Below are 144,179 nucleotides of genomic sequence, written 5' to 3'. Positions count from 1 at the left end.
TCCAATTAGAATTTGTTTTTATTAATTTATTATACAAGTTTAAATCCAACAGCAATAACCAATACCATAAAAAAGAAACCTTAACATATCACTACAGTGTGATAAAATGATCAAAGTAGCTGTGTTTTTTTTTTTACTGCGGTATGTAATATGTGTATACTGATTATTTATTAATCTACTTTTTACTAGTGATGGTCTGATAAAGCTTCATGAAACAGTGTCATTATTTTCTGATTTCACTAGATGGCGTCTCTGCACTATTTAACTTTGTTTTGAACAATTGTTCTAATGAAACATCATTTTTAAACTGATGGCGCCACCTACTGACCTCTGAACAACATGACACTGTTTCATGAAGTATCACTAGTTTTTAAAACTGTCTTGTACATTTTACTAACTATGCACTGACTGTCTTATTTATTTTTTATTTGTTGTACATTTAGCAACGACAATAAAATGACTTTAAACGTATTTGTCTGTTATTTATAACTTATTACTGTTTATTCAACGTTGGTTAGCTGGGCAGATGGTCAGACTGTCCCCCAATTTTCTTCGCTACCAAGCCTAGGGTGGAAATACATAGTGTCTTAGGTCTGCCCTGGGGACTCCTCCCAGTTGTCCAGGAGGCATCGCTATATTGGCTTTTCTAAATGTGGACGATAATTAGTTCTATTTTGCGTTTCTAGTCACCATTTTCAATATTAGAGTTTTGGAATTCAGTTACAAATTTAGAGGTCAGTAGGTGGCACCATCAGTTAAAAAATTATGTGAACAAACAAAAACAAAGGAAAGTAGTGCAGAGACGCCATCTAGTGGGCTCTGAATATAAAGACACTGTTTCATGAAGCTTCATCAACACATCACTACAGAAAACCAACAGAAATCCAGAGAATGCCTTTTTTTTTGTCGTCATTTTGGTTGAACGACGCACAACAATTATGTCGGCATCAGTACACAGAGGAATTTGAATTCCTCACCTCTGAGCTTAGAGTACTCTCAATAATGGTTAATAATAAATCACAGACAAATAGGTTTATAGTCATTTTGTTGTTATTGCTACATGTACAACAAAATAAAAACATATATCCGACAGTAGGTGCATAATTAGTAAAATGTACACTAGAGTGGTTATAACTAGTGATGTTTTGATGAAGCTTCATAAAACAGTGTCATTATCTTCAGAGTCCACTAGATGGCGTCTCTGCTCTATTTTTCCTTTGTTTTGAACTGTTCACATCATTTTTTTAACTAATGGCACCACCTACTGACCTCTGAACAACATGACACTGTTTCATGAAGCTTCATCAGAACATCACTACAGAAACCAACAAAAATCCAGAGAATATATACTTTTATTTCTTGTCATTTTGGTTGAATCGACGCACAACAGTTATGTCGACATCAGTACACACAGGAAATTGAATTCCTCACCTCTGCTCCGAGACTACGGATTGGTGGTGCGAAAGTTTTGGGCTTCCATGTCGACGAATCATCCCGCGAACCTCGATGATCGATGCAAGCCCCGCTCAGAAGACGGAAATCAATAATGACAGGCAGCAATCAACTTGAACCTGGCTAGCTGGAGGGGTAATAGCATTTCATGTCCAATTAGGCTACTTGACGCCGGCGTCTCTCCCCGACATGGCATCTCCTGCGTGATGGGCAGGCGGCGGCGCAGATTGAGGTTGGCTACCTCTGACTGCGTTGACAGACTGGGTCAAAATCACTTCTCTTGAGGGTTAAGTAATTGTGACATGGTCTCTGCAGACTTGAGCAACAACACGGCGAGCACAAAATGATGAGCGGAAGAAAAAAAGAAGGAGGTAATTTTGGTTTAAAATGAGATTTTCTTTCTCAAGTTTGGAGGTGCAGACAAATATGCAATAACTTCTCTTTCTCCAGCCGTTTAATCCAGATCCTACTGTGGGGTTCTACACCAAGATACAGTTTTATACTTCTAAAGAAGAGTGGAGCGAAAGTATCATGATGTTCTATTCTATGTTAGTCTTTGTATCCTTTGTCTTTGATCTATGTTCTTTATCTTTAGACTTAGATTATATCATCTTGTTCTTTCTCTTTGTTTCTCTTTGTTCTTGTTCTTATTTTTATTTTTATTATTATGAATAATTGCTGTATTGCTCTGTCTAATTGGAAAAAATCCATTTCCCAAAGGAGACCTCCTGAGGGATCAATAAAGTTCTACCTAACCTGACCTAAAAAAGGAACGATTTGCACAAAAAGCGAGAGTCCCTAAATTTCATTTAAAAATCCAAATTATTGGGTAGCGGCTAGTGTGACATCCTTCCACTTCGAAAGGACGAACTCGATGGTTTTGTGAATATGTTTAATTAGCCGGTAAAAAGTAACAAACACATTATTCTAACAATAACAAATAAAATAAAATAAAATAAACACTTCAACCTCATTGACCAAATCGAGGGAATCAAATCGACTTTCGGAACTCCGCCATGAAGACATACAGGAAAGTAATAACTTAATAAAACGACTCTAGAAACTTTGCATCACCAGCAATATTGACGAGAAAAAACAGCTTGTAAAACGTGGGCTTCTGCGATCTCAGTCTGTCTGTGTGCTCATCAAAAACGCCCCCCCCCCCCCCAGAAACCGGGAACAATAGTTCCACCAAGGTAGTAACTTTAAAACTGAAGAATATACTCAATTAAAAGTTAATATTTATTGATATTAGATGTATTATTACTATTTATAGATATTTAAATATACAATCTTTGCGAAACTACTCATACTGCTGACAGTCACAGATAGTGAAAGCAAAGGTTTTGGGACAAATACAAAATTTGAACAGGAGTTTTCAGTCTGCTTGAAACTTTTCCGAAATCCCAATTGTGCTGATTTAGAAAATGTTCTGCACAAAGTGTTCTTGTTTACTGCTACCTCTTTCCCGCCACGACGAACATTTTGGTTTGGTTTGTGAATAAAATTCTCCTTGAATTCCTTCTTCCCCACATTCCCCGAAGCAAACGCCTCGTTTCGAAGATGCCACATGAACAACTTTAAAGTAGAACCCTGAATATTTATTAGAATTATCGTCACTGTTTTGTTAGTTCCCATATTGTGATTGTAATAGTAAAATAATAAACGACAATAATGTTTAAAACTGAATATTTTGAGATTTGAAATGTAACTTTCCCTGTATTAAGCTTTATATGGAATTTTGAACTTTTCATTTGAGACATTTTCAACCCAACTAAGACCTTATTGAAGATTCATGAATTAAATTCCTGAAAATGAAAATACTCATTTAGTCACGTGTCATATGTGGGCGAGTGATATCCACACCCAACACTAAAACCCAAAAGAAACCCTAAAATAGAGGCTAAGAAACACTGGAGAAAAAAAAATGTATCCAATGCTGTGTCTCAAATCGTATACTAGCGTACTAAAAGTTAGTATTTTTAGTGCGTTAGTGCGTCTCAATTCTTAGTATGCGAAATTTAGTGCGCCATGCACACTAAATTGGCGTACTAACACGCCCACAAAACTGAGCATGGTTCGATGGACACTAAACACACTAAACAGCCGCCATCTTAGTGACGTTTTAAACGGAAGTTACGTCATATATAAACACGTCTTCACTGCTGATACCAGCTTAAATATCTCGCTAATATTGCGATTCTCATATTTTTTCTTTATTTCTTTTTCCAAAGTTGCAAAACGTGCTGCCAGCAGGTGGCGATAGCGTTCAAACAGCTGGTTGAAACATCGTTAAATAGTAGTAGAAGAAGAAGCTGTCATGTGATTTCCTATTAGTGTGTAGCAGCAGTGTTTGATTTGAGACATACTATCTGTGGTAGTTAGTACGTACACTAAACTGATGCATACTAACTTCTAGTATACTAAGAGTAGTATGTGATTTGAGACACAGCACAAGACTTACCCTTAGTCAACTAACGTGCACCTGGATGTATGTTCAGTAGTGATGTGTTGATGAAGCTTCATGAAACAGTGTCTAGTGTTTTGAACAACTGTTCTAATGAAACATTATTTTTAAAGTGATGGCGCCACCTACTGACCTCTGAACAATGTGACACTGTTTCATGAAGCTTCATCACAAGCAGAATCTATTAAAACCTGCATCAAGAAAAAGCTTAATCAATCTTAAGGTGGAAAAAGAGGCGACTATAGTTAGACTAAAAGTGATAGAAACATGGAGGAAACTATGATATAATCTGTGCCTGAACAACTAAAGACATCTGGCGTGTTGTTGAAAAGCAAAAACAAAGAGAAAGTGAGAGAATGAAGGGCCGCCTTGCTGACTAAGAACTTTGTGTTTTTAACCTCAGGACCCTAGAATACTGTTGTATTGAGGTGTGAAAAAAAGAAATGCTTGGTACTTTATTCATTCATTCATTCATTTATATGTATATACATACTTGAATTCATTTTTTGGACTTAAATCTATTTTATTTTTAACATTTTGGTTTATTTATATTCAATAAAGTGTGTGTAAAAAGACAACAACAACATTTATATATTAAATTTTCATATTTTATTTTCAATTAACTGTGTTACAATTCATCTTCTGGCCGCTAGATGGCCTCCACAGCTGAAGAAACAATGTCATCCCACGAGATCCTGGCAATGACCGAGGACGAGAGGATACACCCAACAATCCAGCTACTTTTAAAGCTTATTTTTTGGACTTATTTTGTCTTTCAGTTTTATTAATATAACCAAAATACAGCGAAACAATCACAAAATGTCAATTAATTTCAGTGTTACCTAAAATAATTCCAAAAATGATGCAAGTATGTTGAAATGTAAAGTATCTTAGATATCTAAATGTATAAATATATCATGCCGAACCGTATGTTGACATTAGTTTAGATTGACACATATAAAAAATGACGCAAAGTTTACTCGGTGAAGAAATAATTGAAGATGAGGTTAACGATGAATCAAAGATCTATTGATGACCAATAAGTCTGTCATATTCTTAGTTTGTACTTCCTTCTAGGACATGTTAAACGCATCCAAGACGACAGGAAGTGCATCTGGTTCCTGAGACTTCGTGGACGGCTTTGATTCCCGGCAGTGGAGAAAAACAAGGGAGTGAGGGGTTTGATCACAAGTGAGAGGTTAATGGGGCGAGAGGTTGATCTGAGCACCAGCACCGGCTGCAGGACTTCGCGTTCGCTGTCATGAAGGAGGAGAGGAGCCGAGAGGCAAAAGCTTTTGATGTTGTGGTCAATTTGTGTTTCTTCGTTCGGAACTGAAGTACGTCTCGAAAAAACACTGACAGGTTCAAACTCAAGGGTTTTTGCATCTGGTGGCCAGTTTTAACAAGTGAAGCCACTGCCTTATGGGTAGAAAAGAACAAAACACATGTTTTTTTTTCTTTAGCTGAATCATCAATGAAGGTTTGCTAGTCTTGTGGGGTGAAAAAAAGGCACATTATTAAATTAATATTCAGTGTTGCTTCCATTAGCAGGCAGTAAAGCTCTTAGCTCTTATTACTGCTTTTAAGTCTTCTAAATTATTTGGTTTGCACTTAGAACAGACCTCTTGCAAACAGATTTTTAACATGGCCAACGTCTGGGGCTTCAACCTTCATACTATTGTCCTGCAGACAAATACTAGTTGTCGGATAATTGTTGCACAATCCCATTAAAACTTCTGGTTCTTACCTCTGCCAAAGATGTGTTTGCAGGTGTTAATCCCTTTGTTTTTAAAAAGCCTAACATGTGAACAGATTTTCTTTTTTGTTTTGAAATGCTATTACTGAAAACTAATAATAATAATATTTTTATTTACAATTAAACGTCCTGCCGCTAGATGGCAGCAGTCATTATGTCCTCAAGAGCTGAAGAAACAATGTCATCCCATCAGATCTTGGCAATGACTGAGGACGAGAGGATACATCAAACTCCAGTTGCTTTTAGAGCTTATATTTGGACAAGTTTTGTCTTTCCTTTTTTTTTAATACAACCAAAAAAAGAGTGTCTTCATCTTTGTCCAAAAAGACACTTAAAAAACATCGAAATACCTCCATACTGCTCGTCGTAGAGAAACTTACATTGAATAACATTGCAAAAGGGATTTACGCTGATGGCTTGGGATCTTCCACTTTACAAAATAATTCTCTTAACTCATGTTGATGCTTCAATAGAAAATGGATGTTACAGACGAGCAGTATGGAGGTATTTGGATCTTTTTAACTGTCTTTTTGGACGAAGATGAAGACGAAGGCGACTAAGCTCCAATCGCTACATTAAAATGAACAAACATTTTTGTCTATAAAAAATAACAATTACTCTGAAAATAATCCCAACCCTTAGACGACATGAGAGTGACTAGAAAATGAGTGACGTTTGAATTTTGAGTGAACTAACCATGCAAAAACAAAAACATGCAGTTACTTTATGGAATTTCTGGACTTTTTTAATGGGTTTGGGACCATCACTAGTGTTGTGCAGAAGTCAGGTTAAAACACAGACGACAGCCTTATTGGAAAACTGAATCCATGTGATGACCAGAACCAATCAGCTATATCAAAAAAAACAAGTGGCCATTATGACTTTAAGGAACCAAGGTCAGTCAGTCCAGAAAATTGCAAAAACATAAATGAGAACCTTCTTGAAAACCGTGAGTAAGGAAGCAAAATCTTTTTTTTTCAAGATTGTATAAATCAATATAACAATTAAAAATGTACATTATCTGTAAAAACAGAGACAATTATACAAAGCACATGATCCACATTCATACTAGTCAAAAAAGTTGAAAATGCATGACAGGGCCCTTTGAGATTTCAGTTCAGTTTAATTGAAAGGACAGTGTGAAGTTACCTTAAAAAGATGCTGCACCAGATTTAGCACAATACTAATTTCCTTCTGTAGTCCTCATAAAGATGCAGACCTTTTACAAAATTATTTTTTTTCCAACATTTTTTTTTACAAGATTGTGTAACTATATTCATCCTTGTAAATTATTTAAAAACAAATTTAGCAGTAACGCATTTCAATGAAAGACATGTTAAAGTGATAAAAGCAAACAAAAATATTCAAGCCAAAACATGGACATCCATCAACCAGATATTACTGAACTAAAAACACTTGATTACCTCATCAATTTAGGTTAAAGTGCAACAAAAAATCCACCTTAGGTAAGAGAATAACAACATTTGTTTAAACCTTTTCTGCTTTGAAAGCATCACTTTCTTCCACATTTAAGTGACGGGCTAAGAACATGTGACTCTCAAGGAAATCCAAGAAGAATTAAAAGCCAATAAAAGGGGGAATATCTGGTGGCTCTGTGGGACAGTTTTACCCATAATTCCCTTCACCAAGTCACAGAAGTACATTAGCTATGCTTATTTAAACAGCTGGGCAGAATATTGCCCTTTTAAATGGAATGAAACAGTCCCATTAGTGAGCTGTGCGCTGCACTCTGACCACTTATTGTTTTTATCGTTCTCTGCCTCTGACACGGACCCAACATCACAGGAAAGTTGAGCAACATTATGCAAAGCTCTACGGCTGTGAAAGGTAGCAGTGTGTGGTCGCGTTATTTAAATTAGGAAGGACCACGGTTTCACTTAAAAGGTGTTTACAAACAAGTCATTTATGCTGAAGGAGCAGCGGAGCGAGTCGACGGAGGTGTGTTTGTATATGTTGTCAGTGAAAAGGGGAAATAACTGTTAACTAGAAAAGGATGATGCTGTATCACGATACAGTTTAAAGACCACTAGATGTCACCCTCAGTGGAAATGATGTGTCATTGAATTAGTAGATCAGAGTCAAAGATGATAAAGCAGAGAGTGACATCTAGTGGTCTTTTAAAATGAAGACACTGTATCATTAAACAACCGATGCAGTATCATGAAGCCTCGTCGACACATCACTTGTGTTATTTGTTACCATAATGGCACTTTTTCTGATACAATCCATAGTATGGGGTTGTTTGTGAAAGGTTTTACAAATATCTTTGTGTACCATAATCCACAAATGTGTTACTCAAATTAAAAATGTGTAATCCTGAAAACAGACTAATATTTTTTGCAATGACAAAGTCCTGCCTGCAGGTGGCGGAATCACCTCCGCTAAGCTAACAAACCATAATAATAACCACATACTGTAGTCCCAGATCGAAACGCAACGCAGATTTTGTTACCTTTCCAGTTTTTCTTGATAAAAGTTTTATCTAAAACCACTTTTTTTCAAAGAATATAATCATTACGGTAGTGATGTGTTGATGAGGCTTCATGAAGCAGCTGATGCTGTATCGCCATACAGTTTAAAGACCACAAGATGTCACCCTCAGTGAAAATGATGTTTCATTGAATTAGTAGATCAGAGTCAAAGATTATTAGAAAATAACTATTAGACAAAGGTTAAGATACAATGTACACAAGGAAAAAGTAGTAAGTAACTTTATTAAAATGCATGTCAGCTCAATAACGTGAACTGTCTCAATAATAATAATATATTTTTCCACTACTTTCGTACCAACTTCTGGTTTCATTGAATTAGTAGATCAGAGTCAAAGATTATAAAGCAGAGAGTGACATCTAGTGGTCTTTTAAAATGAAGACACTGTATCATTAAACAACCGATGCAGTATCATGAAGCCTCGTCGACACATCACTTGTGTTATTTGTTACCATAATGGCACTTTTTTTGATACAATCCATAATATAGGGTTGTTTGTGAAAGGTTTTACAAATATCTTTGTGTACCATAATCCACAAATCTGATACTCAAATTAAAAATGTGGAATCTCGAAAACAGACAAATAATTTTTGCAATGACAATGTCCTGCCTTCAGGTGGCGGAATCATCTGCGCTTGGCTAACAAACCATAATAACCAAATACTGTAGTCCCAGATCGGAAAACAACGCAGATTTTGTTGCCTTTCCATTTTTTCTTGATACAAGTTTTATCTAAAACAACTTTTTTCTAAGAATATAGTCATTATGTTAGTAATGTGTTGATGAAGCAGCTGATGCTGTATCACGATACAGTTTAAAGACCACTAGATGTCACCCTCAGTGAAAATGATGTTTCATTGAATTAGTAGATCAGAGTCAAAGATTGTTAGAAAATAACTATTAGACAAAGGTTTAGATAAAATGTACACAAGGAAAAAGTAGTGAGTAACTTTATTAAAATGCATATGTCAGCTCAATAACGTGATCCGTCTCAATAATAATAATATATTTTTCCACTACTTTCGTACCAACTTCTGGTTAAAGATGAATTAATACCAATAAGAATGAACAATGTTTCAAGTATTCACTTGAGATTCTGCCAATTTGTCAGCTCTGAGAAAACATGTTGTGCTGGAGACGATAAACGATTTCCAGATGATGCAGAATCCACACCAAAAAGTAAATTAGACAGTGGTTCACTTAAATAAAAAGATGCCCTTGTTAAAAATATCGCTTTAGGGGGAAAGCTCAGTTTTTGGGGCATATTAGCTATTTCCATGACTGACAGTCAAGTCAGTGAAAAATGAGTTCATCCTCCTCCAACATATAAAAGTGGCCTCTTACCTCAATAGAGATTCATAGATTGTGCTCATTCGTCATTGCCACTGAGCCTAAATAACACATCCTCTGTTTGCAGACACTTTTATACGGAAAATAGCACAGCATTTTTCTGACCTTATTTTCACGTGCTATTATCGAGAAGGAATGATGGAGGAGAAAAGGATCAACCGTGAGGTTCTGACCAATGGATGAATCCATCAAAAATCATATAGATAGAAAGTCCTGATGGTCTATTTACAACTAGATTGTTAAAACAAGGTTAATGAGTCTTGTTATTATATAATTGTTATCTTACCTAAGTTATATATTTCACTCAAATCTTACATTTTTCAATTTGTTTTATTTCATTCACTGGACTTAGAAATCAAAAGATATTTAAATATCTAAATATATTTATAATTCATTAATTTATATGTGATAATTGTTGGAATAAATTTGAAGCATTATTTCAGATATGGAAGTCAATACTCTATGAAGTGTTTACTTGTCATTCAATTAAGTATTTAGAACATGGAAGAATATCAGTGGGTGAATAGGTGGAATGTTTTGTTGTTTTAGGTATTTAATTTTTTTTTTAAATAATTGAATTTATTATATAACAGGGAAATATTATTTATTTGATTAATTTAATTCAATGATTTTTATATTTAATTGTTAACCTACTTTAAATAATACAATTTTAAAAAATCAATGATAATCAAACATAATTAAATATTTTAATTCATATAATTCAAAAATAAATCCTTTAAAATAAATATATTTTTGAATTTGTGACATTTTAATTTCAATATATAATAAATCTCGTAACTTTGATGCCAACATTTTTGATACTATAAAGGCTATGAAAATATTGAATTTAGAAAATGTATCTTTTAAATATTGCAATTAGAATATTAACTGTATGTGTAAAAATATATTTAAAAATATGAATACGTATTTGAAACAAAAAAAGAAGTTATTAAATTAAATGAGTCAATAAAAAACGAATTAAATCTTTCAATATAGAATATTTTGATTTAAATTGTTGAAAAAATATATTTAATGCTTAAAATTAAACAATATTTTAACAAATGGTTTCTACATTTGAAATTCAACCATTCAATATTGTGATGTCACTGATATACTTTCATGCAGACATAAAAAAAAAAAAGTTTTTCTAAAAAAGGGGGGTATTTATCAAGCGACTATAATAAAAAAACCCTTGTAAAACTTCGCGGCCACAAGAGGAAACGCACCAGGACTCAACTGTCACTTCTCGTCTGGGGGTTCGGCCGACGGGAGAGAAGAGATGTCTCCACATGGACAGGGTTGATATAGTCAGTTCCTTTAGACCCCTGGTCCTCTAATCGGCTTTGAGTCGGGCAGAGCTTTGTGTGTTGGTGTGTCGTCGCTCCGGGTCTTCGCTCCTGTGTGCAGAGGCCAAGAATCTTTGGCCTGGAATCCAGCAATCCCGTCATCACAGACTCACTACTGTCATGTCTTGATGCATCAGTGTCTCTCTGATATCCCCCGATGAGCCATCTGTTGGATTTTTTTTTTTCTCCACCACCAAGGTTAGCACTCAGAATTAATGCGGCATTTTTCCTTTAATAAAACCTTTGTCTGACTGAATTTTCTCCACTGGCCACATGGTTCAAATTAAATGTCTCATAAAACGTCCACTTAAATCGTCCTCTAAAGTGCTTGCAAAGGGATTGTAGATTCTGCCATTAAAGTCTGTGTCTGTCGTTCCCTTTGGTCGTTTTAAATTTACCTCGGCTTTTACACGAACCCCCTTCGCTCGGAGAGTAAAAATCACAAAGTCAAAGTTCCGTTTCACCTCAAGACACGAGTCTGGATTCATTTTTAATTTCTTACTTTATTGCATTTTGGCTTTTCCGCGGCGTCTGTTCGCTTGTCCCGCACTGATCTTTTTAAAGCAGCAAATTGCTTGTCGTGTTAGATTCTCTCCATCCTTGAATATAAAGGATTAGTTTCTTAAGGGGGCCGGAGCTTTTGAACATCCCTCTGGAGAGTTTTTAAAGGCTTCAGAGTACAAAACCATTTCACTGAAAGCACAGATCAGCGGCTCCTTGATTGACCAGGTTAAATAACAAAATTAATTTTTTCATTCAAGGTTCTATCAAAACAAATTTGACTTCAGATTTTCTCGGAAAATATCAAATCTTTGATGACTATTTTTTCAAGAGAAGGCAAATGAAAATGTAGACATTTTTTAGTCCAATTTTAGTGTTTTAACACAAAAATAAAAATATTTTTTGTTTTAAATTTAGGGAATTTTGTTTAAAATTAATTGTCAAACGAGGTTAATTCTTGTCAAAACTGGGGGCCAGAGGGTTTTTCGGATGTTTTTTTTTCTCCGATCCAGAGTTGATTTATAGTTCGTTATTTAATATTTTGTGGATTTTTGTGGGTATTTTTTCAAGTATTTACACTATTTTTCACCTTAACTTTATTATCAATGCATTTTTTAATGATAGCATGTGTTGTGAAAATCCTAACTCCTTAACCACCTGACATTTAACAAAGACTCATAAGCAAGTCAAGACATCGGTTGGAGGGCCAAACAAAAGTTTGACAATTCTTACTTTAACTTAACTGAAACAATCTTTAGATAGAAAAAACAAACCTTTGTATCATGTACTTGTACCACCTGATCTTCTTCTCATAATGTTTTATCTTGCATCAGATCAACTTCCCTTGGAATGAAGAACCAGCTTTTAAAGTCCAACTAATGTGTGGATTTTAGTGTTTGTTAAAGTGTGTGATTTTATTGTATCATCAGTGTGTGTTTGTTTTTATAAAACTCTCTATTAATTTAAATGATCTTAGGCTCTGCCCACTTAAAACACTTTCTGGAGATGAAATCTTGTTGACCATAACCACATTAATTGGTCAGGCATCATGGTTTGTCATTGCGCGTCATCAATGGTCTCCATCTGCAAGGGACTTGTTGTATAAACAAAGCAGGGCAGAATTACAGCTGGCTGGAGGAGGAGTGAAGCCATTATTATGTCATAATGGACTCTCGTAACCTCTCTTTCGCCCAGATTTCAACAATTTAACACAAGTTTAAAACATGGTCATGATGAGGAGCTTACTGCATCTTGGGGCGGAAGACTTCAACATTTCAAACATGTGGGTCAGGAACATTTAAGTAAGGCTGCGGCACCTTGTGGTAAAGATTTAACATTTCATGATCCATCCGTCTTTTTACACTAAATGAATGAAGGAAAGTCCATGTTGAAATAAAAAAGTTCTAAAAATAAACACATTGAGCAGGATTACCTACGAAGATTTTTCTCGCACTAACCTGTGCATCGACCTCGATCGGTGAAACCTACAAATACATCTGTTGACGTTCCGGTCCGTGCGTGGGATTGCGTCTGCTCCACATGGTGACTCAACTTCGAAGCCTGTAGCGGAGAAGCGAGGATCTCCTTGACTGTCACTTCTTATCATGTGCCAGTCTGTGAGGGGGCAGTGTTTGAGCAGCGAGATGGAGGGAGTCCCAGTGTTGACTGACGACGTAAAGACCCTCGTGGTATTCATGGAAGCCGAGGCTGCGGGCGGTATGGAGAACGACTCATCCCGCACATGAACAATAGAATCCGCACACCCACGCATGAGCACATAGTAGATGAAAAGTATCGGCATACATGAATGTGATTGTCTTTGCATTACACACCTGTGATCAACCACCAGGAAATGAATTTATTCAGCGACACACACACCATCAAACAATCCCACTGTTTTCTCACTGCTATTGATATTCCTCACCGCTGTGGTCTTTGTGCACTTCTAAGTCATCACTGGCTTCCAGAGGCAACTATGTATAATGGAACACTCTTTCACTTCCTTCTGTTCTCTCGGAGCAACGGAGGAATCTGAACATAGAGATCCAAACTCGCAACCAAGCTTGGGTTAGGGTTAGTGACATATTTAAGGATCAACTAAATGTGAAAACCAGACCTTCCTGACCCACTCACATGTTGTAAATGTTGAATTTTCCTCTCCAAGATGCATTAAGTCCCTCATTATGACCATGTTTTCAACTTATTTTTATAAAGTTCGTCTGAAATCTGGACGAACGAGAGGTTACGAGAGTCCATTATGATGTAATGATGGCTTCACTCCTCCTCCAGCCAGCTGTTATGAAGCCCCCACTTTCATACAATGAGTCCCTTGAAGATGAAGACTTCCGGGATTGATGACGCATGGTGGCAAACCTTGATTATAAACAAGATTTAATCTCCAGAAAAAAAGTGGGCGGGGCTTAAGATAATTTTCTAATGTCAATGAGAAGAGAGTAACCATCAGATACATCCAAAAAAGATTTTTATGTTAAGTAAATGGCAGTTTTTGTGCAATAAACGTTTAAATGGATTTATAACTTTAAAATATAAAACACATTATTCATCAATTATTATCTTTTTTCTTCTGACACTTTCTTGTTCTACTTTTATTTTCGTTTTATTTTCCTTTAACTTCCTGTTTTCCTGTTTCCCATTTCCAGAAGTTTTAAATGGATCACGGCTGGACCTCATCAGCAATCAAGAACCTCACCGACTTCAACAGACCTGAGTTCCAGATCAATGGATTTCCTTCTGGTTTGCAGTTTGTTCCCTCCATGGGTTTTTCTTGTTGGACTTTAAGTATTTCAGCCTTTTTTTTGTTGCTCTTGTTTATTCACCTCATTGTTTTCCTTTCTGTTTTTTTTAGGTTCATGTTATCTTCTCTATAGTTTCCTGCTTCAGTGGACGCTTTGGTTTTTAGACTTTTTCGAAATATTGGCCTCTGGATTCATTTGATTGGAAATTCTGTGATTGTATCGATTGGACTTCTTGTTGTTTATTTAATGATTATTTATCCCCTTGTACAGTTGTCTGCCGTCTGCTCTCACACTTCTTCAATAAAACAAATATCAACTCTTGGAAAGTTGTTCTGCTAATTAACAATTGTATGTGTTTTTTTTAACCTCTTGTCGGACTTGAACTTCTAAACTCAACCTTAAATCAAAATAAGGTTTTGTTACTTATTGGAAATAAAGTTTTTAGAATAGATTTTTTTTTGTATTACTAAAGGGATATTGGTCTTCACTAATTGGTGAACTTATTCATCAAAATACACATTGCAAACTCAACAATAACAGAAGTACATTATATATTTAACATTAGTTACAGAGTCAACTAAAATGGACAGTTTAAGCATAATTAATGTTGGATTTTAGTGTAAAATTACATAAACACAGGATTCAAGACCCTTAGTACATTTAGTTGTTTTTTTTAATTAAGAACACAAAATAAATCAAAATATATTTACAAAACTATTGACAAGGATTTTTTGGCATATCGAAATGTATTGACTTTTCCTACAGATTATATTTGTTTTTACTATTATTTTTTTAAAAGGTCATTTTTCTAAAACGTTGGTGTACAAGCCTTCAAAAGATAAAAGAAAACCACTCCAACCAAATTATGAAAACCTCTCTAACTTGAGCTCCAACGTTTCCAGCTCCTCCCCCTCTATGTCCCACTCCCCCTCAGTAAACTCATCACTGAAGCTGCTTCACAATGTTTTCCTTCATCACACTTGAAAATGTAATTTCTTGCTTTTACAAGATCAATTTAATTTTTTAATTATAACCATCACTCAGAAGTGATTTACAGACGGATCGAACTAGTAATAGTAGGTCTAGTCATTTTAAACGACCTAGTTGACCGTAACTAACCCCTTAAATATGAATTGCAGTTATTAAAAGTTAATATTTTTATCTATTAATAAAGTTTCATTTTCATTAAACGTGGAAGCTAATTCAGTCAATATAAGGTAGCAACACTTCTCTGCCATGTATGAGAACAAAACAAATACAAAAGTACATTAAACACAATGTTGTGAACAAATTATTGAAAGAGCTGAATCTTCGACGTGTTTTATATTCACTGTATGATGGTATATCTTTGGCCGAGAAGATGAACAAAAACAGTTGTCGGCGCTCATTTCCCATACATAGAACAATATCACACTCGACTGGGAATGCCTACGATGCACATACGGATATTATCTTTTTTTTCTGTGCGGCAGAATTCTGTCTCACATGAGGAGCTTGTTGCAGATCATTTGTGAAGTGCAGGCCAACATGAGAGACGGAGAGATGCTATCCATTATACGCCACGTGTTTAAAATGGGTTTGTTTTGTTTGTATTTTACGTTCAAATTTTGCATACTTCAACTAAGAATAATCTCTACATTTAGGAAAATGTTGACACAGCATGATCTGGAGATTATAATCCATGCGTTTGTGTCTTCTTGCCTGGACTATTGTAACAGTTTGTTTTTTAATCTCTAAACAAGAAGGATCTGTCTCTCCTGCAGTTGATACAAAACTCTGCAGAGATAATTCTTACCTGCTCTAGTAGAAGAACTCACATTTCTCCGATCCTTAAAACTCTTCACTGGCTGCCAGTTTCTTTCAGGATCAATTTTTAAATTCTGGTTCTTACTTTCAGATCTATTCATGGTCAGACCTTCCATCAGTGATCTGATCCAGCCTTACACCCCAGCTCGGGCTCTGAGGTCTGTGGATCAGAACCTACTTCTTACTTCTGATCCCATTGTGATTAAGAGGATACTAAAACAGCACTTTGTAACATTGTTTAATTGTTATTCTTTTTTTTCTTTTTGAGTTTTCAGTGAAGTAAACTTAAAAACTGTCAAAATAATATCCTTTATGTTGTTTAGTAAAGACATGGAAACTTGCAACGTCAAATTCAAGGTGCATCGGATTTGATTTGTGGTAAAATTCACGATGCACTGGCGCAAGCCTTTACGAACAGAACGGCACCAGAGCGTCCCGTTCAGAGACAACAAACTCAAACAAAGATGGATTGACAAGACACAAGATAATTTGATGAAAAGAAATTTGTCAAATTTTTGGAATTATTTTGATTTCGTTTCAGCGTGCAGGCAAACTTGAGATGACTCACGCCGTGTGGATCAATCAAATATTTTGGCAGCCTGCCTCAGCCCCTCCTCTTCGGATTTAATCAGTTAATATTTCTCAAGAAAAAGTCGACACTAAGTCACATTAAATAGATCATGTCGCGAAGTAGGTGTTCTGGAAATGAGTTTTGTTTAATCGCCAGTATTTAAAGTTAGTTTGTTTCTATTGTTAGAGGTTTTAAAATGTTTATAAATGTTGAAATGTACATGTTTGATTAACAATATTCGTATTTATCTAATACAATTCTATTGTAACTGCTGTGAATGAATATGAGTGCTCGGCCTGAACATACTTAATTGTGTAATTATTTTATTATTACTTGTTTTGCTATTTTTGAAAACAACCAATAACACAGTTGATACATCCCTTTACAAATTAGATGTTTTTAAGGTAAGAACATTGACTAGACTATTCCATTCTCAAACCATCAACTAACCGTATCCATTGATCACATATCAAATACTTAAAATTAAGTCATATTGTGAGTAAATAGTTTCTGAACCGATTGTATCGTGACGAGGAGTGTTTTATCTCTTATCATATCGTCAGGGGATTTCAGTGTATTGTATTGTATCGTATCGCTGGCAGTGTATCGCGATGGATATCGAATCGGCCTTAGTTGTTGAGATATACATCCCTAATGTACATGCAGGAAACTAGCAACAACGGACAAAAGAAGGTAAAACATTGAATATGTGTTAAACCAGTAAATGTTACCTTAACAACATAAATTATAGTTAAAAACTGACTTTACAAAAATTCAGAAACACAATCCTCTCCCGCTTGAAATGACAACAGTCAATGAGTCTTGTTCTGCTCGAGGTTTCTGCCTTCTAAAAGGAAGTTTTTCCTCCTCCACGCTGTTTTTCACTCATTGTTGCATTACTGGATCTGTTTTTCTTTTCTCCACTATAGTCTTACTTTGAGATAAACTTTGTTATGATAAGACACTTTAAATAAAATTCTATTGGATCGAATTGACAGCAATAATTCATACTGTTGTGTTTCTAAATTGGCCGCCAAGACTACCAGAAAATTCTGGGCATTGTTCGAAGGAATATTGAGGAAGTTTAAAAGTTTATAATTCAGCACAAAAGCCACATGGTGTGGAGCGGAAGATAACATTTTGAAATGGTCTGATCTTTACAAAATACGTTTTTGATGACAGGGATGAGATTTAATTGGATTAAAAACATGTTTTGTTATTTTGGTTTTTTTTTGTATATTAGTGCTGTGTCTCAAATACATCTCTCTCTTCACATACTCCTCTTAGTGTACTGGTTAGTATGCATCAGGATAGTGTACGTACTAACTAGTAACTAATTCTCCACAGATAGTATGTGTCAAATCAAACTCTGCTGCTACACACTAACAGGAAATGACGCGACAGCTTCTTCTTCTACTACTATTTAACGATGATTTTAACCAGCTGTAGGAACATTATCGACACCTGTGAAGACGTCTCATCCTCCTACTGCTGCTGTCTGTAGGTATATGAATATATATATATATATATATATATATATATAAATAGACAGCTCTGGTCTTAGTCAATGTGTGTTTGTTGCACATTCCAGACTTTGCTTCTCCAGACCTTAAGTGTTGAGTACAGGGTTATACGAGTACACAAACTGATTCGCCTCCAGCGCTTCCCTGTTTGTGTCTATAAAACATGACTTGCATCAAATGGAAGATTGTGTGTACAATTAGGTGGATAATGAAGTCTGGGATTTATCTGAAAAAGGTTGCTGTGGAAAGAGAACCCCCCCCCCCTCACTCCATCACACCCTAAAAAGAGCATTTTCATTAATATTTAAAGCTACATTAACACATTCTGACTCTTCACTTACAAAAGAAGAATTGGCAGATGAAAAAAACAGAACAACAAAGTTCAATAAGCTTCTGTCTCTTCTGTGAGCTGCAGAGACCGACCATTTTTTTTTCCGCCCTTACATAACGTTCATCAAAAATACATATCAAAGAAGGCAGATTCTTCATCAAACTGTGGAACATTGTAGAGGTTTTGATTGAAATTCTCTTTGTGGCAGGAGGTTGCAAAAATCTGATGAAAAATGGGTCCCTCACTCTGAAAGTGTATAGTCGTAAAGTCGTACTTATAGATGTATGCAGTTAATTTAAACTTAAACTAAAGATTAATTTATAAAGATCTACATCAGCATGAATAATTCCTGTTCTTTTGCACTCACTTCAGCTTTAGTATGTTGTAATGACCCTTGTTATTCTCAACTCTGACTTGATTGTTCACAATTTGTTTAAGTAAAATCAACAAATTCCAGCCCACAATATAGTAGATACTGTACAATCACTAAAACATGCATATATGTTTGTATTAATCTCTCGTTTATTGCGGGGTGTACGTTCTAAAAAACCTCCGCAATAATCAAAATCCGCCAATTTGTGTGATTTGAATTTTTCACACTTTAAATACGTCATAATCTCTCCTTGAACTGTTTGAAATCTTTATCAAAGTGTCATTCAAATATTTCGGATTCTCACACAGTTTATCAAAAACCTACCTTAAACCTTAATTGATGACTTACCTCCTAAAATAAATGACAGCTCCTCTGATCACGCTGCCTCCCCATCCTTGTGTCTGATGTTGGTTCTCCTCCTATTCTATAAACCGGACCAATGATTGTTTATGTAATGGTTCAGGGTTTTAGATAGTTTGAGTCGGAGGAAGTGTGTATTAGTTTCCAGGGTAAAATGGGAAGGAGAGAGAGTTGTTGTTGTTTGTTGAACAGCGTGTTGCTGTTTGATGTGGTAGAACATCAGTCACAATAAAGTTATGAAAACTACAGTCCATATTGTAGCCTTGTCAGTCTGAGACGCTATAATATATCTAAATAGTACTGTAAATATAAAAAAATCCGTGAAACAGCAAGACTGCAGAACTTGAGTGGCAGCATGGCAGGGACCACAGTACAGTATACGGGTATTTATAAAGCATGTGTGTCGTCTGTTTTTCTTCAATTAGCAGAATTAAATGTAACCTTGTTTTAATCTCATTAGCATTTTTCAGACATCAAAACCTACCTTATTAGGAAAACAAGGTACTTGCATTTATTGAATGGCTAAAACATTTTTCATGAAGCAATATCGTTGTTATTTTTTTTGGAGCCCAATAGATTAAACTGTTTCTTAAACAGCTATTTTATTGAAACTTCATGTTATACTAAAGGGACCATCTTAATTTAACTTATAAGTTAACCTTAATATGTAACTCCAACTCTCCTGACTCACATGTTTCAAATGTTGAAGTCTTTCTCTCCAAGATGTAGTAAGTTCCTCTGTTGCTCTGTATTCTAGGCGAACGAGAGGTTACGAGAGCGGAGTGCTTTATGATGTAATAATGGCTTCACTCCTCCTCTAGCCAGCTGTAATCACGCCCGCTTTGTTTATACAATGAGTTTCTTTGAGGGGGAGACTTCCTGGATTCATGGCACGCGGTGACAAACCGTCAATGCTCGAATTAACACAGAAGAGTAGGTGTGGTTATGGTAAACCAGATTTTATCTCCAGAAAAACAAAGTGTTTTCAGTGGGCGGAGCTTAAGATCATTTTCTAATGTCACTATTTCAATGAAAAGGGAGTTTTGTACAAACACACACTGATGATACAATAGAGGTGCAAGATCCCTTTAACACACACTTAAATCCACACATAAGTTGCCCTTTTTAAGTAGAACTCCTCTTTATGAAGCTTCATTATCCCGTCCATACTAGCACTGGGAGGAAATGTGTGTGTGTTGTTTGTGTTTCGCTGGAGCTTAAAACGACGTCCACCAGAAGCAGGAGGGACTGCAGGTGAGTGTGTGATTAGGTTACTGATAGTGCAGTTGTGTTGGGAGAAGTAGTTCTTATGTAACACGCCCACACCAGAGCAGCATTTTCTGATCTGGACTCTATGATGCGCAGAAAATCTTCCTTTTCTCCCTTCTTAAACGAGAACCTGTGATAAACATCTGCACTCACTCCTTATCCAGAGGTAACTCCACACCCTTCCATGACTGTTTGACAGCACAATACCGGTCAAATGATAACGCAAATAGAATCAGATAGAAAATAATTTGATGGGATTCAGTTTTCAAGTGGCGGTCGTGGAATGTTTGAAGGTAATAACACACAGATAGATCTATTGTAGAGAGAGTTTGTCATAGCTTTTAAAAAGAAAATGTATTTTTTTTAAGCTTGAAAAATGAATCTCCTTTGCTCCTTTTCTATTCCTTTATCATTGATGACAATCTCAGCCATAGGCAGAGATTAATAAAATCCATAAATAAATAAAAAAAATACAGACTTACCTCAGCAGAGGTCACAGCAAAAGATCAAGCCCTGAGAAAATTACTCAGATGAGGTAAACTGCCTTCCAGTGCTGAGCCATAATTCATCGCCAGACACTTGATAAAAGCCAAAGGTGTGACGCATTAGCGAGCAATAACACGGTCAGGTTGGCACCACAACGGCACGAATGGTAGGAAGAACATGTCGATAACACAGGCATTTACATACATATTAGCTATTATTACCACAACACATATTTGCCAGGAAACAGAAAAGATAACCTTCGGTTTATCCAGAAATATCACGGTTTGATAGCTTTTACATGTCCTTTGCCTGAATTCCAATCAAACTGATGCTCCTGTTTAAAAATGTCAGGAGCGACATCTCCGTGAAGTGATTATATTTCAAAAAAGGCAAGCTAAAAATGTAGATTATAAAACCACAATTTCCACAAAGTAACCCCTCCAGGGCAAATGGTTTTGGCTTAAAGACGTGCAATCATCTAATGAATCCAATCTTTGAAGCTACATTTTTATGTCTGGTGATGACAGCAAAAAAAATAGCATTAAAAACATCAGCATAATAAAAATGGAATAGTAAACAACCCATTGAGAGAGTCTCTTCCCAGAGGTAGTAATAAAATGAAGCAATTTGCAATGATGTGTTGTTGAGGCTTCGTGATACTGCATCTGCTGTTTATTAATACAGTGTCCATTTTTTTTAAAAACCCACTTGATGTCACTCTCTGCTTTACAATAGATAGAGTTCGATAATCCTGGTCAAAAGTCTGAGCGACACTGGTCCAATTTCCTCTATGCTTGCGTTCATAATTCTGCAGGATTGTAAATAAAATAACAAAATCTTTTGGCTAACAATGTTGCCGTCCGGAATAAATGTGTATTCAAATGTGTCTCTCATGATACTGCATTGCTTGTTTAATTATACACTGTCTATTCAATGTCAATCTCTGCTTATAATCATTATCTCTGATCTACTAATTCAATGAAAACCACCAATCCCATTTTGAGTACCTAAAATGCTCCCTTTCCACCGGCTGGTCTAAGCCCTACTCGACTAAGCTTGGTTTGTGTTCCATCAGAACAGTAAGTTGAAGCCAATACTATTTTTAGTACTTGCCCTGGTCTGGTTCAAAGCACGCCAAACCAGAACTAAAAGGTGACGCTGAATGATTGCCGGCCTCTGATTGGTCAGGTAACTGAAGAAGCAGCAGCAGACTCCCAACGGGAGAAAGACGACCCTGGATTTTAAAAAGAAACAGGGAGTACGGTCAGTCCAAAAAGTTGTTCCGTGGTCAGTGGATGTTCGTAAACCATTGGCTCTGAGATCTCCATTTTTGTTCGCCTTTCGTTTCGCATAAAAAAATGTTGTTTCTATGCCTGATGTTATTACATTTAACAACATGATTTACAAGATGATCTGGAGCTTGTAATACAGGTGTTTTAACATCTTAAGACATTTTTATTTGTGATCTTTTCCTTGATTTTCTGGAAATCCTGTGTTGTTCTCAGTGTTATCTTGACATTTTAAGAATGTATTTTATTCAGTATTGTTTTGATTGTTGAAGTGCTTTGTGACCCTGGTCTGGAAAAGCGCTCTATAAATATAAATGTCTTACTTACTTACTTATTTACCATGAGCACGAAACGTGGCAAGTTAAAACTCAATCAAGTCTAGTTTAGTCGAGTACGGCTGCAACTGTATTGTGGAAAAAAAGACTGTCAGAAAACATTAGTGGGGAAAAGGTAAACCACACCTCTGTCACTCCACAGAAAACATGTCACTCTGTAGTATTTAAAAAAAAAACAAGAAGTCAAGTCAACGTGTTTGGTTGGAACACGAGGTTTCAAGAACAGCTTATACAGTCGATGTTTCACTTGCGCCTTTTCAGCCAAAGCAGTTTTGAATTGTGAGACACATAAAATATTAAAATCCATCAGAGTCAAAATGAAAGTAATAACTGTAACTATTATATTAATAGAAAAGTAACCGCGGAACATGATGTCCATAATGCTTAGTAAGGATCTGGCTTGATCTCTGTGTGTGCACCTGTCTATGTCCGCTTTTCATTTTTTTGTTTGCCTCTCTTTATTACGACCGGACATCATGTCGGCGTGAGGCTGAGGAAGACAAAGCTCCGCTCTCGATCTAGTTTCCTGCAGCTCCCGTCCACGTGGCGACGGCCATGTTTCCCAGCAGCGGCAACGCCGAAAGCCGGCTGGCCTACTAAACTACCTCCCTCCCTCCGAAACCCCCACTCCCCAAATGGAGTTCTCATTTTCAAGGGGAACGGCCGCATGGCATAACACACTTTGTCTTGGGAATTACTTTTTTTCCCCCCTCTGCCTGTGAGGTTTTCGAAGATGGACGCGCTTGACTGGCTCTAAGGGGAGACAGATGGAGACCGCTGGCCGGCCTGACACATGTTGAGAGGCTGTGATGAGCCTGGGACGAGGGATGGGTGGAATGGCAGGACACGGCACTCTGTCTACGTGTCTTTGTCGATGAGGGCCAGGAGAATTGTGAGCTGGAGGATGTGCTCGGGACAATTTTTGCTGTAAACAGAACCTGAAGGTCCTGCAAATAACCTACCAATCGTAACGTGTCGATGAGGCTTCCTGATACATTATTCGTTGTTTAATGATACAGTGTCTTCATTTTAAAGGGCCACTAGATGTCACTCTCTGCTTTATAATCTTTGACTCTGATCTACTAATTCAATGAAACCTGGCATCATTTTCACTGAGGGTGAAATCTAGTGGTCTTTAAACTGTATCTTGATACAGGATCAGCTGCTTCATGAAGCTTCATCAACACATCACTACTGTTAACATAGAATCACATTTGTTTGAATGGTTGCAAAAAATCATGAATCAGAATTCAGTGGGAGAGAACTCAAACTAAAGATGTTTTTTTCATTTCATAAACAACTTAATCAGGACTTCTACAACACCAGGTCAGCTATTATGTTCCACAAGGCTCTGTTCTTGGCCCGATCCCATTTGAAATCGGTATGCTTTAACTGGGCATTGTGATTAGAAAAGCATGACCAGCTTCATGCTGATGACCCTCTATTGAATTTATCAATAGTTCGTTTTGGATAGGAGCCCTAAAGAGTCTGGGACAAAGTCCTCAACATATATATTGAGTAATATATATAGTTTTATTATAACATAACTAATGTGTTTTCTTAGAAACAGGTACCTTGGTTTATGAAGAAAATGCTTCCGGAACCAATGCTCGTTACCCAGAAAGGTAACCCAAAGAAATCCAACCGTAAATAACTGGCCTCAATTACCTCAGACCAAAAACTATACAGTCGACTTCTACTTCAAGAACCCGGACGGAGCTTTATATAAAGGGGACTAGACCATACCATAAGGGTGCAAGATGCAGAGAAGGCGTAAGGGAGTGAGTCGAGCTCAGACACAAACCTAGCAAAAGGGCATAAAGCAAATGGAGAGAATAGTGAGTGAGTGAACACGAGCCACGTTGGCTAAAGGATGGAAAAAAGGACTAAAAAGGAATACATTGGGACTCAGGGATTATTTATGGCGGGAGGCAACTTAAAAAGGTCTCTGAAGTTGAGAGCAGCTGGCGGTGAGTGTTGGAGTTAGGAACAGCGTAAAAACTGTCTCTAAGCTAAAGTGGCAAGGACCCTTGTGAAGACTTTTGAACATGTTTTGAAACATGTTTAAACACAAATAGAAACCCCACAAATCTAAACTGTCATTTTAAATTTTATAAAACGTTTTACCAGATTGCTTAATTCTAAACAAATATTTGGTTTAAAAAAAATTATATATATATTTATATTACTATTCTTTTTTTCTTTGTTTTGTATTCACTTTCACACATCTATTTGAAAAAAAGGATAAAAAAATAGAAAAGGGCAATGATGGGAACAAGGTTGTAAAAATATAGATTACAGATTTTCACCAGTAGGACTCGAGGTGTCTTTAGAAAGCACTGACAAACAAAAGAAGGAGCCAAGAGGCAAATATCTGTTATCTGATGTTGCCCTCACTCGACATTTTCCATTGATTCTGAAGTGAAACTGAAAGAACGTGTTACTCGTCTCTTAGAAAACCAATGTTTCCCAATGTATCTGCTTCGTCTTTTTTGCAAGAGGGGAGCTCTTTTCACAAAAAGCTTTTGGCAATTGAACTTGGATATTTCCAGGTCATTCCAAATCATACCAAAGTATTTAAGTCACCTAAATGCCCTTTTGTGGCCTCCTAAATTACTCATTGGATGGCACTCATGCTCTGACTTCACCTGCTAGACTCCTGACTCTGAAGTGGAGACGGGAGTCAAGTTGCCGAGGGCAGTAGAACGAGAATGGCAGTCGGGCGTCAGGGTTGAGTTGAATAATTCAGCCACATTTTCATATTCTCATTTATTCCAGCAATCTCCAACAACCTCTTTTTCCAAATGTGTCTTACTCGAATATCAGAGTCAACACATGATTTCTACTGAGGATTAAGAAAGACAAGAACCTTCTGCTTAGGTTGGCGTTCTTCAGGAAATTTGTCAATGCTGATAAAGAAATGAGTCTCTTGGGCTGTTCCATCAAAATCTTAATGAGCCACCAGGCATACGTTCAATGTACAGTGTTTACCTTGTGACGGTTGGAATTGGAGCCAAATGTATGTTGTCTTTCAAACTACTCCGATTAAGTGTTTCCCTGGTGTGATGCATAAATCAGCTTTGACCGCATGTTTTGGTTTCTCACCCTCGAGCTGAATTTTACACCTGATTGCGTCGACTTTCAGAGATGAGAATCTGGAATCTTCCTCCGCATCACGGTCAATATCTACAGTCGCAATGTTTTGTATTGATTGCTTTCAGGAATTATAGTAAGTGTTGGTTTTTCGTACGTTGATACAGCTACAGGTAAGTGGCCGCATCACACTCAAATGCCAAAACATCAGCCTCAAAAACACTCAAAACCAGTTATAAAAAGTTATGGAAGTGCAAGAATCTGCACTGGTTAGAGCGGTCGCCCAACAAAAAGAAGGTTGAAGTTTTGCTTCTAGGTTGAGAGAAGCAACTTGTGACCTTTCTATGTGGAGTTTGATGTTTTCTCTGTGTTGCATGGGTTTACTCCGGACACTCCGGTTTCCTCCCACAGTCCAAAAACATACAGAGGTTGATTGGGAACTTGGGGAAATTGTCCGTAGGTTTGAGAGTGTGTCCTGGTATAGACTGACTTGCTGTTCAGTGTGTCCCCTGCCTCTCGCCCTAAGAAGCTGGGAGAAAATAAAATAATAAGCGGCAGAAAATGAAGAAATGAATGCACACATTTGTATTGCTCAATCACAATTTAACCTAACCCAACTCTGCCTCTACTGTATAAGTCTGGATAAAACGGATGACAACACTTTCAAGTTTGCTTGGACTGTGAATCGGCTCCAAAAACATTGTATCAGACAGTAATGTCAGAGATACTATTTCCATATTCCATCAGTCTACGGTCAGACGTCATCAGACGATGCGTTTCCATTGAGGTTTCTATTTTTATGGCGGCTAGTCATACCATTATCAACTCAGGATTTGATGATTGGAATTGTGCACAGGTGGTGTGATCTCTGCCTTAATGTTAAGGGTTACATCATACGTAGCTTATGGGACTTTTTAGAACGATTACCAAGAATCCACTTGTATTCGTTCCTAATTGCTGTACTGACTTACAGTTATTTTGAAAGTTAAATGTTAAGGATCCTTGTAACTGTAGGAAAAATTAAAAAACAATGCCACAGTGCAAATTGTTGGTAATGTTTGAGATATTAATTCCATGTGAAGGATTGCCAACCATTTAAAAAAAAAAATACTTTTGCAGATTTTCTTCTTCATATGAACATTGGCTCTGAAATACAAATTCCTTCCTGTTTACAACTTTAACATATTTTGGTTTCCAGAGACTTAAAAACCTTTCATTCAAGACGCATGAAAAGAAGCAGGGCTACAGTTGGAGGGGAGTCAAAATGGCCGATAGATAGGAGAGGCAGAACTGTTGCTAACTGAAGAAAGAATGTTATAACGCCATCTCTATATCCATCTGATCCTCTGAGTCAGGTCGTGGAATTGTCCCTCTTTTTAGATTTTCCCCTTCAGTACCTAACTTGATACGTCTAAAGGTTGATGCTAAAAAAAACACATTCAAGCCACAACCCTGCCAACCCAAGTTGCCTTACCCGCTGCTACCATACTGCAGCAACTGTCAAGCCATCAAGCCTGCACTCATTTCGAAGAAAAGTCTGATTAAAGTCAAGTGTCAGGCAGATTTAAAGATTTTGAAAATAATTCCATATTTTTATTAAATGTGAAAGAACAGAATAGGTTTGTTTGATTGATTTGTGGAGATAACATCTTAGTAAATTAACGACAGATCGTAATCTTGTCACCAGGTGGTCCAAATTATTTTGATTGTACCATCCGGATTTTATTATTTGGATTAAATCTGGCTCACAAAATAAATAAATAATTTAGAAAAAACCTCAAGGTCCTCTACAGCATTGAAACACATCAATGCACTTTGGTTAATTATTTTCATCTCCACACCTTTGATGACCATTTGTGCTAATTCAGAAACAAATTAATTGATATTGTGAGCAGATTTACTCTAATTAGAGATTCCATTCTCTCAGCTGTGCACTTGTTCCTGCATCTGCCTCAATCGCTCCATGAATCAGACACATCTTCCATTAAGGTCTGTAATCACCTGCTAATGGCCTCGGATCACAGTGTTCTTCTAGACCCCTCTGTCGACCACCATTCTTTTACAGATAATAGGAAATCAAACAGTTGTAATTAAATTTGCTTTAAACTTGTTGAAGTCAGACAGCGAGTTGTACATGTCAACCGCCGACACAATCGACACACACCAAGGTCAGCTGTGGGGTTTCACTCAAGGTTCTGTTCTTGGCCCGATCCTATTTACAATCTCTCACTATGCAATGTGACCAGAAAATACTCTTTTAATGTCCATCGTTATGCTGATGACACCCAATTGTATTCATCAATAAAGTACTCAGTTCACACAATTACAGTCTTGTATTAAATGTTTCAGGTTTTTGATGACTTAATACTTCCTTGATTGAACTGACGTTTCTACTAGTTGGTCCAGAAAATCTTTGACCTGTGAGGTTTAGACTAGAGATGGATACAAGTGCAGATGCAAACAACCAAACAACAGACAACAACAGGATGATTAAAAACAAAAGTTTAATCACAATAGTTCCAAAAAACAAAGTTCAAGTGTCCATATGACAGTCCAAGTTAACTTAAAGCACACCACAAGTCAGGTGGAGCACAAACATTGTGACAGTTGTAATCTGGCGCCTGTTGCTGCAGGAGAGGTGGCTTTAAGCTCTGCTGCTGAGTTGGTGATTGTGTGACGACCTGCAGCTGCTGTCAGAGCAACAGGCGCCGTGGAACTCAGAAAGGACAAACTAAAGTTTCAAAATAAAATTAGACTTGACAAAACCATTCCTAACTAATGTAATAGCCTCATAAGGGAATGTCTCCCGCTGCTAGCACAACTACATGTCATCTTGTGGTTTGCTTTGCTCAGGAATTTATATTTAACACACAAATAAAACTCTTCGACTGCCTACTTCCACATTCAAAACTTTTTAAAAATCACACATTTCCACTCTTCTCTATCTATCTTCTGTCAGGATGATCAAAAAAGTATCTCAGAAACCTTCAGCTCATTCAGAAATCAGCAGTTTTCCCAGTGTTTGCCTCACTTTGGTTTGTACAAAACTCTCTTTACATTGAAATATTGACATTAGAAAATTATCTTAAGATCTGCCCACTGAACAATTTTTTGTTCTTCTAAATATGAAATCTTGTTTACTATAACCACACCCACTCTGCTGTGATTGGTCAAGCATGGAGGTTTGTCACACAGCGTTATCAATCCTAGAAGTCGCCACCTCCATGGGACTCGGTGTATAAACAAAGCGGGGCGTGATGACAGCTGACTGGAGGAGCAGTGAAGCCATTATTACGTCATAATGAACTCTCGTAACCTCTCGTTCGTACAGATTTCAGAGCAACTTTATAAAGTAATAAGTTGAAAACATGGTCATGATGAGGGACTTACTGCATCTTAATAACGTTTCTAAGAGAGAGAGATCAACCTTCTCTGCTGTAGAACCAATGACTCAGCCTCGCATGGTGGCTGTTGTTACGACTCAGACAAAATGTATACATTACTGAATAAACAGGTTTATCCTAAAGTAATGTACATAAATGTTAAATTATAGAAGGTCGTAGAACAATTTGAGAGAGCTACATTTTTAATTCGAATCCACAACTCAAAAAATGTACAACATTACAGCTCCTGGCACTTCTATGGAGTTTAAAGATTGGAGGGCGGGATGAACAGAATTTAATTTGAAGCATAATTATGCAATTTCAAACTGGCTGCTTTTTGACTGTGGTTAATTAAAAAAGAAAAAAAATGCATGTACTTCTGGCAAAGTTGTATGAGTGTATTGGCGACAATCCTTCACGTAACAAAGTGCAGACTCTCATGGGCCACGATATGTAGTGTGGGAATATACTTGGATGCGTTTCATATACTGTGTACCCCGAGAGTACCTGAACATTCAGTGCTATTTTAATCTCATATTCCATTACTTATCCCGTGTGTTTACTTTCCCTACAATGCCCTCTCCGTCTCCTTGTGAAATGCTAAGTACATTTCCCACCCCCTCACTCGTGGACCGGCTCTTCTTCCACAGTATCTTTGCTCAGCTGTTTGCACCCCGCAATAAACAAGTATAATAGAATCGGGGAGAAGGTTAAGCAGAGATCACAAACTGGGCTTCATCTAACACCAGCGACTCTCTGGCCAACGAGTCGTTCGATATAAAAAGCAGGATGAGTCTCACTGATGTGGGTCAGTATTGATGCCCTTCTCTTCCTCTTCACCTCGCCTTCAGTGATCATTCTATATAGCATAGCATTCCGAAGGATGTTTCTTTGATGGTTTTGTTTTTCTTTTTTCGATGAAAATACTCTTGGAAAAACAGAACCGGTGGAACGTCATGATGTCATAGGCCATATTTGGTGCATCGGAGCAGAACGGCTCGGACCGAGGAGCACAGCAATTATTGACTCGAGATTACTCTTGACCGGTTCCGTCCTGGGATGTTTACTTGACCCCCTTAAAGGTAGGGAGGATGTAAGCTAAGGGACGCTCATCTATCATGTTCCACCCTCTTTATGAGACCATAACATTACAAAATGGTTGCAGCGGTGAAAGGCTAATACACTGTTCGTGTAGAGAAATGACGTCTCAACTCGAGATGTTGGACTTGAAATGTCAAAGTGAAGAAACAGACTCTAATACAAGCATTTTTTTATATATTTTTCTTCTAAAACCAAACTTTTGAGAAAGAACTTCTCTGGGTGCGATGATCCTTGTAAGTTCTTGCATCCCTCTAAGAGTACTCGTACATCTCGCCCTGACTAGCTATGACAAATGCCTATAAAATAAATAATTGTAATGTTTGTAAATGAAAGAGATTGTTTCTGTCTTCCTGTAGCACTGTATCTTTATTTTTGAACGCATCAGTGGAAATCTTTTTCTGAACAAGTACATGATGCATAGTTTTGCTGAACAGAAGGTGGTACGTTGCAACAGCTCAGAGTACAGTAGCTAGGAAGTACAAAACAAAATGACAAACTATTAAAACAAATTTTACAAACTTTTGAAAGAAAATGTGCCAACTATTGAAACAAATAAACTTAAAAAAATAATAATACAAACTCAAAAGAATGTATTTAACATTGCTCAACATTTAACATCAACATTTTGTTGTTTTTGTTTTATTGTTAGTAAACTTGTGTTACATTTCCAAAGGTCTGATAGACTGTGTTTTTTGTTGACCATGTCACTCAATTTGACAGCATTTTTATTTTAATGAAGCTGTCAAAATGATTTTCAGAGTAATCTGTTCTTTTTAGAGTTATCGACAAAATGTTTATTCATTTTAATGTAGTGACTGGAGCTCATTTGTCTTCGTCTTCATCTTCGTCCAAAAAGATACTTCAAAACATCCAAATACCTCCATACTGCTCGTCTGAGGTATTGTTCTGAAAATAACTTAAACCAAGTCCATATTTTAAGCTTGTTTGTAGCAGGAGTTATCAGCCTCTCAGTTCCTGACTGACATCTTCCCTCATTGAAACACATTACAAGTGTCAGGGTGCAAGATTTAGGCTGATGGCTTTTTTTAACTGCTCAAAAACAGGCTTAAAATATAGATTTGTTTTTAATAATTCAATACAAGATGGACATTACAGACAAGCATCATGGAGGTATTGAGATGCTGTTAAGTGACTTATTTTGAAGGAAGATAAACCTGAGCCCCAGTCGCTACATTAAAATAAACAAACATTTTTGTCTATAACTCTAAAAGAATAGATTACTCTGAAAATAATCCCAACCCTTAGTCAACATGAGGTAGAGTAGAAAATGAATGAAGTTTACATTTTGGCTGAACCAATCACAGGCCTGTGGAAGCACTTGTTAGAATTTAAATATTGGCCGATATCTAGCGTCAAGAGTGATCGGAACGTTAAGACAAAAAGATCATCACATTATAAACATCTTCACATTCTCAGTACTTTCTAACAGTACAGTATTCGGTGAACTGCTGACTCTTCTGTTACCGTGTTCCTTTGAAAATGCTTTATCATCATCATCATCATCATCAACATTATCATCATCATCATCATCATCATCATCATCATTATCATCATTTACATCATCATCATCATCATCAACATTATCAACATCATCTTCATCATCATCATCCTCATCATCATCATTTACATCATCATCTTCATCATTAACATCATCATTAACATCATCATCATCAACATCATCATCAACATTATCATCATCATCATCATCATCATCAACATTATCATCATCATCATCATCAACATTATCCTCATCATCATCAACATTATCATCATCATCATCATCATCAACATTATCAACATCATCTTCATCATCATCATCCTCATCATCATCATTTACATCATCATCTTCATCATTAACATCATCATTAACATCATCATCATCAACATCATCATCATCATCATCAACATTATCATCATCATCATCATCATCATCATCATTATCTTCATCATCATCATCAACATTATCAACATCATCTTCATCAACATTATCAACATCATCATCATCATCATCATCTTCATCATCATCATCATCATCATTATCATCTTCATCATGATCTTCATTTTCATCTTCATCATCATCATCTTCATCATGATCTTCATTTTCATCTTCATCATCATCATCTTCATCATGATCTTCATCTTCATCATCATCATCATCATTTTCATCACGAGTAATTATGCCAAATGTTTTCTTTAAAAACATAGCATCAGTTGTTTATAAACAGTATCATAAACCCCAACATCAACATTTTGGGCATATGGAGACATAAGTTAGTTTCTTCTGTCTGCAACATTGGTTTTGTGTAGTAGCATTTGGTTAATTAACATCATGTTTGCACTTAGTTTAGAGTAGTATTGCTGAGTCTAAATGAGAGTATGGTATTTTGAAATTTGTTTCATATGTAAAAAAAAATTAAAAAAAATGCTTTGTTTTTTCAAAAAACATGTAACATTTTTACATTAAGTGTATTATTTTGTAAAATGTGTGTATTGTTTTGAAAATTGCATGTTTGGTTGTGCTAATTGTGTTTAAAAGAAAAAAAACATACCCCATTTGAGAAATATGTCCTTAAGCGATCCATAACTCCACTTTTACAGTCTGTTAGGAGTGACATTGAATGTCCATAAATAAATAAATAAAAAGCAAAAAAAAGCCTGATAGGTCTCTTTAAAACCCTCTCCCTCTGATTGAAGTTTAATCCTCAGCTCTGTGTTGCTGTTAGCTTGTAGCACGAAGCACTGCTCTGAAGTACCACGAACATCTCCTTCAAGAAACATCTGAAGACACTTTTATTCCTGCAGGCTTTTCCTTGATTCTCTGAGACTCCTGTGTTCGTCTCGGTGTTATCTTGACCTTTTAAGTTTATATTTTTTCGGGTATTGTTTTGATTGTTTAAGCGCTTTGTGACCCTGGTCTGGAAAAGCACACTACAAATATTACTTATTTATTTCACATTATTGTCACATATTTGTGAAGCTTCATGAGCTCTTGATGTTAGCGACAAACACAACATGTAGCCATTAGAATATTGTTGCTCCAGTGTAGTTGAGGAGAGCACGAGTGACTTCCTGTCCTGAGGTCACTGGCAGCATATAGATTGAAAGCTCCGGCATGTCTTGGCAAGCTGAGCTTATTTCTATTTCCCTGCATCCCCACAGCTTGAGATAAACACGCTGACCTACAGTAAGCTGGACCAAAGCGTGACGGTACCCCCCCACACCACCACCACCACCACCCCATCTCCAATTTGCCCTCTGTTGAAGTCACAGAGCAGTGGTGGAACGTGTGTGTTAAGCTGGTGTTAACAGGAAATGTGCTATATTTATTTCAGTTGCTCAAACTCGGCAGGAGAATGTTGAACTTTATTTGACATTTAATGATGACAATTACACCTGTTTCACCTGTGCTGAGTCACCACGGCAAAGACCGGAGGATGAAAATATAAATGGTGTATTTAAAAAACTTTTTTTTTTTACTTTAACCAGTTGAACTTAATCAGTATCAAGAAAGTGTATTTTATTTTGTTTTACGTCTTTTTTATTCTGTTTTCTAATTAAGATTAAAGTTATAAAAAGTGACATTTATTGGTATTTATTCCCAAACAAAATCTATTTTTTTCTGATTTTGCTCAGTTATGATGTTAATATGATGTTATTTAGGTGAGAAAAAAGTAGCTAAACTGTCAATTTCCACTACATGTTGCATTTATTCAAGTGGTGGTTAAAGTTTGTGACGAGATTCAAGTTCAGTTTGATAACCAACGCTGTGAGTCCACAGTAGTGATGTGTTGATGAGACTTCATGAAGCAGCTGATGCTGTATCACGATACAGCTTAAAGACCACTAGATGTCACCCTCAGTGAAAATGATGTTTCATTGAATTAGTAGATCAGAGTCAAAGATTATAAAGCAGAGAGTGACATCTAGTGGTCTTTTAAAAATGAAGACACTTTATCAAGAAACTACCGATATCAGTATCATGAAGCCTCATCAACACATCACTTGTGTACAGTGTTCCCTCACTTTACTACTGACAGCACCAACATAATATTCTTCCTCATATTCCTGAATCCCCCAAAAAGTTATTTTGAAAATAAACCAAAATTGAAAAATCTATACTTTTGTACCATCAGTTTAAAAGAAGATAATCTCTTTTGAGGGCAATTACGAAAGAGTTTTGTATCGTAAGTGCTGATTAATCAGGGACTTTGATCAAGCACTGAGAGAGGGCATAACTCCACCAAGGGTATCCTTTGATGATTTGATTAAATACAACAGTAGAAAAGATCAAGCTTCTCATTTACAACCATAATAAGATCTGTTTTACCTGTTATGGCTCTAAAACCTTTTTAATTATTATTCATTTATTTTCTTTACGGCTTAATCCCTTATGGGCGAAAGGTGGGGAACACCCTGGACAGGAGGCTAGTCTGTCACAGGGCACACAAAGACACACAAGTAGAAGAACTCACATCTCTCCGGTCCTTAAAACTCTTCACTGGCTTCCAGTTTCTTTCAGGATCAACTTTAAAATTCTGGTTCTTACTTTCAGATCTATTCATGGTCAGGCTCCTCCTTACATCACTGATCTGATCCAGCCTTACACCCCAGCTCGGTCTCTGAGGTCTGTGGATCAGAATCTACTGATGGTTCCACGCACACGGCTCAGGACCAGAGGAGAGAAATCTTTTCAGGCTGTTGCTCCTAAGCTTTGGAACGATCTTCTCTCTCTTTGCGTTTGATGGAGTCTACTGACTCCTTTAAGAAACCTCTTAAGACGTTTCTATTTGTTCAGGCTTTTCCTTGAATTTCTCGAACTCCTGTGTTGTTCTCAGTATTATCTTGATCTTTAAACTTTGTACTTTTTTGAGTATTGTTTTGATTGTTTAAGCGCTTTGTGACCCTGGTCTCGAAAAGCTCTATATAAATAAATATTACTTACTTACTTACAATCATTCACACACAAACTCACACCTACGAACAATTTCCCCAAGTTCCAAATCATCCTCTATTTGTTTTTGGACTGTGGGAGGAAACCGGAGTGCAAGGAGTAAACCCACGCAACACAGGGAGATTTAATGTCTTTTTAGCATTTTTAAATAGTAGCTTCCAGCTAAGAGCTCAATGAGAAACGTGTCTGCACAACACACAGGAGGAGTACAGAAGGAACAAATCTGCTGCTTCTCTCTCTGCACCACAGAGAGTGATAATCCTTCGTAATATTCCTGAATCCCTTAGGCACTTTGAAACGAAACCAAAATAGAAAACTCTGTACTTTTACTCACCAGAAGTTTCTTTAAAGAAGTGAAACCATTCATTTTAAGATACTTTGCAGACATGATCGCGTAACCTTCTCAGTAAAACCTCCATATTTTAGATTTCCTATACCTCATGAGCATGCGAGCACAATGAAAAGGTTAAGATATATGTCGGAAAAATGGAGAAATGTTCCGCTTGCATGGTAAGTTTTTGAATTTTTAACTGTAGTTTCATATACGCTGTAGATCAGGCAGTGTCGAGACTTGCCAAGCTGCTATATTGCAAACCAAAAAACAGGGATGTAGGAAACTTAAAGGTCACTGAGCACACCGGAAGCCAATGGTGTCATTGTGCACTCGGCCAGGCATTCAGTAACATTGGTGTGTGTGAAATTGACTTCATGGACAAAACAATGCTGCGTTTCTATTTTTACCACAATTCAAATACCTGAGCATTTTTCAGGGTTGTTCCGAGGACGGTTCCTGGATTACTGGTGGTGTTTAGTCTGAGGAAATTAGCTGTAATTATCATTGTAATTCCGGATTAATCCGATTCTTTTCATAGAAAAGTAAGAGTTTTTTTCAAGAATCTCTCATTATATGAACAGTGAGTGATGTCGACGCCACACTGCCACACGATGGTCTTCAAAGGAACAGCAAATTAAGAAGCTAATTGGACGTCTGACCAGATTAAAAATAACACAGCTTTGACACAATAAGTAAGATAAACACTTTAATTTCCAAATGCAACATACTACAACAGATTTTTTTAAATAGAAAGTTGAAAACAAAATAAGTTTCAAGAATAAAATAAATCAGCACTAAAGCTATAAATGTACACAAGTCATTAATCAACATAGAATGTAAACAGTTATATCTATATCTGTCTATCAATATACAAAGATAGATAAGTTAAGTGTCAACTAGTGATGTGTTGATGAGGCCTCATGAGGCAGCTGATGCTGTATCACGATACAGCTTGAAGGGCCACAATTGACATCAACTGGTCTTTTAAAATGAAGACACTGTATCATTAAACAACCAATGCAGTATCATGAAGCCTCATCGAGACATCACTAGTGTAAACCATTATACTCGGACCAGTTTAAACTAGTGACATGTGGATGAAGCTTCATGAAACAGTGTCATGTTGTTCAGAGGTCATTAGGTGGCGCCATCAGTTTAAAAATGATGTGATGTGTCATTAGAATAGTTGTTCAAAGGAAAATGATGCAGTGACACCATCAAGTGGACTCTGAACATAATGACACTGCTTCATGAAGCGTCATCAGACCATCACTAGTTTAAACAGGATATTGGACTTCTGGAATGTTTTACCCTGGGGTTCAGTCAGTAACGAGAGGAACACGATTGGAGATTTAACTGTTCTTGATTTGTCAACAAAAGGTACATTTCATATATTTCTCACCCTTCGCACTCATTCTTGGTCAAAAGCATCTTGTCGTTCCAAACCTTTCCACATGAGCTCAACTTGTCCTATCAAATCACTCCCAAGGTCAACCTCAATGTTTCCATCTCTATAACACATACATGATGGCATCATGTGACTTTAATTTGACATGTCCTACTGCCATAGTCCCTTCCTTTACTTCAGCTCCTTTTATCTTTGCCTATTACTATCGATGGTTTTTGTCTCACCCCCGTGTTGACTAAGGGTTGGGATTCTTTTCAGATGAATCAGTTCGTTTTTGGAGTTTTAATCAAAAAAATCTATGTCCATAAGGACACTGTGTAAATATCGCAACTGATCTAGCCAACGTTCTTTTTGTCATGGTGCCCCAACAAGAGGAACATTCCAACTATCGAGGATGTATTTGGATGTTTTTAACACTAGAATTCCCATAGAAGAGCCATTTGGCTCTTCGCCCTATAATGCTCAGCCAAGAGCCAATTGGCTTAAAAACCCCTGTGGACTCTTACTTTGTTATGTAACCGAAGGGATAATTGTCACACCACAGGAGGGAACATGGTGAGAGGGAGTGGGGGAGGACAGTGGGGGAGCTCTCTTCTTTGGTCGAGGAGCAGTCTCCTCATCTGCAGTGTGAAGAAATTAAAATTGTGAGCAATGGAAAAGTTTCTTTTTGGATTAAGTTGAAGACAAAGACAACTGAGCTCCTGTCACTACATTAAAATGAACAAAATGTTTGTTCTGTTACAGATTACTCTGAAAATAATCCCAGCAGGAGGGTAAGTAGAAAATGAGTTAAGTTTTATTTTTAGCAAGTTTTCTTTCAGGCAATACCATAATCAACCCTCTTTAACTCCATAATAGGTAACACTTAATAAATAAGGACCAAATTATAGTACTCACCAATATTTGTTTTCACTTTCTGGTTCTGTGTTCCTGCTCCCTCACTTCCACATCAACAACTATTGTGACTTCAAGCTTGTTCACCTAATTCCATTGTAAATACTCAACAAACGCCACCATTAGAGATTGAACAGAAAGTAGAAGCTAAAAGACACTGGATAAAATTTCAAGACATAATAGCAACATTCACTTCATTGAACTTATTTGGATGAATAAGTAGTGTTAATGAATTATATTCAATACACCCTGAAAAATGATGTTGCAGATGTGTTTGCAGTGTACAATTGCACTTTCCAAGACAGCTTCTTTAGCTGCACCAGAGTATTGAAAAGTAAATGAGAGCTAATTGGCATGACAAAATAATGATGTATTGCTGGAGGTGCTCGCTAGCCCAAAAAAAAAAAAAAAAACCTCTCCAAGACAGATTTTCTCTCTTAATGATGTTACGTATACATATCCCTCCCGGTGCGAACGATTGTTCATACATAACGCAATCATACCTTTAGTTACCATAAAGCTAATATTTGTTTGCGATTTCTCATCCCATTAAATTCCCTGAAAACCTCCCCTTGCTTATGAACAAGATCTCATTAAAATGGAATTCAATACAACTGTTGGTTAGAAGCTCTTCAACGACTCGCTTTAGACATTTATCCGCAGAGATGAATTAGAACGCTAGTTCAGCAAAAATTCTCAGAAGCTCTCTCGTAAAATCATTTTAAAAAATCAACAAAGAAAATGTATTTGAATGGATTTTAGTTAGTCTGAGTTTTGCGCAGTCAGGACTTTCCCTTCAAGTCAAATTGAGGCACATAAATAAGTAAATATCATCTCGGTCTATTCCTGTTTTCAATTTCACATGGAGCCGAGGTAGTTGTGGAGGTGGAGGAATCCATGCAGGTAACTAACTATCAATAACTTAATATATTTTTTTGTTGGTAGTGTATCCCCTTTGGATTTCCTTTGACCATTTGTTTGTGCGGTTATTGTTTTAAACAATCAGTCACGTCCTTGTTTGGGGAAGAGAACCAGAGGGACTGAACCTCGAAGTTAAAATAGGGGTGTTTTTGGTTGTGGTGAGTGGAATGTTCCATTTGTAGGGGGGTTGTTTTATGAGTGATATTTAATTTAAAAAAACTTGATACCTCTGCAACTCTCTCTCTGGACTGCCAGAGGTTGGCCTAATACAACCTGACCCAGACTGTATTAGGCCAAACCTTGGACAAATCCATTTCATAAAAATAAATTAACCAAAGATTATCTTTTTTTAAAAACCCAAATGACAAATGTAAATGAACAAATTAACAAAAGGCCATACCACGCCATAGCAAATACAAACAAAACACCTCCTGTGGAGAACAAACGGAAACTGGAAACACATTAGGAAACACAATGGTTGGTGTTTAGTAGCAATTTGTTGATAGGGCCTCATGATACAGCATCATTTGTATGGATGGATGGATGGATGGATGGATGGATGGATGGATGGATGGATGGATGGATGGACGGATGGATGGATGGATAAATGGATGGATGGATGGATCAACTTTATTGATCCCTCTGGAGGTCTCCTTTTGGAAATTGTTTTCCAGCACAGATGATATATTCATAAAACAAGAATAAAGCACAATAAAATAAAATAAAAGTAAAATGACTGCTCATGCGCCCAAACTCAGATGTATACATTCTAATAGCATGAGGAATTAATGAGTCCCAGAGTCTATTAGTGTTGCATTATAGGAGGAGCATTCATGCTCCATCTTTATTTTATTTTTAATGAGAATTTTTTTAATATAACTTTGAGCAATTCCCTATTTAAAACATTATTCATTTGTTCTATTTATATATTATATAGCTCTATTTATAACTTATTAACATTTATACAATCACCCTATGCTGTGTTTTTTAAACGGTTGCCAAGCAATGCATTTCATTGCCAGTTTTTTCACTGCTGTGTTCTTCTGTGCAATGACAATAAAGAAAGTCTAAAGTCTAAAGTCTATTGTCGCCATCCCGCCCAGATCAAAGACATCTGGTATCATTTCAGGGATCCTCTTACACAAGGTCCTGTTTGAGTATTTTTGTGTCCCTGCTACATCAATCCCCATCCTTTTCTTCATCAGCCCAAAACAATCCTTACAAAAACCTGTTCAGGGGTTTTCACTCTGACACAAAGCTTTTCTTTGGGTTCTCCACAAACCTTTGAGTTAATGGGTTGACCAAAGAATGAGGGTTCATTTAATCTGGCTCAGAACGAACAAAGATTAATGCTAAGGTTGATATCCGGACGTATGAAGATGCCAGTGACTGAGATAAGATAAGGAACGGAGATGATTAAAATTAAGAATTATACCGAAACATCCAATAACAGTTAAACTGAGGTTGATGGGAATTTGATTCTGCCTGTAAAGACGAAGGGATAAAATGAGTTCGGCCCGTGACCAAAAGTGCTAAAAGATTTTGGCCCCTTGTCTGATTGATTGAGTTTGAGTCCTGTTGCCGTCCTGTAGAACCTTAAGAAAAATTAATTGGTAGAGATTAAAAGTGAGCTTCGTAGGCGGCAGAGAGATTTATCTTCTGCTCTGGTTAAAAGACCCGGCGCCCATGTGAGGAATACTACTCTCTACGGCAGGTGTCCCCGAACTTGTTTGCACCTTGGATGGCTTTAAAGACAGCATTGATTTCTCGGACCAAACCTTGAAGATTCGAGCATTAATATAGTCCTTGAAGAGTAGAAAGTACCAAACAGAATAGAAAGTTACGTTGTTAATTGAATGATGGCAACTAAAGTGTTGATTTAAGTGTGTTTTAAATAGATATAGGACTCTATTGTATCATCAGTTTGTGTGTGTTTGTATAAAACTATCTTTTCATTGAAATATTGACATTAGAAAATGATCCTAAGCTTTGCCGCTGAAAACCCTTATTTTTTTAGTTAAAATCTTGTTGACCATAACCACACCCACTCTGCTGTGATTGGTCAAGCGTTGAGGTCATCACCGCATGTCATCAATCCCAGAAGTCTCCACCTCCAAGGGACTCATTGTGTAAACAAAGCGGGGCATAAAAACAGCTGGCTAGAGGAGGACTGACGCCATTATTATGTATGATGGACTCTCGTAACATCTCGTTCGCCCAGATTTTAGACGGTGAAGAACTTTATGAAGTAATAACTTTAAAACACGGTCAAGTAAACAGTATTTAAAAAAAACTATATATAATCTAAACTCTATAGTAAAATGGTGCTGCGTCAAAAAGTTAATCTGGAAACCAAAAGCGTAAATAACTTAATAAAAGGCCTTTAATCTTTAATTTATGTGTGACTTTCATTTAAATCATCCCCGTTAAAAGGTGGAGAACTAAACATAGCCTTGGATCAAATGTCCAGCGCCGTTATTAGACAGATTCATTATGTAAAAGCTCTTTCCAAAAACAATAAACTTTGGTTGTTTTTCCTGGAGGCTAAACCAACCACCCAGTATTATAGGGGAGCGAATCCAATAAATCCACTGAGCTTTATTCTAATGGCATCAATTTTACGTTATTACTTCCTGCTAGAATTGCTTATATATGCATGTGTGAGGAGTTTTATGCGTGGTTGTGTGTTAGCGTTTATGCGCCATCACGCAGGTTTCCGCCAACAACGGGGAGGGAAAAAAAAAAGACGTCCTATAAAACGTCTCCATAAAGTGCCCGGCACAATAATTCCAAAGCTGAAACATCAAGAAGGACCCCTGTTTGACTGCACACACTCCAAATTCCTAGTAAAATCCACAAGTCAAAATGACCAGAGCATTAAAATATATTTTACAGAGGGGGAAATAATCCAATTCCCTTTCTATGAAGGCATCACTGACATGGAGCTATCTGCTCTGTGCACCTGGGTCTCTCCACTGAGAGCTCATTTAGGTGTATACAGCCTCTCTTTTAGGGACAGCTCTATTAAATACGCCATGAATATCCAAGCAAAGCATTTTTGGTTTGTCGTGAAAGGGAGAAAAATGGTCACAGAACTAGGAGCTGCTTTTTTGTTTGAAACCACAAAGAGATAAAAACTGCAAAACCTGTTTTATTATTTTGTTTTATTTTGTTCTCCTGGAGCAGCTTGTATGAAAAGTAGAGGCTGGTTAGTTAGTTAGTGCAGAAGTGAAAGATGTATAGCTATGATAAGGCATAGGTGTAGTTTAGGTTTAATCTAGTACCTTTTATCAAAAAATGAATTCAAGAAAATTAAGTAAAAAGTTGAAATATAAGTGATGGTTCAAAAATGTTGAAGAATTTAAAGGAACATGTTATGTTCTGTCAGAATAGATTCGGAAAATCTTTTTCATTCATTCATTGTCTAACACTTTATCCCGGGGTCGCGGGGATACTGGAGCCTATCCCAGTATCATAGAGGCAGGGGACACCCTGGACAGGATGCCAGTCTGTCGCAGGGCACACAAAGACAGACAACCATTCACACACACTGTTATACCTATGGACAATTTCCCAAAGTTCTTAATTACATAGGGCTTTTCGTTGCGTTCTATCAATATCATTTTGGATCAAAATTGTGTCAAATGTAAGGAAAAACGAGATCTGTTTTCTGGCCCAAAATTTAAAAAGCAAAATCCACTTGTCTTTCAAGTCTGGTTCTTATCTATATCTGTTCTTAATTTACTATACTTAATACCAGACCTGGTTTAAGTGTGGCCCAGGAGTCACATTCAGCCCTTTGACTATATTAACGCAGCATCCATGAGGTCAGTATGATCATGTAGACTTTATTTTGATAGCTATTTAAAAATGTTATTTTAAATTTGTTTTCATTATTATTAAGTAAATTGAAGACATTTTTTTTTAAATACATATATTTTATAAAACCTTCTAAATTATGTTACAAATTCCGGCATCGTCCACAACCATGAAAAATGTCACTTATGTATAAGAATATGTACTAGCGAATAAAACTGCTATTGAATCTTGAATCTTGTTATAAAACGTCATCATCAAACTGACATGTTTTTACTTTTAGGTTTTACCTCTTCTTTCTACGGGCTTGACGGCCCCTTCAACAGTCAAAGTATACAATGTGGCCCCTGAACAATACAATAACACACCCCTCTTTCATACTATACTTAACTGTCAGAACCAGCTTAAAGTATTGGTACCAATCCCCGAAAAGTAATCCTCCTAAGACGCTAGAAATTTACATAATCAATGTTTTTATCGTCTGCTTGTAGGTCTGTTGCAAAATTAGCTCAAAAATCGAAATCTCGTTGAATATGTGTGAATGCAGTGGGGCTGATGTCCACCAGAGGGCCTTGTTCTCTGTGGAGTCTGGGTTTACTCCAGGCACTCAGGTTTCCTCCCACAGTCCACAAACATACAGAGGTTAATTGGGAACTTGACATTTTCTGTAGGTATGAGTGTGTGTGTGAATTGTTGTACGTCTTTGTGTGTTTTGTACGACAGACAGGCATCCTGTCCAGGGTGTCCCCCGCCTTGTACAAAGAAACTGGGATAGACTCCAGCCCCCCTGCGACCCTGATATGAAATAAAGCTGTAAAGAAAATGAATGAATGTAATGATTCAATTTAAATTTGAGGTTAAAATCCAAATATTCTATTTGTATTAATCACAGGACAGCATGTTGGTGATCTCTGGTCCAAAACACACTGGTATCTCACGTCACATGTGTAAAAAAAAAAAGTTATTTTATGTGGCCTGTCGGATGGTTTGTTTATAATCAAAGTGGACTAATGTTCATGTTAATTGAGTGACCAATAAAGATGACAGTGGTAAAGATAAAACACGGAACACAAACTACGAATGTCAATAATACTACAGAGACTTCAGTAAAACTAGAATGAAATTAATTTGAAGGGAAATCGATACTCCCTGTTAAATATAATTTACTTAAAGCAGCTCTATACGTTTTTAGTCGAGCGACACCAGTGGACTTACGTGGTAGTGTTTACTTTAACTTTGTTTTTGTACCGTAATTCATGTTCATTAAGCATGTTCACACCATCCCCAATAACTTTTACAGTGAACATAAAAATCACACAAAACACCTCAAGTCACGGTTTATGAGTCATTCAACTAGTTTTAAGTTGATGTGTCATCACAAGTTATTTTAGTACAAAAATATTAAGGTACCAAAAACTACCAAGAGCTGCTTTACTGTCAAACTTGACCAAGAGTGCTAAAATATTTTGACACCTCTTACTCGAGTGAAACTTTTCAGCCCAAAGAGTTGACCGGGTTTAACACCATTATCATGGATCACATGTTTACATGTAAAAAAAAACGGAACAAATGAGTCTGCTCGGCCGTGAATGTCCTGCATTTTTTTTACAATTAAAGCTCATGAATATACGGCACTCGTGGTCATCCTCCACCAGAGTTATCTGCTCCGGCCCTCTGGGAGCTGCTGTGCATTAGCAAGACTTATTATTATGCAAGTCATTACTTTGGCTTTACATTATCTCCTGCTGAAAATACATTCATGATTAGGGCAATTGCCTCTAGTGTGGCTAAGTAGTGAAGAAAAACAACTTCTACTTGCAGAAAAAAAAACTCAAAACGTACCCCTTCTTCTCCCTCCCTCCCTCCGTCAGATGAGGAGCTTCAAAACTACTGATGTAAAATGGTTTTGATTTTGTACGCCTGCGATAGAAGATCGAGGGGGGAGATAGTGAGGGATGGAGGGAGAGAGAAGTGTGGAGAAGCTACACTGTCCCTTTAAAGCAGCAGGCTCCTCCTTTCGCAGAGTGAAACGGAACAGCAGAGTGATGCTGGCAGGAGCCTGAGCCTCATGATAAACTCTGGCATCAGCTTCCCTTCATCCGGCAGTGAGTGAGGACACCGTGAGGGCGCAGGGGGCAGAGAGTCGGGGACTAAAAAGGGGGGAAAAAAGAGAGAGCAAGCGTGACACTAGAGGAGGGAGAGGGGAGGAAGCAAGGGAAGATAGACAAGGGAGGAGAGGCTGTCATCACACAGCTCTTTTCACAGTTTTGCACACAGCTACAGCTCAGCCAATCTGTCTGCCGCCTCCTGATTCCGGCAATCACTGACGGGGAATGACTGGTGGCTGGTTGTCAACAGCCCGGATCTGAGTGATGAGAGCTTGCTTGGGGTTCTGGGAGAGCTATCAGGGCCATCCAGCATCCTCCTTCTTCTCTTCGGCTTCCTCCACTTCTCTGATGATCCTCAAAGTGAAATATTCCTGCTGATAGAAGCTTCTCTCTGTCAAGACAGTAAGTAGGGGAGGGAGAGAGAAAGAGGGTGTGTGTGTGTGAGAGAGAGAGAGAGAGAGAGAGAGAGAGTGAGGGGGGAAAAAAGAAGTGAGAGATGTTAGTGTGTGCGACAGAGAGGCTGCTGAGGAACCAGAAGATTGTGTAGCTCAGATGTTCGTGCTATGCGTGGACAGTAGGCTGTGGGCATAGTAACCTCACAGTGATGCACAGGGAAGGTGAGTGGAGAGTTGTTGTGGGAGGCGAGTCGGCAAACACCAGTTAAGAAATCGTCACTGTTGCATTTCTCCAGCCGGAGGAAGAGAGAATAAACGGTTTTCTTTTTTTCCTTCCCTCCCTTCAGGTCCAGGTGCCATGTGTGATCGGCCGGCGTTCTCCGTGGCAGCGGCATTGCCCTGGATTTGGCGACGAGCGCGTCCCACTGCTTGTTCTACCGGGCACCTCTGGGAATGTTTCCTGGGATTTATCTCGTCCTGTCGGATGCCATGGAGCCCCCTGCCTCTCTGAAACGAGTCCACGGAGAAAACACAACACACTACATGGATAACAAGTAAAATAATTATCCAATCACAGCACAAGAAGGCAGACCGGGTTCCCTTAGCAACAACTGAGGTAGAGAAGAGAATCTTTTTTTCCCTTTTCTGCTCCTTTTTGGCTTTATTGGGCACACCCCTGTGGACTGCTGCTACCGGGTCAGCGTTCTGTACGCTGTTGCATAAGTTGCCACTCGCATTCCAGTGGAAGGTAATTTCTTTACAACTTTCTCTCAATCCCCATCCCACACACATTTGGCTTTTCATCCTGATTCATTCTGACATCAACCTGGAATAAGCCATGCTTTTGAGAAGAGATTGAAAGGACCCTTCCACCCACCTTTCATTCACAGGCGAGAAATGAAGGACGTTACGATTAAGTCATCATCTGCAGGAAAATGGATGTGTAGCAAAGTTGCTTTGAATGAATTCCAATCCTCTTCTGACAGCAGAATACATGTGTGCTGTTAGGGACACTTCCAAATCTATTTTTCTACCTTTGCTGTTTTAGTACATTAAAGGATTCATATAACTGTTACGATTTTTGTACAGTAAGCAGGAAAAATATGCAGAATTCAACGTCAAGGTTGGATTTTTAAAAAGCCTCTATTTTGACTGTACAATGACAATTGAATAACAGCTTTAGCTACTCTTCCTTTTCCATGGATTTACTGTGTTTTCCCTCTTTTTCCTGGTTTTTGGACGCGTTTTTGCCAAGACATGGATGTCACGCTGTGACCCAGTGTAGACAGTGCGGGCGAGGCAAGGTGTTTTGGCTGCCCAGGTGCTTTTAAGATGTTGAGGTCTCCCTGCGTGGCCGGGGCCCCTGTTTGGATCAGTAGCACTGAGGCTCCTCGTGGCCAAAGACATGGACCCCGACTCGGCTCCGCCACGCCCTCAACCTGTTGGCCACCGGCCCCACTTCGCCCTGTGAAGGATGTCCCTCAGCAAAGCTCCGGCACGGGACACCTCTGAGACCCCCAGCCCGAGAGAACGCATCCGCAGCCACATGAAGATGGTGATAGATCAGTTGGAAGGCATTTTGAGAGAGCTCAAGGATGTGGCTAAGGAACTCCGGGAGGTAAGGTTTTTAAAAGTAATACGTGAATCACGACTACTTTTTTAAAGACACAATCCAGGCTGTTTTTTAATGCTTCGATGTGTTCCTGTGAATGTTGGTTGGTTTAAAGGTGGATTGGTAATAAGCCCTGGCTCATTGTCTGTGTTGACAGACTACAAAATGGCCTTCTCTTTGGGATATTTTCCCTGCAGAGTCCTCAAGGCTGTAAGCTTGTCTTGCTCAGCTCCTTTAAAGACAGAGATAAAGGGCGATAGAGACGGAGGGGAACTTGGTAGAACAGTTGCTCCTGACTCATCCCATCTCCTGCGTGCACGTCAAGTGATTAGCCTCCCACATGCTCTCGATCGGTCATGCGGGGGGGAGTGAGGTGAGGTGGGGTGTGTTTTCAAATGTGTTGACCAAGTGAAATGGAGGATGGAGGAGGGTTTTCAAACACCTGCCATATCGAGCCTCCATCAACAACATGAGCCATGCACCCCCCCTCCCCTCCATCCCTGCTCCCTCGGGCTGACTCCCAGCTTTTGTCCGTCCACGCTCTAGTTTATGTACTTGCACAGTTTGAGGTGCAAGGGCACAGCTCACTGTGTACCTCGTCTCCGGCGAGAGGGAAAACGCCGGCTCTGTGCGGGAATGATTGACGATTATGGGACAACCGCGAGTGGGATAATGCAAGCTGCAGCTATTTATAAACAAGGAGGGGGGGGTAGAGAAAAAAAAACAAAAATTCATCGTCTCCTGTGCCTCTGCCAGCTTCCTCGTACATTCTTATCCCAGACCCCATTAGAGAAGGCTTCCACGGAGTAGCTCAAATGTCATATTTTATTGGGCAAGCACAAGCCCACATATTAAAATGGCCCGGAATCATATTAGCTGCAGTGGCAGACGTAATGCTATTATCAATATCCTGCAATTAACTGACCTGTGAGATTGCAGACTGCATCTGAAGCTCGGGAGGAATGTGAATCAATGTAGCGCCCATCACCGGGACCTAATGTTCCATAAAATCTCTCGTTCTTGGCCACACAGGAAGAACAACATTGTAGATAACAACTGTCACATAAATAAATGATGAAATGCCGTCTGAATCGAGTGAGATGAATTACAAGGCGGTGGAGTAATAATGACTGATTATGGGTCCCCGTGTGGTTTGGTTGGGGGGGGGGGGGGGAATCGGAGATGTCGTCAAATTATTCCGGTCTCAGGAGTTCGGAATGTGTTGGATCATCGTTGGTTGGTTTTTCTATTGTTGCTGACTTAAGTAAAGGTCTATTTTCACTTACACAGCAGCAACAAGAGTATTTTTTAAGGAACAAATGATGTTTTTTTTTGTTCTCCATTTAGTTAATTGGAAAGTCATTGTTTATTTTGACATATTTTCTTTTTTTAGATGTAGGATTTGCCAAAGTGATTGAAATGGTAATAACCAAACTACATAATGAATGTTTTGATAGATACTATTTGAATTTGATTGATTATTTTAATTGCATTTTAAATGATATTTGATGGACTTAACTTTCACTTTGCTCCTCCTCGTCTATCAAACTTTCACTCAGAACAGTTTGCAGTATGTTATTGGGATGACGATGCTTTATTTGTCGGTAAGTTAAAATAAAATGGTGCCTGGGTTCACATGCGCCTTGGTGTGCTATCGCTTATGCTTTTACTTCATGTATATTTTTTTGGATTCATGCCTTTTTTTAATGATTTATCTTCAGCACTTACTTGTATACTTACAAGTAACACCATTAAATACACATAATCTGTCTGACCCTGCCTTTGAAGTTGAGCTCAGCTGGAGGAGTTAAACCTGGATAGAACCGTACACTCAGCTCTAGGTCACATACTCTGGTCAAGTCTAAGGGTAGTGATACTTTAGAGCAGTGATGTCAAAATAATTAAAACAAGAGGCAACTATCTTTCAGCCGTCAAGGTTGCGAACAGAACAAGATGAATTTCCCCTCGCGGGACTAATAAGGGATTCTAAAGATGTAGCTTTTGTTAGTCCTCCTTTATCAAATGTTTTTTCCTTCAAAATATTCTGTGGATAGTCCATTATGGGTTCTTTATCTTATCTTAAAACATTGTCATCTACTGTGAATTTTAGCCAAACAACTGGCAGGCCACAAAAGATGACCTGGTGGTCCATTAGTGCTCTAGAGATAGAATACACTACTTAACACGTCAACAGTAAAACACCCACACGATCACTCATTAGTAACCATAACCACAACAAACTAGTGTTTTTGATGCCTCTATTGGAGACGTACTCTTCTACATTTATTTATTGCATGTGTTGACTATTGATGTGTTGATGAAGCTTCATGATACAGCATCGTTTTTTTTAATGATACAGTGTCTTCATTTTAAAAGACCACTAGATGTCACTCTCTGCTTTATAATCTTTGACTCTGATCAACTAATTCAATGAAACATCATTTCACTGAGGATGACATCTAGTGGTCTTTCAGACTGTATCGTGATACAGCATCAGCTGCTTCATGAGGCTTCATCGACACATCACTATTATTAACCATTAGCTCAGCAGCAGAGAAGTCTGTAGACCACTTTAGTGGCCCAGGCAAGATACAGCATCAAAAACCACCCTAACTGAAATAAATGACGATTAAGGAATTTTACCTATTTATGCTTATCAATAACAACCGGTGAATTGTAGGGATGTGAATTATTGCAAAAAGAAAATAAATTAAATGTAAGCATACTTTAAGAAATGTTTCTTTCACTAAACCAAGTTACTGAATTAATTAAAATTCAAAATCAAATTAAGCATTATTGTCAGTGGATATATCATGTTTGTTTGTTTTTCTAGCTAGTTCCAATTTAAATAGGTAAAACATTAGATTATTCCGGGCAAAAGGCACAGGATTGTTTTTCCCATGGTGATGATAATATTGTGATCATTTTTTTTAGATTACCTTTTCAAGTTTTGAGTTCATTGATTAACTCTTCTTTTCTCTTAATTTCTTGGCAAGACCTAGCTCATTTCAAAATGCCTTGCCTGGTCAAATAACCTTCGTGCATGGTCAGATAGTTTCACTAATAATAAGCACTTTTCTGCAAGATTTAGTTTAGCTTTTTTTCTTTTTTTTTTACAGTGCATTAGGGAAAATTCTCAGACGTTAGCAACGTGTCATCGAAGAAACTAAGTGGCTTTCAAGCTGCGTCTCTGATTTGAAACAATATCAGCTGTCAAACCCAGCAACGGCTAGTAAGTGGAACCGAGTGGGGGACGTTTGGTCGGCTGGATTCAGCTGCGGGATCCGGGCAATTGCCTCGACTGCCTGCGCTGTTGGGGTGTCTCTGGTCACCACGATCACCCAGCAGATATCGAGGGCAATTCTCTGTTGACAGCGTGGGTCCTAATAACAGTGAATTGAATTCAACGTTTTTCAATAACATAGCTGTCATAAAATGGATCATAGACCAGAGAGTGCCATCGAGTGTTTAAGGACAGTGTCATGATGTTCAGAGGTCAGTAGGTGGCACCATCAGTTTAAAAATGATGTTTCATTAGAACAGTTGTTTCAAACATGGTAGCAGTGCAGAGACGCCATCTAGTGGACTCTGAACATAATGACACTGCTTCATGAAGCTTCTTCTGACCAACACTACTAGTGACTATTGGTTTCTGTTGAATCTACATTTATTTTTTTAATTGGAGCTCTCTTGAGATCCTTTCAAAGGTTTAGCTAATAATGGGCTGATGAATCATGAAGCTTCATGAAACATTGTCATGTATTTTTGGATGTCACTAGATCACTAGTCACTTTTATATATTTTTTCTTTCACCATTTTTAAACCAAAAACATCAAAGCCTTATATTAATATGGAAGATATAGCTCATGACATCAAGTGCTTGACTAATATGTTTTGGGTTGAATCCCAGGTAATCATGCTTTTTATTTTTTCCTCTAGGTGGCAGCCTCTTCTGTATAATCAATTTTACCAACAGTTATTCCATTGGAACCTCAAGGTCTCAGCAGTGTCGTTGTGACCCTGAGCAAGACACTTAAAGAGATAATTCACCCATAATTCAACTTTCACTCATTTTCTTCTCACCCACATGTCGACTAAGGGTTGGGACTATTTTCAGAGTATTCTGTTCTTTTTAGAGTTATAGACAAAAATGTTTGTTTATTTTAATGTAGTGACTTGAGCTCAGTTGTCTTGGTCTTTATCTTCGTCCAAAAAGACACTTAAAAACATCCAAATACCTCCATGCTGCTCGTCTGTAACGTCCTTCTTGGATTGAAGCTTCAACATGAGAAGAATTGTTGAGGAAAAACTTAAATAAATCTGTCATTTAACCTGGTTTATAGCGGAAGTTTCCAGTCTCTCAGCTTCAAGATAGAGTAGAGGTATTTGGATGTTGTGTATTTTTAGACAAAGATCAAGCCGAAGACAACTGAGCTCCAGTCACTACATTAAAATGAACAAATATGTTGTGTCTATGAAACAGATTACTCTGAAAATAATCCTAACCCTAAATGAAAATAAAGGCGAGTAGAAGTGAGCTGATGGTGAGCTGTCGCACTGCGTCGCGGCCTACTCCCATCGGTGTGAACGGGTACACATTGTAAATTTCTTTGGATTACAGTATTTTCTAAATGCATAAATGTAAATCAACATCCATGTATTTTGCGATCCACCATTTCTCCCTCTTTCCTTAGTCAGAGCTACAGATGGAAACACTCACTTTGATATGTTAACTAGTGTTTAACTCTGTTTGTTGCTCGAGGGGAAACTATCATATCTAAACCCATAAAGATCCAAAAGCGTGATAATAACTGCTGTGCGCGGTTTCAAAATCAAGATACGATTAACTGCATTTGAAATTTTTCTGTTTCTGTTCCGTCACATTCTGTTAAATATCAATTTACATCCTTCACAAACAGCTTTTAATTTGGGAGAACAAACAGTCACCGGGGAAATCATGACGTTGCCCTCAGGGAACCTCACGTCCTCACAGCGTTTCCATACAGCTGCTATTGCTAGAACACACACCTGAAGAGCCGCGCGGCTATTTATAGAGTTGGTGTTTAAACCCATACTCGCTGGTTAGGATTGTTTAGAAGTTTTCCTTTCTCAACTCAGACCTGGAATAAATCATGGTTTTGGTTTCCTGTGCGCCAGAGTTCTTCACTTCTCTGGAGGAGTGCACGGATTCCAAACTCCAACCACACAAAGTTTCGCTCAAGGACAAACTTGTGTGTGCGAGACACGTCGGCTTGATATTGTCTGCCATTAAAGTTTAATCACAGGTGTGCCCCAGTTAGCTGCTGGTTAGGATGTACGCCACACAACCGCCTCTCAAACTTGTGTTTCAGACCTTCTTGACTTCTCACAAAATAGATCGCAGCATGATGAAAACCTTCCCTATTATCCTTGATAAGGATTTAAGACGCAATATAAGATACGAATCAAGGACAGGGGAAGAAAAGACTTCAAAAATATGGTTCTAAAGAATCACTTGTAAATCATTTTTAAAGCTTCCCATCATCTGTTTTTGATAAAGTAGCTGTTGAAGGTCAAAATCATAGACGAAGCTCAGACAAGATAATGATTATTTGCCTTAATTTGAAGGAATTCTTTGCACACTGAGGAATAGAATGCTATTCAAATACATCCAAAACTCGCTGTAATGTTCGTCAAGGTGCATAAACTTAGGTCTTATCTTGAGGCTTTTACGATGCACGACGAGTTTGAAGGAAGATGGAGAAAAAAAACAATGAAATCAGATGAAAACTAAATATTTGGTAAGCCATGGCCTTAGTTTTGCTACTTGTCTATTGAATTAAAAATATATCTTTGGGTTGTAATTGAATTGTCATGAAGTATTGATTCATTGCAGACGAGGATTTGTTTCCAGCTCTTTAGAAGTTCAGATCACAGCACTTTGTTACTTGAATAGTCCAAGCAATTGATCTTGTGACATCAACTCAGTTGATAAGAATGAAAAAGTGACCTGTTGTTTTTTAACGTTTTTGGTTTGCTTATCTACTAATGTTATTATAGTAATTTGTGTTTTCAGCTGCATTCTGAGAAACTATTGGCATTAATTTATAATAATTTAGGATTGGTTTGAAATTAATTTATTATTAAGTGATTAGAGTTGATAATAAAATGTGATGAAGCTTCATGAAGCCTTGTCTTTTTTCTTTATAAACCCACTAGATGTCACTCTCTGCTATATTATATTTATTTATGTTTAATATAAACTTTATAACAATATCTGTAAAACCAAGTTCCCCAACAACTGAGCTTCAGACACTGTTTCATAAAACTTCACCAGCCTTTGTTTAATTTAAATTAAGAAGCCTATAGTATTGTAAGGCTTTTGATGATAAGTTGTTGGGCTGACGAAGCTTCATGAAGCATTTTCCTCATTTTTACACTCTGCTTTATTATCTCTAAACCATTTTAATGTAAACTTGGATCATTTCCGAAAAAAGGTATCCACCTCCTGAGCTGTGGACTCATCGGATGTTGCTGCGAAAACAAAAAAGCTTAAAAAAACTTAGCATACAATTAGAATCACTAAAAATAATATATTGGAAAAAGAAAAAGCTATAATTGTTCTTTGAAAATGTTTCTGAGAGACTAAGCAAATGTGTGTTTGTCTAAAATACTGATTTATTAAGTAACAAATGCAAGAAGTTTCACAAAATTGCAGTTACACTGATGTGGCACTGGGAGGAGCCAGACACAAACACTTCAATCTTACATACTGGTGCTTTAATCTGAACTAAAGATGGGATGGATGTTTGACATTTCAGTTGTTCAGTGGCAGAGTTAGTCAAAATAAATGATCTGAACCTCATCAGAGGGAAAAAAATGATGCATTGTTACATTCCCGAGTGGACAGAAAAGTATCCAAACAGCTGGCCCGGGATCAGTCAGCCTGTTAGCAAGGCAGCAGCGTCCTGTGATCCAGACTGTACCCATTACTGACACATCCATGTCGCCGGGGAACGGTTTCTGAGGCTACTGAGCTCAGCACTGAACCCAATCTGTTCCAAACTCAGGCTGCCCAAGGGAGACAGGAAATAAAGGGTGTACTTTTTTTTATACATCCTGCAAGGGGAGTATCCCCCCCGAACCCCCCTCCCTCTGTAATGCTGCTCTGCTGCTGCACGATAGATGCCAAAAACTTATGTCAACCTCATCCAAGCGGATTTCACTTTCACTCTTCTGTTCAGTGAATATGAGTCAGCTCTCTGGAAGTGTTGCAGTTTAAAGTTATTTTAGGTCACATCCTGCTTTTAAAGATGATTCTAGTCGACTCATAATCTAGTCAAGCACAGCCAATAATCCGGAATTTCCCACAGGGAGGTTATTCAAGGAAAACTGAGCCGATCCATGTGGCAATATTTGATGATGGTCAGGCGGGCAGAGGCTGAATTCTACTTGTGCCCCTAAGATTTAAGAATATTTTCTGTGTATTTAGAGGAGAAGTTTCTTTATTTCTGGGGAGAGAAAAAGCCTTACAGAGCCAGTTCATGTTTCAAAATAATAATAAAAAGTAGCAACACGGAGTGGAAATTAAGGATGAGTTAGTATGACCACCTAGTAAGATTTTAAACTCAAAGAAAGTTAATCAGTTCTTTCATTTTATGCACTTCACTTTTGAAACTATCTTTGTTTTTTAGTACAGTGCAACATTCTGGTTGAGATGTGGGAACTTGATTTCTCCACCACAGCAACAAAATGTATAGTTATTTATTTGCATTTGTTGTTTTCTCTGTTGTTGTTGTTTTTTTTAACAGTTTTTACACCCTGACTCCCTTTTATTACCTAGCTAGACTAGAAGTATGTTTAGAGTCAGGTTTTTGTTTTGTACGTATGACATACATTTCTACAATTCTTCACTTTGTCGAGTTTATCAGAGAGAAATGCTCATGAACATCGGACGTTTTCATTTTTTGTTTAAAGCCTCTTTCTCGTTCTGTCATTTACCTTAAAAAAAACAAGCAATAATGTCACCGACAAGACAAAAAAAAGATGTAAACAAAGATGATGCAAAGTATAAATATTCAGGAAAACAAGCTTTTCTCTACTTCTACAGCTGCAATCTGTTTTCGTGTTATTCATCACACTCCAACTGTTGAGTTCAAATGTTACAAATTAAAATGTCAATTTTGCCGCGAAGTAAAACAAGCGCCCCGCTGCCTTAAATATTCTTCATCAATAAAAAGGACAAAAACTGAATTCATTAAGTCACAGTTATTAACGACAACATCTTAAATCACACGTTTCTAGAAATGTTTTGTTTTATTTGCCACCACAACTTTTGATTAAGTGTTAAGTAATTATGTTGTTTTTCTTTTTTTGGAGACACGCTCACTTCCCCATTACTGGCCACATCGGAGAACCCGGAACGTGGATCCCACTAATGTTCCCGGCCCGGTGCCGAGATATAATCGCTCAAACTTTCCTCAACGGGACGTGACCATAAATCCTGCTGCAGAAAGTGATCCGGGCTCATCATTACAAGATGTCGGCAGCGCGTCGACCGGCTTCTTCCTACACTCACTCCTTTATTGAGCTTACAGATTATATACAGTCTCTGCAGACACTGTGCCGACTTCCCTCCATTACTCTTTCAGTGTATCTTTTCAGCTTCCGTTACTTCCTTCCCCTCGCCACAGCTGAACTTTGAGTCGGTCGATGCGAGGTGATCAGTCACCCTTCCCAAATGAGCACATGCCAAAAATAACTGGCCTGGGTTTGATTTGCAGTAAATATTGTGTTTATGTTTTGTTGAATGCAGTTGAGTTGCCATTATAAGGCTAAGATAAAGGTTACATCACTCACCAAAGGTTAAAGATCTTAAAAACTAAAAAAAATATGTACAATATGCAATAGTGATAGCCAATCAATAGAATCATATCTATTGTGTATATCCTATCTCTCTACAGTATATTATATATCTTTTATATCTATCTAACCTATCATATCCATAATATCTATTTATATATATATATATATATATATATATAAATTACAATAGATAGAAACATATAAATAAAATATATATTATGGATATTATAGGTTAGATAGATATACGATATCTAATATACTGTAGATAGATAAGATATGTATATAGGATATATAGATGGGGAATATATATATATATATATATATATATATATATATATATATATAGAGGGAGAGAGAGAGAGATGGATAAGAAACATACTATAGATAGATACAATAGATATAATTTTTACGATAGATATATGGATACTATAGATAGATACGATGGATACAATTGACAAGATAGATAGATATATAACATATATAATATATATATAGATAGATAAGGAATATACCATAGCCAGATACAATAGATAAGATCCAAGAGAAAGATACAGTAGATAGAAACAATAGATATAATAGATATGATAGATGTATAAGATTGATACGACAGATACCATAGAAACCATAGCTAGATACAATAGATATAATAAATACGATATATACAATAGATAAGATATACAGATAGATACAAAAGATAAGTTAGATATTATAGCTATGTAAGGTAAGATACATAGACATATAAGATAAATAATATACTGTATATACTGTTGATAGATAAGGTATATAGGTGGATGAGAAAATATACCATATATTAATACAATAGATAAGATTGAAGTTAAAGATAAATAGAAACAATAGATATAATAGATATATACGATTGATAAGAAAGATACCATAGATACTATAGAAGGATTCGAAAGATACAAAAGAAAAGATCGAAGTGAAGGATAGATGGATACAATAGATGTAATAGATATGATAGTTAAGATATCATAGATATCATACATAAAAACCCAGATAAAGACTTTAACGAAGTGATGTAAATATGTAAATAACATCACTAGAAAAAACATGAGTACTAGACCTAGTATTCTTTTTATTGCTGAGGCAGAAATAGGTCAAAGTTGACCAGGAGCTGGAACTAGCTTAGGTTAGTTTAAAGAGCACTTGAGTAGAACCATCTTTCTGCCCAAATCTTTATAATCCTTCCTTCAACTTGTCCAGAAGTCTTACTCTCTTTACTTTAGTAGGAATCTTTTTACGCTGCTTCAGTGTTTTTAAGAACATTAGAAGACGCTTAAGGTTCACCTGTCACAGCGATTACAGGTGGATAAACTCAGGAGCATGCTGGGTACTGAGATATGTGGCTCATATATATATATATATATACAGGGTGTCTTAAAAAAAATGACACCCCCTGAGGTGCTATGTTCGAATGATTTGTTACGTTTGTCAAATTTAAACCGAAAAAGTGTATTTTACTTTTTACCAGTCGCAAAATGCACAGCACATCTTCTATGTAGTAGTAAAGTGATGGACAGCACGTCTAAAAGATTAAAACAAATCAGAATTACACTGTTTTAAAGCCAGAATATGAAATACATTTCTCGAATAATAGTTAATTAATTTGTCATTACATTATATATCAAGAATTTGTCTTGAACAGAAGTAAGTAAGTAAGTAAGTAAGTAAGTAAGGCAAATATGTAGACGTTTTCCAGACCAGGGTCACAAAGGGCTTAAACAATCAAAACAATACTCAATAAAATATATACTTTAAAGGTCAAGATAACACTGAGAACAACACAGAGAAGAAAATCAGGGAAAAGCCTGCACGAATAAAAATGTCTTGAGATGTTTCTTAAAGAACTGGAATATTTATATTTTTCTCCATTATTAAGTTTCAGAACTGAGCACAAAAAAAAGTATACAAGTTAAATGAATAAAACTGTAAAAACTATCTACATCAGCCTTTTTTTAAAAAGGGTCTGGATTGTGTTACAACTAGGGGTGTCAACTTCTACACATATCAAATGATACAAAATGCATTTTTTTATCACCGCTTCTACGCCTACTTCAATTAATTGATGCTGTATGTTTATTTTACCGATCTAATGTTTTATTTTCACTAATAATACTACAGTGATTCGCGGTGCGGCTTCATAGTTTATCAGCACTTTGATTTTTGAGCGCCGTGTATCACTTAAAGGGGTTCAAATGCAACAAGAATTCATCTATAATGCGCATCATCATTTTTTTTTAGAAGATTAAAGGATTTTATAGCATTTATATTCTGAAAAATAAGGTAAATTAAGTTGTGTGATGTATCTGTTATGTTGTCTACTGGTTAGTACCTTTTATTAGTAGGTCTATAAGACTTTAAATTGAGATAGAACCCTCTAATGGTTATATAGTGCAACTGCGTTAGAAAGATGGCATGATTTGTGTAACTGGATACACAACGGTTAGAAGCTCTGGTTACACGTGTAGAAAAATATAAACGTTGACACCCATTGTTAAACAAAAACGGACATTATAAAAACATGTTTCCCTTCTTTTCTTCGACATAACCAGGACCATCGCTGTGAAAATCTTTCACAATCACCGACTACTACTTTGTATTTTATCGCTTTAATTCCAAAAAAACTAAATCTTCTCCGGCCAACAGCGAACTGAATTAACTGTGACTAAACTCTTTCCACACTTCGCTTATCTCCAATTTTCTCTCTTGCAACCGGACCGAGCGGCCGGTTCTTTGTCCCGGCTTCACTTGGCCAAACCAACAGAACGAAGCGGGCAGACGAGGCTCCTGCTCATTAAAAGCCGCTCGGAAGTACCTTCATGCTGCGTCTGTGTATTCTCGCCTCGCCCGCCTTGACCTCTTTATTTACGTGTTTGGGGAACGAACATCCTAAATTAAAGTCGGTGGCACGCCTCCAGCCAAGTTTTTCTTTAGCTGGAGAGCCGACCCGAGCGGCTGGAAAGGTTATTATCTAATACTTGCTGAATAATGCACCTGCGCTGTCGCCTTCGGCCGCAAACAAATCAGTTCCTAAATTAGACTCGGAATGTACTTGTCAAGCTATTACCTCCCCGGGTTGAATGGTAATGGAGTTCTACGTTCCCACACGTTTTCCATTTTAAATATAGATTATTGAGACAGCATTAGTGTCTTTTAAGTTTATATTTTCAATTGATAGTTCTACTGCTTACATGGGCAACAAATGTCTTTTTTGATAGTAGAGTTGTCTTCTAACCATCGTAACTAGTTTGCTTACAATGATGACAATTAAAAGGACTTTCTTCTTTAAAAATATAAAATAAGAAGTTATCTCTCTCTGGCTACATTATTTATTTAGCTTTTACCGTATTTTCTGGACTATATGGCGCATCATATTTCAAGGCCCATCGAGTAGTACAGACTAATAGCGTAGAGTTTGAAATCATTTTTGTAAGCATCTCTCTTTTGTGGTCTTCAAAAAGAGTATGTGATATTATGTCAAAGAGCAGAAACTATTATGATTTTACTCCGTATGAATCTGCGTGTACTCCTGACATTCACTAATGAATACTACAGAGATTTATAGAGTAATACTACGGAAAAACGCAGAGTTCAACTAGGGATCCTTGTTGAGAAGTACTTGCAGAATAATACTGTGGTACCTCATTTTCCGGAGCAATAGTATTGTTGACTCACGGAGTAATAGTACAGATCCTCGCAGAGTAATACTACCAAGACTCATTGAATCATACTCTGAAGCCTCTATTACTATAGACCATTGAGTCATCTTAATACAGTGACGCATGGAGTAATACTACGGACCCTTGCAGAGTAATACTGTGGTACCTCATTGAGGAATACTATATTGCTTTCCAGAGCAATACTATGGTGACTCACGGAGTAATACAACAGATCCTCGCAGACTTACTGTATATTACCAAGACTCATGGGATCATACTCTGGAGCCTCTTTGAAGCATCATAATACAGTGCTCGTGAAGTAATACTACGGACCCTTGCAGAGTAACACTGTGGTGCCTTCCGGAAAGAAATACTACTGTGCCTTCTGGGAAGAAATACTACTTCGCCTCCTGGAGTAATACGACAGTGCCTCGTAGAGTAATATTACGGTGTCTCATGGAGTAATACTACTGTGCCTCCCTGAGAAACACTACTGTGCCTCAGGGAGTAATACTAGGTTGCCTCATGGAGTATTACTACGGTGCCTCCCTGAGAAATACTAGAGTGCCTCGTGGAGTAAGACTACTGTGCCTCAGGTAATACTAGGTTGCAACATGTGGTAATACGACGATGCCTCACAAAGTAAAAGTGCCTCTTGGAGTAATTCATGTATGGCGGAGTGTGACTAAGTAGTTTACCAAACAGATTTTTGAGTGTCGTGTACCACATACCATATATTCAAGGTCAGTCAAGTACGAGCAGAACTAATACATAAATACCAGATTATAAGAACTGTTTATTTATGAGAAAATCATAGATTTTAAATGTGCCTTATAATCAGAAAAATATGATACAATAATCATTGTATTTTAGTTATTTTTGGTTACTGGATAGACATTTATGTGGAACGTACGTATGAAATATGTGTATCTATTGTTGAATCGCTTCAAGATATTAATAGAAACAGAGCAGATCATTAGTGAAAGGACAAAGTAGAACGGCCATCGTTCAGTGAGCTCGTATGGTAGAAATATAGAGCTTTCATTTCTGTCCCTCTTCATTTTAAACCCACAGATTATCAACCAGTAATCTACCACAAATGTACCACGAAGACTTGTCAACGATTCCGTCAATCCACTGCAGCTGGTTGATTAGATTGATTCAGATTATCTCTTCTTTTTTTTTGACCAAATCCAACAGATAAGCCGACACAAATATGACCAGATTTAAAAAAAATAAAATATTAAAAAGATGTTAGACTCAGATTATTCGTCATGAATTGAGATCCGCAGGAATAAAGGGTTAAGACGATGGCGGTTCCTAACCTTGAAAAGCTGTGAAGAGAATAAAAAGTGCAGCATGCAAAGCGTTCCCTCGGGCCTCCTTTAGCTGCTTCTGCTGTGGAGCTCCAGCAGCTTCAGGATGCAGCTCCAGCTTATTGACCAGCCCATCATGCCTGCAAAACCCACTGGATTAACCGGCCCTTTGAGCTGTTCGTCCATCTAAGAAAACTGTAATGAGGGCTTTTTGGTTAGAACCTTTGCTGGGGAAAACACTCAGACATGTTTGGACCATTGATTCTGACACAACGAAAAGCTCCTCGGTGTGAAAAGGGACTCACTGGATTTTTTTTTTTCAATAATAATCGAAGATCTTCATCTGTGGTACGACTGGTTTAGCTGAAAATGTTTTTTTTTCATTTAAAATCACTTAAAAAAAAATAAAAAAATCAAATAAATACTAGGTAAAATTGCATAAAAAAACGAAAAAATATTTAATATTAAAAAAAAAATACAACTTTTAGAAGTACCCCAGGAAAATTAACAGAATTATAAAGATCTTTTAAATAGAAATACAAATTATAATCTGTTCACAGATTTATGAATAACATATACCTTCTTAAGATGCAATATTCAATTAAAAAAAAAGTAAATGAGAAAAAAAAACAACAACATTGAATAGAAGAAAAAATAGTTCATGAAATACAAATTAAATGTGCATTTAAATCTAAATATTATAAATTAGACAATGAATTAATACATTGTAACCTGTGTTACAAAAGAAGAAATTTGCAAAAATCACTTATACAAACATGGTATACTTGACTGTATGTAGTACTTACAAAAATAGTATTTTGTAATATGAGAAAAACATTGTATGGTTTCACAGTAAAGATTTGTTAAAACGACAAGATGGAGATTAAATATCGGAAAAAATAAAAAACAATACGATGAAAGATGTTTAGTTGGCGCCATCGGTTTAAAAATTGTTGATGTTTCATTAGAACAGTTGTTTAAAACAAAGGAAAATAGTGCAGAGATGCCATCTAGTGGACTCTGAAGGTAATGACACTGCTTCATGAAGCTTAGTCACTAATGAACGGACAAAAAAAAAAGTTTTATTACACAATAGTCTATAAAATAAAACATTGAATAATTTGAATATCAAGAGACATGTAAACAATAATGTTTTATGTATTATTTCATTTTGTATTCAAGGTCTCCATTCCTTTAACACATCTGGATTGGTAAAACTCAGCTTTGGTCCCTCACCTGAACAGATTGTTAAAGCCATAGAAGGACGGAGGACACTTTAAAAAAAGGAGTGAGGCAGAGCCCCGAAGAAAATGATTCCTACGTCTATGCAGAATGGCCACAGTCTCGGATCAATTAGATCAATGGTGTTCATCGGTGGGCGTGTTGGGGATTGTTTCAGCTCGTCGCTGCTGCGCGAATAAAACCAGTAGGCAGAAGTTAATGGTGTGAAAAATGGCGTCTATCGAAGCAAGCGGCTGAGAGTAGCGACATCATTTCACCGTGTCAAGCGTACACAACGTGGAGGGACATCTCTCTCTCCATTAGTCTGTCCATTCTGCCTTTTTTTTTTAAACACCATTCTAGATAATACTTGTTTTCTCCAAGCCTTGGCTGCAGTACTGGTGTTACTCACTCCATTTTTTATTATCTGTTTGCAACAAAAGATAGAGTGGATCTCCTCAAGCCCAATTACTGAATGTCAAAGAGCTGATGTGATAAATATATGTATTTTTTGGGAAAAAAACATTAAAAAAAAAGAAGAAAAACTTCATTTATATATACATACATTTGCAGTAGATCAAGGGATGCATATTTAACAGTTTGTTTTCATGTCTAAACAAGAAGGATGTGTCTCGCCTGCAGTTGATACAAAACTCTGCAGCCAGATTTCTGAGCCGCTCTAGTAGAAGAACTTACATTTCTCCGATCCTTCAAACTCTTCACTGGCTGCCAGTTTCTTTCAGGATCAACTTTAAAATTCTGGTTCTTACTTTCATATCTATTTATGACCTTTTAAAGTATATATTTTATTGTGTATTGTTTTGATTGTTTAAGTGCTTTCTGACCCTGGTCTAGAAAAGCGCTCTACAAATAAATGACTTACTTACTTATTTACTCACTAACAAAAAAGGAGAAAGTAGGAAAAAAGAAAAAATACATTGAAATAATTGTGATATTGTAATAATTGTAATAAGTGTTGATGGACTCTTACAAAAAAAGGGAGTAAGATAAGAAGTCAATTTGGAGAATCCAACATTTCCCAACATCAAACAACATTTTTTTAATAATAAAATAAAGAGAGAAACTGAATATAACGCAAAATAAAAGGTGTAGCAGAAGAAGAAGGAGGAATCTTTCAAACACCAGGACAAGGAATTAAATATGTTTCAGATACCAGGAGTGAATCCAACATTGAATCCAACGTTCCCAAAATGATGAATCACAAAATTTAATATGTTTAAATGTGTGAGAGGATGGAGAAAATGCTTTTGTTGAAAATATTTAATTAAAAGAGATATGATCAAACAATTAAAAAAGTCAAGAGGCAATAATAATATCATTAAAATATAATATAATTACAGATAATAAGGAGAGAAAAACTTTTCGCCACCCAAGACTAAATATTAAAGTAGGGAAAGTGTCGACGACTGAGTGGCTTCATGAAATTAAAATAACCCAATAATAAATATATGAATAACAACAAACAAGTATATTTACAGTTTATTTCTAATAAATATTGTGTTTACAGTTAGTAATGACACAAAAAGAAAATGTTATCTATTTAAATGACAACATATTGATAAGTGAATAATGAGAGAATCTGACACAATTTTTCTTCACTCTTTTTTTAATTTTTTAATTTTTGCTCTTTTAAAAATGCTGCTAGAGAGAGAGCTGTCGTCCACACTGGCCGGCGGGTCGTCACGTGCTCCTCAAAAAGGTCACTTTTTTCTACTCGAGTTGGCATCAGTCTGGATTCCCTCGAGCGGGAAGGTTTTTTCTTTATCAGTCAACAAACACTGAAACAGATAAACAAGCTGAACGTGAGGCTCAACAACAGTATCTTGATATCAACACCTGACTTTGGACCAGAAGTTTTTTGTAGCTCGTCTTTTTAGGAATAAACACTGAACGTAAAGTTTTGTAACCCTTGTGTTATCTCAGGGTCAAGGTGACCCGAAGGTCTGATAGCAAATGTGTTTGTGGTATCCCTTGTGTTATCTCTGGGTTTAGGTGACCCGAAGGTCTGAAAGAAAATGTGTTTGTGGTATCCCTTGTGTTATATTAGGGTGAAGGTGGCTGGTCAAGGCTCTTGTTGTCATAATAAAAACATGTTTTCAAAGACATGCCATATCTAAAGAAAACAAGGTCTGACAAGCTTGAGTTGAAGATATTAGCAAAGCTGCTGTAAGATTCCTTCCTTGCTAAATTAAACTGTGTAGTTATGTGTTGACGAGGCTTCATGATACAGCATCGGTTGTTTCATGATACAGTGTCTTCATTTTAAAAGGCCACTAGATGCCACTCTCTGCTTTATAATCTTTGACTCTGATCTACTAATTCAATGAAACCTGGCATCATTTTCACTGAGGGTGACATCTAGTGGTCTTTAAACTCAATCGTTTTCAACATTGGTATAACTTATATGGTTGTATGGTGGACTGTATCCTCTCGTCCTCAGTCATTGCTGGGATCCCACAGGATTTAATTGCGGGGGACATAATTACTGCCGCCATCTAGTGGCCGGAAGTTTAATTGCGACACAATAATGATCAAACCTTAATATGTTTATGTTATTTGTAAAAAAGGAAAATGTATATATACTGTTCGATATGACTGTATCTTCTTGTCCTCAGTCATCACCATGGACGTAATGACTGGTGCCATCAAGCGGTTGGAAGTTTAATTGCATCTCAAAAATAATCAAACAGTGTGGATTTTTTAAATATGTAGATATATATATATGATTTTACAGTTTTCCAAAATTAGTATTAGTTGTAGCGTTGAAATCCATCATCTCTGTTTCTTATCTTATCTTAAACATAAAAATCTTAATACACATCAATTGACTTCGCAGCCTTGATATTTAAACCCACAGTCTTTTGTGTTGAGTGACGTCTGACATGAACCAGAACTGACTTAAACGCACTGATGTGAAATCCCTGCTGATATGTGAAGATATTTTCCCCTCGTATGAAGATATTACTTTTTTTTCCCTCCGCCCCTCCATAACTGTTTCTAAGAGTGTGTGGGTAGTTTAATCTTTTTTTATGTGCTTAAAACTTGCCAAACAGTAAAACAGATTTGCGGTGCACAGCACTCTGCCACGGAGGAGGATTATAAAGTTATGTTGCAGTCCACATCATGAAAGCTTGACCTCCTTAAAATATCTGCTCACCCATCCAGGACCCCCAGGATCCCCCTCGGTCCGAGCAAGAGGTGCGAGAAAAGTAAAAAAAAAAAAAAAAGAAGGGGGGAACGATCGGGGGGGTTGCCTGACGAAAGCGTTGCCTCGGCGATGTGGCGTGAGATAAGCGGTGAGAAATGTGATGAAATTAGAAGTGGGATCAGATTATGGAAACCAGATTTACTTGGCTCGCAGCAAGTGAGCGTTCTTACGGCGGCGTGGGCCGAGTCAATCACTCTCGGAGCGCCGTAATCCAGCGACAATCTTTGAATTGCTTTTATTAAAGGGATCATCTGGAGGCTTTTTTTTTTTAAAGGCAGAAGTATGTTGCATCATTTTTCAACCTACTTTTAGACGCCTTGTTTGAATCAGGCTGGAAATATACGAGGCTCCGAGTCTCTCCTTCGTGTACTCTGTTGTTCACTGTTGTAATCCTGGAACATTATATCAAACGTCTACATGGTTCTACTTGACCGGATTAAAACATTAACGACGCAGATTTACATTTTCTGTACGCTTTACAATTTGATCTTGCATGGGAGTCAAACAAACAAACAGAGTCAAACAAAAATATCGACAATACATCTAAGACTTTATTTGGCATAGTGGCAAGACCAGGGATGCTGTTCAAAACAAGGTAAAAATAGTTCAGACACGCCATCTGGTGGACTCTGAAGATAATGACACTGTTTCATGAATCTTCATCAGACCATCTCTAATTTAAAAGAGGGTTACATCTAGTGGCTATTCACACTGTATCGTGATACAATGTCTTCTTTAACCCCTTCACTAGGTAACAGAACAAAGAGTGCCATCTAGTGGGCCCTAAAATAAGGAGGTTGCTTCGTGAAGCTTCACAAATCCTTCAGTGATAATTTGAGCTCAGTAAAAAATATATTTTTTTTAGACATACTGTTTCTCGACTGCTCAAATCGACTCGCTGTCTCGAAAAAAAATGTTTTTCCTTCGAGGAGAGTTTTTCAGAATCTCTCACAAGTTCTGATGTGTTGATGAAGCTTCATGAAACAGTGTCATGATGTTCAGAGGTCAGTAGGTGGCGCCATCAGTTTAAAAATGATGTTTCATTAGAACAGGTGTTCAAAACAAAGGAAAATATTTAACAACTTTTTTGCAACTAATTTACTAACCTGTTGTGGTCCGACATTTATCATATGACAAAATTCCCTGTTATATTTTTTTTTTTACAAATTCATTTTAATCACAGCCATCCATAAAAACGTATTTTCTCCAGTCTCCCTTATTCTTAATCAGAAGATTGTATAGATGTTTTTATTTTAAGTTGAATGTTATATTGTTTATTAACTCTGTTGAGTAGTGATGTGTTGATGAAGCTTCATGAAACAGTGTCATGTTGTTCAGAGGTCAGTAGGTGGCGCCATCAGTTTAAAAAATGATGTTTCATTAGAACAGTTGTTTAAAACAAAGAAAAATGGTGCAGAGACGGCATCTAGTGGACTCTGAAGATAATGACACTGTTTCATGAAGCTTCATCAACTCATCCCTACCATCTAGTGGACTCTGAAGATAATGACACTGTTTCATGAAGCTTCATCAACTCATCCCTACCATCTAGTGGACTCTGAAGATAATTACACTGTTTCATGAAGCTTCATCAACACATCACTACCATCTAGTAGACTCTGAAGATAATGACACTGTTTCATGAAGCTTCATCAACACATCACTACCATCTAGTGGACTCTGAAGATAATGACACTGTTTCATGAAGCTTCATCAACTCATCCCTACCATCTAGTGGACTCTGAAAATAATGACACTGTTTCATGAAGCTTCATGAACTCATCACTAGCATCTAGTGGACTCTGAAGATAATGACACTGTTTCATGAAGCTTCATCAACTCATCCCTACCATCTAGTGGACTCTGAAGATAATGACACTGTTTCATGAAGCTTCATCAACTCATCCCTACAATCTAGTGGACTCTGAAGATAATGACACTGTTTCATGAAGCTTCATGAACACATCACTACTATATCATTTATTTACTCTGCTAACACCTCGGTTGACGATAACCTCGGCAAACCTTCCTGGTGAAACTGTGAATCAATAGATGTGTTTGTATGGAGGACACGTTGCCTGAAAGACATTGTTTCTTTTCTATGTGTGTGTTTGTTCTACGTGTTGTCGTTTGTGTCGGTTTTACATTTCAAGGATGATTCTCCAAACCTTTTTTCGTCTTTTAAAGAAACCAGTTTCACTATTTGAAACAAGAAAATGTTGTTTTTTTCGTAACAAAAAGTTGTTTGACTTTTGCGGTTTTCTCTGCAACTGTAAAACCAAACAAATAAAAACAGGAGTGAACACAAGGGAAGGGGTAAAAAAAAGGTGTTTTTTCTGTCTTAGCACGTGAGAAGGCGATGGTTGCGAGTCCAATAACAAGCAACACGGGGGGGCGGGGAGGGGGTCTGTCAATGAAGACAAACAAACGCAGAGTGGAGGCGATAATCCATAAACAATGTCAAGACATGTGCAGTGAGAATGCTGAAACAACAAGGAGAGCCGGTCATTAGGGAACAAACTCGGAGGGAAAATCCCCTTTGAAAGACAACAGAGTAATGAGTGCAGATGTCCAGCGGGGGAAACGAACGTCATTTGACACGTCCAGAAATGCAACATCGGTTAAATTCCGAGTATATAAATAATCGTCGTACACAAAACAGCTTCTCTGAACTGTTGTTTGAATGTTCAAGTGATTTTTGGTTTAATTTTGAACAGTCATAGTTAGAAGAAGTCTCACTTTTATATTGGCTTTTTAATTATTATTGTTATTATTATTTATTTTATTATAAGTACTAACATTTGGTGCAGCAGGAGTCTGTGAGCAGCAAAATGTTTTATCCAGAAGTGTCTCAAAAACAAGGTTTTCAATTAAGTAAGTTCGTAATTTTTTGTAAAGATCTTTTCAGACCAGGGTCACAAAGCGCTTTAACAATCAAAAACAATACACGGTTTAAATATATACTTTAAAAGATCAAAACACATAAGACAAACACAGGAGTTGTAGGAACTCAGGCAAAAGCACAAATAAAAGTATCTTCAGATGTTTCTTGAAGGAGTCAGTAGATCATCAAACACAGATGTTTCTTGAAGGAGTCAGTAGATCATCAAACACTGATGTTTCTTGAAGGAGTCAGTAGATCATCAAACACTGATGTTTCTTGAAGGAGTCAGTAGATCATCAAACACTGATGTTTCTTGAAGGAGTCAGTAGATCATCAAACACAGATGTTTCTTGAAGGAGTCAGTAGATCATCAAACACTGAGATGGTTCCAAAGCTTAGGAGCAACAGTCTGGAAGGATTTCTCTCCTCTGGTCCGGAAGTTCAGGAACCATAAGTAGATTCTGATCCACAGACCTCAGAGCCCGAGCTGGGGTGTAAGTCTGGATCAGATCACTGATGGAAGGTCTGACCATGAATAGATCTGAAAGTAAGAACCAGAATTTTAAAATGATCCTGCAAGAAACTGGCAGCCAGTGAAGAGTTTTAAGGATCTGAGAAATGTGAGTTCTTCTACTAGAGCGGCTCAGAATTCTTTGTATGAACTGCAGGCGAGACGGTAACATGAGTCTTACAGAGTTTACAATGGACGGAAATGAATGAATGAATAAATAAACGACACAATGAAAGCCTTTATATTGTTCTCAAAACAAAGAAAATCAGAAAACTTTACGACTATTCATACCAACATCAGAGGGAAATACTAATTTCAATCTGATGAATAAAAGCTTGAATATAAATACATAGATATTGCAGTATCCACTCTATATACTCTAGTTGTTAAGTAAAAAAGAAAGATTTTCCTTTGAAATGTGTTGCACTTGTCTTGAGTGACACAAAAGCCAGTGATTTTTTTAAGCTTGTGACTCAGAATAAACTAATCTTTGTGTGGCAGCACTTTTGAAGATGCTAGACTGTGAGCAGCTGATGTCGGCTAGTTCTCACTGGATTGTGTCGAAACATCCTTTTGACTCTGAGAGTTCTTAGACAAAAGCTTCTTATGGTCAAAAGTTGTTGAATGAACTAGAATGAATGAATCAAATTGCTCAACTCATCACAGCATTACCCATAATTTTAAATCATACTTTAAAAATGTATCATAGTATACATTTAAATAAAGTGTGTATAAAATAAAACATGTATTCATACTTTTTTTTCCTTTTCTTTTTAACAAATAACATGCAAATATTAAGGTTTGATCATTTTTGTGTTGCAATTAAACGTCCGGCCAATAGGTGGCGGCCGTCATTACGTCCTCCCCAATGAAATCCTTTGGGATCCCGGCAATGACTGAGGATGAGAGGATACAGTCCACCATACAACCATACAAGTTATACAAATGTTGAAAAAGTTTGAAATGTTATATATCTATATTTTATTTACAATAAACATGCAAATATTCTCTTTGTTTGATCATTTTTGGGAATAACTGAGGATGAGAGGAGACTCCAGCAGCTTTTAAGATTGTATTTGGACATATTATGGTTTAAAAAAACAAATGAAAGCAGTTACGACTTCATCAAGAGTCATGTGGTCTGTAAATTCTGCAACACCAGAGTCAAGTACTCAACAATACTACACATATATACTTGTAACTACACTATCACAACACCAGAGTTAAGTACTCGACAATACTACAAATATATCCTTGTTACTACACTATCACAACACCAGAGTTAAGTACTTGACAATACTACAAATAAATCCTTGTTACTACGCTATATAGTCTCGTTGTAACTGTATCGTGATACGTATCATATCGACAGATTCTCGACACAACAGCGCTAATATATAGTGTATAAGTCAACAAAAGTTTGTGTATCTGTGAACGTTCTCAAGTTCATTCTCCTGATCAACGCTGACTCATGCTCGATTAAAGCAGAGTTGTGGCAAATCCGGTTTAATCTGCAGTCAAACTGGAGTCAAATTGACTTTTACAGGTTGGTAATGATGATGCAGATCACAGGATAACAAGACTTACGGCTCATAAATTAATCTCACACTCTGCCCCGACTCTAAAAATGCCAAAACATGATATTCGCCAGCGAGGATTTGTGTTTAATCCACCTAATTACTGTCAACCAGACTAATTATCCACGGAAATGTCATGAAATGCTGCTCTCTCACGAATGTTTGCGTCGAGGGAGTCGGCAGTTGTCGGCGATCGGCTTCACTTCGCGGACGTGTTTATGAATTCATCGGCTTTCGGGGTCACCGAGAGTCGGGGTTTTCAACCGGGGACTCTTTTTACTCCGTGCGTTTAAAGTTTTACAGCTAAAATAACACACCCTAGGATCATAGTTTTTCTAATTCCATCATTAAATCATATTATCTGTGAAGTTTCTTGGCTTATTTTTAATTCCTTTTGCTTTTACTCCACTCCTCTTGCTTCTATCAACTTTGATGCTGCGCCTTTAAATAGTTAATGTCTCAGTTGACTGATGAAAATAGTTTTAGATCTGGAGAAACAAAGTACACTGTATATTCATCGTGTCCATTTGATCTTCCACCTCATTATTAACCCCTAACCCTAACCCTATTACTAGTACAGATTTGAATCCTACTACTGAACCGGTATCTGAATATTGGAATTTCCAATCTGTCCTAGGAGGATTCCAGATTCTACTAGTGAATTCCAAACTCTACTAGTAGAGATTGGAATATTGGATTACTACTACTGTCATAGAACAAATGGGAATTCTACCAGGACAATCTCCAATTCTTAAAATGTGTATTACATGAAATTGTCTGGAAAATAGACTGAATTATGGAATTCCAATCAGTACTATATACCATATAATGTATATACGGATCTGGAATACTATATTTCTTCAGTTCCTTTTAGCGCGGAAGACATGATGACTGCTGCCATCTAGTGTCCGGAAGTATAATTGCAACACAAATATTATCAAACACTGTGAATATTTGCATGTTAATTGCAACAATACATATATATATATATATATATATATATAGCTATCATAAGCCATATGATTGAGTTAAAAAAAAAAGAAAGAAAACAAAACCAACAATAATAATAATAATGATTGATGATGATGACAAATACGACAACGACAATAGTAATAACAACAACAAAAACAACAACATCAACAATAATAATAATAATTCATGTCCAGGTTGTAGTTTGACGAAATATAAGTAAAAGTGTATTTTTTGACAGCAAAAGGAATGTGTATGTGTGTGTGTCTGTGTGTGTGTGTGTGTGTGTGTGTGTGTGTGTGTGTGTGTGTGTGTGTGTGTGTGTGTGTAGTGTGGCGCGAAGAAATAAACGTGGCAATTTGCTTTTTGACCAAGGACTTAAGGTTAATCATCCCAGCAATGACCCGTTGAGAGTAAATTCTCTGGCACAGTCACATAAATCACGGCGGCCAATCTGCAGCTTGAGCTTTATTACCACTTGTGTGTGCATCTGCGAGTTGCCAAAAGGCAAACTACGTGACTAATTACCTAATGTTTGGAGCGCGTCCTTGTTTGGCTGTAAAGTCACTGACATGGATTAGAAGAAGAAGAAGAAGAAGAAAAGGAGTGAGAGTGGAGGGCTGGGACCGTGTCCTCATAATAACAAAAGGCAATCAGGTCATCAACTCGGTTCGGAGCTCATAGAATCAGTTTGTTTTCAAAGAACGAGGGCGTCTCGTTCTGTTCGCTCGCACACAGGAGGCGAAGAGTCGATTGTTGAGTTCGTCACTAGAGAGGCTCATATGATGGGGTCGGAATTCAGAATTTGTATTTTTGTATTTATTATGAATTTACTTTGTATTAGCCTGATGTTGTCATTGGCTCCAGCACAGTTTGGTGTTTAAAAATAAATTAAAAAAACTCTATTTGCTTTATTTACTTCAAATATTTGTTACGCAATCAAGTAGTACACACTAGTGATGGGTTGAAGAGGCCTCACACATGTACTCACGCAATGTATTCATTAACTCTAAGATTTAGGACGGTTGTGTTGAACCAAAGAACCCAAAAGAAACCAAACCTACAGTTGCGGGGGAAAAAAAATCTACAATGTATTTTTACATTTTATTGTAAGTCAGAATAAAGTCGCATTTGTTTGGACAAATAAAATGAAAAAGTTGAAGAAAAACAGCTCATAAAACTTTAATTTAAGAACTGATATTTTGACATTTTTTCAAGTTTTATTGATAATTTAGTTCGTACATCAATAGCTATTACATTTAACTCACAATAAAACTGTTATTACGCATTCCATTCCCTTTTCTGTTCGTCAACTGACTCTCAGATGTGTGTGTACAAGTGATGTGTTGATGAAGCTTCATGAAGCAGCTGATGATGAATCACGATACAGTTTAAAGACCACTAGATGTCACCCTCAGTGAAAATGATGTTTCATTGAATCAGTAGATCAGAGTCAAAGATTATAAAGCAGAGAGTGACATCTAGTGGTCTTTAGTGGTTTTTTTCAGGATCCACTTTAAAATTCTGGTTCTTACTTTCAGATCTATTCATGGTCAGGCTCCTCCTTACATCACTGATCTGATCCAGCCTTACACCCCAGCTCGGGCTCTGAGGTCTGTGGATCAGAATCTACTTATGGTTCCTCGCACACGGCTCAGGACCAGAGGAGAGAAATCTTTTCAGACTGTTGCTCCTAAGCTTTGGATCAATCTTCCTCTCTCTTTGCGCTTGATGGATCTACTGACTCCTTTAAGAAACATCTTAAGACGTTTCTATTTGTTCAGGCTTTTCCTTGATTTTCTCGAACTCCTGTGTTGTTTTCAGTATTATCTTGATCTTTAAAGTATATACTTTTTTGAGTATTGTTTTGATTGTTTAAGCGCTTTGTGACCCTGGTCTAGAAAAGCGCTATATAAATTAATATTACTTACTTACTTACTTACTTTAAAATGAAGACACTGTATTCTCTACAGAGATAAATAAAGTATCTATCCTTCCATTAAACAACCAATGCAGTATCATGAAGCCTCGTCAACACATCACTAATGTTTACTATTGTTTGTTGTTGTTTCTATATTTAACATTATACATATCATTATCATACATAAAGACAATTCTCCAAAGTTCCCAATCAACCTCTGATTTTTTTTTTTTGGACTTTGGGAGGAAACCGGAGTGCCCGGAGTAAACCCACACAACATACTAACTCCACAAAGAAACAAGTCACAAGTTGACTCCCTCCTGACCTGGAAGCGAACCTGGAACCTTCTTCTGCGATCGCATTCACCACTGCACCACCATGATCCCATAGTTCTTATAATATATATTCTTATATTGTCTTAAATATATGTTTTGTTGTTTTATTATATCATTATCATTAGTAGTATTTGAATTATTTATTTACTTTTTTGTCTTTGTTATTATGTATAATATGTGTACTGTATGTCTTGTATAATGTCTTTAATTATCTTAATTCTAGTGACCAACAGATCTATTGCAGCATCACACCATTGTATAAAGGAGGGCGCCACCTACTGACCGCTAAACTTAAATGACACTGTTTCGCGAAGCTTCATCCTCTGTAATCACATTTACCCGACGTAACTTCAGCCTGAGCAGGAATCATGAAACGACCTGGAAATAAAGGAAGAGAAAGAGGGGAAGACAGGAAGAGGCTTATCTTCTGGCAACAGTCCTTTTTTTTTTATTTCTTCCTGGGGTGCAACCGAGGGCTCGGAGCCAGGTGGGGAAGTGTGAGCATCGACGGGTCAGCAGTTCATCCGAAATAATTAAACGGCGGCGAGTCAATCACAAACGAAGTGACTCACGCTATTTAACACCTGTCAGTCCGGCGCCTGGTCCGAGTGTCAGTCAGACCGGGGGCTTCTTTTCCGTCAATCCATTTTCTCTCTCTCTCTCTCTCTCTCTCTCTCTCTCTCTCTCTCTCTCTCTCTCTCTCTCTCTCTCTTGCGTCAAAGAGTCATTTGTAACCACCCAAAAATAGCTCTGGTCTACATTCAGTCAATGACATCTGCTCTGACCCAAATGGAGACGATATTAAAAGGGGGGATGTGACGAGCCAAATTTTCTGCGAGCATAAACTCTTTATGGAAGACGTTTAATGTCAAGAAAGCTGAAGCAGAAAAACTTCTTGATATATACCACCCGTCGAGCTGCGGCTTTGTGGCTTCGTTTAAGTGTCAGCGCCGCCGTCTGATGTGACGTGACGAAGTTGAAGCTCTTTTTTTTCTTGGCTTGTGAACATCTTTTTTTTTGTTTTTCTGTGTCACGACCTATAAGCTCGAGAACGACACAAAGTCTTGGTTATTGATACGTTTATTTCCATGGTGTCTCCACATGACGCTTGTTTAATTATGGATGTTTGAAGAAAATGATAAAATAGTGTCATTTATTAACCATGGAGTGATGAAGATATTTTTAAGGGGTAATAACTTAATAAAAAACTTTGCTTTGGTTACACACTGTCTTAAAAACAGCACAGAAAAGTACGCTAAAGATAATTTTCAATAGATAGATTAGTCCGATTTTAAACGTATTTTTTATGTTTTTGATTAGGTTTAGTATCAAAATAAGTGTTTAATTAAAGGGATCATTCACTAGTGATGGTCTGATGAAGCTTCATGAAACAGTGTCGTTATCTTCAGAGTCCACTAGATGGTAGTGATGGTCTGATGAAGCTTCATGAAACATTGTCATTATCTTCAGAGTCCACTAGATGGTAGTGATGGTCTGATGAAGCTTCATGAAACAGTGTCATTATCTTCAGAGTCCACTAGATGGTAGTGATGTGTTGATGAAGCTTCATGAAACAGTGTCATTATCCTCAGAGTCCAGTAGATGGTAGTGATGTGTTGATGAAGCTTCATGAAACAGTGTCATTATCTTCAGAGTCCACTAGATGGTAGTGATGTGTTGATGAAGCTTCATGAAACAGTGTCATTATCCTCAGAGTCCAGTAGATGGTAGTGATGTGTTGATGAAGCTTCGTGAAACAGTGTCATTATCTTCAGAGTCCACTAGATGGCGTCTCTGAACTATTTTCCCTTTGTTTTAAACAACTGTTCTAATGAAACCTCATTTTTAAACTGATGGCGCCAGACCTCTGAACAACATGACACTGTTTCATGAAGCTTCATCAGAACATCACTATGGTTCATCCCAAAGTTCAGTAGTTTTCTACCCACCCTCATGTCGTCTAAGGGTCGGAACATTTTTTTTAAATAATGCATGTTATTTTGGAGTTACAGGCAGGAATGTTTTTGATATTTCCTCATCCTTCTTCCCAAAAAGACACTTAAAAACATTCAAATACATCCTCTTAGTGATGTGTCGACGAGGCTTCATGATACTGCATCGGTTGTCACTCTCTACTTTATAATCTTTGACTCTGATCTACTAATGCAATGAAACCTGGGATCATTTTCACTGAGGGTGACATCTAGTGGTCTTTAAACTGTATCGTGATACGGCATCAACTGCTTCATGAAGCTTCATCAACACATCACTAGATCCTTACGTTCATGCACACCAACACCCCCCTCCAAAAAAAAAAAAAGAAAAAATGGTGGTAAACTCTCCATACATACCAGGTGCTGATTGAAAACTATTTCTGGTTGATGAAAGCACAAGTGTTGGCTCATCAGATTGAAGTTATTCCATATGTTGCCCACTTTGTAATCACTTGTGTTTGGATAAAAATACAGAGTATTTAATTTTGTTGCTGATTTGCTTCAAATCCTCCACCCAGTAGCTGGTTTACTTACAGTTTGCTCATCCAACAACACACACAGGAATGTTTGCTGAAGATAAAAGTTTTTGTCTTTCAAGTGTGTGTGCCCCACTTTCGGTGCATTGTGTTGGGAATTGGGAAAATGGGAATTAATTATATACCATGTTTGAGTTGACACACATTTGCACAGTAAAATGTGTGTAATATTATTTATCATTCAGCGCTATATAAAAGTATGTACACAATTCATATGTAGTAGTTTCTCGGGAAGCAGCAGCAAGAAGTCATGAATCCTCTTCTTTTTTGGGGGGGATTTGATGTTTTTATTCATTTTATTGTCATCAAGAGACTTTTCAAAAGGCTCAAGAACTGTGAAACTAATATTTTATTACACACTGTTTATTTTGACTCACAAATAGTAAAAATACATTTTAAAAAGTGCAAACATACTGGTTGATTTTCCATTCATTCTTTCAAACAAAATCAGGAAAAATTAAAATTTCGTAAGAAGCATGAAACTGCATCAACATTCTTATTATTACTAACATGACTGTTTAAAATGTTTATTATTATTATAATCATTATCATTATTATTCAAATGTTATTCACTTATTATTATAGTTTAAAATCTAATAATAAATCAATTCATATATAGTTTTCCGTTCTGTCACTTCCACCAACTGTAAGAAAAGTAACTGGAAACTATAATTATTGTTAAAAAAAGGAAAGAAGAAGAAGATTAATCCATTATCAAATAAGCATTTGCTAATATCTGACAATGAGATTTAGTAATAAAAGTGGAACAGCGTTGCCTGAAATGTGAATAACATGGAATCAATTAAAGAAGGAGCGGGAAAGCCCGAGAGCTCCGACATTCCATTCAAATGAAAACTTTACTTCTCTTATCACACCACTTAGCTCGGATCAATTTGCCTTCTATTTCTCAGCAGCAAATCCCAGGCCGCCTTTGTATCCGCCGCCGCGATACCATTATAATGTTCCACTGTGAGTCTTCCCGAAGAGAAAGAAAGGATCACATACCTGGGAAGCTCTCGTTCTGAGTCCGTGCTGCTGCTAATAATTGTTTTAGAGTCTCTCGCAGCAGTGAGTCGAGAGCCGACGACAGAGATAGGAACCTTTTTTTTTTAACCTCCGATTTCATTCTGAAACAAGTGAATCATGTTTTTTTTTGTGAATCGATAAAATTCAGAACAATCCACAGTTTGAATTGGATTTGTCTCTGTTGGATTTCATCCTGTAATCCACTCGAACCCAGACACAGAGTCAGTGCCTCGTCCTGGTCCATAAAATAGAATATTATTCAACTACTGTCTTATAATTATTAGTCTGGAAAAAAAAAGATTCTCTTTAAAGGAACATCAGATTTTCACTCTTAACAAGTCTCTTAACTAGCCTTTAAACTAGCGATAATGAGTAACGTATTTATCAGACTATACGTCACACTTAAAGTCCTAAAGCAGTGCGTCTTAGAATCCGATGCCTTATCTATTCAGACTTACTGACCTTGAATTTTATTTGGTATACATCAGTAGTAATGACGCTGCACCGCTAGTAGTATTATTATGTAGTTTTATTCTGCAAGGTTGTGTCACACTCCGAGACACCTTAGTATTACTTCGCAAGTCTCTGTAGTATTACTTTACAAGGTTCCGTCACACTATGACACATCGCTGTAATACTCTTCAAGTTTCTGTAGTATTACTTTGCGAAGTTCCAGGAACACTGTGAGGCATCTTAGTAATACTCCGCAAGTCTTCCTAGTATTACTCTTCCAGGTTCTGTCACAATGCGAGGCATTGTAGTTTTACTACGCATTTCTTTGCAGTTTTACTTTGTGAGGTTCCTTCACACTGCGAGGTATCATAGTATAACTCCACAAATCTCTGTAGTATTACTCTTAGAGGTTCCGTCACATTGTTTTAATACTCTGCAAGTCTCTGTAGTATTACTTTGCGAAGTTCGAGATAACTGTGAGGCATTTTAATATTACTCCGCAAGTCTTCATAGTATTACTCTGCCAGGTTATGTCAAATTGCGAGACAACATAGTATTACTCTGCACATCTCTGTAGTATTACTCTGCATGTCTCCATACTATTACTTTGCAAGGTTCTGTCACAGTGAAAGGCATCGTAGTATTACTCTGCGAGGTTACGTCACACTGTGAGGCATTGAAGTATTCCTCTGCATTTCTCTGTAGTTTTAATTTGTGAAGTTCCTAACACTGAGAGGCATCCTAGTATCACTCCGCAATACTTTGTAGTATTACTCTGTGAGGTCCTGTGACAAAGTGAGGCATCGTAGTATTACTCTGCGAGCGTTTTCAGTATAACTCTGCCAGGTTCCGTCAAATTGCGAGGCATTGTAGTATTACTTTGCACATCTCTGCAGTATTACTCTGCATGTCTGTGTAGTATTACTCCGCAAGGTTCCGTCACACTGTGAGGCATCAGAGTATTTATCCACTAGTACTAAGTACTGTGTTTTAACATTTCCTTGTCCAAATATCATCATCACTGTTGCACAAATGAAAGTGTTCATTAACTGATGGTTTTGATGTTGATCCTCGTTGATCTTTCCAAGTGACTCCACTTTGGTGAAACGTTTCTTTTTCTTGGCCGACCATCGACTGCAACACGACAGCCATGACTGACAGACTGATTCACAGTTTGAGCAATGAAGTCAGATAACTGGTCTGACTCCGGCCAGGAGTGTGTTTTTGTTCACACACACCCATCTGTGTATCATTCATGCAGCAAGTTTGGAAACTGTGGCAGGTTTTATTTGATCATTTTTCTATTTTAATTAAAGATATGATTTTCCAAACAGTTAATTAAAGAAAAAGAAAAAAAAAAAGAAGAAAAACGACCTTGAATTTACTGGAAAATCTTCAAACTATACAAAAGTTTACTTTTGCATTACAAAAATTAGTATTCATAAAATGTTTATCTAAAAAAAAAGTTTTTATAATTTTTTAAATCAAATAAGAAAATTAAAAAAAAATCTTAATTCCAGTGGGGTTTTTTGTGGTGAAAATAAATAAAGTAAAACGATTTAAAAAAATTAACAATCAATAGATTGCAATAATTAAAATGAAATAGGAGACGTAACCTTAAAAGATATATAAGAATTAATCAAAATAAAATACTTAAAATACCTTTTATATTATATATTCATTCAAATTCTTCTTTGGCCAAATTATGTATATGGTTTATGTAAATTACACGATTATCATGTTAATCATTATAATTGCATTATTATTTTTTAAGTTTTTATTTGAGGGAATTGCAAGTATTTAGAAATAAAAAAAGAGAAATGAATAAAATAATCTGCATTAATCTATTATTTTGGTCTTTTTAAAAAACGTATTCTACTTTTATAAGATAAATATGTCCAGAATTTCTTAATTAACGATCAAGAGTACTTTGTTTTTTCCAATAATATGAATGCAAACATTCAGTAAATGTGTAAAATATAGATTTTAAAGTATAGTTCAAAGTAATTTATGATATACAGTATTTTCCCATCCCGTGTTTCTTGCTGGTTATTTCTCCTCATTTATTTCCATATTTTCATCCATAATTCCACGAAGACTTTACATGTATCATCACAGCCCGACTCAAATGCTAATTTAAGATTTTGGATTTTGCTATCAGATGCTGAAGATCGTCCTCACGTGTTCGCTCGTGCCACGTCTGTGCAGCGTGCTGGTGTGAAACTGGGTTGAAAACTCCGCCAGCAGCACTGCGGCATCATAATAAGCCTCCATCATGCCCAGACGCAGGAGTTTGGCTCAAGAGCCAGAGGCAGAGGAGCGAAAAAAAAGTAGCAAATATGAGCATTTTTTGGGTTCTGGTCAGCTCTGTTTGCTGAGGGTTGGAAGGGTGAGTGTGCTTTGCTTCTATTTTATCGGGTAAATTTAGACGACGCCTGCTGCTGCAAATAGAATACTAATCAGGCCAGCGGCGAGCGAAGATGAAGCTGCAACCATCCCTCCTCCTTCTCCTCCTCCTCCTCCTCCTCCTCCTCTTCTTCTGCTGCATTAAAACTTTCAGGCTACTGTACACTCGACTCGACTCTGGACACAAGTTCAACTGTAGCTCAGAGACAGAATGAAAATTGTCTCCTCAGACGATGGAGGCTATTTTTAGAGCATCAGTTCCACATGAAGCTGAGGAGGTTTGAGGGCGAAAGTATAAAATTACAAGAAATAAAAAAGAATTGAAGAAAGCTGGACATGGTGGTCAAACATTCTTGCGTTGAATAAGATATTTTCTTTTTGTTTCTCTTTTTTTTTGGTTAAATTTGTAAGTGTAGTGTGTAATTGTGATCACTCTGTTCTTGGTTAAAACCTTCAAAAAATACATATATTTCCTCATTTTTATCCTTTGGGTGCAGTTGGTATTCTTTACTTAGTGTTATTTCATTTGATCTATAGTCTTTATATTTGCATTTTGTCTTCTCTTGCTCTTTGTTCTTTATTTGAACTTTGTTCTAGTTTTTATGAAGACATCGTCTGCTGTGAACTGCGAACCAAATTTCCCGAAAGGGATTAATAAAGTCCATCCATCCATCCATCCATCCATCCATCCATCCATCCATCCATCCATCCATCCATCCATCCATCCATCCATCCATCCATCCATCCATCCATCCATCCATCCATCCATCCATCCATCCATCCGTCCATCCATCCGTCCATCCATCCGTCCATCCATCCATCCATCAGTTTACTTTGAATGCAAAAAAGTGCAACTCATATGACTGACCAATGGACTTTACAAAATGTTGTTTTTATTATTGGTGATACATTTCCTTTGTCTGACAAAACTATACAAAAGCAATTGATCCAATTAAATATTTTATATATAATTTTGTTTATTTATTTATTTGACTTTATTTGAAGTATTTCGACTTACCTGGATTAGCATTGTATTTATAAAAGATAAAAACTGTGAATAAACGTATATTGTTTGAGAAGATTAATTTTAAAAGGGATGGAAGTGTTTGAAGTGTAACTATTGTAATGTATTTAATATTATATACTTATATTTTTCTTATTGCTCCACATTAGTCTTGTCTTTTTTTTTTTTTTTTAAACATTGAGAAAAAAATTAAATAACAAAAAAAGAACACATTTAAGTTATAAAACACAACAAGAAAAATAGGTAATACACAAATATATGTATTATTAATTAAAAGATAAACATATAAGCATGGAAAATTTGAAAGGATGAAGAACGACAGATATTAAAAAATATAAAAACAAAGATCATTCTATATCTTAAAAAATGAAATAACCCAAATTGTGTTGTAATGTGAATTGTGTTGTAATTTATATCAAGCAGTTTATTAATATTGCAGTATTATAAAATGAAATATTGTTTTTTTTATAATTTGTTTTGAATCCATTGACAGTATATATTTTAATAACTGAATAAAGTAACGACTGAAATGTTTTAAAATTGAAAAGAAGTGTACATATTTAGGACAAAAATGATTTTTATCTTATTAAAGTTTACACTAAAAAACCTTGTATGATTATCTATACATTATATATTTTTGCGAAAAACCCTTTTTTTTAAAATTGTGGGAAAAGAGCCAGAAGCAGCTCCGAAAACATGTTTTTCTCTCCTGCTTTGCTTGGTTTTGATCATCCATTCTCAGCCCTTGAACTCCCCACTCTCAATTGAGACACAGCACCCTGGGGTCTCATGAAAGGGGGGCGCGGGGGGGCAGATACTGGAGCATCAGTGCTGTTCTTGCTGTGGCCTTGGAGCGAGGGAGGGGAATAAAGGGGTTCAGAGGGTAGGATGAGGCCGAGATGTGTGAGCTAAAGATGGAGAGCGAGGGAGATCCAGGGTGCTTTATCATCCCCGGTGACAAGTGCACGCAGAGGGAGGCGAAGTACGTGTCCACTTACAATCTGGAGCGAGATCCAGTTGGCTGCCAGCTAGCGGTCACCTCGCAGACGTCTGGCCAAGCCTATCTATTAACCCGGAGAAGCTGGACCCGATCCAGTGCCGAGGACTGCTCCTTAAATCCTGTGTTGAGAAAGTTTTTACTCCAAGATCATGACTGAGGTTGATCAGGATTGACGACACGATACATATCACGATACTGGGTCAACGATACCATGTATAGTGATACTGTAGTAACGAGGATATATGTGTAGTATTGTCCAGTACTTGACTCTGGTGTTGTGATAGTGTAGTAATAAGGATATATGTGTAGTATTGTCCATTACTTGACTCAGATGTTGTGATACTGTAGTAACGAGGATACATGTGAATTATTGTCGAGTACTTGACTCTGGTGTTGTGATAGTGTAGTAACAAGTATATATGTGTAGTATTGTCCAGTACATGACTCTGGTGTTGTAATAGTGTAGTGATAAGTATATATGCGTAGTATTGTCCAGTACCTGACTCTGGTGTTGTGATAGTGTAGTAACAAGGATATATGTGTACTATTGTCCAGTACTTGACTCTGGTGTTGTGATAGTGTAGTAACAAGTATATATGTGTAGTATTGTCCAGTACTTGACTCTGGTGTTGTGATAGTGTAGTAACAAGTATATATGTGTAGTATTGTCCAGTACCTGACTCTGGTGTTGTGATAGTTTAGTAACAAGTATATATGTGTAGTATTGTCCAGTACCTGACTCTGGTGTTGTGATAGTGTAGTAACAAGTATATATGCATAGTATTGTCGAGTACTTGACTCTGGTGTTGTGATAGTGTAGTAACAAGTATATATGTGTAGTATTGTCCAGTACTTGACTCTGGTGTTGTGATAGTGTAGTAACAAGTATATATGTGTAGTATTGTCCAGTACTTGACTCTGGTGTTGTGATAGTGTAGTAACAAGTATATATGTGTAGTATTGTCCAGTACTTGACTCTGGTGTTGTGATAGTTTAGTAACAAGGATATATTTGTAGTATTTTCGAGTTCTTGACTCTGGTGTTGTAATAGTGTAGTAACAAGTATATATGTGTAGTATTGTCCAGTACTTGACTCTGGTGTTGTGATAGTGTAGTAACAAGTATATATGTGTAGTATTGTCCAGTACTTGACCCTGGTGTTGTGATAGTGTAGTAACAAGTATATATGTGTAGTATTGTCCAGTACTTGACTCTGGTGTTGTGATAGTGTAGTAACAAGTATATATGTGTAGTATTGTCCAGTACTTGACTCTGGTGTTGTGATAGTTTAGTAACAAGGATATATTTGTAGTATTGTCGAGTACTTGACTCTGGTGTTGTGATAGTGTAGTAAGAAGTATATATTTGTAGTATTTTCAAGTACTTGACTCTGGTGTTGTAGTATTTACAGACCACATGATTCTTGACAAAAAACTGTTTTCATTTGTTTTTAAACTAAAATATTTCCAAACATCAGCTTTAAAAGCTGCTTGAGTCACTGTATCCTCTCGTCCTCAGTCTAGCTGCAGAGGACGTGATGACTGCTGCCGTCTAGTGTCCAGAAGTTAAATTGTAACTAAAAAAATGATAAATAATTGCAGGTTAATAGTTAAAGGAAGACGTGCACACTTTATTGAAATTTTAACCAAACAAAAACTTGGATAAAAACTAGACACAATTCAAAAAAAAATTGCAAGAAAAGAATTAATTCAATGCAGTTTAATGTTGATACAATATTGTGATCGCGATACCGATCCTGAAAACACCCCCAATCCGACACCTGCCGTCATTAAAATGTTATATTTCCCTTTGAGGCGAACTGATTTGAAAAACATTAACATGAGATGATGTTCAGTCGCAGCTCACGCCGACCTTGACCCGACACTCGACACAAACCGGCGCCGATTCCTGCCGACGTAGCAAAAAGTACATCAACATAATACAACAAAACTAATTCCAGCGTCTCCCGCTGTTCTCGAGTCCCCGAGAAGATGAAAATATTCATGGCCGTCGTCCTGAACGCGGCGTAATCATCCAGGATTTATGTTTGCCGCTTGTATCAAATTAATTGGAGTGAGAGGGGTCGAGAGAATATCTCATCCAAATAGATTTTCACCGTGTCGTCGAGAGGCTTCCGTGAAATAAAAGCACATTTCGGAGCGGAGAGGGTGGTTTTCTTTAAGGTTGGGATCATCATATCATTATGATTTGGTGTCTTTTCTGAGGGATTAGGTTTGACACCGACGTGAACTTATTGCAGTTGATGCTTTTTTTTTTCACATCAGATATTCAGGCGAGCAGCTGGAAAACCACAACATTTAAAAACACACTTTTAGTCCCGAACTCCTGCCATCAAAATCATTATAAAATATATTAACCTGACGTTTTTTGATGCCATTCTGATGCTTAAATTGATTTGAAACTTGTATAGTGTTTATAATTTATAAATATATAGGCGAACAACGTCGTACTATACGTTGTACTACTAATACTACGTAAAAAATATAATTTTATTCTTGTTTTTTCAACTTCAGAGGCCATAATTCTTCATAATTTTAATATACTTTTTTTAATACAGTTAACTGAATTCAATTTGTTTGCTGTTGAAATTCATTTTTCTTTTATAAACTACTACTACTAATCATTTTGATATTAGGATTGTTTGCGGTAACAGAGGAATTTACCAAGGTTTAATTATTAAAGAAACATGAAGAAGAACAAAATAAATTAGTAAAAATCATTAAATAAGTAATAAAAAATACAATAAAACAATACTTAAAAAATATGAATAAAGAAAAATATTTTAATGATGAGAAAATAATAAAGAAAATGTGATATGATGTGTTTTAATTCATACCTATATACATATACATATTTTACATAGGTAAAAGTTCACTTTAAAAATATGGAAACTACGAATTAATAGATGAAAAAAAGGAAATCAGTTATTTTTCTACACTTCACATCAGCTTGTGCTTGTTACCCGTCTAATGATATTAAGCTTTTAACAGCTATTCTACAGAAACCTCTCACGATTTTCAAACTAAGAGCGCCACCTACTGAGCTCTTAAAAAATACCACACTGTTTCATGAAGCTTCATCGACCCATCGCCACTTTCATGGCTTTCTTATGAATCAAGTTTTGCTTGACACAAGACCAGCTGTTTTTTTTAGTCACAATGAAAGCCTCATTTCTTTAAATTTTTTACCAATTTTATTTTCATATCTTTGTTCCACGCCGCAAGCGTAGCATTAGCATCCCCCCCCCACGAAGCCCACACATGTTTGTAACTTGACCTCAACCCACATGCTCGCCCAGATAAAGGTCAAACGAAGCGGTGTCTCTGGAGGACTTCATCAGAGGGCGTGAGGACGGACTCCTAATCTCACGGTGATTAGAATAAATGGACGAGCGTGGAGGAGACGGCGAGGAAGACGCCGGTGCTTTCACCAGGACCAGGGAGAGGGTTTGACAGTAAAACCCTGTAAATCCATTTGGTTTTTTTCTGACATGGAGGGAGAACGGAACTGACAATGGCTTGAGGGGCCAGCGCTCCATGGAGTGAATACCAGAGCGGAGGAGAGCGAGAAAATAAATAAAGAATGTGTCACCTAGTGGGAGGAGGCAGCGAGGCAGGATCTGTCAGAACTCTGCTGCTGTCTGCAGATTAGATCTGGAGCTATTTAAAGAGAGCGTCCACGCCGGAGCAGCCACTGTCCTCGCTGCCCGCACAACGCTCGGACATGTTGGAAGGTCTGAGCGATGGATGCAGAAAATATGATTATTTGTTTTATTAACAGCAGAGTTGATACCGGAGTAAGAACTGTTGGACATTAAGTATGTTTGGGACTATAAGGGACACCAGGTTATAAAGTACCATATATATGAACAGGTCTAGTGTCATACGTGAAGTGCAGCGAAGTGCGAGGCACATTTTACGCCGTGTGGCTTTGTGGTATTACTCTGCTTATACTACGAAGACTCGCAGAGCTATACTACCAAGCCCCGCAGAGTAATAATACGAAGCCTTGTTGAGTTATACTACGAAGCCTTGCAGAGTAATACCACGAATATAATACTACGTAGCCTTATAGAATAGTACTAAAATGCCTTAGAGATGAATTCTATAAAGCTCTTTGGAGTAATACTATGAAGCCTTGTTGAGTAATACTACGAAGCCTTGCAGAGTAATACCACGAATATAATACTACGTAGCCTCATAGAATAGTACTAAAATGCCTTAGAGATGAATACTATAAAGCTCTTTGGAGTAATACTATGAAGCCTTGCGGCATATTACTAAAGAGCCGAAAGAGTAATACTATGACGCCTCATAGAGTTATACTGCAAAGCTTCACAAAGTAATACTACTAAGTCTCAGGGAATAATAATACGAAGCCTTGTTGCATAACGCTACAGAGGCTCAAAAAGTAACACATCAAAGCATCATGGAGTAATACTTCAAACACACACTACACTACAAAGTCTTGCAGAATACTACTACAAAGCATAATGGAATAATAGTAGGAGCCTCACAGAGTAATACTAGATGGACTTTAATTATTCCTCTGGAGATCTCGTTCTGGAAATTGGGTGGTACTCCGGACTTCGCAGAATAATACAGAGTAATACTACGAAGCCTTGCAGACTAATACTTTGAACCCTCAAGAGTAAAATTAGAGGATTTTAAGTGCACCTCATATTCCAAAATCTACGGTAATCACTATTTCAAGAGGACAGAAAGTGCCAGGCGTGCGGAAAGTCTGTGTATTTTAATCCGAAACCATGATGCATGTGTTTACGTAGGTGTTGGAGCTTCTGCCAAAAGATGCCAGATCGACTGTGTAGGAGCCGCACGAGCGCTCGCTCACTGTGGGCGTGCACTCTTACGTGAGAGCATGTTATTTGTGTGTGAATTGTCCTCCCACAGCGCATGGATTGGACTGTTAGTGCGGCCCCTGCTGAGAGTTCTTGACTTCTTTCTCCTTTTTTTCCTCAAACGACTTTGTCTTTGTGACCAGAACAAAAGTGCCCAAAACATGGAGCGGCTTCCAAACGGAGCCTCATCCACCTGACTCACCGTCTTCCCACTATACGCTTGTTTTTCTTCTTTTTTTTTCCTCCTTTGTTCCTCGGGACAAAAGCAGACTTTTCCGCAGCAGCCTGAGTGATTATCAGTCCGTCACTGTGTTATCTCTGCATCCAGGCCAAAGATTTCACTGCCTCTGTTGTAGTCAACAATCAAAGCTGCCACCGCAGCACAGGAAGAACATCTCGTGGACAAGAATGTTGTGGCTTTATTAACGGGAGCGTTTTTGACTGTTATTGTGTGATTACGTACCTGGTCAGCGGGAGTCAGGGGGAGTCAGGGGTAGTTAGGGGGAATTAGGGGGAGTAATGGTGAGTTAGGGGAAGTCAGGGGGAGTCAGGGGAGCTTTGGGGGAGTCAGGGGGAGTCATGGGTAGTTAGGGGGAATAAGGGGGAGTAATGGCGAGTTAGGGGAAGTCAGTGGGAGTCAGGGGAGGTTTGGGGGAGTCAGGGGGAGTCATGGGTAGTTAGGGGGAATTAGGGGGAGTAATGGCGAGTTAGGGGAAGTCAGGGGGAGTCAGGGGAGGTTTGGGGGAGTCAGGGGGAGTCGTGGGTACTTAGGGGGAGTCATGAGAAGTTAGGGGGAGTCATGGGGAGTCATGGGGAATCAAGGGAAGTTAGGGGAGTCATGGGGAGTCATGGGGAATCAAGGGAAGTTAGGGGAGTCGTGGGTAGTTAGGGGGAGTCATGAGAAGTTAGGGGGAGTCATGGGGAGTCATGGGGAATCAAGGAAAGTTAGGGGAGTCATGGGGAGTTGTGGGGCATCATGGGAGAGTTAGGGGAATTCATGGGGAGTTAGGGAGAGTAAGGGGGAATCAGGGTTGAGTGGTGGGGAGTAATGAGAAGTTAGGGGGAGTTATATGGGCATCATAGGAGAGTTAGGGGAAATCATGGGGAGTAAGGGAGAGTAAGGGGAATCAGGGGGAGTGGTGGGGAGTTAGGGGGAGTAATGAGAAGTTAGGGGGAGTTATGGGGCATCATAGGAGAGTTAGGGGAAATCATGGGGAGTAAGGGAGGGTTAGGGGAAATCAGGCGGAGTCATGGGAAGTTAAGGGAGTAAGGCAGAGTCAGTCAGGGGTATTTAGGGGAGTCATTGGGAGCAATGGGGGGGTCATAGAAACTCATGGGGAGTTATGGGGAATCATGAGGAGTAGGGTGTGACAATATGCATTTAGAACCTTAAGTATCGTGTTCTACACGGACATGTTGAAAGTGTAACATGAACAGATCGAGCTGTTTCTATTTTCGCTTAAAGATCACAGCTCAGGAGGGCTACAAACAAGGTCAGAGTGCGTTTCTTGGTGCTTTAACATAGGGGGATTGGGGGGTAAGGGGGTCAAGGAGATTTAGGTCGAACCATGGGGAATTTAAGAGATGTCAGGAGGATCAGGAGGAGCTAGAAAGGCAAGGCAGAGTCAGAGGTGTTGGAAGAGTTAAGGGGAGTCAGGACAGTTTGAGGAAGTCAGGAGAGTTATGGGGGGAATATTGCAAAGTAATACTACAGAGTCCCGCATAATTATATGACAGAGCTTTGCATGGTAATACTACAGAGCCTCACGTTATAATGCTAGGAGCCTCAAAGAGGCTACTTCCTCTACAGTAGGTGCAGGAAGTAGAGTAAGAAAAGACAAAGTTAAAGATTCTAAGGTGGTCATTACATCATGAATGAAAAGATCTTAGAGATGTGTGGTGAAGTTTGTAGACAAAGGTTAGTAGGAGAGGATAAGTGGAGATAATAGACAGTGTTTGACCAAGAATGTTGGAAATGGAAGAAGAGATAGATCACCAAAGATCTCCAAGAAAGTTGCAAGTTACGATTGATTTTCAAAATAAGTGAAGGTGTAAAACTTACTCTGGGAGGCCCTGGTGATACATTTAAATGCTGGAAATGGAAAACTGACACCAATCATGAGTAATCTTTCAAAAACAAATCTTTCTAGCTCTGAACTGTTTGATTTAATTGAAATAAGGACGTGTTTGATGAGTTTGTTGACGAAGTGATATAAGGCAGGGTAACACATGTGAAGGTGACTCGGAGAGCGGCGAATGTAAACAGCTGCTTCCTACAGGAGCGACTGGAAGGAGAAGTGATTTGTTCCGTAAAGGTGCAACGGTCAAAATGCAGATGAAGACAAAAGAGTAAGAATAGCTCCGGTTAAAAAAAAACAAAAAAACATCCCACACAGATGGCTCCACGTAACGCTCGCACCTTCCTGCCTGCTCGCCGCACGCCTCGCGCGACTCTGACCGTCTGACCGTTGCCAACTTCATTGAAAAGATGAATCCGCCGGTGGTGGAACAATACATCTTCATTCCTCGCTCCCTCCAATTTATAGCAACAGCACATTACAATGAGCCTTCTGTTTATGGAGCGGCAATTTAAAGTGTGAAAACAAGAGATGAAGTGCGAGGAGATAAGGATGGAAAATTGCCTCTCCTGTCCTTCACACTGGATGTACGTTGCTTATTTGTCAGCGGTAATTGGTCCTTTTAATGTCGCGGCAAACGCAGGTAGATAACCTTCCTTTTTTTTTTTTCCATACGAAGACTTAACAATGTGGCAATTGGGCAGAATCAGTTGTCGGCGTTGTGATGGTATGAACTTGTTAGCCCATGTGGACCATGTGGTGGAGGAAATAATAGTTCTGTTGTCACTCGAGTCCAATCCTTTTCATAACTATGACCACTGAAGGTCAACGCCATTAGAAAGAAAGTCAACTCAACATATGATTATTTTGAAGACATGAATATTCAATTGAAGAACCCATAGAGGTCAAATTATCTCAATAATGAATGACATTAGATAGAAGTATACTACGAAATAATAAAAGGATTAAGTTCAATGATTGCGAAGAGTGAAAACTTCAGCCAAACTGCTTTAATGAAAAACATTCTTAGACGGTTTAATTGCTAATGTTATCTCTTTACTATGATTTAAAGAGAGTTGTTTTTTATCTTTAAAAATTGGAATTTTACTAGCTATGTCAGGGATTTTGTATGTTCCCCAACATTTAAGCACCTTCTCAACCAATTATTAATGAATTTGATGTCATTATAACATCTTGAATTGAATGAATTATACTTATTTTTCATCTATTTTCATGCAATTTTACACCTGATAACCCACATATTCAGTTATTTAAGGGTTTATCTTTCTTCTCCAAAATATTAATCCTATAATATTTGCTTAATAGTTGCAATCCTTTATTCTTTTTTTTTAATTCTCATTACTATAACAATTGTGACATGTTTATCTTAACCATTTGACCTTTATCTTATCAGTAACACTAGGTAATAGTAATGTGTTGATGAAACAGCTGATGCTGTATCACGATACAGTTTAAAGACCACTAGATGTCACCCTCACTGAAAATGATATTTCATTGAATTATTAGATCAGAGTCAAAGATTATAAAGCAGAGAGTGACATCTAGTGGTCTTTTAAAATTAAGTCTCATCAACCCATCACTAATAAATATCGCTACTGGGTATTATAATGTCCCAGAATGCACTGTCACAACACGTTGGAACTCGCCTGGCAAGGAAACGTGACTAAATTTAGCCCAAAATATTACTGTTAAATAATATTTTACATAAGCCAGAAACAGTACTGACAGTACTAACTCAGATAAACTGTGTCACTAGGGAAATATTTTCAATGGTATTTTAAATAACCAATACATTTCTGTTTTTTAACAAATGTTGGGTTTATTTTTTTCAGGGACTGTTAAAGCAAAGGCATCATTTGAAAAGTACCTCATTGTAATCATCAATAAAAATCATATTTGCAGGTCTCTGGTTGAACTCTCTCCACAGACAGATTTGTTTACTCTCTCAACAGTAGAAGAGCTTGTGCGAGTCACACCTCTCTCCACACAACACACTGCCACGTTTCCTTGCCAACTCCACAACCCACGATTACCAGGAGACAGACGTTCAGCTCAAGAGTTGTTGCGATAAAAATAGTGCTTCCTCTGAACTCAACACTCAGGGCGATCCGCGATGTTATCAATATTTTTACAACCGGTAATTTTCACCATTATTATAATTAGAGGAGCCGATCCATGAACATCGGCGAATTGTTTTCACGACGGGAGGCTGATGGAATCCATCCAGAGAGATTTTCTTTTTAAACCACGGCAGTGCGTCCCGATCTTGATGACTAATTTAACATTCAGAGGACACTTTTCACTTTTACTGACTCTCCTCTCCCTCCGAGAGCAGGATGCAACCTTGAGATGACATCATAAATTCAACTCAGCAGTTTAAGTGAGCTCATCAAATTCTGGATAATGAGTGGCTTGTTTTAAAAACATAATTTTCATTGAATGCAATTAAAATATATGGTAAAAATAATTTAAACATAAATATATATTTTGCTAAATAATATTATCATTGGCTGGTTTTGGACCTCAATTGTTCGGATAAATATGTATTGATGTCAATGATTAGGTTAGAAATCTGACTTTAGGCTGTGAACTTTGACAAAGAAAAGGCATCAGAGATCAGAAATGGTTTAAAGTTGAAACTACTTTACTTGCTAGAAGAGTTTAATACAGAACCTTCTCATCGAATGTTATATTTTCACTCGGAATCAAGAGCGTTTCCTGTTGCATCTTTATACTCCAACATGAGTTATTTATTATCAGAGAGACAGGAACAAAGTTAAAACAGAGCACAGATGGTGTTAAATGAAGCAAATGAAGATTAGCATTTTTTTTTTGTCATTGAACCTACAATGTGTCCTTTTGCGACTTCCTCGGACATTCCGGGGCCGAATACAAACCAAGCAGTGTTTCAAAACCCAAGCAGTGGTTAACACTCAACACACTAGCATAGTATCGTCCCATCATGAATAATAGTTAGATAAAGACAAATAAAGACGTCAAAACTAAATAATCGTAAAGACAAAAACATGAGACATTTGGCCCTTGTGAGTTTGAGAATCTGATTTGATTGCCTGCGTCTTCTTGCTGACCGTTACTACGATGTGGGCGATGGTAGATGATGGGCTGTTGTTGAGTCACAGTTTTATCTCCACCACATGACTGTTGTTGGTGCTTTTGGCAGAGGCAGGGGTCAGTGTCCTTGTGACCTTCTTTGCTAACTGGAATTACTTTCTAAATGAAAATAAAATAAAATGTGGGCTTGCTGGGCCAGATGTGGACGAGACCTAATGTGTCAGTTAAAAAATATCTTGGGGTTTCTGTCAAATACATCGAGGCACCGTTTCTTTTTTAATTTATCGACAAGAATAAAAGGTACATTTAGTCGGCCTGGTTTAAGTATAATCAATGTATTCAAGGCTCTTGTACACAGATTGTACCAGTGGACCTTCTTCTTGTTTTGTAAACATGTGTCAAACCTAATAACCGTTTATTCAACTTATTCAAAGTGGTCCACTTGATGGTTGAGTCAAAGTAGATTAAGTTCTACAATACAGTCTTCATATTGGCCTGGTTAAAATCCCCAGAAACAATAGATGTTTGGTTTGCATGTCATTGAGGGCACTATAGAGAGTACTTAGCACTAGCTTGGTGTTAGCACTGGGTGGAATGTACACAGGAACAACGATGACGGTGGTAAATAAAAGGCAGACAAAAGGGTCAAAATCTCACAATCATAAACTCGATGTCAGAGTAATGACTGGTGACCAGGGTAGCATTACCAGCTGTTTTAAAACATTATTTATTTATTCACTATTTTTAACTTATTCATGTTTATATTTATACTTTTTTTATACAAATATGCTGTGTTTTTTTAACGGTTGCCAAAATTTCGTCGCCAGTTTCACTGCACTGTTTTTTTCTGTCAGAAAGTCTAAAGTCTAATACTAATGTGGATATAGCAAAACAGAAATTATAGTAAGTAAGTAAGTAAGTAAGTAAGTAATATTTATTTATATAGCGCTTTTCGAGACCAGGGTCACAAAGCGCTTAAACAATCAAAACAATACTCAAAAAAGGTACATACTTTAAAGATAAAGATGTCAAAGGTCATACAAGAAAATGGAAATAATTGATGAAATCAGAATAATCCTGTTAAATTAAATACATCTTCTTCAGCCCTTGACCTTAACTAGTTAAAAAAAAAAAAACGTGGCCCCGTCTGTGATTGAGTTTGACACTCCTTTATTAGGGGAAGAAGTGAACAAGTAAAATGTTTGTACTCGTGGAGAAAGCTTGGATTCTGCCCGGAGCACTTTCAGTTAAGAGACGCTGAAGCGAAATACTCCCAGAGACAACGTGTTCTTCACCTTTCGGTTTAAAAGACGGCTTCAGCAACAAAGAAAAAGCCCTGACCACACTTCGCACCTGCAGATTTAGAAAAACCCTGGAATACCATTCAGGGGAAAGTGGACCAGGAACATCATCATCATGCAGGTGGTCATAATGTATCTCACAACTGCAGTCGCTTCAATAATGTTATCCTGACGCTACGGTGAATAACGATACTCATTAAAATGCAGCGAACGCTCCGGCGCCTTCGCGAGTCCACTCTCAATATCCTGGGCTCGCTCGGGAAAGCCTTGCTCAATAACAAAACTCCCATGATCGGGATTCAAGCGACTCCCTCCCCGAGAAGAGACACTAATCGTGTTATTGATAACCGCTCAATGAAGCTTCCCCGCCCGACACATAATCACAAATTCCGCCGGTGTCGAGTGTCAGGGGTGGGTGGGGGGGGGTGGAAAAGAAGCGACGTGAAGCCGGGGCGACCTCTCCGTCTGCCCTCACCAGCCACTGCATTAAATTTTTACCTCCCGCTTAAGTGCTACACTGTGTTTCATCGCTCATCCTGCTAACGCGGGGGCCAAAAATAGACGATTTTTAGATAATGACGAAGGAGGTCAAAGCTTGTTGCCGGTTTGTTCTTTTCCACGCTGACTTTTGAGGATGTTCTGCACACATTTACCCGAGGTTTTTGTGTTGACATCTGTCACCGCCCGTGATTGATTGCCACGAGGAGACGCTTGATTCGCGTCGCTGTTTTACACAAGCTAGCTCGCGGGTTTGGGACGAGAGAGGCTCTATAAATAGAAGCCGAAAGGGACTGATGGATGCAGGTACGTGCCGGGATCCAGATGGTGCGCTCGTCTCCCTGTGATTTTGTTTTGCAAATAGGTCTCGGGAACGAGTCGCCCCAACGCTTCCCTCGGCCTCTTATAGGCGGCGCTTTAGGGAGGATGCCATATCTGATGAAGGTACGGCAGACTCAAAGACGCCCCGCCGCTCGCGGGAGAGAGAGTGAAAGTGACACACGTTGACAGGTTTTGTCACTCTCTGAGGCGACTGCTTCCAAAAGATTGTCACCGATAGAGATGTGAGAGCCGGGGAATCACTGACAAACTGTTCGGGGGGGAACAGAAGTGGGAGACTGGAGCGTTAATTCCAGGGAGGGAAGAGAAAAAAGTCTCGTTAATGCACTTGACTTTGTAGCGAGCGCCTGATAAAACAGTGATGTCATCTTTATTGGGGGTTTTTTTCGTTCACGATTTGATGGATGGCAGTTTTACTATATGGTGCAAAAGTCTTATTAAACCAGGGATTAAAAGCTCTATCACTAAAGTAAACATGGATGCATTTTATTTTTTAATTCTTATCATGAATTGCTGAAAAATAAGATATATTAACTATGAATAAGCGACTTATTTATACGTATATTTACAGAATATTAGTCACATTTGAAACGATCTTCCTCTCTCTTTGCATTTGAAACAGCTTAAGACAGTATTGTTTGGATTGTTTAAGCGCTTTGTGATCATGGTCTGGAAAAGTGTTATATAAATACAAATAACTTACTTTCTTACATATTAACCATGATAAATTATTAACGCACACCTTGTTCATTGTGACTTTATTCTACCCTTGATACCATGATATTCAGGAGTTCTCTCTGAACTTCAACTTAATTAATGATTATTAACAGGTATTTCAGAAGTAATCAAAGATTAACTTTGGTAATATTTACCCCTTAGTAGGTGTTAGTAGCATGAGAAATGTGATTTACTTTTTAACATTATAATGTATTTTTAAAGGAGAAAAGCAAGAATATAAAAGTATGAATAGCATCTTAAATGATCAAAAGTAAATATTTGTACTTGTAAATACGTTCCTTATACTAAAGTAGCTTCACAGTTAAAGTGTAATTCTAATAATGTATTCCTAAAAAATAAGACATATTAACTATTAATATTTATTTATATGTGTATTTACAGCAAATAAGTCACATATCAACCATGATAAATTACTAATCTTGTTCATTCTGACTATATTCTACCCTTGATACCATGGATGGATACCATTCGTCTTCATCTTTGGCCAAATAGACACTTAAAAAAGTCTGAATATCTCCACACTGCTCTTCTGTAACGTCCCTCTTGGTTTGAAGTAAGGAAATCATTTATATTTGTAGAGCGCTTTTCCAGACGAGGGTCACAATGCGCTTAAACCATCAAAACAAGCCTTTCGGAAAGTCTGAAGAATAGCAAAACAAGATCTAGATTTAACTTCAGAGACAAAAATTAATTAAAAAAAACATAACATCTTTTTAGACAATATAATTGTCTTACAGACTAGCAACGGTTCCTAGACTCTAACTTATCTTCAACTTACCTTATACCCTGCTAAGCAACAATGACTCCAGAGCAGGAGGTCATAGGTTCTATTCTCAGTGTGGGCTTTTAAAAACGCTCTCAATATGCTGATCTATTTGAAAATGTTTAAGGGTTTTTAAAATACACTGTCAAGCTCCGTATTTTGTAGTGATGGTCTGATGAAGCTTCATGAAACAGTGTCATTGTCTTCAGAGTCCACTAGATGGCGTCTCTGCACAATTTTTTAGGATGTTTTGAACAACTGTTCTAATGAAACATCATTTTAAAAGTGATGGTGCCCCCAACCTGACACTGTTTCATGAAGCTTCATCAGACCATCACTCATATTTTGTTGAAATCTGGAAATGATGTCTGAGATAAAAAGGCAACACAACCTAGACACACCTTCACTTTTTTACCTTTTCTTTAAATTTGTGATTTTAGCTTTTGTTTCAGTTAAGCATACTTAACCACTAAACTTGTTAAAATGAGCGAAACACAAACTCAATATGATTTATTTCTACTGTTTTTATCTGAAAATATGTCCGGAGTATAATGCTGACATTAAACTGGTCCTTGGTGCAAAAAAAGGATGGGCTCCCCTGCTTTGATGTCATTTTAATGTAAGTTTTGGGTTTAAGTCGTATAATTTAAATCAAAAACAATGTTCGGGGAGAGACAGCGTGGACTGTTGTTCTAACGGTACAGTGTTGCTAAAGGAACCTCCCGACGTTACAATAACTGTTTCGGCTTCTACAAAGCACCGCTGGCCCGAGGTGTTACGCTGTGTTGATGAGAGGTCAGAGGAGAACTGCTGGACACAAAAGAGTGGCCACAACTAATTGCTTTGTGTAACTGCATCCTCGGGCCAGGAGGCAACCACAACCGGAGCTGCCAGGTTCTGCGCTTGTAACAAGATCATTAAGGCTCCACAGCTCCTGGCTGTTGCAGAAGTGTTTGTTCATTTTAATGTAGCGACTGGAGCTCGGTTGTCTTCGTCTTCATCGTCGTCCAAAAAGACAATTAAAAACATCCAAATACATCCAAACTTCTCGTCTGTAACGTCCCTCTTGTACTGAAGTCTCAACATAAGGTATTTTTCTGAAAAAAAACAACCTAAAACATGATGCCCTGGTCTTGTTGGTGTCATAAGACTCTTATTGAAAGGAGTGGGAAGGGGCAAGGATAAGGATCAGCACCTCCAAATCTGAGTCCAGTTTCTGTTGACCAAACATGACACAAAAAGTAATAGAAACTCTTTATTCTTCAATATATCAAATACATGAACCAGGGCGACTTTTAAATTCATGTTACACACAATTATATCGCTTTTTAAAGACAAATATTTGAAAAACAACTACTCTTCAAATTAAAGTATACACCAGCACAACTCTACTTTATACCACCTTATTTTTTTTATTTTTTTTAGTGTATCGTCTTGAGAAAAACTCTAACTAATTTTAACATACAAACTTAATTATAAACACATTTGTGTTAACCATCTACAAATTGAAGTGTACAACTTTAACCAGCAATTACTATAACACTAAAAGATAGAATATTATTTAAAATATTCCCAACAGTACATTTTTTTAGACATATAAAATTGTGTACTGTTTAATAGTAATATTAAATAAATAGTATTCAATATAAATAGTTAAAATCTTGTTGGTTTTTTTTGCAATACATAATAAAAGTATATAATTTATTCATTTCTCTGTGAATTTGTATATATTAATACAGTACTATTGATTGTTTTACAAAACTTTAATATGGAAATATGTTTTGATTAAAATGGTCGATATGGTTGTTGAGGCTGAAGAATATGATGGAGAAACGAAATCAATGAACTTGAAATTCAAGTCTCTATTTCCTTTTCAAACAGCGTGTCCGTTAGAATTCCCCTCATTCAGGTTCTGCATACGCACAAAACACCTTTTCAAATAAATAATCTCTTAAGTCCCCGAGGTCGTCGGGTGAAAGCGAACAACCTTCCTTGTTCGGCTCAGATTCCTTTCACATCGTAGATCAGGGCATGTTTGGAAGGTAATATATGGGTCGTCAAAGGGAAAAAAAAAAAGGGCAGGAGCACAGTCCCATTAAGATAAACGCTGCGGGCCAAGGAAACCCAGAAATGCCAGTGGCATATTGATTGCGTCCCGTGTATTAATGATGGGGTTTAGCTGCTGCTCGCTCAGCCCGGACTTGAAGCCATTGCTCAGGAGCCAATATAGTACAGGAAAGTGTATTGCCACTGCTTTTTCTTTTGTCGTGGATTTCTTCTTCTTTTTTTTAATCCATTATGGTTTTAAATGGAGAAAAAGTGAATCACAATTTGATGAAACATCCTAAAGGGTTTTAAGGCAAGTAGTTGAAATACTATTGCGATGGTTAAAATGGATGATATTTTCCATGAACGAGGGGCTGAGAATAGAAAACTATTTGTTGAAGGGTTGATAGAAGAAGACAACCAAGAGATCTCAGGGCTCTTGATGGCTCAATAAATAGAAAAAAAACACAACATTTCAGCCCAATAAGATTTGTTATTATGTTTTACACTTTAGACTTTCTTTTATTGTCATTGTACAGAAAACACAGCAGTGAGACTGGCAACGGAATTTCATTGCTTGGAAACCGTTAAAAACACAGCAGAATGAATGTATAAATAAAAATTACAAATATTAATATAATAAGTTCAAAATAATGCAATTTAGTATGAACAGAATAAATAAATATTGTTTTAAATATTGCATGTAATAATGTATATTCAAGTATAAATATAAATATGTTAAAAATAGTGCAATATGTTATAAATAGAATACTTTTTTTTTTTTTTAAATGTTGCATATTCATCTTAATCTCAACTCTGATAGAGATAGCAAGTCTGGAAAGATACTTTAAAGAAAGTATTTTCAAAGCATCAAGAGTCTAAAGACCTTAATTTAAGTAAGTAAGTAACGAAGTAAGTAAGTTATGCTTATTTCTACAGCACCTTTCTGGACCAGGGTCACAAGTTCTTTAACAATCAAAAACAATAGTTAAAAAATATATTTTAAAAGATCAAGACAGATAAGACAAACACAATAGTACAAATACTCAAATACCTTCAGTATAGCAATATACCTTATCGTTGCCACCTTGTTAATAATCACCCCTACTCTCCTATGTAACCAAATTGCTCCAGTTAATGTGTTCGTGGGCTCATAATATCTTGATATACTACATGAAACTAGTTTTTTTTCAAAGTTCTTGATGTGATAAAAGTCTTTTTTTTTTACTTGGAAACTAGTGAAGCTACTAAATCTCAATGATGATTTGTAAATACTGGAAAAGTCTATCCTGTTTGTTGGTCGAAGAAGTTTTCAATGTTTGTTTTGGTTGAACATACATTGACTTTAAACTCTTTAAACGTTTGGTTTTCCCATCATCAATTGAAGCCCAAAGTTAATGTGCTGAGTTTCATCTTTTATTTTCAAAATGCAGCGAGAAACTGATGTTTTAAATCAAACATGACCTTAAAGTTTGGTTTAAAAAGTATTTAACAGGAAATTTAAAAGAGAAATCGAGCCGAGAATCATCACCATCAAAGATAGAAAAAAATGAATGCTTTGTCACTGAATGAGAAAGAATTAGACCCTAAAACTGAGCCCTGAGGAACTCAACAACTTAGTAAACTTCTTTCATAGATCGTGATAGTTTCAGATGATTCAATTCAATAGATGTTGTGGCTAAAATTGCTTAAACATCATTTGAATATTTAGTTTGAGCATTAAATCGGAGTAAATTTCCTGATACTAACTGATACTAATAACAACATTGCAGTTATGCTTTATCGACATTTGTTAAAACGTATGTTTCCGGCTTCTATTGAGTCATTATAAAGAAGAGCTGAGCCAAAAGACAAGATGTTTTCTCCATTAGAAATTGAGTGAGAAGCTTAACCATACAGAAGCAACTTATATAGAAGTGCTGCCTCTCTTGAGGTGGCGAAGGCATCTCCACACGCCTCCCTAATAAGGTGGTTAACTGGGGGGAGGCACCGGGTCAGACGGAGGACATAATGTATCTGAGTTGACCCGGGAAAAAACCTCCCCAGTCTCCCAGACATCCACCGATAATCGGAAGATAATGCGAAATGTATCTTCACACCCTCAAAGGCGGCTCAATGGACGAGAAAAATGTCTCTGAACGAATGTATTCACATTCGACAGATTATATAACGTCGTGAATAATTTACTACATTTTCATACTTTGTCTGCCAGGACAGCTAACGGTCCAAAAAATGATCCCTTTGGAATTGTACGAGACGTCAGAGAGATGATGCCTCCTCTCATTGAAAAACTATTTTTGGGTTTTCAAAGTCGAACCGGTCGACCGCACACAGTTATTGAACTTATTTTTACATCAGAAAAAAAGACACCAAACCACAGTGGAGCGTCGAGGTGAGAAGCTTCACTGCACCGTTTGTCCGAGACACTTTCCAAACACTTGAGGGATCCAGATACTTGCGGGTCGCTTAACCCTGGTGTTCTCTTCGGGTCACCTTGACCCTGGGATGACACGAGGACTAAAGGTCAACTTATTTGTTGATTTAAGTGTTTCTTAAATATATTGTGGACTCTATTATACTCATTGGTGTGTGCTTGTGCAAAACTCTCTTTTCATTGAAACATTTACGTTAAAACATGATCTTAACTGAAAACACTGGAGATTAAATCTTGTTTACCATAACCACACCCACTATGCTGGGATTGGTCAAGCAAGAAAGTTTGTCACTGCGTATCATCAATCCCACAAGTCTCCACCTCCAAGGGACTTGTTGTGTAAACAAAGCAGGGGGTGATTACAACTGGCCAGAGGAAGAGTGAAGCCATTATTATGTCATAATGGACTCTCGTAACCTCTCGTTCGCCCAGATTTCAGAGCAACTAAGTAAGTCATGGTCATGATGAGGGACTCACTGGAGATCACAACTTCTAACATTTGAAACTTGTAACTGAGTCAGGGAAGATGGGTTTTCACATTAGTTGCCGTTGATTTTCAAAGTGCAAAAACAACATTCTATGTTACAGTATAATAAGAATGCTCTGAATCTGTCCAGCAAAAGTGTTTACTCTTCTTCTAACCAAACCACTTTAATCACCAAAAGAGGATTTTGTAACGATGCAAACGCAGATACAGTATTCACCGTTAAAGAACTCAGATGCAGATGTCTGGTTAAAATGCTGATTTCAACTTTTTACAGTTAGGGGATGAAAAGATGCATTCAATCAGGTCTGGATTGCTGTAGTGCGTTAAAGTTTGTATATTAAATGTAACAAAACACTCAACCACTGCACAAAACAGTTTTGAAAATCAATTATTATTGTTTTACAATTTACAAAAGGTTTTTTTATTCCTTTGTATTATAATATAATCTATTAAAAGTCAGAAGATAAGCTGCTGCACTTATCTTTCAGCGATTCTTGTAGTCATTCTACATATACATGTTCAAATACTAATGGAAACCTACTGAGTGTTGACTGTTAGCAAATTTGCTCAACCACAAATATGAACTTGTTAATCATTTCTCGTGTCTTAAAGCACAGCTTGGTTTGAGTTGGCGATGGAAAGTATAAAAGGACAGATGACGGGTCTGCTCAGATATAAGCCATCGGAAAAACACTATCCTTTGTTTGCTTCCATTAAAACCAGCTGTTATTCATTCTAGTCTGTGAGGTGATCTTCGTCTCGTCTAATGGATCATCAATAATAAACGATAAAGTATGAAGATGGGACCGAAAACAGTGAAATTATACAATCTATGAAGGAGGTTCTTTATTACTCTCCTTGTACAAGTTCTTAGTCAGATTCTTAACCTGACAAATCCTCTTGACTTCAAACTTTATTTCAAAGGTTATTTTAGAATTCTAAATATTTCACATCTTTTCAACCGGGCCAGTCCATTATGGACCCGGACATTAGTCACGTGTGTGGTTAAGTTTGACAACGAAACATTCTAATGGTTCGTCAATAATAAACGATAAAGTATGAAGAGCTGACCGAAAACAGTGAAATTGGACAATCTATGAAGGAGGTTCTGTATTACTCTCCTTGTACAAGTTCTTAGTCAGATTCTTAACCTGACAAATCCTCTTGACTCCAAACTTTATTTTGACGATTATTTTAGAATTCAAAATATTTCACATCTTTTCAACCGGCCCCGTCCATTAGACTGTAGACCATTAGTTATAAACAATTTGTTTTGAACTTACAATTGTATCTTGTATTGGACATTGTTAAAAATGAAGTGCAGATTTAATATTCTATCATTTTTGTGATTAAATTACTGTTTGAAGCATTTAAGCAACTGCCATGATTTGAGTTTGGTAAAAACAGAGTAAAAATACATGGAATTACTGTGTTTTAGTTTAGGTTTTTGGCCGTCCTGGTTTCCGTCGACCCGAAGGCCTGAAAACAAATCTGTTTGTGGTATCCCTTGTAGTTTTTCAAGGTGAACGACCTCCACCACTGCATATGTATTAATGGAAGCCAGGGAGGTCGTTCACCTTGACCCAGAGACAACAATAGGGATACCTTCGGGTCACCCTGACCCATAGATAACACAAGGGTTAAGATAAGTTAAGAGAAGCAGGGAAAACTACAATTGAATCAATGTGGTATTTTTTTTAGGTTTTTCCGTAATAATTGAATTTGATCGTTTGTAAAATAATTATGTTTATACTGTATTTATTTATACATAAATATATACAGTATATGTATATATATAAAATGTAAAAAATACTGTGTTTTAGTTAAGGTTTTTGGCCTCGGTTTCCTGATTTTTTCCCATTTTGGTGCATCCGTACAGTATAGATCGAATTTCATGCAATTGAAAGAAAAAAAAGAGAAGATCTACCCATGAGGCTTAAAACTGGTGCAGCAGTGAACTGGGTCAGCCCGGTCCGTCAGCGACCGCACGAGCCCCGGCTCTGCTCACATGTGACCCGACAACACGCTCGGGTCTAATGGCGCCCACCATAGGACAGACCGCGGAGCCCCTGTAGCGTGGCATGACCATCTTTTTCCCCCCTGGTTTTGTCGCCGGCGCACATGCCGCTTCCTCACAAAAAACCCGGGGCGATGAAGGGGAACCTCAATAAATGATCGCCGTGCACCGCCAGAACCAACACATGCTGCCGAAGGTCCCGACTCGGATCCTACAAGCTGTAACTTCTGCGGCACATAAGAGCGTAAAGCTTCCAGATTTGGTCGTACAGCAGGTGGATCAGCAGCGGGTTTAATGACGGGAATTTGGCAAAGAAGGGTCTTTTTTTTTTTCTTCTCAAGCTTCTCTCAAAAGTACGACCCGAGCTCACATCTCCTAAAGCCCCCCCGGAGGGATGGATGAGGTTCCATTATGGGACCAACTTGGTAATGATGCTTTTGATGAGTGAGCTGTCACGAGGTACCGTCCGGTCCGGCGGTCATCAAAGTGTTGTTTAGCCTTTTTTTTTTTTTTTAAATCTTTTAGTAAAGATGAGCAATTTTCTTCTTCTTCTTTTTTTTTCCGAGGAAAAGATGAAAAAGCAGGAGACAAGCGGCTAATGAAGTCTCGGGCTTATAGCTCCCTCTCATGACAGGATAATTACAGCAAATGTTTCCAGTGAACACTTCAAAAGACATTTCATCCCTGAGCCGGCACGAGCCAACGCATCTCACCGATCTACGCCGCCTGACCTAAATTAGAAAACTCTGATTTATTTGCGTTGTCTGCGGCGTCAGCGTGACAAACACACACGTGTGCAACCATCGGTTACGTGAAGTCGGTTTTAATTGTTTCTGGACACGAAATTCATTCTGAACAACCGACGCTGCTTTCATTTAACATGACTTGAGTTCAATTCATGTTGCGTGTTATAAAGCTTTGTGTTGTAAAGATAACCCGAAGGCCTGGAAACAAATATTTTTGAGGTATCCCTTGTGGTCAATCTGGGTCAAGGTGACCCGAAGGCCTGGAAACAAATATTTTTGTGGTATCCCTTGTGGTAAATCTGGGTCAAGGTGACCTGAAGGCCTGGAAACAAATATGTTTGTGGTATCCCGTGTGGTTTCTCTTGGTCAAGGTGACGCAAAGGCCTGAAAACAAATGTGTTTGTGGTATCCCATGTGGTTTCTCTCGGTCAAGGTGGCCCAAAGTCCAGGAAACAAATGTGTTTGTGATATCCCTTGTGTTTTTTCCGGGTCAAGGTGACCCGATGGCCTGGAAACAAATGTGTTTGCAGTTTCCTTTGTGGTTTCTCTAGACTGAGGTGATGCGAAGGCCTGGAAACAAATGTGTTTGTGGTATCCCTTGTAGTTTTTCAAGGTGAACGACCTCCGCCACTACATATGTATTAATGGCAGCTAGGGAGGTGGTTCACCTTGGCCAAGAGACAACCCAAGGGAAACCTCTGGTTCACCCTGACCCACAGATAAGCCAAGGGTTAAGATGAGTTAGGAGAAGCAGGGAAAACTACAATTGAATCAAGATGTTTTTTCTAATGAATTGAATTTGATCATTTGTCAAAGAATTATGTATATTCTGTATTTATTTATGTTATAAAATGTAAAAATATATCGCAGACTCTTGAAACATGCCTTTAAATATTTTTCAGTATATTTTTTTACACATATTTCCAGAAATAAACAAAAAGTATTTTCTAAGTTCAATATATATATTTTAAATCTTAGCCTTTCAAAATTTAATATACAAATGTTGATGTCACCAGACAACACCACAGAAGTGACTTCATTTTTAATTCTATTCACAAACAAACAAATAACTTTAAACATAGAAATTATTGTCTGGTGATCAATTTTATATACAATTTATTTAACACATATTAATATTAACATGTAAAAACGATTAGTTAGTTGCTGTTGTGGAAAGTAACGATAAAAAAAATGTAGTCGTAGAAAATTCTGGTTTAGAGTTGAACTGGTCATGAATAATACTATCAAAACATCCGACTAATTTATTTCTACATGTTCAGTTTTATAGACTCACTTTGTCTTTTAGTCAAATATAGTTAAAGTGATCTTGAACTAACGTAATGAGAGTCACTCGACGTCCAAAGTCCTCGTTTGCTAGAACTATCTATTTGAGGTTCGAGTTAAAAATCAAAGAGCAAGTTTTTGCCTCCGGATGTCGAAATACGGTCCGTGAATATCGTAAAATGTTTCAGATCGACAGGTCCCTTTCAAAAAGGAATAAGAAAGTTTGCTGTTGCGACAGTTACATGAAAGAGAATCACGTCAATCTGAGAGCAATTTCATGTTTGGAAAGTCATCAGAGGCTCCAGCAAAAACAATTACGGTCCATGATTCCGAGCACGATTTGACTATTTTCTCTGAAAGTCTTTTGAGGTCCAAGCACTCCAAGTTTTTCTTCTTATAACCATGAAACGGGTTAAAAAAAAAAAAAATGGAACTCACTTCTGTTTCATGATTATTCCCCGGTCATGTATCAAGAACCTCCGTGTGTTCGGGGATATCTTCAGAAACGCTGGTTCATCCGGCCTGATAAATACAACGTCTGGGGAAAGTCACCGGACGATTTTTCAACTGGAATCTGGAGAATATGCTCTTTGGGAGTGAGTCAAGGATGATAAATGAGCTTCTGGGGAATAAGATAAACAGTATCGCCACAACGTGAGTGGCTTGAATGCGACTCTTTTTTTCTTTTTTTTTTTTTTCCTCGCGTCTTGAGGAGAATTAAATTGAGGGGGAAGAAGGACCGAGTTGAAAACTGCAGGAGCCAGCGACATTAAAACAATATTTGCAAACATTATAATTCAAAAACAGCATGTGAGGCCATTTCGATAATTGCGGAGTCTTTGGATCGAGTCTAAGCTGCTTCCAGCGCAGAAGACGGGCTCGGATAGAACACGACATGTTGAGAGAGGAATAAAAGTTGGGAGGACGAGGCCTGTGAACACATTTCACATTTGCCCATTAGTTAAAAAACAAACCCCATGCTGCATGCGGGACGCGGCGTAATTGCAAAACAAGTGCCGCAAACTTCAGAAGGAACTCGGCGAGGAGGCGGATGGAAAAAAAGCTACTTGAACACAGTGTAATGAAGCGATGCCTTGAAAAACTATCTCACACAGGATTTCAAAGGAACACAAAGAAATTCTATCGGAAAAAAAAGTCACTGACAAAGTAAAAGTACATTCTTTTTGTTGCTTTAGTGACGCTCTGAAGGAAAAATATGAACCGACATGAATGGAAACGATGGACATTTAAATGACAAAGGATTATATGAAGAATAAAGTTAAAGAACAAATGAAGAAAAATAGAGATAGAGAGAGACAAGAGTGAGCTCCGGCGGATTATGGGCTGACGATTGATAGAATGACAACATTGTTGTAGCATCACAGTAGCACTCGTGGCTAACATTGTAGCATCACAGTAGCACTCCTGGCTAACATTGATTTAACATCACAGTGGTGCTTGTTTCTAACATTGTTGTAGCATCACAGTAGCACCGGTGGCTAAAACTTTTATAGCATTGCAGTAGCACTTGTGGGTAACATTGTAGCGTCACAGTAGCACCAGTGGCTAAAATGTTTATAGCATTGCAGTAGCACTAATGGCTAACATTGTAGCATCACAGTAGCACTTGTGGCTAACATTGTAGCATCACAGTAGCACTCATTTTTACCATTGTTGTAGCGTCACAGTAGCACTCATTTCTAAAATAGTTGTAGCATCACAGTAGCAATCATTGCTAATATTGTTGTAGCATCACAGTGTCACTCATTTCTAAAATAGTTGTAGCATCACAGTAGCACTCATTGCTAATATTGTTGTAGCATCACAGTGTCACTCATTTCTAAAATAGTTGTAGCATCACAGTAGCACTCATTGCTAATATTGTTGTAGCATTACAGTGTCACTCATTGCTAAAATAGTTGTAGCATCACAGTAGCACCATGGCTAACATTGTTGTAGCATCACAGTAGCACTCATGGCTAACATTGTAGCATCATAGTAGCAGACTTGGCTAACATTGGTTGAAAGAAGCTTGCAAAAGCTATGAAATAAAATTCCTGTTTTTTTTCTCCTTTTTTTTTAGAATGATGAGAATTAGAATATCAAAACACCCTCTTTTAAATAAAATCAATTTTTTTTTAAATACTCAAAAGTTAACTTTTTTTAATATACAAATTATTAAATATGATAATTAAAAAAAATAAAAAATCACAACTTTCAATATATAAATGATCAAATTAAGTGATTCAAATAAATAAATAAATGACTTAACAAATTAATAAATGGTTGTTTTTTTTTAATTTATCCTGAGGCCATTGATATACTTTGATAAAACATATTTAATATGATTTTAATAAGGTATAAACTTGACACATACCAGACATATTTTCTATAAACAGTGATACGTTAATTAGCAACACAATCAATCCAACAATTTTAAATCCTGAAACCAGAACAAGCTCCTCTGCCTTGTTTGTCTCCATAAATGTTTGATGGCTCGTCACTGAACACGAGGTGTTACAAGTCGTAGCTTGCATAATTGCTACGATGACAACAAGTGTGCGTTGTGCACCGACGTCCTAATGAGACGAGCGATAATTTGGAAAGAAACAAAGCAAAAATACTTTGAGCCGAGAGAGACGTGACGCCGCCAACAGCAGCGTCGGCAGATGTCGGCGCATACTTAACGACGAGCGCCCGCCGGCTGCTACATATCGATACCATCGGAGCGTCACGTAGAACATCATTTCCAAGCATCGACTGGAACTGAACGATGTGTGTCTTGACTGTGGCGTCGGAAAGAAACGAGACACGATCTCATAGTGAGATATTTTTTTTGTGGGATCGACACGTTTTTTGTCCCCGTAGGAATGGTCGGTTTTAAGTATCGTGAAGATGCGAAAAACATCTGGACACTCGAGTGAACATCTGTGAGAGTCCTGTAGAGAGATTAGTATCATAGGAACATTCTCCGGATCTTCTGGTGGAACAGAGCGGCGTCCCCTGGCCATCCATCCATCCATCCATCCATCCATCCATCCATCCATCCATCCATCCATCCATCCATCCATCCATCCATCCATCCATCCATCCATCCATCCATCCATCCATCCATCCATCCATCCATCCATCCATCCATCCATCCATCCATCCATCCATCCATCCATCCATCCATCCTTCCTTCCTTCCTTCCTTCCTTCCATCCATCCATCCATCCATCCAGCCAGACATCCATCCATCCATCCATCCATCCATCCATCCATCCATCCATCCATCCATCCATCCTTCCTTCCATCCATCCAGCCATCCAGCCAGCCATCCATCCATCCTTCCTTCCTTCCATCCATCCATCCATCCATCCATCCATCCATCCATCCATCCATCCATCCATCCATCCATCCATCCATCCATCCATCCATCCATCCATCCATCCATCCATCCATCCATCCATCCATCCATCCATCCATCCATCCATCCATCCACAAACATATTTGTTTTCAGGCCTTGACCCTGATATAACACAAGGGATACCACAAATCAATCCATCCATCCATCCATCCATAAAATTTCAACTTTTGTTTGTATCTTAGTAACAATTTCAACTGCTAGAAGTTGTTATAAAGTTAATATTTATTGATCAATTCCAATTTTTTCTTCTTATGTTTTCTTGGAATAAGATAATTTGTTATGCTGATGATGTCATCATAAAAGTACTAGTAACACTATTGTTTTAGTTCAGCAAGCACATAAGAAAATCTGCCCATAAACTACAAACTATAAATGATACCAGTTATATTTAAGGCTTAACATTTGTATTTTGTTCATTGTAGTTAATCTGTTCATGAGCCGTATCCAACACAGATGTAAGAAAATGTCAGAGAAGAATGTGTGTTTGGTTTCTTCACCTTTTCCGTGTCAGGCTCTTGAGTCGTCACCATCGTCCATGAAAATCCAACACATTTGTTCCATGAAGTGGTGAAACTAATACTCAATTATTTGAATGAATTTTTGAATAATCATTTCACAAATCCTGTAATTAAGTAATTTTGTGGATATTTTTCAGAAAAAAAAATTAAAAACTAATAAAAGTTAAAAGTGATTTACTGGCGTTTTATAGTTGGATCTGGATGTTGAATCAGTTGAGGGTGATTTACTTGTGTGGAACATCAGCTCTTACCTACCTTCATGTGGCAACAGTGACAAGTGACATATAGCCTCAGGAATGATTGTCATTGTTATAGCTGTCCAATCCCCGTAAAATCACCAAACGTTCTGATACAATCTCTTTATAAGTGTTTGCTGTGGCCGTTTTCTTGAATCCTGGAATAATTCTGCACTTTCTTTGATGAGATGGTTGACAGGAATCTGTTCCATTTTCAAGTGAAATGCATAAATGTGTTTATGCCTCTTCATCTTCGTCCAAAAAGACACAAACATCATAAATACGGCTCGTCTGTAACGTCCCTCTTGGACTGAAGCTTTGACATGAGTAGTTGTTCAGAAAAACCTTGAATAAGTCTTTATATTTTAAGCTTGTTTTGAGATGTCTATGTATGGCCTGGGATCATCTAGATGATCCCAGGCCATACATAGACATAGAGACGTAGAGATGGACCTAAGAGACTGAGAGCTGGTGCTACCCACAAACTTAAAATGTACAGAATTGTTCATGTTTTCAGAACAGTTTCTTATGTAGAGGCTTCACTATAAGATGGACGTTACAGACGAGCAGTATGGAGGTATTTGGATGTTTTTAAGTGTCTTTTTGGACGAAGATGAAGACGAAGTCGCTACATTAAAATGAACACACATTTTTGTATACAACTCTAAAAAGAAACAGATTACTCTGAATATAATCCCAACATTAAACAACATGAGGGTGAGTTGTTGTTCACCTAAGTTATTACTTAAATAATAAAGCTGCAATATATATAAAGCTTTCAGGAAGTTTCTTTACAACCTCAATAACGTGATTAGTCACAACGGCTATGAAGCCCAAAGGATTCTTATCTAAGACACACCGTAATGCATTCCATGGTTGTGATAGTAACGCAACATTTGCTTCACTCCAGATTCAATTATCATCAACACAGAAGCCAACGTTCTCTTGAAGTGTCGGGTTATACAAGCGCCACTGCTTCCTACTCATGGTAAATAAATCACAATAGCAGGTGGCGCTGACTATCATAGAGAAGGACCCTCGTAATGATAGTGGACAGTCCAAATCTATTTCCCAAATCACCACTCCGCCACAGAAGAGGCTCCACTGAGAGTTTTTACATTACTGACCGTCACTCCGTGTTGGACTATCCTTGCCCGTCTGTTCCATCACCCCGGCTTTCTATCACAGGCGCGGCTGTAAGTGGCCTCTTTCGCTCTGACCCTCAATTACCCGGCCCAGTCATCTCAGACAGGTGTTTGAGGTACAGTAATAAACCCCGGGACGTGGTGCCGAGGGCTGCCTCTCTTTTTTTTAAAGCACCTCTGAGAGCTCTGAGACGAGCGAACTCTGTGTTGATCAGGCCACAGTTGACTCATGACTGCCCGTGTGATGGTGTGAAGAGAGAGAACAAAAGTAAATTACCATCCTCACTGTTGTCGTTTGGAGGGTTGATGCATTTCATGCTCGGCTGGCTGCTTGAAAAGAATGAAAGAATGAAGCTTTACACAAATATTGGGCTCACGTTTCTGTAAATAACGATGAATTTGAATGAAAATAAGAAGTAGAATGGTCTACTGAATAGAAAGTAGTTCACATAGTTTACATTTTTTGGCTTTGAAAATCAAAGAAAACAAACAACCATTCTTGATACATTAAAAGTAGATATGCACTTTGAGATGTAGATTCTGGGAATCAAAGGAAACTTACCTCCCGATCTTTTGAAGAGATTAACAAATAGAAGGAAGGTTTCTGAGGAGACTTTTGCATTTAAGAGTTAACAAATAAATGATAATAAGTTGATGTTTTTATTGTCATTATCCAGCTGAAGCATCACCACCATAGGCACAAAAAAGACGATGTAAAGAGAAAATATATTTAAATGGAAAAGGAAAAGGAAAGTTCACTTTATTTTAGTTTATAACTATATTTGGTTAATAGTGATTCAAACACAAACACCACTATTTCAAGTCAACATAAATAGTTATACTAATTGTGTATTTAATTGTTGCAACTTGGGGAATTTGGGTAAATCGTAAAAGGGACTTTCAGTTATCATATTCAGAGGCAGGTTATTATACACGTACACTTGCCAAAAACAAAGAAAACTATCGTCTTGAGTGAGTGTTGCTCAACCTAACCTTTATCTTCAATCTGCTATATGCTACTGATGCACAGATGAAGCTTCCATGACGCTTCGTGTAGCTCAGTATGTGATACTCTCAGTGAGGAATAGCTGTTCTAAGCAAACATTGAAGAGCAGAGAGTACCATCTAGTGGGTTCTAAAAAAGATACTGCTTCATGTAGCTTCCTATGAGTATTATACAAGTAATAGATCAGAATTACATAATAGACCAATGTGTCAGACACAATATTGGCATCATTACGAAGCCAGTTTTACATATCTAGGAACTTGAATCAGCAGCTTACCTAAGCAAAGTTTAGGTCGAGGTGATCTTAGGTGCCTTTTCCAGCCGATCACACCCTTTGTTCTTGACAAAAGCATGGTCGGCTAAAACATGCTTCATGTATGGCATTAATGTCACACACACGTTTGTGTCAAGTAGCAACAAAAATAATTACGTTCCATTCCAAAGGGAAAATCCACCCGGAACCCAAGGTGAGTGGTGACTCGCTTAAGCCCCGAAGTTGTGGATGTTTATTGGGAATTTATACACAAATACAACTGAACAATATTTCTGCATCACTACGTCCACTACATGGCTTTTTGAAGAAGTTGTGTCTCATTTGTGCACTGCTAGTTTAGTAGATGTGATGTGTAATTGTTTTGATGGTTATCTATAAGTCTACATGGCAATGAAACTACTTTAGGTCCATTTTTTTTACACGTCACTGATGTATTATCGATTTCCGTAGCCTTGATTTCCAGGAACAGCAATAGGGATGTCAGTTTGTAAAGTTTACTCTATGCCCATGCTTTCACTGGTTCTTCCCAAAAACAGATTTAATGATGCCTCTAAAGTGTGTGTGTGTGTGTGTGTGTGTGTGTGTGTGTGTGTGTGTGTGTGTGTGTGTGTGTGTGTGTGTGTGTGTGTGTGTGTGTGTGTGTGTGTGTGTGTGTGTGTGTGTGTGTGTGTGTGTGTGTGTGTGTGTGTGTGTGTGTGTGTGTGTGTGTGTGTGTGTGTGTGTGTGTGTGTGTGTGTGTGTGTGTGTGTGTGTGTGTGTGTGTGTGTGTGTGTGTGTGTGAGAGAGGGTCTTTGATGGACTGGCAACAGGACCTGACACTCACCCTGTGAACCTGGGAAAAGTTCCAGCCACTTGCACCTGTAGACGAGTGAATGAATGGTTGCCTTGATCCGGTTGACGCTATGCTGGAACTGAAAAGAGGCAGGATTGATAAGGAGTTCTCGTAGAATGAAAAAGCAACTGTTGGTTTCGTGTTTTACAAAAGCCACCGTCACATTTCTTTCTGGTTAACTATCATTAAACATAATAATACGACTGATTGCTTCTATTTTACCACATGTTTCCCACAGGCCAACAGAAGGCAGAAAACTGATAATCGAGGAAATGTTGAAAATCATTGAACTTGTGAAATAGTTTTTTTTTTTTTCCCATTTTCATTTCAATATGTTTCACCAGCTGGAGGTTCATGAACTGTGTCGCTGGTGTGATTGACAGCAGCTGGAAGGCTGCTTAGGGGCGCAGAACCCCCCCCCCAACCCCCTTCGCTTAACCCTGTCGCCAGATTGTGTGATTTCCCACTGTACTCGACTTGTATTAGACAGTGAGAGAAACAGGATCTTCATCCACGACAGGAGAATAAATATGGTGTTCAGTATTTCCATCCATCCATCAGTTTTCTATTGTTATGAGTACATTTGCAATAAGAACGTAAATCTAATCAAGTCACTAAACGGTAGTGATGTGTCGATGAGGCTTCATGAAGCAGCTGATGCTGTATCGCCATACAGTTTAAAGACCACTAGATGTCACCCTCAGTGAAAATTATGCCAGGTTTCATTGAGTTAGTAGCTCAGAGTCAAAGATTATAAAGCAGAGAGTGACATCTAGTGTTCTTTTAAAATGAAAACACTGTATCATTAAACAACCGATGCCGTATCATGAAGCCTCATTGACACATCACTGACTCCTTTAAGAAACATCCTAAGACGTTTCTATTTGTTCAGGCTTTTCCTTGATTTTCTGGAACTCCTGTGTTGTTCTCAGTATTATCTTGATCTTTAAAGTATGTACTTTTTTGAGTATTGTTTTGATTGTTTGAGCGCTTTGTGACCCTGGTCTCGAAAAGCGCTATATAAATAAATATTACTTACTTACTTACTTACTACTAAACATGCTGTAATAATGTCAACATCAAAAGGCATCTTTACCAAAGTGACTATTTTCCCAATTCCCATTTAAAAAGATGTTCTATAAAGACAAAGCTGTTACAGCCATTGACTTGGTTAAGACCTTGTTTCTAGATACACAGAACAACATAAACATGTTGATCAAAGTAATATAAAACCTGGAAACAAAAGTATCGATCAAACAAAAATATATGCCTCCAATTATTAGCCTTATGTTAGTGATTCTCATCAATGTTTCTCTGTGAACAATGTAGAGAATATCTAAGTCATTATAATGAAAAATTATCCAAACAGTTTTTATTATGAAAGCCCTCAACAGTTGGTGTAGAAAGAGAACTGCTCTCAGTTCTGTGATTTGTACAGAAGCGATGACTGAGACTATGATACCAGGAGGTGGCGATAGTGTTCCTACAGCTGATTAAAATCATCGTTAAATGGAAGTAGAATAAGAAGCTGTCACGTCATTTCCTGTTAGTTCGTAGCAGCAGAGTTTGATTTGAGACATACTATCTGTGGAGAATTAGTTACTAGTTAGTACGTACACTATCCTGATGCATACTTACCTCCAGTGCACTAAGAGAAGTATGAGATTTGAGACACAGCATTATTTTTAGTATTTTACTGCAAACTATGAATATCTATTTTTATGTTAGTTAATTATTTAAAAATATGAAATTGAGTATACACATAAAAACATATACTCACTTATTTCTTATTTACTTATTTCTTATTATTATTTATTTTATCACTTTATCCTCCTGAGGGATCAATAAAGTTTTACCTTACCTTACCTTACCTTATTTAGTGTTATTCACCCACACAGGAAAGTTAGTTTGTCTTCTTTTGGAAGACGTAAAAAACAAAAACCTCTGGATCTTCTGAACAAATAACTTGTCGTGAATGTGAGTATCCGGTAAAATAAGAGTAATATCATGACCACAAAAAACCCTTCAAAACTGTAGTGTCATCGCATACATCTAGGCGTTTGAAAGTCGAGCGACTCTTAAATTATATCGAGCAAACTCGCATGAACCTTCCGCAAGAGTAGATATCTGGCGCGCTAAAAAAAAACAGGTTGAAACCACATTGCTGGAGGGTTTAACCTGAATCTGGAGCTGAATTGGAAGATAGTGCGTGTGATGGTGGCAGAATAAAGCCTGACATATATTCAGGAGCTGTCGAATGTAGCAGAGGTGACTGTGTGTAGTTTTGTCGGCAGTCTGAGGCAGCCGAGAGATGAAGGAAGCTGTTGTGAAAGAGTGTCACCGTGGCTACGGAGATAGTATTTGTGTGGATGATAAAAGAAATCCAGGAACCAAAACACCTCGTTCTACTGTCGCAAAGGCTTTCGAAGGATGATAAACCTGAAACTTTTTCGTTATCATCACATACATAGCTTCTTATATCATCTTATGTAAGTAAGTAAGTAATATTTGTAGAGCGCTTTCCTAGACCAGGGTCACAAAGCGCTTAAACAATCAAAAGAAAACTCAATAAAATATATACTTAAAAGGTAAGATAACACAGAGACAGATAAAGGAATCAAGGAAAAGCCTGCACGAATAAAAGTGTCTTCAGATGTTTCTTGAAGGAGTCAGTAGATCATCAAACACAGATGTTTCTAGAAGGAGTCAGTAGATCATCAAACACAGATGTTTCTTGAAGGAGTCAGTAGATCATCAAACACAGATGTTTCTTGAAGGAGTCAGTAGATCATCAAACACAGATGTTTCTTGAAAGAGTCAGTAGATCATCAAACACAGAGATGTTTCTTGAAGGAGTCAGTAGATCATCAAACACAGATGTTTCTTGAAGGAGTCAGTAGATCATCAAACACAGATGTTTCTTGAAAGAGTCAGTAGATCATCAAACACAGATGTTTCTTGAAGGAGTCAGTAGATCATCAAACACAGATGTTTCTTGAAGGAGTCAGTAGATCATCAAACACAGATGTTTCTTGAAGGAGTCAGTAGATCATCAAACACAGATGTTTCTTGAAGGAGTCAGTAGATCATCAAACACAGATGTTTCTTGAAGGAGTCAGTAGATCATCAAACACAGATGTTTCTTGAAGGAGTCAGTAGATCATCAAACACAGATGTTTCTTGAAGGAGTCAGTAGATCATCAAACACAGATGTTTCTTGAAGGAGTCAGTAGATCATCAAACACAGATGTTTCTTGAAAGAGTCAGTAGATCATCAAACATAGATGTTTCTTGAAGGAGTCAGTAGATCATCAAACACAGATGTTTCTTGAAGGAGTCAGTAGATCATCAAACACAGATGTTTCTTGAAGGAGTCAGTAGATCATCAAACACAGATGTTTCTTGAAGGAGTCAGTAGATCATCAAACACAGATGTTTCTTGAAGGAGTCAGTAGATCATCAAACACAGATGTTTCTTGAAGGAGTCAGTAGATCATCAAACACAGATGTTTCTTGAAGGAGTCAGTAGATCATCAAACACATATGTTTCTAGAAGGAGTCAGTAGATCATCAAACACAGAGATGGTTCCAAAGTTTAGGAGCAACTCTGGAAGGATTTCTTTCCTCTGGTCCGGAAGTTCAGGAACCATCAGTAGATTCTGATCCACAGACCTCAGAGCCCGAGCTGGGGTGTAAGTCTGGATCAGATCACTGATGGAAGGTCTGACCATGAATAGATCTGAAAGTAAGAACCAGAATTTTAAAGTTGATCCTGAAAGAAACTGGCAGCCAGTGAAGAGTTTGAAGGATCGGAGAAATGTGAGTTCTTCTACTAGAGCGGCTCAGAATTCTGGCTGCAGAGTTCTGAATCAACTGCAGGCAAGACAGATCCTTCTTGTTTAGACATGAAAATAAACGGTTACAATAGTCTAAAAGAGAAGACACAAACACATGGATTATAAACTCCAGATCGTGTTTTCCTAAGATATGTGTGATATTTAGAGACAGTTTTAATGCTATAAGACCTGCTTCGTAGTAGAGCTGCTGATGTCTGGTTCACAATGACTTATCCCAGGAGTTGAACACGGCCTGGCTTTATCCCGGCGTCAGATTAAATGCATGAAATACGTCCAGGCGGAGGTCTAGAGGACCATATTTCCTCAAATGAATGCTAAAGTGGGGAAACGCCAGCAGGACAAGTGATTTACAAGGCAGATATCTATGATGTAGGAGAGGGGAAAGTGCAATTTAATTCCAGTTGTCTTTTAATGACTTGTTCGCCGCGTGTTCATTCATCCTTTGAGCTCAGCAATCTGGCTCAATTCTTTCTCTTCCTCCGTCAGCGTCGCACATTCTGCGAGCGGTTGAGAAGGAGTTGCCAGAGAGACTTCAGTGCGGCTCAGACAATTACGAGCCGAGTCTGCTACGATACCATCGGAGTAATGTTAACAATGGATCCGCGGGCGTCACGAGATGATATAATATCTGATTCTTAATAACCGGGAACATAAAGTTCATTCACTTTTAGCCGCAGGGAGAGGTGATATGGATTTTATTAGGGATTATTAAAGTAAAATACTGCTATAAATATTACGTCTGCACGGCACTTATACGACCTCCCAGTGTCCTCGGCTGCCCTGAGCCTTCATTAGAGCGTTAATGTTAGGAATCGCAATAACATTATACGTAACATGAAATTAAAATAATGGATTACCAGTCAAAGCCACAGGTTCTATAAAGCATTGCAACTTGTATTGTTTCAGTTGTTAAAAAATAACTTTAAAAAAAGGTGAAAGCATTGAAATGAAATAATCAGGATTTCGAGAGAGTTCCATCTGGATCCAGGGCAGCTTCAAAGTATTTTTCCCCGCATATTAGTATAGTAAAGTGGCAGAGGCAAATACACTTCAACTACATCATCAGAGATTTGAAATTAAATAGTCACAACATCTCGATACAAGAATACAATGAATAACATTGATCCATCTGGATCCAGGACGGTTTTGAAGTATTAGTCACTACATAATGCAGTTCGTACTTTGTTCAAAAACACAACAAATAAATGGGAAAAACCTAAAACAAACTTTAAAAGTAGATTTATAGAGATATATTATTATTAAGATAAACTTTATAGAAGTGATTTATATATATATACTATTACTACTACTACTACTACTACCTTTACTATTACTACTACTACTACTGTTATTATTACTACTACTACTATTACTACTAATACTACTACTACTATTACTACTACTACTACTACTACTACTATTACTACTACTACTACTACTATTACTACTACTTCTACTACTACTTCTACAACTGCTACTGTTACTATTACTACTGCTACTACTGTTACTATTACTAATACTACTACTACACTACCACTCCTACTATTACTATTACTACTACAACTAATATTACTATTACTAATACTACTACTACACTACTACTACTACTATTACTACTACAACTAATATTACTACTACTACAACTACTACTTCTACTTCCATTTCTACTTCTATTTCTACTACTACTACTACTAATAATAATAAATATCCTTGGCAGAGGGAATTAAACATGTTCTTGGGATTTCAAGAGTTGTGCTTCAAAAATATTTGTGTTGCCTTGACAACTCAAAAATATATTTGACATCTGCAGCCGGGGTTCGACAAATACTTTGTCGTACAATCCTACAAGCAATTTTTTGAACAACGGTTTCATTGTTTTCTTTTCTTTTCCATAAGCCCTAGGATTTCCTTTGAAAGAGGAAACACAGTTTTCACCCTGATGGTGTCCTTGTGCGCGTCAACAACTCTCGCTCACGTTCAGTAAACATCCCGGTGACGCCTGAGTGACAGCTAACATTAACGAGCGCAAATGTAAAACATCAGCAGATCACAACGCAAATAGGTTTGGTAATGGAGGGATTAAAGGATTCATACATCCCCCAAATCCCGCCGGGAAGTCTGCCAACAGTGAGTCCAGGTGAACAATGTCAGAATCGGCCCCGGCGGCGGCAGATGAGCTCATCGACAGACGGTGACGCAGGAAAAACAAAAAAATTGGCTGAACATCACCGACAGAGGGCTTTGATTGACAGCGCAGTCGCGGAGTGATTTTTCTGACATTCGGCATCACGATGATGTGGCTTCACCGTGGCATACATTTCACAGGTTGCTTGGATACGTTCGGGACGACAGGCACGTCAGAGGCGGCAAACAAAACCAAGATTCTGACAGAGAGAGAAAAATAAGCCGGAGCAAAGTAAACATGGGTGTCGAGCCGTGCTCTGCATCGCAGCCTCCGTTATTTGCAACACAAATTGAACGATTGTGGCCTGAACTGAATTTTTTGCCTCATTTGATGGTTTCGAGAACCATTAACGTTATCATTTGTTTTGCCGGATCAATTTCAAAAGTCCCATAATGCATTGCACATCTTATTTATTCAGCTGTGAGCAGAATAACTTGTAAGTATTTATTCAAGCATAAGCATTTAAGTGGAACATTCAGAAGGATGTTGAAAAATGAGGATTCAGGTGAGAAAATTATTTACATGTGTTGGTTTTCTGGAGTTCCATCTGGACCCTGGATGGTTTTCAAGGATTTGTGGCTTCCCGCATATTACACATCAAAAGAGAAAACATAAACATGCTTTAAGACTAAATTGAAAAAGAGAGATGAACTGCAAACATGTAGAAATTATAGTCTCCTTGGCAGAAGTAATAAAAACCTTTTCTTTCTTCTTCAGATTTCAAGAGTTAATGTTGTGGAATAGATTTATTTATTCAATGTTTTTGAATATCGGAGTTAACCATCAGCGTTATCATTTGTTTCCCAAATCAAAACCAAATCCAAAAGTCCCATAATGCACTGCAGACGTTTATTTTATTCAGCTATGAGCCGAATCATTTCTGTAAGTATTCAAGTGAAATATTGAGAAAATCAGGATTCAACCAATGAGTTCGATCTGGATCCAGGATGGTTTTGAAGGATCTGTTACTTACTGCATATTTCACGCCCTACTTTGTTCAAAACCACCAAAAAGGAAATGGAATAAAACATTAACATGACTTAAGACTAAATCACAAAACAATAAAATAATAATCTCCTTGGCAGAGGCGATTTAACATATTCCTTCTTAAAGACACTCTTCCTTCCTCCAAATACAAGAGTTTAATGTGGTAGAAAAACACTTAAAGAATAAACCATTTGAATTCAACATTTCCTTTAAGGCTATTAGGTAGTAGACTTAAGTTCTACTTTGAGTGTCTCCTGGATGACCTGACGTCTCACCTAAGAGAGTCTAGACACAAGGCAAGAACAAAGATTTAGTGATTATTTCAAATATTTGCCTTTTAGCTCAGCTCATTATAAACAAAAAGTGTAAGATTGTGCTCAAAGAAGATAACACGATATATACAGTATATCACACAAGATCCACTTTTTATTCAATGGATATTTGAGTTGAATGTAAAAGTTTTATAAAGATGTTGCAACACTTTTCTTAGAAAGGAAACTATTTCTGTAGTAGAAGTAATCAGATTTCTGTCTCATCTCCATATGAAGCTCTCTTTTGTGGATGCTTTTTGAAATCCTCCTTTTTTTGTGACTAAAAAAAGCAGAAGATGACATCTTGAGATCAAGATAACTTAATAAATGATTCAACTTCAAGGACAGGCCACAACGTTGTTGTGCTGACAAAATGTTCCCGATCGACTTTGACGTTTTATTTGATGTTTTCTCTGGTGCGTTTAAATAAATACTTAATGGATACAAGAAATTCTGAGAAGAAAAATCTGTTTATTTGGGATCAATTATGCAGGGAATCCAGATGTTTAAAACACACAACCGGCTCTGACACTTTGTATCGTTGCTTCATTGTTTGTATTTCAATGTTTTTACAATCGCTTGTTGTCGAGAGCGTTTTGACGATTGTCAGGTAGGGCTTTCGATCCCGGGACCCAACTTAAATACCTTCGTAATATTAGAATCAGCGATGTTTTCACCAAACATCTCATCGAAGAGGCTCATGGCGATGTTGCGATGCAATTTTGTTAGAGTCACTGTGTGTTCTCAAGAGCCTGTTTAAGGATTTCAAGGATGTTTGAAGTCGACTCACGTTACTTCTCAGGGTCTGCATTACGTGTCGCCCAATTGAGGGGAAATATCAATCAACGAACAAGACTGCAAAATACTTTATAGGCCAATTCCAAGATTAGAAAGTGGGGACAACTAATCTTTACCTTCCTTTCAGAAGATTTTCAGCTATAAAAAGATAATTTTGAGGAAACTGAGAACCCATCACTGGTGAATCGCTTTGTTTGCCTTCTATTCACTGTGCTAGTAAAGTTATCTGCTGACGCTAGCCTCTCAAATTAAAAGTTCCGTTTTCCAACTGAAAATACCGGAAACAAAATGTTTGATGGTTCATTACTGGATCTTGAGTCTCACCTGTAGATGTTTGATGTATTACTTGCAATGATTTCAGTGGATTAAACCTGCACACACAAAGATTTGATGAATGAATGGATGAATAAATCTTTATTTATGTTCTGGTTGTTGGTAGGAGCACAATAGTAGTACCAGTTGTTAGAGCAGGGGTTTCAAACTCAATTGGACAAGGGGGCAAACATGTGTAGTATAGTTCTCTGTATACTTGTTCTACTTCTCCGTAATTACATGAACAATAATTTACGTTGATATGTGACATAAATACCTAGATTGTTCAATGGAAAAAAAAGAACATTAAAATAAGAAATCAAGTATAATGCATTTTATAGAAACAATCAACACGATTAAATATTGGCATAGAATGAATAAATAAATCGTCTAGAAATAGGAACTACATTATGATTCAAATTGAATTAATAGTGAATAAAATCACTAGACAGGATTAGTGTAAAAGTCAAAACACTGAGAATGTTTGACTTTAAGAATTTGGTTCCACAGATATGGGCCTTGATAACTATGAGTATTTTCTCCTTGTTCTTGTCTTTAGTTTGAGAAAATATAAAGATGACTACCTGATTACCAAAGGGCTGACACTGTTTAAGCAAAGAGAATAAATAGTGATCACTATGGACAATAAGCAATGTACAACCAAAGCAAATAATTTAAAATGAATTTGATATTATTATAACAATTTATAACATTTTTATGATAAAATACCGGGAGAGAAACAGTTTAGGCTTCTTTTTCTCTTGGTACTGTAAGGATATGAAAACTTCACTGTAATCGATCATTTAGATTTAACACACATTTCAAATAATCACTTGATTAACTGATAATCTTTCATATTTAATTCATATTAAATATGAATTAAATTGCCTCTCTTTAGAATCCACTTGCTCAGCTATTCGACAGGTCAGGTCAAGTCGACGCTCACACTGAGAGATAAATAACAATCTGTAGATGATGCCAGCAAGTGGTTCCAACAAGGACAAGGGCAGACATCTGCGTGAGTCAACTGATAAAACAGATTCTCTCTACAAGACATCAAACTGCGGTAACTTTCCACAACCACCACGTGGCTCGGCCATCTTAGAAGTGTTTAGAGTTACTGACCAATATTACAAGCTGTAATGACCAGAGGCGTTTACTTGAATATTCATACTATAAAAGATCCTCCATTTCGTTAGAACTTAGCACTTGGCACTCAAAGACATCTCTGCGATAGATCTGTGCTTTGAGGGGTCGATTCATCGGAACAAAACCCTAACAAAATAAATATGGAAAGAATCCAAAGTTCACTCAAACATGAGAGCTAAAAGTTGTAATCAATTAACTTAAAACGTGAAGACAAACATAGAAATCACCAACGGAACCGAGAAAAACAATGGCTTTGAAATCCGTAGTCAGCTCTGATGAATCACGGTTGATTCTCTAACGACTCAACAAAGTGAAAATATTTACTCTTCACTCGGTGTGTTATGAAGCTAATTCCTGCCACCTGTGCTCGGCAGAGCGTCACCGAAATGAAGCAATTTTTAAAAGCCATGAGTAAACAGTTATGAGTTTACAGTTGAGAAGTAATCGTGTAGCGAGATAAGAAGACAAACAGAGATTTATCTGCAGCTGTGATAATGAATCCTAATACCTCTCTTGTCGAATCCTTTGACTTTGCTTGTCATCTAAGAGAAAACAGAAAACAGACTTGTGTTAAATCTACATCCACACTTTGAGAAATTGTTAACCCTGGACTGATGACGTTCTTGAACCTGAGGGATTCACCGTTGTCTGATTGTTGAATTGTGAATATTGTGTTGAATCGTTCATGAGACATCTCCATAAAACTCCATCATTTTATTGTCAAAAATGCTCAAAACAGAGACAAGCACCCACTGTGCATCAGCACGTATGAAAACAAAAACACAAACATGAGAACGTACCTCAACGATGAAGCTCCGTGACACGTTTTCTTTGACAGATGGTGTCGTGAACACTAGTCTTTCATATACTACCCAAGAAAAATGTCAGACATGGGAAAAAAGGTGGAACAAAGGAGAGGAAAATCTTCCCATTCCCTTTATTATACTTCCTCTTACCGGTTAAAATAAATAAAAACAAACAAGGGGGACATTAAGGAACAAACAAGGAGAAATAACTCTGCTTTACCAAATACTAGCGATGTGTTGATGAAGCAGCTGATGCTGTATCACGGTACAGTTTGAAAGACCACTAGATGTCAGCCTCAGTGAAAATGATGCCAGGTTTCATTGAATTAGTAGATCAGAGTCAAAGATTATAAAGCAGAGAGTGACATCTAGTGGCCATTTAAAATGAAGACACTGCCGATACAGTATCATAAAACTTCATCAACACATCACTTCAATAATATTTAATTTTTTTAGTTTTCCATTTAAGGGAATTCTGTTACTTTTAGGTCAAGGTGAACGACCTGCGCCACTGCATATGTGTTTCTGGAAACCGGGACTGTTGTCAAACACATTTGTTTTCTGTCCACCGGGTCACCTTGACCCACTGGCCGAGACAATGGTCAAACATTAGCAGCAGCATCGAGGGGTGTTGTGGTGTTACATAACTTTGACTTTTCTTTATCTTTAAATCACTTCTCCTATTTTTTTTCAATTTCATATCAACACATAGTAAAGTAAGTAGAGTAAAGGTTATTTGTAAAGTGCCTTTCTTGACCAGGGTGGCATGGGAGGCTTGACATGAGGCATTATAAAAATCAACTTCAAAGTTGTTGTTATTTTGGGGACGTGGAATGTGTTGTTAATCCATTTATTTTCTTCTACTTATTCCGTAATGGGGGTCACAGGGGCCCAATAAATTGGGTCAGAAAGTGTTTAAGTGCCAGAAAAAGGGAGTATTCACCACATTGGCAGGTGCGCCATGGGAAGCTGGGATCTCTCTAGGTCCTTGTGCTCGTAGCATTTGACTATTTAGCAGTTCTTGAAGTTTTAATGTTGTTTTGATTTTTATTGGTTTAATGTTAGTAAGTAAGTAAGTAAGTAATATTTATTTATATAGCGCTTTTCTAGACCAGGGTCACAAAGCGCTTAAACAATCAAAACAATACTCAAAAAAGTATATACTTTAAAGATCAAGATAATACTGAGAACAACACAGGAGTTCCAGAAAATCAAGGAAAAGCCTGAACAAATAGAAACGTCTTAAGATGTTTCTTAAAGGAGTCAGTAGATCCATCAAGCGCAAAGAGAGAGGAAGATTGTTCCAAAGCTTAGGAGCAACAGCCTGGAAAGATTTCTCTCCTCTGGTCCTGAACCGTGTTCAGGAACCATCAGTAGATTCTGATCCACAGACCTCAGAGCCCGAGCTGGGGTGTAAGTCTGGATCAGATCACTGATGGAAGGTCTGACCATGAATATATCTGAAAGTAAGAACCAGAATTTTTAAGTTGATCCTGAAAGAAACTGGAAGCCAGTGAAGAGTTTTAAGGATCGGAGAAATGTGAGTTCTTCTACTAGAGCGGGTTAGAATTCTCGCTGCAGAGTTATGAATCAACTGCAGGCGAGACAGATCCTTCTTGTTTAGACATGAAAACAAACTGTTACAATAGTCCAGACGAGAAGAAACAAACGCATGGATTACAAGCTCCAGATCATGTTCCGACAACATTTTCCTAAGTTTAGAGATTTTTCTCAGTTGAAGGAAACAGTTTCTGGTCAGTTTTCTGCAGTGTTGAACAAGAGACATGTCTTTATCAAATACAACACCCAGGTTTCTCATGTAAGGAGTAAAAAAAACTCTTTCTTAATGGTCTTCTTCTGTGTTTCTATCACAGGTGGTGGGTCAGATCGACAAACTCACGTCAGACTTTGACTTCGACCAAGACCCCGACGACTGGACGGTGGCCACGGCCAGCAGCACGTCCAGCAGCGAGCGGGGACTAGGGGAAGCCTTCCGACTGGACTTCCTCAACGCCGACGTGCTTTCCGACAGCTGGGAGTTCTGCAGCTATCTGGAGGCGGCGGCGGGCGCCGCGGCACGTCCTGCGTTCGACAAGCCAGTCTACCTACAAACGGGGCTCTGCCATGAGACGATACCCACGCAGACGCAGAGCCCCACGCCACCCCCCACCACTGCCTCAGTCTACTCCCAGATGAACGGTGGGTTGCCCATCCCCAACGGGCCTCGCATCATAACCCCCGACTCCTCCAGCGAGGAGGCCAGCAGCTCCACGCACAGCCAAAAGAATTCCCGGACCTCTGGCACAAGAGAGAGGGTCCGCTTCAGCGACAAGATCCTCTACCACGCCCTGTGCTGCGACGACGACGACGAGGAAGAGCCGGAAGACAAGAGCGGGTGTGCGACGCCGGACAGTGACTGCGAGACCCTGGAAATGACCGCCCCCAAACGCTCCTCCTCCGAGCACTCGCTCCTGTACAACTGTCTGGATCCCTCGTACGGCGCCAAGGTGACGTCGGGGGCTCACACACTACCGAGAAAAGGTCTCTTGAACCCGAGCTGCCGCAAAAAACTTTTAAGAAACAGCAGCACACAGACTGTCTCGGACAAGAGCACTCAGACTGTACTGCCCTATATTCCTACCAAACAGAAAACAAAGGACCACTGAGGAATACCTGCTTTTGTCATAAAGCTCATGAAAATGACTGTGCATTATTTAATATTAAATACATAGCTCATAGATTAATACACAAATTAATTATTAAATAAATAAATGATATATGGGAATCCACTTGTCTATCTACAGTCATTCCTTCAGCAAAAGTCAACAAAGAAAGTCAGTCATGAGGCCCAATGATTCTTGGAATCACTAATTAAAAAACGCTTTTTTAAATTCATTTTTTAGGATCTGGATTGTAAATATAGGCATCGAAACATCCCCTATATATGTGTCATGTTATGTCTACTAAAGGGCTTTCAGCACAGGCGTGAAACACATTTTTGACCGAATATCGAAATGGAAAACACGTCACTCGTCCTCACGCGTCACTCCACAGTTGCTCTTCGCTTCTACAAGCGGCGTCACGTCTTCGTCCATCTGCTGCTCACAGCAGACCTCCAGGTTAATCTCCACTCGAACGACTATTGCGCTAGTAATCCTAATATTATTTTTTTTTTGAGGTAGAGAGATTGGTATTAAACGTCAAAGCTATTTGAAACAGAATCAATGACAAAATTGTAGCTGCTTGGCTCAACTCAATTTTGACCTTTTCAGAAGGTTTTTAGGTGTTTATCACTAATTCATTAAAACAGTTCCATGTGGCCCGCTGGATGGTTTGTCTCCAAATTAAAGGAGATCAATGTTCACGTCGATATTGTGGCCTACAAAGATGTCTATTTTAAGATAAAAGTAATAATAATAATAATTTATTTTATTCAATAGGCCCTTTTCAGGACACACAAGGACACCATAAAAAAAATATTATAAAACAACAGTGCAAAATGACAACTGAGTTCTAAAGATAAGAAAGAATAAAAGTTTCTAAAAGGGAATAATCAAACAAGTGATTACAGTGAATAAGCAAGTTTAAAAAGATGAGTTTTAAAAACAGTGTGTCAACGTTACGAATGTCCAGTGGGAGGGAGTTCCAGAGGCGAGGGGTTGAAGGCTCTGGATCCCCTGGTGTCCATACGAGCAGATAAGAAACAGATATTGTTGATGTCAACAATACTTTAAATAAGAGTAAAATGATGTTAAGAGGAAAGGAATTGGCTCGTCGATTGGAAGGAATTAAAACACATACTTCCTCTAACAGACAGTTGAGTATATAAACCATTTATATTTGTTACGCCCCTAACCTAGACAAATAAAAAGATTCTGCACCGTTGACACCCCTGCGTCAAAATGTTTCCCAAAGAGTCTATCGCTCATCCTGAGATACCCACGTCAAGTTCAATGACCACGTTATGTGTTTGATTCAATTCAATTAAAAGCATCTTATCATGACAAAGTTATCCCAAGACACTTGGCGAGGAAACACTTCCTCATAGAAGCAGAAACCTCAAGCAGAACCAGACCAGTTTTGAAGGCTCTCTGCTGCGACCGGTTGGGAGGGTGGATAGGGGGAGGTAGTCAGATGGATGGATGAAAGAGTGAGGGAAGATGCAAGAAAAGAGGAGACTATAGAGTAAGAGTACATGGAGGTGCTGAAGAAAATCTGTTGATATTGTGTACCTGGTGTCAAAAAATACCAGCCATGTCTGTGGTTGCGAGGATCCGAAATGTTCTGTAGAACTGCTGTTACAGAGGTTTTTTTTATGTTTTTAATGGCCAGACTAACACAAAACTTAAACTCTGAAACTAATGTTCATTAGTTTTATAGTGTAATACAAGGGTGTAAAACTCAACCACAAAAAGGGGCCAAAATCCGAGTCAGCATTCGTGATCACGGCCAAACAAATGTTATATTTACCTAAACAGGTCCTATAAAGGGAGAATCAAATTTACATCAAACTCCTTAAACCCCAGTTTTACTTCTTATTGGAGGTCTCTGTTTATTTTCCGACCTCAATTATATCTGTTTTTTAATGTACTTTAAACACTTCATAGGCATCTTTAAAGGTCAGGATATGAACCTCACTAAACTTTATTTAAACAAACCATACGACAGGGCCATGAGTTCCACACATGTGGTGTAATACCTAAGTCATCCGTTAAAAGAGTGATCTGTTAAAAACCTTCCGAAAACTTAAGTGTGTCCCTTTTTTTCATGATTACAATAAGCATTGAAATATGAGTCGACTCGTCATCGACACAAACGGCGAAATATTCATCTCTGATCTTGAGGACGATCTTTCCATCTGCCACGGATTGTCACTAATCTGAGTTTATCGTACATATAAATTGCAGTGAGGTTGTCACCGGAAAGAAAAATAATTAATGTGTTATTACTTGTATTATCAGGCGTCCTGCCAGAGACAAACACGGTTTCATAATTGATCAGTTTGAGAACACGCCTCACCAGGATCCAAACCACGGACAAAAGCAATACTTACGATAATTTCCATTGGTTTTACTCTCATCAGTATAAACACGTTCTTTCTCCATGTTGGCATGAGCTGGAATATCATTGGAGGACGGTTGAGCTCGGCGGGGGAACGTCTCCGCACATGTCAAGCTCCTTTGTCTCTTTGAAGTCGACAAACAAGTGGCAAAGCGCCACAGAAATACAGTCATTACCTGCTCTTGATTCGTATCATTTGTCTGAACGGAAGACGCTCGGCTGAGCGCTGGAGCTCATTAGCATGTGTGTACAAATACCTCCAATTAGCTTCTGGAAATAAGCCGAGAAACTGTTGTTTCTTGTAACAAAATGACTTCCCTGGACGGTCGTAACCATCCTTTCTTTTAAAAGTTTACAAACTAATGTTTTAACTGCGTTTATTTTTCTCTTAATCCAGAGTTATGGAGGTGAATCAGCTGATTCCAGGTGTTTGGTGTGAGGGAAGTGTACTTCACAGACCAGCAGTCACAGGGCGAAACTCACACAAAAACAATATAAAACAATGTCTATACTCTGCCACATAATGTAAATAATATATGGGTTTCATGAACAATGCATAATGATAAGTATTTTGATTGGTTGATTATAGTAATCTTTGTTTTCTAAAAAAAAAATTTTCATTTTGATTATATTCAATCTGATTATTTTCTAAAGTGTATGACTTTTTTTCTTTAAACATGATATTCAGATTATACTAATACAATAGTATATTTTCCAAATGTGTAAATATTTAATATAATGTTATAATTTAAAAATAAACTGAACTGAACTAATTGGTGATGAAGCTTCATGAAACAGTGTCATGTTGTTTAGAGGTCAGTAGGTGGCACCAACAGTTTAAAGATGATGTTTCATTAGAACAGTTGTTCAAAACAAAGGAAAATAGTGCAGAGCTGCCATCTAGTGGACTCTGAAGATACTGACACTGTTTCATGAAGCTTCATCAACACATCACTACCATCTAGTGGACTCTGAAGATAATGACACTGTTTCATGAAGCTTCATCAACACATCACTACCATCTAGTGGACTCTGAAGATAATGACACTGTTTCATGAAGCTTCATCAACACATCACTACCATCTAGTGGACTCTGAAGATAATGACACTGTTTCATGAAGCTTCATCAACACATCACTACCATCTAGTGGACTCTGAAGATAATGACACTGTTTCATGAAGCTTCATCAACACATCACTACCATCTAGTGGACTCTGAAGATAATGACACTGTTTCATGAAGCTTCATCAACACATCACTACCATCTAGTGGACTCTGAAGATAATGACACTGTTTCATGAAGCTTCATCAACACATCACTACCATCTAGTGGACTCTGAAGATAATGACACTGTTTCATGAAGCTTCATCAACACAGCACTATCATCTAGTGGACTCTGAAGATAATGACACTGTTTCATGAAGCTTCATCAACACAGCACTACCATCTAGTGGACTCTGAAGATAATGACACTGTTTCATGAAGCTTCATCAACACAGCACTGCCATCTAGTGGACCCTGAAGATAATGACACTGGTTCATGAAGCTTCATCAACACATCACTACCATCTAGTGGACTCTGAAGATAATGACACTGTTTCATGAAGCTTCATCAACACATCACTACCATCTAGTGGACTCTGAAGATAATGACACTGTTTCATGAAGCTTCATCAACACATCACTACCATCTAGTGGACTCTGAAGATAATGACACTGTTTCATGAAGCTTCATCAACACATCACTACCATCTAGTGGACTCTGAAGATAATGACACTGTTTCATGAAGCTTCATCAACACATCACTACCATCTAGTGGACTCTGAAGATAATGACACTGTTTCATGAAGCTTCATCAACACAGCACTATCATCTAGTGGACTCTGAAGATAATGACACTGTTTCATGAAGCTTCATCAACACAGCACTACCATCTAGTGGACTCTGAAGATAATGACACTGTTTCATGAAGCTTCATCAACACAGCACTGCCATCTAGTGGACCCTGAAGATAATGACACTGGTTCATGAAGCTTCATCAACACATCACTACCATCTAGTGGACTCTGAAGATAATGACACTGTTTCATGAAGCTTCATCAACACATCACTACCATCTAGTGGACTCTGAAGATAATGACACTGTTTCATGAAGCTTCATCAACACATCACTACCATCTAGTGGACTCTGAAGATAATGACACTGTTTCATGAAGCTTCATCAACACATCACTACCATCTAGTGGACTCTGAAGATAATGACACTGTTTCATGAAGCTTCATCAACACATCACTACCATCTAGTGGACTCTGAAGATAATGACACTGTTTCATGAAGCTTCATCAACACAGCACTATCATCTAGTGGACTCTGAAGATAATGACACTGTTTCATGAAGCTTCATCAACACAGCACTACCATCTAGTGGACTCTGAAGATAATGACACTGTTTCATGAAGCTTCATCAACACAGCACTGCCATCTAGTGGACCCTGAAGATAATGACACTGGTTCATGAAGCTTCATCAACACAGCACTACCATCTAGTGGACTCTGAAGATAATGACACCGTTTCATGAAGCTTCATCAACACAGCACTACCATCTAGTGGACCCTGAAGATAATGACACTGGTTCATGAAGCTTCATCAACACAGCACTACCATCTAGTGGACCCTGAAGATAATGACACTGTTTCATGAAGCTTCATCAGACCATCACTAGTCATAATAGTGACAGTAGACGATACCAATAGAATACTGAGCTACTTGATCACACTTTCAGCCAATCATGCGACGCGCTGACGCATCACGTGACAACGTAGAAGCACTGGCACATCAATCTTGACGTTAAAAGTCAATTTAAAAAAATCTGTAAAAACTAAGTGAACCTTACAATATGGGGGAAAAATGTATATTTGAATGCTTAGAAAAGTTTGATTCTGATGGCAAAGATATACGATATGGTTTCATTTAAGGTTAAGGAAGAGAGATGGGCTAATGCAGCCCTTGAACTTTCAGTAAAAGCCTTACTGAGGACTCACACATATAACATATATATATATATATAACATACAACATATATGATATGGATTTAACTCTAGATCCAGGCCATTTACGAATACACAATAGCAAAAACGACACAATCCTTTAAACCTAAATCAAAACACATAGTTAAAACTAGTGATGGTCTGATGAAGCTTCAATGTTGTTTAGAGGTCAGTAGGTGGCGCCATCAGTTTTAAAATTAATGTATCATTAAAACAGTTGTTCAAAAAAAAGAAAATAGTTCAGAGACGCTCAGACACGATCTATGTGGACTCTGAATATAATGAGACTGCTTCATGAAGCTTCATCAGACCATCCCTACTTAAAACTACACTAAGACAAAAACTTGCAAAAAACAACATCTGAAACGTTTAAAATAGCAAAATTATATTCTAATATTTACAAAAAGAGTGGATAACATGTGCAAAAACAACAAAATAAACACAGTATTTGTTTCTATTACATTTCTAAAACAAAAAATCTTCACATGAATCTTGGACGCTTCACTTTTGCTCCTTCAACTTCCAGTCGTGCTCCTTTTCTTCTGAGCCCAACTGTGATTTCATGAGCCAGGAAACGGAAGTAAACATCAACGGCAGCGAGCGCCGAGGGTTCTGCTGCTCCATTCACCCGCACAGTGGAGGATGGAACGCAGCGGCGCGGCGCTGTATTCACAGAGCCCAGGCCGATAGCCATTTGTGATCGATATGTTAGAGGGGGGCTTCTGTTGAGAGGTCTCTCTGCCGAGCCTGCCGGCCGCTCTCCTGGGACCCGCGAACAAAAACTCACAGTCGGACCAATTTACTTAGACTCGCTGGAACAAAAATTAGAAGCGAGGACCGATATGAGTGACATTTAAAAAAATGTGTGCCCCCAAGAGGCATAAGACGAATGTGTCTGCTGGTGTTTTTTTTTTTTTGCAGAACAACACATGACTTTGTCAATTCCTGCACTGACTGCTGTTGATTTACTGGAGAAATATCAATGGATGACATGATTTTCTTCATATTCAAAATAATCCATAATAGGAGGCACAGATTTGGCCCTAGTTAGAGAGATAGATGGATGGATGGATGGATGGATGGATGGATGGTTAAATGTGTTGGAAGGAAGGATGGATTCATTTATGAATAAAAGGTTAAATAGATGGATGGATGGATGGATGGATGGATGGATGGATGGATGGATGGATGGATGGATGGATGGATGGATGGATGGATGGATGGTTAAATGTGTTGGAAGGAAGGATGGATTCATTTATGAATAAAAGGTGAAATAGATGGATGGATGGATGGATGGATGGATGGACGGACGGACGGACGGACGGACCGACGGACCGACGGACCGACCGACCGACGGACCGACCGACCGACCGACCGACCGACGGACGGACGGACGGACGGACGGACGGACCGACGGACCGACGGACCGACCGACCGACCGACCGACGGACGGACGGACGGACGGACGGACGGACGGACGGACGGACGGACGGACGGACGGACGGACGGACGGACGGACGGACGGACGGACGGACGGACGGACGGACGGACGGACGGACGGACGGATAGATAGATAGATAGATAGATAGATAGATAGATAGATAGATAGATAGATAGATAGATAGATAGATAGATAGATAGATAGATAGATAGATAGATAGATAGATAGATAGATAGATAGATAGATAGATAGATAGATAGATAGATAGATAGATAGATAGATAGATAGATAGATAGATAGATAGATAGATAGATAGATAGATAGATAGATAGATAGATAGATAGATAGATAGATAGATAGATAGATAGATAGATAGATAGATAGATAGATAGATAGATAGATAGATAGATAGATAGATAGATAGATAGATAGATAGATAGATAGATAGATAGATAGATAGATAGATAGATAGATAGATAGATAGATAGATAGATAGATAGATAGATAGATAGATAGATAGATAGATAGATAGATAGATAGATAGATAGATAGATAGATAGATAGATAGATAGATAGATAGAACATAGATCAATGTAAAATAACTAAGAAAACTCTCTGAGTCTATTAGTGTTGCATCATGGGAGGAGCATTTGTTGCTTCTCTGTTCACTGATGAAGTGATTCAGAGGATGATGTCATCATCACAATCTCCTATTTCAACCGGTATTTATCTTCTTTCCCGAACATATTTGGTTTTCCTGTTTCTTGTCTTGTCCTTGCAATGTTCTGTTTACGCAAGGACTTCTACACGTTTACCTGTCTCTGGTCGAGTAGTTGTTTAGTCCACAGCCTTCAGCTAACCCACTCCTACCACAGTACACAAAATAGTATCTGCTTTGATGTATCGTGCTGGTGAAATAACTTGACAACCTTTAACGTAGAGCCACTTGGGAAGGTTGACCACCAAATGAAAAGTGACCTGGAGCCGCAAACACGGTTCTCATAAGACCCTTAGACCAGAGGGTAGGTCTCTTCAAGGTCACCCTGTGACCTGAAGGGTTACCATCAGCTCGGTACACACTTGTAAAACAAATCAATATATGTTATGATAGAGGATGAACGATATTCCTCTAATACACTAAACACAATTTTGGTTCTTCAATAGATACCAATGGGACAATAGAAGAGGAAAACACAAAATTAAACATAAAAGGAAAATATTTTTTGACTCCTGCCTCGACAATTATAAACAATATTTAAGAAAAAAAGTAAAAAATTGGCACATTTTTGATAAGCTTAAATATAGTGTAGGACTGGTAAATATTTATTGAAAAAGGCTTATTGTGATATTTTTCTCTTCACTCTCCAGTACGACAGAGGATTTGGGCCAAACAAAGAATTGAATTATTTTATTATGAGATTAAATTCGTATATATTGCATTTTCCTCTATTTATTACAAGTCGTATATATTGTATTTATTTCAAAATTAAAGGTTTATGTATTACATTTTTACAAAATTAAAGTTGAATAGATTACATTTATTACAAAATAAAATTTGAATATATTTATTTTATTACAAAACTAGAGATTGAATATTTTACATATATTACAAAATCAAAGTCGTATATATTATATTTATTACAAAATAAAATTCGAATTTATTACAAAATCAAAGTTGAATATATTACATTTATTACAAAAATAAATCTGTATTTATTACAATTATTACGAATTAAAATTGTATATATTACATTCTTAACAAAATAAAAGTCGTATTTATTACAAAATAAAAGTAAAATATATTACATATATTACAAAATTAAAGTAGAATGTATTACATATATTACAAAGTTACAGATGTAACTTACATATATTACAACATTTAAATCGTATATATTATTTGTATTACAAAATTAAAGTTGTATCTAGTACATGATTTACAAAATCAAAGTTTAATATATAAAATGTATTACAAAATTACAGAGGTATATAAAGCATTAATTACAAAATAAAAGTCTAATATGTTACATTTATTACAAAATAAAAGTCGAATATATAACATATATTACAAAATGAAAATTGTATCTAGTACATGATTTACAAATCAAAATGTAATATATTAAATGTATTACAAAATTACAGAGGTATATATAACATTCATTACAAAATAAAAGTCTAATATGTTACATTTATTACAAAATAAAAGTCGAATATATAACATATATTACAAAATGAAAGTTGTATCTAGTACAAGATTTACAAAATCAAAATGTAATATATTAAATGTATTACAAAATTACAGAGGTATATAAAACATTCATTACAAAATAAAAGTTGAATATATTACATATATTACAAAATTGAAGTCGCATATATAACAAAATAAAAGTCTAACATATTCCATTTATCAGTACTGACCATACCAATAAACCGGATTTGCGTCAAAGAGCCCATTGTTCTAAAGTAACATATAATTCATTTGTACTAAATCTCTTCACCATCACAATAAATGACGACATCATCAGCAAACAGCTTCTCCGAAAACACCCCGAAGAGAGATATTTCTCCTGCACGCCTTCCCCTGGAACCCCAGGTTTATTGTTCCGGTGTCCGTCTCTGAGCGAGTGTTTCCTTACAAGCGTGGCATTTTAACGCAGCGGCGCTCCAGAGGCGGCGGCGGTAACGGCGGCGACTCAAATTAGATCTTGGTTAAATGTGCATAATGCCAAAACCTGATTAGGGTTCCTCGTCGCCGGCTGCTTATGAGGGACTCACTGTTTAAGCAGCGGTAAGCCTCGTAAGCCTCGTATCCGAAGGAGCAGAGCGAGCACTTTCACGCCAGACCGGTTGATCAAAGTCACGCGGGAGGTAATTACCCCGACAAACGACGCGGCGCACCTTCATATCCGCGAGGTGATTCACCGTTATCACCGTCGTTTCTCAGCGTTAATGTTTTGTTTGTTTTTAAAAACTTGTTTCATTGTCTGGCGCCGGGTCGCTAAATGCCAAGTACCTGTGAAGAAAGAGGCGGCGGCGTGAAATCAATGGCTCGCTCCCCCGCAGCCCTCGCTGCCATTTTCCCTGCTAGATTGGGGACCAACAGGTCATCGCAGACATTAGCATAAACAAACAACGCCGCGCAGTCGCACGAGCCCATCATCAATTACCAAAAACAACAACCCCGAGTCCTCGTTGCGATGAGGTATTCCTGCCTCGTGGAGGTTGTTTCTTTCTTTCACGAGACGTTTCTGCCATGACCTATGCTACGTCTCTTTCGCCAACACGCTCATCAGTCATCCCCGATTATGGCCGAGTGTCGTGTCCTCGGTTCTCCGCGGGACGAGGATGGAAGACAAGCAAAGGTTACGGAAACAACCGCACAGTGAATTCATTCATCAGAAGCCCTTGTGAATTCTTACGGGTGTCTCGATAACTGAGAAAATAACATTATTTTCAATACTTTTTTCAAAAAGTGGCTGTTGTTTTTTTCCTCATAGTTTCATGAAGCTTCGTGAAGCAGTGTCGTATATTTTAGATTTACTCAAATCAAAGAGTTCCATCAAGTGGGCTCGAAAAATAAGGATACTGCTTCATGAAGCTTCACCAGCACATTAATAGCATTAACTATTTACTAGAGATGTGTTGATGAGGCTTCATGAAGCAGCTGATGCTGTATCACGATACAGTTTGAAAGACCACTAGATGTCACCCTCAGTGAAAATGATGCCAGGTTTCATTGAATTATTAGATCAGAGTCAAAGATTATAAAGCAGAGAGTGACATCTAGTGGCCTTTTAAATAAAAGACACTGTATCATTAAACAACCGATGCAGTATCACGAAGCCTCATCGACAACTTTTTGAGTTATACTGTATATCAAGGGCCAAAAATTGTTTTCACCACTGACTGGTTCAATATTATTTTGACCGACTATAATTCAGATAAAAACAGCAAAAAAAAAAAAATCTACTCACGTACTCTGCAAGAGCCCTTGAGCTCGGAATATATATACATAAAGTTGCTGTTTCACTCATTTTCTATAGTATGTAAGTAATAGTTTTTTGTAAAGATATTTCTAGACCAGGGTAACAAAGCGCTTTAACAATCAAAAACAATACACAGTTAAAATATATACTTTAAAAGATCAGAACACATAAGACAAACACAGAAGGACACTTTAGGAAAAAGCACAAATAAAAATGTCTTAAGATGTTTCTTGAAGGAGTCAGTAGATCATCAAACACAGATGTTTCTTGAAGGAGTCAGTAGATCATCAAACACAGAGATGTTTCTTGAAGGAGTCAGTAGATCATCAAACACAGATGTTTCTTGAAGGAGTCAGTAGATCATCAAACACAGATGTTTCTTGAAGGAGTCAGTAGATCATCAAACACAGATGTTTCTTGAAGGAGTCAGTAGATCATCAAACACAGATGTTTCTTGAAGGAGTCAGTAGATCATCAAACACAGATGTTTCTTGAAGGAGTCAGTAGATCATCAAACACAGATGTTTCTTGAAGGAGTCAGTAGAGTAGAGTCAGTAGATCATCAAACACAGAGATGGTTCCAAAGCTTAGGAGCAACAGTCTGGAAGGATTTCTCTCCTCTGGTCCCGAATTTCAGGAACCATCAGTAGATTCTGATCCACAGACCTCAGAGCCCGAGCTGGGGTGTAAGTCTGGATCAGATCACTGATGGAAGGTCTGACCATGAATAGATCTGAAAGTAAGAACCAGAATTTTAAAGTTGATCCTGAAAGAAACTGGAAGCCAGTGAAGGGTTTTAAGGATCAGAGAAATGTGAGTTCTTCTACTAGAGCGGCTCAGAATTCTGGCTGCAGAATTTTGTATGAACTGCAGATGAGACAGATCCTTCTTGTTTAGACATGAGAAAAACTGTAATAGTCTAAACAACACAAAAACAAGGATTATAAGATCCAGATTGTGTTGTGACATCATTTTCCTAAATTTAGAATTTTTTTTCTCAGTTGAAGGAAACAGGAAACAGTTTTCTTCTTTTAATACACCATCCATCTTGATCCGTTATAAAGGGATGGAAGGAGAGCAGAGAAGTTATTATTAATAACAAGTATGGCGGCTGCAGAGCTGCCAAGTGAGACGTGAGTGCGACAGATACTTGATCCATCCTCACACCATGCAATTTACCCTTTCAATGCTAAATATGATTCTTTTTCATGATGAAACTTTGGTTCCTTTAGTGTAAATCTAGCCAATCACAGGAGAAAAAAGTAACATTTTAGACTTTAATAAAAAATGTATAATTAAAACATAATATTTTATATATGTAATTGTAACTTCACAGACTCATACCATTTTTTTCAGTATTTAGACAACCATCTTGTCAAAGATATCTAGTATGACCTTTAATTTCAGTGTAATGCCCCCCAAAAAATAAAGTAATGATGTGATTGAATTATATTTCTTAATGTATACAATCTGATGTGTTGATGTAGGTGTGTGTAAAATAGATGTGTGATATAATTTTATCATCAGTGTGATTGTACAAAACTCTCTTTTCATTGAAATATTGACATTAGAAAATGATCTTAAGCCCCGCCCACTGACAACACTTTGTTTTTCTGGAGATTAAATCTAGTTGACCATAACCACACCCACTCTACTGTGATTGGTCAAACATCAAGGTTTTGTCACCGCGCGTCATCAATCCTCTAAGTCTCCACCTCCAAGGGACTCGATGTATAACCAAAGCGGAGCGTGATTACAGCTGGAGGAGGAGTGAAGCCATTATTACATCATAATGGACTCTCGTAACCTCTCGTTCGCCCAGATTTCAGAGCAACTTTATAAAGTAATAAGTGTAAAACATGGTCATGATGAGGAACTTACTGTGTCTTGAAGACGAAGACTTTAACATTTACAACATGTGAGTCAGTAGAGTTGGTATTAGTTGACCTTTAATGACTTGTAATTGAAAAAAATAGCTCAATACTTCCCGAAATCCAAAGTCATATCAAGGATAGCAATAGGAAGATAATTGCAGTTACATAAACAATATACAGGAATGCATGGAATATCACATAATTGAACTTCCAGTAAAGTAAAATTATATGTGTCAGTTGCCTCTTACCCTTTGTAGCTGGGATAGACTTATCATGTCAAGTAGACCCTGGTAATTGTATGAACTTCAAATATAAATATTGTTGTTTTTTTAACACACATCTTGTTGTTGAGCGGTAACATTGTTCTAAAAGGTGGATGTACCAATAAAAGCACGAGCAGAAAACGCCCAAAACCCACCCTTAATATGTAATTACCACACTTCACTCTCGATGGGCCTCACTCGCATCAGTGAGCAGCGGAAAACAGGTGACAGATTTCTGTTTTCTCTGCTGATTGGTGAGGGTCCATGAAGCAGAGAGCCCAATGCAGTCTCACTGATTACTATGGATTGGCTAACAGCCGGGGCCATCTGAGGTTGATTTGTTTCATTTTTGAGCCATTTATATCCTGCCGGTCCTAGAACAAACTATTTCTTTTCCCCACTCTCCGACCCCTTTCTCTCTCTCGCTGACCTCGAACTACTTCCGTCGGTTTTTTCTGGATCTCGGCCACTTGTAATTTTCTTAAGAGGCAGGACCATAATTTAGCTTCTCAATTTTTGCTCAGGTTTTTTGTGTCATCGAGCAGGGCATCGGCCACTCTCCTTCAAAAGATCTCGGACTGAAGGATTTCGGGGAACCATTGATTCATGCACCGGCATCCAACAATCTGAACCTGAATCCTGGTTGGACTCCGGCACCCGAACCGGACAAGGCTGCGTCAACTATCAGTCACCGTTTGATTGGCCGGGGGAGTGATTAATGAACAGGCATCCAGCGAGCGCAGATAAGATTAGACCTTCACAGGTGATGAAGGACGGCGACTCTGGAGGAGAGGGAAGGGGGCCGGCTCCTCTTTTAGATGACTTGGCACATGGTAATTAAAGTTAATGAGAGCCCTGTCACTTTACAAAATAGCGTGGCAGTGAAATTGAACACTGTGTCAAACAAAACAAGAAAGAAGAAGAATAGAAATCAAGGAGGTTGGATTTCAAGTTTAATTATAAACTCTGTCGAAGCGTTTTTGTTCATCTGCCCAAAATACTTTGTCTTTTCTCTGTTTCTTTCTAATCAGGTTTGGAATTTGACGAAATATTTTTTACTTAAGCAAAGTATAGAAATGAGATCTGGTTCAAAGTCACACGTTTTACTTGCAAGAAGAAAGTAGAACAGAGTTTACATGTCTTTCCTGAAGCACAGAGATGTTAGTTCGCTGTTATATCTTCGTGGCAGTTTCACACATGCAGGGATAACAAATACATTTCATAAGATAGTACTTCTTTATCTGGTTGAGTAAATATAATGAGCTTTACCATCACTGAGATACTCACTAGTATCGATAAGACTGTCCCACCTATGCAACCAGAAAAAGAGTCCATTAGATGTCACTCTCTGCTCTAAAATCTATTGCTTTGAACATTTATTCTATTAAAACCTTACACAAATAGTTTGGCTCCAACTACTGAGCTATAAAAAAAAAGATAGAAAACTGCTTCATGAAGCTTCATGTATCTACAAGAAAAATAGAAAGCAATATACAGGAGATTGGTGCTTTCACTTTAATATCGGTAAAGGGTTGCAGGTGTATGTGTCTGGTAACTAGCAAGACTACTGTGTCAGCCTACTAGACAGCGATATTACTTTGAAATTAGCGGAGAATCTTATTGTGTTGAACAAAAAAATACATTTAAACATAGCATGTCACACAAACAATGTGTATAAAATGAAAGAACTGGATTTTATATGTATTATTTACAATTAACATGCAATAAAACAGTCATTACATCCACCGAAGCTTAAGGTACAATGCAATCCCACAAAATCCCGGTGATGACTGAGGACAAGAGGATACAATGGGCTCCAGCAGCTTTTAAAGCTGATGTTTGGCCATAAATTTTGTTTAAAAACAAATGAAAGCAGTTACGACTTCGTCAAGAGTCATGTGGTCTGTGAATTCTTCAACACCAGAGTCAAGTACTGGACAATACTACAAATGTATCGCATTGTTGAAGCTGTATCGTGATACATATCGCATCACTAGATTCCTACCAATACACACCCCTCGTCATAATCAAACATTGGTTGTTTACTCCTTAACCTTCTGACATTGTACAAAGAGTCTTTTTTCCGGTCGGCACTGTTTGGACAAAATTGGACATAAAATGGAGGGTCGAAGAATATAATCCTTTGGGCCGCACTTGGCAGGCAGCAAGTTTGAGACTCCTGTATAACTGCAACCGAGGTAGGATCAGCTTCTATGAACCCCCTGATCTTTACAAAAGTGAAAATATCCGAGTGAAGGTTCTTGAGTCTTGGCACTGCGTCGAGGTGAGTCTCAATGATGCCCCGATGAAGTATTCACAGAGTATAAGTATGTTTTATGGGAACTTTTCTGGATGATATACACCAGAGTTGGTCCAGTAAACGATTATAGGAACTTTCAGGAGTCTCTGGTCAAAACAGACTTGATTGGATCGGATTTTTTTTTGTTCATAATTACTGAAAGGAGTTAACAAATCAAACCGAACACAGAAACCTTGATGCGCACCAACATCAAACCGCACACAAGCGGCGGGTGGTAATGACACGCTCGGCCGAGCGAGAGATGCATCCAGAGGCAAATTCAATTGGTCCAGGAAAATACACCGAAAGCTGCCGACGCCGTCATCACATCACACGTGTTTGCTGATAAACAACGGGGGAAAAATACACACAAATGAGTGGATTCATGTCATGAAGAAGCTTCTTTGCAGATCCTCAATGAGTGATAAGAAGAACGCCCTTTCTCTCACCTCACCACAGACTTCCCCCTCCATAAGTCTTGCTTATTGCCGTCTCCATCACACTAGCACACTCTCGTGCACGTTCCTTGTAATTCTCAGGACATAACGAGCTTTTTATTTGAGCCCAGAAGGCTGTGAAGAAAGAACTTTGCGAGGAGTCAAGGACAGGTAAAAGCTGTTGGTATAAATTTGTGTAAAAGGCAAAGAGAAATTGCACCTCCGTGGATTCACGCTCGGGACGCCGGCAGTGTCTGTTGACTTTACAAAGACAACAGCAAATAAATAACTTTGTTTAACCGGTGACAATATAGCCGCAGGAGACTTTTAGCTCTTCGTCAACATCACATTACATTCATTGATTTGACGGAAACTCTCTCTGCTAGCAAGTGAGACATTCCCCTTGTCAGAGGGGAGATTAATAATAAGGATAATAGCAATCAATAAACAGGTCAATAACAGGTAAATGACAGGTCTAGCATTATCTTTGACCTCCAGGAAAACAGATTATTTGTACGTGTAACATTTTGTTAATATTTGTTGGCATGCAAAATGGAAGCATTTCCTTTTTCAGGAAAATACATCTAAATAGATTAATATAAATCTAAAAAATAAATATACATATTTAAAGAGTAAAATCAAACATTCTCTGCAGCAAGACATTTCCCAGGCTTTTATTTTGAAAGTGCATATTCTAAAAAACCTTTTATATTCATTTGTTTCTTTTTGTAATGTGAGAAGATGGATCATTTTTTTCTTAATCTACAATATTATGTAATAAAAAGTAATAAAAATATGTAATAAAAACCTAGATGAGAAAACATCAATAATACATCAGAAATATATACTGATTTTAAAATTGGGACGCCAAAAATATGTTTTATTCCATTAATACAGGGTGTATTTATGGACAGTGTGTATCAATCAGAGCTTCTCTGCAATAAATAATAATTTGACATTTACAGTTTATGAAGACATTCCTAAGGCCCATACTTTGTGCATTTACTAAAGACTTAAATATACATTTGTTTCCCTTTGAATATGAAAATATGGACCTTTTGATTTATGTGTAATATTATATAATTATAAGTAAAATAAGTTCAAATTAAATTATAAAAGAAACCTACAAGAAAGACAATAATACGAACTGAAATATAATGTAAATTATAAATGGTAGAAAGACATTATCTTAAATTAATATTTATATTTAAATACATTTCTCTTTTAAAATTGATAAGATGGACCATTTGTTGTTTTTAGTGAAACAGAAATCATTAAAATTATTAATGAGAGCCTAAAATAAATTAAAAAAAATTATTATGCTTAATATATACCTATACATATATATATATATATATATATATATATATATATATATATATATATATATATATAGTAGTTGGTGTGTCTTCATGTGTGTCTGTCAACCTGATCTTACTAACATCTCAGTAACAGTTTGAAGGGAGACGGCAACTATGTCAGGTCACGAGATAAATCCTACTTTTTTTAATTAAGGGAGTGGAAAATGGGGCAGTTCACCTCCCGACATCATTCAAAAAGCTCCAATTTCAATTAAATTCATACAATATTAATTCATACTAAATAAGGATACTTTTTAGCTCCTTTTTTGGCAAATTTTGATCCTTTTATACACCTAAATCACTGTATTTTTCACTAATTATTTAAGGTTTTCGGGACCATTTGTTTTTTCTTTTTCAAACCTGGGTATTTAAAATACTTATAAATACATACATGAATATATATGTGTGTTTCGCATGGACCTACCTCTTAAATAACCTGGATTCTTGGGTTAAATGAGAGACATTTTAATTTTCGGTGAACATCATGACATGGTCATTTTTTTTTATTATTTGGTATTTATTTTCTTACTTTCAGATCTATTCATGGTCAGGCTCCTCCTTCCATCACTGATCTGATCCAGACTTACACCCCAGCTCGGGCTCTGAGGTCTGTGGATCAGAATCTACTGATGGTTCCTGAACTTCCGGACCAGAGGAGAGCAATCCTTCCAGACTGTTGCTCCTAAGCTTTGGAACGATCTCTGTGTTTGATGATCTACTGACTCCTTCAAGAAACATCTTAAGTCGTTTCTATTTGTTCAGGCTTTTCCTTGATTTTCTGGAACTCCTGTTGTGTTATCAGTTTTATCTTTATCTTTAAAATATATACTTTATTGAATATTGTTTTGATTGTTTAAGCCCTTTGTGACCCTGGTCTGGAAAAGCGCTATACAAATAAAAATTACTTACTTACTTACTTACTTATTCATGTATTAAAGAAAACTTTGAAGACAAACACAATAATATAATGACAGAATAAAAAATAAATTATTATGAATTTGGTGATAAACTTCATATTGTATATTTGATTGTGCAGATATCTTTTTCAAAATATTCCTCAGGGAGAGAAAACCTCAAGATATCATTTAGATGAACATGTTAAGAACTGTTTTTCGAGAGACATTTCCTCCGGTAAAAAAAACCCTTAGCAGGCAGTACTCACGGTGTGTCAAGGAGCTCTCGCCGAAGAGACGAGTGTCATGTTTCCTTCCCGGAGCAAAAATAATTGACGAACACAAGACGCGTTTGTTGCTCGACTCTTGAAAACGCCAAAGTAGGTCACCAGGTGGATGGAGATCCTTCAGACTCGCGTCACGCTGATGTGCATTTCCAACAGATTACAGCAACGATCAGTCCGCAATTAGTCAAATGTCAGGCCCCGGAGTTTGCGCTTTCGGCGGCGGCCCGCTGACAAAGTAGCTCCGAGGCGTGTCGAAAGATTAATAGCTGGAAGATGTCATTAAGTCAAGGTGTTTGGATGAAGGAGCCGCCGACGAGAGGCACAGTCGACGCCGAACAATTAAAGCCTGTTGTTGAACAAAATGACTGTTCTTTTTATGGCGCCTTCATAATTAAACAGAAAAGTGGGAAATCACGCTGCTGTAGCTGAAGACAGCTCTTTACGCCGCACGGCTCGAGGGTTAATTAGAGATAACTGTCTTATCTGTAGCACTAAAGAATCAGGTGTGTCGTCAAAGTGTTTTTTCCGGCTCCGGAGACAAAGAGGACTTTATTCTTAATGCTGTGTGATGATAACGGAATGAAAGAATAACAAGCATTAAACTATAATTCGCAATTCTACGCTTAAAATATACCACAAAAACATGTTGATACTAAACACTTTTTATGTATTATTTTAACAATTAGACAAGGAGGTCAACCAAGAGATTCATGGATTTAGTGAAATAATACAGATTAAACGCCCACAAAAAAGGCTTGAGGAACATTATTTCGGGAATTCGGATTTTTATACCCACAGGTTAAAAGAAGAATACCATAAGAAATGGGGAAAATGGACCAGTATTTACATTTTTACAAAAAAGAAGAACTGAAATACTATTTGACTGTGTTGAATATATTTTTTGTAGGAGAGATCAATCCAACCCATTTCATATTCTGTTTATATTTTGTTTGTAGTATTATAATATTATTATTATTTTATTTGTTTATATATATATATATATATATATATTTTTTTTTTTATTATTTATTTATTAGAATTAGTGTTTTATTTTTTTTGGTATCACTTTTATTTATTTTGATTGTCTTTTATTATTATTGTTTAAATGTACTGTTTCGTTGTGTTGTTTTGTGTTTGATTATGAAACATAAATAAAATCTAAGTTTAAAAAAAAGAAATAATACCAACCCTTATCCTACATGTGGGTGAGTAGAAAATGAGTGAACTATTATTTTAAATTATGTTGGTTTTTT

General features: G+C 37.6%; 1 protein-coding gene across 3 annotated transcripts; it reads left to right on the top strand.

Moving 5' to 3' along the window:
- Nucleotides 1-44,490: 44,490 nt before the first annotated feature.
- Nucleotides 44,491-124,757, top strand: insyn1 (inhibitory synaptic factor 1). Of its 3 annotated transcripts, none has more exons than XM_087793806.1 (3): nucleotides 44,491-44,509; nucleotides 45,255-46,525; nucleotides 123,847-124,757. In XM_087793806.1, exons 2-3 carry the CDS (start codon nucleotides 46,382-46,384, stop codon nucleotides 124,636-124,638), a joined length of 936 nt encoding a protein of 311 aa, XP_087649932.1. In that variant the 5' UTR covers nucleotides 44,491-44,509; nucleotides 45,255-46,381; the 3' UTR covers nucleotides 124,639-124,757. The 3 variants fall into 3 exon arrangements, with proteins under 3 accessions (XP_087649932.1, XP_087649930.1, XP_087649931.1); XM_087793804.1 differs by lacking the exon at nucleotides 44,491-44,509 and adding an exon at nucleotides 44,562-44,914; XM_087793805.1 differs by lacking the exon at nucleotides 44,491-44,509 and adding an exon at nucleotides 44,562-45,129.
- Nucleotides 124,758-144,179: the final 19,422 nt, after the last annotated feature.

Source organism: Callionymus lyra, chromosome 6 (assembly GCF_982586985.1).
Source record: "Callionymus lyra chromosome 6, fCalLyr1.hap1.1, whole genome shotgun sequence".
In the NCBI taxonomy this organism is placed as follows: Eukaryota; Metazoa; Chordata; class Actinopteri; order Syngnathiformes; family Callionymidae; genus Callionymus; species Callionymus lyra.
Note: the sequence above shows the minus strand (reverse complement) of the source record. Positions and strands in the feature narration are given on the sequence as shown.

Excerpts from the sequence above, each read along its gene's own strand:
- insyn1 (XM_087793806.1), top strand. The coding sequence starts at position 46,382 with ATGTCCCTCAGCAAAGCTCCGGCACGGGACACCTCTGAGACCCCCAGC. Across the intron at positions 46,526-123,846 it reads TGGCTAAGGAACTCCGGGAG|GTGGTGGGTCAGATCGACAA; the intron begins GTAAGGTTTTTA and ends TTTCTATCACAG.